Raw genomic sequence first — 138431 nt, 5'->3', positions numbered from 1 at the left:
AATAAACCCCCCTTTGATCACCGTCAACCTGTGTTACGCTGTGCATTTGGGTCCTCATCCGAGCGTTTCCTGACGCTCCTCATCTGTGAACACACCGACCTAGAACAGCTCCTCATCAGAAAAACAGTCCTCAAATTTCACACGCTTCATGTTCTTTGTTCTCAGTAAAAACTTCTTAACACGTTCCACCGGGTTCTCTTTTGATTTGTGAGGCCGTGGCTGAGAGGAGTCGCAGTCTGAGATGTCAGTGTCGCTACCAGGAGTAGAACCCTCGTCCTCACTGAGGTCTGACTCCATATTTGCTCTCCTCAGCCTCCCTCTGACCTTCTTCACCGACGCTTGTTGTTCTTGGGAGCCGCTCACAGTCGATTTACACTTTCTTTTTCCAGTTGTGGCCTTTTTACAGCTCTCAGTTTCACTAACCACTGACTCAGTGTCAACAAGCATCTCAGTGACATCACAGCTTGTCGTCTGCTCAACCGTCACATCCTCCATCACCACAACCTGTTCTCCAGGGGCTGTTGCTTCATCGGCCCCTGTGCCTGTTCACGCAGCCCTGCACCGTGTCCATCACCTCGCTGTGGTTCTGATCCACCCTCCGCTTGCTTCTCAGCACCATCACCCTGCTCCTGTTCACCTGCTTCTGCTTCACCTTCAGCCTGTTTTGCTGCCTCCTCCTCCTCACCGTGTTCCCTTTGTTCATGCGTGAACTTCTCAGGACACGCCCTGATGAGGTGTCCTTCTCTCCCACAACCAAAGCACCTCATGGTCTCACATGTTACAAAAGGATGTAATCAAATCATCAACTTTTATCTTGAGGACCAGGTTCAGGTCCTCATCCTTTTTAACGTCTGCCTCCTGTGTGAGACCACATGTCGCAGCTCTGCTTGTTTACATCCCGATGGCAGCTTCTTGAAAGGTGAGACAATGCTGCCGTGTCTGGACAGTTCTCGACTCAGCAGTTCGTCACTAATAAATGGTGGAATGTTCCACAAAGTCACTTTCTTCGCGGGCTGCGTCAGAGGAGACACGGGGACAAATGAGTCGCTGATGACGACGCCGCTTTGAACCACGGAGGTCACGTTTTCAACGCTGTCAAGGAAGATCACCACCGAGCCGCTCATCCTGGCGGCGACTTGATGCTTTGTGCACCGACGACAGCGACCGCACATTCATTGACGGAAAAGAAGAAGCAGCGGCGGTAAACAGGTCGGTAAACAGCATAAAAAACAACAAACTAAACCCCTACCCGATCTATTAACACACCCCACTGATGAACAAAACCACAAAAAATATTAATAAAGTACAAAGCAAAAAGTTTAGAAAAGGAAAATCACCACCGCTCCGTTCATCCTCGCAGCCGATTTGAGGATGAGCGGAGCGACCACCGCAGCGACAGCAGCCGCACACTCGTGCACAGAAACACGGGGGCAGCGGCGAAAAACAACAAACTAAACCCCTACCAGACCTATTTACACACCCCACTGATGAAAAAAACTACAAAAAACACCACCGTGGAAAAATATTAACAAAGCACAAAGCAAAAAGTCTGGAATAATGTCAGTGAGTCTGACAATCGCCCAGCTCCCACTCAAATACACTGCCTCAGAGAGAGAGAGAGAGAGAGAGATTTTACACAAGACTTTAAAAGCCAGTTTTAAACAAACTAGTGACACAATGATAGTTTAAATATTACACCAACAGCGCAGGGTTAAAATGAAAAAATATGATCATTTTCATAATACTAAAAAAAAGAAACAAGAAAAAAAACAAGAAAACAACAAAAACAGCAGCATGTTGACAAACTGAGCTGTCTACAGCAGCTTTTCTTTTCTTTTCTTTTCTTTTCTTTTCTTTTCTTTTCTTTTCTTTTCTTTTCTTTTCTTTTCTTTTCATACAGAGTTCTTTTTCACCTTCCTCCATCCCTGTGCCTGTTCAGCTGCAGCACTGTTTACATCTAAATCATCACACATCTCTATCTCACGTTGACATGTGAGCAACTTCCCTTTGTTCAACGTCTCCACGTGGGCCTCTTCAGCCTGCTGGTTGTCTGCACCAACCAGTGTCATGTCCACTTTCTACTGGAGTTTCTCCACCACCAGCCTCACCCTGGGAGTGAGGGTGAGTGCAATTTGCAGCATCTGCACCGTAAGAGGAAATATTGTTAGTTTAGATGATCCTCGCGGTGCTGCAATGTGTTAGTGGTTCCTAATTAAAATTCCCCATCTGAGCGGAAACGAGACAATTAGTTTTCCGTTTCTCTCTCTTTACTCTGACGAAGTACCTGGGATTCCTTTGGTGTAGAACCGTCTGTGGCAGGCGTCGGCCCCCAGGTCGTCAGAGTGTAAACAATATGCTGTCATATACGGCACATATGCACTGCTTGTGGTGCTGGTTATATAATTAGAATATCATCAAAGGTGATTTATTTCTCTAATTCCATTCAAAAAGTGAATATTTATACATATATTAAATTATATTAATTGATTACACACAGACTGATATATTTAAAATGTTTATTTATTTTTTTAATTGTGATGATTATAACTGTGAACTAATGAAAACCCCAAATTCAGTATCAGAAATTCTGAATATTAATACCAATACAAAGAAAGAATGTTTAGAAATCTTGGCCAACTGAAAAGTATGAACATGAAAAGTATGAGCATGTACAGCACTCAGTACTTAGTTGGGGCTCCTTCTGCCTGAGTTACTGTAGTAATGCGGCATAGGTTGAATCAGTCTGTGGCACTGCTGTTATGAGATCCCAGGTTGCTCTGATAGTGGAATCCAGCTCTTCTCCATTGTTACAGTAGCTCTGGCATATCTCATGTTCATCTTTACAATACCACATAGATTTTCTATGGGGTTAAGGTCAGCCGAGTTTGTTGGCCAATAAAGAACAGGGATCCCATGGTCCTTAAACCAGGCACTGGAGTCTTCCTCCAGACTCTGGAACCCTGATTTTAAAGGAAAATCATCAGAGAACATTTGGAGCATTCAGCAGCAGTCCACTCATTTTTGTCTTTAGCCCAGGTGAGACGCTTCTGGCTCTGTCTATTGTTCCAAAGTGGCTCGATACAAGAAACGCATGTCTGCATACGTCTGGGCGTAGTGGTTCTTGAAGCACTGACTCCAGCTGCAGTCCACTCTTTGTGAATCTCCCCCAACATGTTTGAATGGCTTTTGTTTCACAGTCGTCTCCAGGGTTTTTCTGAGATACTGAATTTGGGGTTTTTATTAGTTGTCAGTTATAATTGTCACAATTAAAAAAGTAAACTTTTGAAATGTATCAGTCTGTGTTTAATGAATGAATATAATATACAAGTTTCACTTTTTGAACTTTTTGATGATATTCTGATTATATGACCAGCATCTGTACATGACACATGACACTTCAAACATTTTTAAAATAAAACTTTTATGTTTTATTGTGCTGTTTGAATTATATTACCGTATATTCAGCCAATTTGAAACATGTGCTCTTTCCATACATTATTATATATTATATATAATATTATATATAACATACATGTTTAAACGTAACAGTAATAAAAAGAGTGGTAAACCTACACTCATTTGCAGCAGTTCACTTCTGGACAGGAGTTTAGCATGAGTTTAATGAGTGCAGTTTGTTGTGAGTCACAGCAGTTTGGTAGATACCTGCTTGATCTGCAGCCTATGCTCCTGTACCTGTTGCCTGATGGCAGGAGAGAGAACAGTCCATGAGAGGGTGCTGAGGACCCCCCATGATGGAAGCTGCTCTGTGTGTGCAGCGTTGCTGATAAATCTCTTCCAAGAACGAGAGAGAAGCACCTACAATTCTGCTGGCAGTACTGACAGTGCTATAGAACCGTTGATGGTTCTAGGCTCTGCAGCTGCAAAACCGGGATGTGAAGCTGAGTGTAAAATGTGATTAGGTGATGAGTAGGAGTAGTAACAGCAGCTGTTGTGAAGGTCAAGATAGAAGTAACATCTGTATGGATGTTTACTGGTGTCTGTTTTTGCCTGGAGGGAATTACAGTGAAACCTCATTGGCTGCATGCTGGTAGAGGGTGTTCTGTTGTGCCGTGTGACACTAATTGTTGAAACACACACCGAGTAAATTATACTCAAGCCAGTCACGTTTACAGCACACATGGCTACATACTTAGCCTAACATGATGCGTTCCTCTACCAGAAGCTTAACAGTCCTTCACAATAAAAGTCTTTAGGGCTTTAACAACAATGTCTATTGTTACAAAGGGAATGAATGATCTTCAGGGTGCAACCAACGTCGGTCAAAACTATTATCTTTTACACTTATACAAATATAAGCATAAACCTTGCGCCTACGCCACAAAATGATTCCTTAAGTTTCGTTTTGACCATGGGGCTTCTTAAAGTAACTTCAAAATAAAGTATATATATACATATATATATATATATATACATATATATATATATATATATATATATATATATATATATATATAATAAAGTTACTTTTACCACATGAATTATATTACAACAACCGAATAAAAATGGTCAATTCAAAGTGTTGTTTTTACAAGTAGCAGAGCTTTTCTAAGCAGCTACTTTGGACTTTTACTTACGTATTTGTTTGTGTTCTTCTGCTGTCAAACAGTGAAACATGCATTTGGTTTGTTAATAATGTTTTTATTAGATTTAGATAGATAGTTTTATTACTACATTTTCTGTTTTATTTTGACCACTTCCTGTCTATGTACTGTAGTTCTGTCCAGTGGCTCGTACCAATAAGTCCCTCTTGTGTCCAGTACCAGATTGTGTATTGACCGTGCTGCCCTTTGCATTCTGGTTTTTGGACCCCTCCCTTTGTTGAACCGTGCCTGTAGAATCACTGCCTTTTGCTTGCTCCCTGTCTGTACCGTTGCCAGCAGCTGAGTTAACCTGTGCACCAACCTTTGCCTGTCTGACCACGAGCCTTATTGAAACGTCTGAACTCAAGCTGTGTCTGAGCTGTGCATTTGGGTCCCTCACTGTGCTTCTCCTGACAACGCATTAGTTGGTTTTTGCATCATAGCAGGCAGGAGAGCAGATTCATGTCTGTTTATCGCCAGCGGATGAAGAGCAGGCGGCAGCTCACAGCCCACAACTTTAAGGCAGTGCCTTCATCCCAGCTGCGCTGCAAGGTGTCGTAGGGAACGGTCGGTGTGAGAACAGAAAGGACACACGCAGCATCTTAAATGTTACAAAGTGAGACTTTGTTTTTACAAAGTGATGACATGGGTTGACTGCATCTGATAGTGTTGCTTTCCAGCTGAGCTGTAGCGTCCCCCACTTGCCCTCATTCTGTAGTTTGTCCTGTTGTTCATGACCACGAGTCCTTTGAGCTGGAGGATCAAATACTGAGATCTGGAAGAAGCTGCTGTGATGTTGATGTGTGTTTTAGACCTGTAGGATGAAAAATGTGATGTTACTCACTTTGTGGGGCCAAAAAAGACCCAGTTACTAGAGGAAAAGAACCCAGTTACTAACCAAGATTACACATTGTCACAGCGCTCTAGGTAGCGGACCCACATGCACAGCGGAGACAAGGCTCGGTGACAAAAAAGGTTTAATAGTTCTCGTAGTCAGGCAGGCAAGGGTCGATATACAAAGGCAGCGGTTTCAGTACAGGCAAGGATCTGGCAATCGGTGGTCAAAAACAGGCTCGGGTCGAATACACAGCAATCCAGAAAACTCCAGCAACGGTACAGACGAGGGCAAGGCAAAAGACACGGTCAAGACAGCAGACAGAAACTGGTGCACGATAAACTTACAGGAAGACGCTGGAGAGTTGTCACGGATGGATGAACAAACAATCTGGCAAGGTGCTGGGCTTAGAGGTGGTGCTTAAATACTAATGAGAACACAGGTGAGTAATGATTGATAGAATACAGCTGGTGATATCACGTGGTTGCAAAGTAAAGCTAAAACAAAAATGACAAGTCAAAACCGGAAGTATAAGAAAATAAAGCAGGAAGTGAGTCCAGACTGTGACACACGTTTGTTGTGAAAAAAATACCACAAAAGCTTCTGACCACTCAATGAAAAGAAGAATTCAAAAGTTGTCTTTGCGAATTTATTTCTCCATATGCATGTAGAAAAATAAAAAAAGAAAGGAAAAGAATAGGTAAAAGAAAAGAAAGGCATCCGGGTGGAGAGAACAAGTTGATGCTCACACAAAGTGCACACCAAGGTTCTCTGAAAACGTCTCCTCCTGTCCCGAGTTTTAAAGCCTACAGATAACACAAAACCTCCACACATGAGCTCAAACTTCAGGACAATTTGCTAAGTCTACATGAGCAAAGGTGAGAAAAGAGGAGGCCTCACTCAAGGAGCATTCTGTTCCTTGTCTAAGTCAAACACTACGTCACAGGGTCATCAGTCAGACAGACAGACACTGTCTCAGAGTGATCAAATCAGAACTAGGCCTCCTGCTCAAAAGAGAACTGAGGACCCCCTGCTCAGATGCAGCAATATACTTGAACAATGCATAGAATGTTTAAGGATGTATATGGTCAACACTTATGAATATGAACATAATTCAAAAACAATCAGATCATTATTAAGGCATTAATAATGAAAATGATCGCCATTAAGGGATAATATAAAATTTCCATCACACTGTTTTTTACCACCGTTTTTGCCTACTCCCTGTCAGACCTTGTTTTTGCCTGCCTGGTGTATGACCATTGCCTGCCTGACTTTGAACCTATTAAACATTGTTCTTAATCAAGCCACGCTGTGCATTTGGGTCCTTCCTCCATCGTATTTGTGACAAGGCCACTACACTCATCATGTGTCATGTGCACACAGTCATAATACTGGGTTGTTACGATGAGTCTTCTGAACAGACGGGGCTCCACTTAACCTACAGCTTGTGATTAAATCCTTCTAATGTACCTGCCTGTCTCCAGTGCCGTGCATGTGGGTCTGCATATTAAGCAGCCTGACAGTAGCTATTGTATGAAAGGTCAATGTACCACTATATGACAGAACACAAAGACACTGGTTTGACTGCATTCATGTCGGTTTTGTGCTTTAAACACACTCATCAGCTCCAGGCATCCGTACAACAGCAGCTATAAGGCTGCATTGCAGGTTGCTGTTACCGTGGAAACGAGCAGACGACAGTCAGACGATTGATGGAGTTGAGTGTATGCATGATGATGGTGTAGCTATGCTCCCTGTCATGGTTCCAGCTGTTCTTGTGTTAACTTAGTCTTCGGTTTTATTTTGGTAATTCTTGTCTTGTTTTCCTGTCTGCCTTAGTTTTGTTCACTCACATAGTCATTTTTGTCACACTTCCTGTTTTACTTTTGTACACATCCAGTCCTGTCCGCATTGTTTACCTTGGTTTTTCTGTCATGTGATCACCAGCTGTGTCCCATCATCAATCACCTCCCTGCATTTAAGCACCTGCACATCCTTTTGTTCTCTGCTGGATAGTTTTGTTCAAGCACCCGGTTTGTCAGACTCTCCAGCACTACCTACAGTAGTAAGTTTATGGGTTTTGACTTGTGCCTGTGTTCTGACCGTGTTTTTGCCTTGTCCCTGCCTGTACCTCTGCTAGAGTTTATGACTACTGGTTTTTGACAATTACTTGCTTGACCCACGTTTTGCCTGAAGTTTGGAGTTAATTCTAAAAAACTCTGTTTTGCCTGAATCCCTGTCTCCTGAGCTGTGCATTATGGTCCTTCACTCTTGTTCGCTCGCAACGAGCCGTGCCACTCACCTGTACACAACTCTGTGGCTCTGGTCCCTCTCCTCGCCGTTTATGACACGGGTATAAGACATAGGACTCAGAGCCTTAAAGAATAGAAATTACATTAAAGAATAGAATAAATAGAGGGTGAAGGAGAAAATGACTATTGATAGACCTTTAGTTGTAACTTTGTTACTGTTGAATCACAGCTCTTTAGGCTGAAACAGATCAGCTGGAGGAACGTTAAGCATGATAGAATAAAAAGCCTTTATTGGTCATTATCACATACAATTTATCTTCTGCATTTAACCTTTCCCCTTGGGGAACAGCGGGCTGCCAGTGCAAAGTGTCTTACTCAAGGCCACACTTGCTCTAGTGGGGGTTTGAACCTGGGATCTTCCACTCCCCAAACCAACGCTCTGCCGCACACTGAAACAAGCAGCTGGAGACACAGACAAACTGCTGCTACAACTAAAAACCACTTTAACAGGTTTTATGGAATGTTCCCTGTTCATGTGATGCGTCAGACTTTAAGAATTAGTTCCTCTAAACTCACCTGGTTTCCTGTAAATAGAGAAAAGACAGAGCTCCAGTGATCACTGGATCCAGGTACAAGAGCAAAGACCGAAGGTGTTCAGAGAGTTAAGACTCCATTTAGAGAAAACAGAGCCGAAGGAAAGGAGGAAACGTTAAATAAACGTCAAGAAGAAAAGTTGAGGAGGTGAGTGAGTTTAACAACATTACCGTTACTGAGTCTGTTTGTTAATGTAGAGGAAGAAGAGACATGATCCACTTCTGTCAAACTAACACTGACAAGAATCGGATGTGTGGAGTTGATGGAGTTCAGGGTCTGGGTCTGGTTGTTATTTGTCCTGGTTCTGGTTCTGAGCTCACAGTCAGAGTTACTGACCGCTCAGACTGACTGAGGTCCAGAAATGTGGTGCTTTTCTGCTTCTGTTGAGTTTCATCATTTCCTTTCAGTGTTTTGAGTTTTACAGTGACCACGTTAACTGGTGACCGACTGGTCGCTCCTCATTCCAGTGTCAGATGTTTGTTCTACACATGTTTAATCTACAGTATATGTTGTGTCTGCTTGAAGCTTGATACTGAATCAAGCAGCTGTAGTCACAGACAAACTGCTGCTACAACAAAAAACTGGTTTAACAGGTTTTATGTAATAGTTCCTGTTTATGTGCTGCATCACAGGTTAAACACAAACTGTCATTATTCATGAAATAAAGTAAGAAACAAACAACATTAATCACTGAAACCAACTAATAAGAAAAATGGTAAAAACAGGACTTATTATTTAAACCATGTGAAGATATTCATCAACTATAGTTTGTTTTCTAACTGAGCTTCTTAATAAACCAGCGGTTCAATATCTGCTGATGCTACAAGTAGCTTTGCATTTTATCTGATACTTCAGTCCACAACTGCAACAATTAAAGAACTGAGACTAACACAGACACAGTTCATAGAAAGATCGTAGAGACAAAGACAAACAGTTAAACTGACGCAGGTGAACTGGTTCCTGGAATGAGGTGTGGCTGCACCTGAAACAGGTATGAAGGAGGAAACGGGAGCAGACTTTCACAATAAGACACATGTTTTTTCAGTTAAGCTGTTTCCTCGTCAGTTGTTCTTCTGTCTCAATAACTTCTCTACATTGGTTAAATTGTGTTAGCAATGTTATTTTTTACACCTCTATTGTAGGTGTACAGGCCTCTGATTTCCTGTAAACAAACAGGGGGTGGAGCCTCAGTGATCAGCTGATCCAGGTACAAGGGCAAACTCTCACAAAGGCCAAAAATGTGGTAAAATGAGTTTCCCAGTGACCACGTCAACTGGTGACAAACTGGTCTTTTATCGTTCAGCTACTGGAAGCAGGAAGCAGCACGTTGGCTTTTCTGTGACTGCAGGATCTATGTAAATAGTGTTTGGAGCTGAATTAGAATCAGTCTGATGCTGTTTGAATGTTTCTCCTGTTGTAGTTATAGAAGCAGCTGAAATCAAACCAGAACTGAGGAGCTCTGCTCATCAATGTTACTGAGTGTCTTGTTGAAGCCAGTGCTCGTTTATTACTGAGGAGCACATGCGCTGGACCTGTAGCCCGTTCACAATTTACACCACGCAACAGCACTTCTTACTGTCCACACAGCGCTCAGTAATCAGTCCAAAGACATGAACCCTCCATTCTCATACTGATCGAGAAAAACAAGGATTTATAGGTGTCTTTTATTGACATTAGTGCTAAATATCAAACTGTTTTCAGCCAACTACATGAACAGGTCAGAATGTTTTGTAGAGTAGTTGTAGTAAAGTAGATCACTTATCCACCAATCTTTATAAACATAAAGGCAAATAAAAATAATGGGGAAAGCAAATCAAAAACATGGATGTTGATCGTGCACATCAAGATAAGAAAAAAGCACAAAGGCACAATTTTTCCCATTACACATTGATAATATTTAAAAACTTTAATAATCCCAGCAGACTATTGATCATATCCATCAGACATATGACCTATCAGATAAATGTTTGTCTCTGCTTTGTTTCCACATTATCAACATCAGACAAACGTCAAAGGCAGCAGTGACTGGAAGCTGGTTCATTAGAGACTCATAGAAAGACAGTCTTCATCAGTCAGTCTCTGTCTCTGCACATTATAAGTGTCACCTGGCTCTTAGAAGGTTGTGACACTAAATACAAGCAGTTTCCACACAACAGTTCTCAGCAATTAGAGTCAGAGTACAGTCATTGTGAGTGAAGGGAAGTGTCAGTGATTTACTGTTAGTTTATGGTCCCTGACAGAAGTAGAGCAGCTGGTGCAGCTTCCTCTGCCTCCCACTGTCTGACTGCATCCAGCTGACACTGATATGAACCACAGAAGAAGAGACAATCAGTGGAGGAGCAGCTGATGATGAAGAAGGAGGAGGATTTGAGTTGATGTGCAGATAAATGATTTGTGTTTCTTCTCCACATGAAGGTAGAAAGTGTGAATCCAGCAGCATGAATCAGTGTGAGGACAGAGAGGAGGGAGCCCCTCCCTCTAAAACCAGTCTGTGTGGGGACCATGAGAACCAGAACAAAGCTCAGAGGTGATGATTCTGTCTCCAAGTCACACACACATCACTGATTTACTGTTACTGCTCATTTAGGACTGAACGTGTGGGAGTCACTGTAGGTGTTTTTCTATCAGGTCCCATCAGAGACGAGGATCTGCTGGACCTGGACCTGGACCTGGACCTGGACCCGGACCCAGCTGTGTGTCCTTCAAGAGCGACCAGTCAAATTATGCTTTTATTAATTTCAAAGACCAACCTGTATCAGAGTCACAGTGAGTTGTTGTCAGTTTGAATTATTCTCAAAAATCTGATGTCAACTTTCTCTGATGATAAACATTTGTGTTGTTTCCATTTCTTGATCTGGTTTATTTGTGTTTGAAGTGTTGATGTGAAGGAGGAGCTTTCTTCACTCTGATCATTGATCAAATCTCCATCCAGCAGTAGCTAAAGCTCTGATCCTGTAGAGGGTCTCAGGGGCTGCTCCTCTTCTAATGAAGTGCTGACGTCAAAGGAAGCAGCTGATCATCTCTGGTCAAATCTGTTTATTGACGTCTCTACATGAAGGTTTTGGTCAAATGTCTTGAAGCTTCTTCACTTGCAGCAGTAAATTGAAGTTACTACTGGAGACCTTAGTTGTGATGTTGTTGCCGTGGAGACGACTGTTTGTCCCCAGTGTCGACACCAGAGCCAACGTCCAACAATGAATGAATGTAGGAAGTAGTAAAATGTTCCTAGTTCAACATATTCGCACTGGGAGCTGCCCAGTACAACCAGTCTGATCCCAGCAGACTCCTTGTTCCAACACTTCAGCCTTGTTCAGTGATGGAGGCAGAGATATATGTTGTTCAGAGCTGAGACTGAAGCAACTGACTGACAGTAAACCTTCACCACTACAGGGAGTCTCTGACTCACTGCTCACATCCAACATCACTTCATGGACCTTTACCTTGTGTGTGTCTGTGTGTGGACTCATTCTTCATGGTTCCTCCACAGAGTGGACCAGCAGAGCTCAGAGGTTCCCAGTGCTCAGTCTGTCCAGCAGCACCAAACACAGCTGGACTCCATATTTATGGTCTGTACATGTACAACTACTACTGTTCATCTGTTGTGTTCTATCATCTCCATGCTGCACTTTTTAGACCAGTGGATGTCAGTGTGTCCAACATGGATCTGATGTTTGGCTCCATGGTTTTAGTTGGATCAGGTCATTGATATAGTTTCTGTTCCAGCTGCTGGAGGAAAACATTGTCACGTTTGTGAAGAAGGAGCTGAAGAAGATGCAGAAGGTTCTGAGTCCAGATTACCCAGCATGCTTAGAGAGTCAGAGGGAGGATGAGGAGGAGTTGGATGGTGAGGATGAAGAGCAGAGGAAGAGCAGCAGAGACGCGTTTCTGAAGATCACAGTGAACTTCCTGAGGAGGATGAAGCAGGAGGAGCTGGTTGACTGTCTGCAGAGTAAGAGGATTTATCTCAACATTTAACATCACAGACACAATCACACATTTACTGATGTGTTGGAGGTTAAGTTTGTTAAATGTGGAATACAATTAATTAATCAGATACAGCAAAGTTCTTCTCTTCTCTAGTTCTAGTGTTTCATCATGTTCATTAACACAAAGACTTATATCAATCAACCAGACATTATTTGCCATCTCACACTTTGTCTTTGTGTTATGTTAGACCCAGATCTGATGGTTCCAGTACCAGAGCCACGGCCCATCACATATTACCAGCAGATGCTTCAATCAAACCTCCAAGACCAGTTTTTTTGTGTGAAACCAGGCTGGTCAGAAGTCGACCAACGTCTGGATGACATCTACACAGAGCTGTACATCACAGCTGGGCCGGATTCACACATCAACACACAGCATGAGGTCCAACAGGTTGAGACGACACAGCAGAAGCAAAGATCAGCAGAGGAGCCAGTGAAGCCCAGTGACCTGTTCAAACATCCCCCTGGTAAATACAGACGCATCAGAACAGTGTTGACCAATGGAATCGCTGGGATTGGAAAAACAGTCCTTGTGAAAAAGTTTGTGTTGGACTGGACCCAACAAAGGTCCAATCAAGACGTGCACCTGATTTTCCCCTTCACCTTCCGTCAGCTGAATCCACTGAAGGGACAGAAGTTTAGTTTGTCAGAGCTCATTCATGAATGTATCCCAGAAACTGAGTCCATCAGCCTGGAGGCTCTGAATTACATCTTTACACATCTCCAGTCATCAGGAAACAGCAACTATGACAAGAGCAGCTTCAAACTTCTGTTTGTGTTTGATGGACTGGACGAGAGTCGCCTCCAACTGGACTGTAGCACCAGTGAGAAGGCGACGGGTCAACGTGACGTCACAGAGTCCACCTCAGTGGATGAGCTGCTGACAAACCTCATCAGAGGAAAACTGCTACGCTCTGCTCGCATCTGGATCACCACACGACCTGCAGCAGCCAATCAGATTCATGGAGACTTTGTTGAGGTGGTGACGGAGGTCAGAGGGTTCACTGACCCACAGAAGGAGGAGTTCTTCAGGAAGAGATTCACAGATGAGGAGCAGAGCAACACAATCATGTCCCACATCAAGACGGCACGAAGCCTCCACATCATGTGCCACATCCCAGTCTTCTGCTGGATCACTGCTACGGTTCTGGAGGATCTGCTGGAAACCAGAGAGGGAGGAGAGCTGCCCAAGACCCTGACGGAGATGTACGCAGAGTTCCTGGGGTTTCAGATGGATCGGACTAAAGACAAGTACGGACCAGAACAGAGCAGCAACTACATCAAGTCATTGGCTAAACTGGCTTTTAAGCAGCTGCTAAAGGGAAACTTGATCTTCTATGAGGAAGATCTGAAAGAGAGCGGCATCGATGTCAGAGGAGCCTCAGTGTGTTCAGGAGTGTTCACAGAGATCTTTAAACAGGAGCGAGGGAGGAAAACCAAGGACAAGATGTTCAGCTTTGTTCATCTGAGCGTTCAGGAGTTTCTGGCTGCTGTTCACATGATGCTCTGTTACACCAACGGGAAGATGGAGGAACTGGAGGAGTTTCTGATAGACTCCAATGCTGCTCTGGATGATGTCATGAGTAGAACCATGTTTAAATCCCTCCTCAGTCCAAGTGGCCACCTGGACCTGTTTGTTCGCTTCCTTCATGGCCTCTGTCTGGAGTCCAACCAGAGAATCTTAGGAGGTTTGCTGGGTCACACAGAGAACAGTCCACAAACCATCCAGAGAATCATCAACAACCTGAAGTGGATGAACAGTGATAGAATCTCTCCAGACAGAAGCATCAACATCTTCCACTGTCTGATGGAGATGAACGACCACTCAGTCCATCAGCAGATCCAAGAGTTCCTGAAGTCAGAGAACAGATCAGAGAAGGAACTCTCCTTGATCCAGTGCTCAGCTCTGGCCTACATGCTGCAGATGTCAGAGGAGGTTCTGGATGAGTTGGATCTGAACCAGTACAACACATCAGTGGAGGGACGACGGAGACTGATTCCAGCTGTGAGGAACTGCAGAAAGGCTCAGTAAGTCCAACGTTAATGTGATCAATAATAATCTACAGCAACATGAAGCTGAAGCCTCAGTGTTAAAGAGAAACACTTCACACAGAATCTAAAAGTTCAGAGTGAAAACATCAACTACTGGTTCCTAGAAAACATCTTTGTTGAGGATCAGATCAAAGCAGCTGTAAAGTTAGTGAACATCAGGATCTTCTGTCTTTTTTTGCTTGATGGAGCTTTAAGTCAAATCCAACAGAGAAACTTTAGCTCTGAAGAGTTTCTGCTAAAAGCTTTTGACAATTGACATTTGATCAGAGCTGACGGTCGTTTCTTTCAGTGGATGAAGCGTCTGCAACATGTTTCTATGATCTGTCTCTGGTTCTTCTGGTTCTGTTCAGACACACTTTGGTTCTAATCTCTGGGATCTGGTGGAACCAACAGAGCGTCACACTTTGTGATGGATGAGACCAACTGAGCTACAGCTGCTTCAGCATCAACATTTATGAAGTCACTTCACATTTATAGACTTTATATTTTCTGTCATCACAGACTTATTAACTGTGGACTCACAGAGACGCACTGTGAAGTTGTGGCCTCAGCTCTGAAGTCCAACCCGTCACATCTGACACATCTGGACCTGAGTGGAAACAACCTGCAGGACTCAGTGAAGGTTCTGTGTGCTGGACTGGAGAGTCCTCACTGTCGACTGGAGACTCTGAGGTCAGTGTTTGTCCTGGTTCATGTCTCAGCAGCTGTTTTTAAGCTCATCACTTCCAACGTCCCCACTTGAATCTAGAATAAAAAGACACCTGTGTCAGAAACCTGCAGGAAAGATTGATGATTGTTTGTTGTGACTCTATAAAGTCCATGAAGCTCATGATCACACTTTCAATGTGACAGAGCAGCAGAGACTCAGAGTAAATCATGTCTCCACATGTTTGAAGGATCTTTAGTGGCGTCTGATTCGTCTCCATCAACAGGCGACACTTCAACCTGTGTGTGATGCTTCCTGTCAAACAATGATGTCACTTTGTAGAGACACAAGCAGGAAACAGGAGCATGAATATGAGGCTGCAGACATGTTGCTACAAAAGGTTCTAGGTTCCATGTAGAACCAGAGGAGAGAACATCCATCTGACTGGGATCAGTTCTAAAGATGATTCACTTCATCAATAATGGTCAGTTTGGAGTTTGATCCAAACATTAGTCTGAACATTTTCCATCAGACGACACAGAATAGTTCAGATTTAGAGAGAAGACGATGAATGAAAGGAACCAGATGAAGTCTTTGATCCAACACGTCTGGTTTTCTACTGGTTCCAGCAGCAGCTTGTGAATCAGTGCTGACATCAACAGGTGTATGAATGTTGTGCTGACATGTGGATGATGTGTAGAAGCTGAGATCATGACGACACAACAACACAAGCACAAAGTCACTCTGCTCATTTTAGACTAAACATCAGTGATCAGGACAAATCTGATTCATTATTAATGCTCTGATTCACATCTTTGATTCTTTATTCAGATTGAGAGGCTGCAGTTTGTCAGAGATCAGCTGTGATTCTCTGGTCTCAGCTCTGAAGTCCAACCCGTCACATCTGACACAACTGGACCTGAGTAACAACAACCTGCAGGATTCAGGAGTGAAGCATCTGTGTGGTTTTCTGGAGAGTCGTCACTGTCGACTGGAGACTCTGAGGTCAGTTTACTGACTGTTACTGTTCTAGGTTCTACGTTCTGCCTGTGGTTCTGCTTCAGGGAACCAGCAGGTCTTTCTCCTGACAGTTAATAGTTTGATTTGTTTGTTCACTTATAGTTTGATCACTTTGGTTCCACTGAATGAATATCAAACATTAAAACACAAACAGCAATATAAAACAGTATTCTCTATATTTTGAACCCACATTTTTTCCTACAATAGGCCCCAGAAAAACCTAAAGTTCTTTCATGACAGACTAATGAAACAACCAGAACTGGTCCAAGTCCAAAAGTCCAGTGATGGTTTTCACAGTGGTTCCTCTGCATCTATGCATCCATCATCCAAACAGCTGGTCCTGTTTGGGTGTGGATGGTTCTGGAGCTGATCCCAGCTGTCACTCAGCAGGAGGCAGGGTCCAGTCTGGACCGGTCACCAGTCAATCACAGGTCCAACACACAGAGACAGACAACCACTGCACAGAAACTCAAGGTGGCACCAAACAGGAGCCAGTCAGTGAGTGTGTGTTTGTTCCCAGTGGAACCAGGCAGGTCCATCCTGGTTGGAAACTCATTCATCACATTCTTCTTCTACTGCAGTTTCACTTCATTTCAGTGAGTTGTCATCAAAGTGTTTGTTGACTGAGATAAAACCTGCTCAAGTTACACACTTGCATTTCTCACTGATGTTTGTGAAGCAGCTGCAGAAAATGTCCAGTGTTGGTTGGTTTCAATTCATCACTTCATCACAAGTATCAGTGAAAATCATCACAACTAATATTTGGCTTCAATCGAGTTTCAGTCCATCAGCTTTTCTACTGATTCCAGAGGTGACTGAGGTCAACAGCAGCTTGTGAATCAGTGCTGACATCAACAGGTGTATGAATGTTGTGCTGACATGTGGATGATGTGTAGAAGCTGAGATCATGACGACACAACAACACAAGCACAAAGTCACTCTGCTCATTTTAGACTAAACATCAGTGATCAGGACAAATCTGACTCATTATTAATGCTTTGATCCACATCTTTGATTCTTTATGCAGATTGAGGAATTGCAGTTTGTCAGAGATCAGCTGTGATTCTCTGGTCTCAGCTCTGAAGTCCAACCCGTCACATCTGATACAACTGGACCTGAGCTGGAACAACCTGCAGGATTCAGGAGTGAAGCATCTGTGTGGTTTTCTGGAGAGTCGTCACTGTCGACTGGAGACTCTGAGGTCAGACTCCATGTTTTAGTTTTGTTAGTTTAATGTGATGTGAACTGTAGCAGGTTCATCATGAGGTCAAATCACCTTCAGGACTGATCAAATTCAACTGTTCAATGACTAAAAGGAACAAAGTAAAAAAAGTCAGTAAGTGTTGACGATGGTTTAATAGAGAAAATGTGATTTAAATGTTTTATGATGTTTGACTATGACTTTTAGAACTGACTGAGACTAAATGAAGACACTTGTATAAAGCAGCTACAGAGAATCTTCTTGGAGCAAATAGAAGCAGGAGAGAATCAGCAGCAGCTCCAGAACAGGACAAACAGAACTAAATAGTTGAGTGAAGCTCATTAATGATCATCAAACACCACAGACAGTGGATGATGTTTGATTGGAGGAGGATAGTGTCATAGTGTTAACGGAAGTAACCGGGAAATGTTCTGCCTGTACGGTGGATCGCTTCTTTCATCATTCCCTAAAGAGTATATGATTGAAAGTTTTGTTTTGCATGTTTTTACTGTCCTTTTTTTAGCATTAGGTTAACATATTTAATCTCATGATTATTTGCCATATGTGGACGGTGAACTCGTACTTCAGAATGTTCTCGAATCATGAATATTAAACAAAAATGCATCACCTCTAATAAACTAAATGAAATAGAACGTTCTGTGTGCTGGACTTATTATAGGAGCCTCTTAGCTCTCTGTCAAACTAGAAAGCAGCTTTACACACTAGCAGTGACAGAATACTGAAAGAAATCCATGACGACATCATGAGACACTGAATGGTTTCAACTGACTCTTTGATTTCTACTGTTTCATCTTTGATTCTTTATTCAGATTGAGTGGCTGCAGTTTGTCAGCGATCAGCTGTGATTCTCTGGTCTCAGCTCTGAAGTCCAACCCGTCACATCTGACAGAACTGGACCTGAGCTACAACAACCTGCAGGATTCAGGAGTGAAGCATCTACTTGACCTGGAGCAGAGTCCAGACTATGGACTGCAGAAACTATGGACTGCAGAAATGAAGTGTGTGGTGCTGTAGTTAGACACCTGAGACAGTGTTGACTGTAATTCTTCTTGTTAAAGAACAACTGATGTATTTTTATGTGTATAATTTACTACCTTGCTTGTATTTTTGTATAAACCGTGTTTTCACACATAAATGCTCTAGTGTTGTAATATGAAGTAGACGTTTTGGTCACAGATAAATTGTTAATAAAGCATCTTTACTGTATAACCTGTGTCCTCGTTGCTGCGCTTTGACGTTTTAATTCTCATTTTCTTTACCAACAACAACAACAGTTTGATGTCGTACAGAAAAGCTCACAAACAAGAAAACAAAAACATAGAAGTCATTCAATAACTTCAGAAATTGACCAGAATGAATGTTTAATACAAAAGTCACTATATATTGATAATACTTTTTATAATATTATAATAATAATATTTTTATTAATTGATGCTGGTTAAACTCAATCATGGCTCCAAAGACAAAAGGCAGAGGTTTCACATTTGATTCTTTATTGAAAGCAGAGCGTAGAAATTCAGGAGCAGACTCACTTCCTCTTTTAACTCATGAAACGACAACACGAGCGACGTTCAAACTGCGTCAGGTTGTTTCTTGTACAACTTCATTTACTTAAATCATGTACAGACAAGACATTAACACAACATTTACACGGCATCGTCATGGACAGATAACATGCTTCTTCCTGCTTCAAACTGCTGCCGTCACTAAGAGCAACCAGTGCAGCGTTCAGAAGTCGGTCACCAGTTAACGTGGTCACGAGTTAATACGGAACACGTGAAAATATTGTGACATTAAACTATAGTATAGTTTAGTAAAAAAATGTCTTAAATGTTTACCTGCCGTTTTAAACAGTAACTCATGCACCTCAGCCTCAAGCAAAAATAGTAATAAAAATATAGTAAAGTTAGGACTATTTTGATGATTCAGACTTGATGCTGTCTAGATTAATATTATAGGAAGTATAACCTGGAAGTTACATTTCAATAGTAAAAGACAAGCAAAAAGACCACTGTACCTCTGAACCAATATCTGACCTATAAACATATTAAATATTACCACAAACATCAATCAAATGAAATCAGTGAAGCCAGAAGATGATTTATTTGAAATGGTGAATTCCTGATGTAAAGCGTGTTTGTGCAGCCTCCCCCTGAACAAGCATTAGGCCACCGTGGAGAGGACAAACTCCAGAGAAAGAGCCAGGCTCAGGGTGGGTGCTCATCTGCTGACTGGAGGCCGACTGCTGCGTCTCTGGAGGAACATGAGTCACAGGGTCAGCGTCAGTCAAACCACTGATGCTACGATTGGTGGACGACCTCTTTGTACCGAGGAACACGAGTCACAGCGTTGTTGTGAACGCTGACTGCTCTGAGCATCAATAATTGAAAACAATTGTGACTCTGCCTGACTTAAGTTGTTGTGATGTTTGTAGTTGAGTTCTTGCTGTCATCAGTGATCCAGCCTCCAGTCAGTTAACGTCACAGTCAGAGTCAGGGACTGTTCTGTCTCCTCAGGAACTCAAGTCACATTCAATGTCCCACTACTGTCAGCAAACAGAAACATGCAGCTAAAGTAAATTCACTTCTTCCTCAACACAGTTGAGCAGCAGCGCAGGAACTGGACCCAGTTAAAGCTGCAGCCTGAATCTTATGAATCTTGTGATTAAAAGTCTTAGAACTGATTAATCTGCACAGGTCTGCAAGAGGCCGAGTGCAGTGCAGCTGCTGCCCCCTCGTGGACAAACATAGGAACAGGACCCTTTATTCCTGACAGACACAAATTCATGGAAAACACAACATTTCTAGTGTGACTCCTGATTTAATCTGTTTTTATTGACGTGATTACAATATATATGAAACTGAGTCTTGGGAAGCAAAACATGTAGAGTAATTAGATCTTGTTGTATGTTTAAATTAGAAATTATTTAGAAATCTTAGTTCCACAGTGGAAAAACTGAATTCTGCATTTGACCCATCGTCCACGGGGAGCAGTCACATGACCAAGACCTAGACAGGTACTGAACATTGTGTGTGTCACCAGGCAGCCTTTTGTTCCAAATCCTCTTTGGAAGAATGTGACGTCACGTGACGTCATCAAAGTCACACCATGAGTCACACACACATGAGGATCAGTAACGTTTGGGTCATTGGAGCTGTTCTTTGCAGCAACATAGAAACTGGATCTGGTTTGAACGTAAATGGATCAAACCTGAATCTATAAAGTAATTCACAGGCTTTCATCAAGTCCTAGTAGCAAACCAGATACACAGATCACTAACTCTAAAATGACAACAAGTGACATTTGCATGATGTGTCTTTTGTTGTTTTGCTTAAGCGAGATGATCTCAGATTTTAGAACAGTAGCTTGTGTGGCCAAAACTTTATTCCATCGCTCATTTCCCGCCCCCCTCTAATCTTAAATCTGATTGGCTGGTTGAACTGTCTTTTTGGGTGACGCGTTAATCAAAGCTTTCGTCAAGTGGCCAAAAGCAAGAACAGAGGCGTATAACTTCAATGTCAAAATTAAAGCATGATGTTTTTAATATTTTGCAGCTACTGTAAAACATGAATTTTGATGGCTTTGTATTATTTTTATTCATTTTTATATGACACGAAACAAAAGTTGGCAGAAAACTTATTTTTATTTGTTACTGCGTTCGTCATTTCGGCTTTGGATTTATTTTGAAAGGCTATACAGGAACCTAATCCATATTATACCTGTGGCATCGACGACATGTCAGCGGTTGTGTCTTGTGGAGGTCCCACCTTGTTGTGTAATATAGAGAGAAGTGAAAGTTATTGAAGCGCCCAGTGTGGAGGAAAGCGTCTGTCTGCTCGTTAACAGGTAAAGTTTCACAGTGAGGAGACGGGACGTCAGCTAGCTAACATGCTATTATGACAGCTAACCAGGTCCTTATAGAGAAACTAACGTAGGTTGATCTCACTGAGAGTCTAATGTCTCATGTTCTACATACTGTTGTCGTCGGGGTATTTCCAAAATCGTAGTTTTAGACTTATTTCTGCTGCAACTTCCTGGTTGTGTTTGATCAGATCTTCCCGTTCGCAGACGGTTTGTCGCTGACTTATTTGCACACAAGCTCGTGTTGAAGCCTTTATTTGGCGTCGTTGTGTCTGTGCGAGCACTTGCATTACGGATGTTTTCCAGGAATGCGCCTGGTGGTCCACACACGTTGACTCAGTACTAAACTTCCGCGTGAGCACAAAAATGAAAACGAAGTCCAGGTTTCAGGTCGTTATACGCTTCAGTTATTGTTGGATCAAGGCTTCACGTCAGAAAGGTGGTGAACATGAATGCTCATTGTTATTGATTAGCATTAGTGAGGGAGAAGCAACATAAATAAATTAACATAAATATCAGAGCATTTCCACACACATACAGTAGAAATGATTGTCTGATCAGGTCTTATTCTGTTTGTTTGTCTCAGAGTTTTCACTGATTAATCTTAACTGGTTCTTCCCCAGTAACCAGGAACTATTATAATCAGTTTAGAAAGAGAGTGAGTGAAGAGAGGCTCATTGTCTGTTATACAACAACTACAAGTCCAGAACTTGTAGTTTCTGCTCACGGGGGTGCTTTAATGTTCAATTAAATAATATTTATGCATATGCTGCTGTCCAGTTGTAGTACATTTCATGGGTCTGCTACTAAATGTCCATGCTCATGTATTTAGCACCTGCCACTTACTTAAGCATTGGTCTCCTTATGACTCGTGTCAGAAAGCCCCTCTATCAGTGATCCTGACATCTCTTATACACAACCACAACAACCGCCTTCTACAGAAATAGAAACAACCACATGTTTGAGCAGGTGTCTCCTCTATTACTGTGTATGGACAAAACTGACAACCAACGTATCGGCCTGGTCTGTTTTTTTTCAGGTTAACTTTAATAGGATTCTGTCACATGCTGTGAGTTTAGTATTCATGCATAAATGTACCAAAACACTGACCTAATGTTTAGCATCTGTCTTTAAAGGAGCATGTGAGGATTGACCTTCAGAGCCCAGTGAAGCGTTTGTTGTGAGTATATACAGAGGTGACGGACTGTTAGGGATGTTGGCTTTCATAAAACACAGCATGTAATGTAAACACCTGCCATGAAGTTAATTTTAACAGTAGGTGCTGTAAGTGGGCGGAAAGACCAGTGTCTTTATTAAATTAAATCAATAAAGTCACATAATAATAACAATAAAGTCACATAATAATAATAAAGTTACATAATAATAAATACTTCACAAATAAGTCACAATACTGACTACACAATAACAGACTGGATAATGAGGCGTCTAACTGTAGACATACCTGATGCTGCTGGACAATGTGTGGATGCATCCATCTGTTATACGTTATAAATGACCATTGACTGTTAATAAGGTTATTTATGTGTGAAAAGGCTCAGTACTGTGTGGTGGAGCTTACTTTGTTTGTGGATACTTGCTGTGTTTACTGAGTGGCTTTGCACATTGTCGTGGCTTGTTGAACCATGTTTTCTGAATAGTAGCCCACAAATAAACAACCTGTTTGGTTCACTGCACTGTTTCAACAATGAAAGTTTGTTAACTGTCCAGTGTGTCAGTCAGAACCTGAAATGTACAATGATAACATTTACAATATCAGTTAACTGATCTCTGTAACAAAGAACACAGTCTAAAGTTAGATACACAACTTTCAAAGCAGGTGTGACATCATAATTTAAAAACCAAGTTACTGTATCAACATGATGGTTTATTATTACAATACAGTACCTTACATGTCAGTGGTATATTTTGACATTGGACCATCTACAGTACTAGAGTAGCTTAAGGTAACTATTTGTTTTGTTAATTATGCGTATATTTTAAGTACAGTATCTTTCAGTTTAGCTTCACTTTAGTTTAGGATGTCAGTGTGTACAGAAATCAATGTCATGTATCATGGATACTTACTCAGTACTAGTCAGGAGTTGAGTTTGTATTGTACGCTTCATGTGACGTTCCTGTTCATTTACTTTAGTGTAGTACTGCAGCTGTACCCTTAATGCTCAACTGGTTCTTGGCTCAACCAACATACAGACACTCATTATGACACTTTAAAAAATTGAAATTTAAACTATTAACCATGCTGCCATGTTGGTCCAGCACTGACATGGATACCTTGATTGTTGAACAAGTATGTCTGTTTAAATGAAGTTATCAAGCTTATAGGCTCATTCATGATGGTACTGTAAACATAATTACACCTGCTGAACATTAGAACGTAGCTGCATGACTTTAGGCCCTCATCGGACTCACCTTGTCTGTGATCTAATGGTGTGAATTTGTGTTTTTCAAATAGTTTCAGAATGCTGCTGAGAATAGTGCTGGGTTTCCTGTGTGGTGTAAGAGCCTTAGCCACAGAAAACAACACGGCTCAGCAGCGTCCTCCTCCACTGCTGCTGGTGTCATTTGACGGTTTCCGGGCAGACTACCTGCGGAGGTTCGACATGCCAAACCTGAACCACCTGTACAGCCAGGGGGTCCTGGTGGAGCAACTCACCAACGTCTTTGTCACCAAGACATTTCCTAACCACTACAGTCTGGTAAGCCTTCTGTTCATAATTCCTTCATTTCAATTGTTCATGATGCAAAGATAAAAATAATAGATATATCAAATTAATAGATTAATTTAAACATTTAAATAATTACAGCAACCATGTTTTTTTTCTCCAGGTGACAGGGTTGTTCGCAGAGTCTCATGGGATATTAGCCAGTAACATGTATGACCCCATCAGCAAAAAGCACTTCCGCACCAGCAATGACACTGATCCGATGTGGTGGAGCCAGGCAGAGCCTCTCTGGTTGACGGCGCTGGACTCCGGCTACAAGACGGCGGCCGTGATGTGGCCCGGCTCCGACGTGACCATTAGAAACCGCACAGCGACACATTTCTTTCCATACGACTCCAAAGTGACGTTTGAGCAACGACTCAAGAATGTGACGGAATGGATTCTGGGAAATAAAAAGGTAATAGTTACTACCTGTATGTTACGATATAAGTTCACTTTTATCTCATTGATCATTGTCTTTCATAGTACCGTTTCTGTTTTACCGTGTCACTGTTCTGAGCAAGACCATTTATCTGGAGCCTTTGTCTGAGATTTTCTACCACACGCCTCATCTTACAGGAGCCAGGAGTGATGTTTGCAGCGCTCTACTGGGAGGAACCGGACGGATCAGGTCACAGGTTTGGCCCAGACAACACCACTGCTATGCAAAAAGCTCTGAAGGAGGTGCAGTTAAAGTTGAAAATCCTAGAGAAAGAAAAATACTAACACATTTGTTCAAGGAAAATGTGATGCAGCCCTCTGTTGTGTTGTGATCAGGTCGATGACAACATCGGCCTGCTGATGTCAGAACTAAAGCGGACTGGTCTGTTGGGCCACGTCAACGTCCTGATAACCAGTGACCACGGCATGGCTCAGTGCTCAGAGGAGCGCCTCATTCGCCTGAATGACTGCCTCCACCCTGACAATTACACATTGGTGGACTTGACACCTGTCGCAGCTCTGATTCCACAAAAAGGTAACCAGGCCATCACCAGAAATCATGGAAAATATGTTGCTAAGAAACTCTTCAATGCTTAATCTTACTGTTTTCTTAACATTAGCAATAAAGTAGCTGTTTTGTGCTTTGCAGATGCTGACGTGATCTTTGGCATATTGAGCAAGTGTCACAAACACATGACAGCGTATGTGAAGAACGCCATCCCTGATAGGCTTCACTACCGGAACAATGAGCGTGTCCAGCCGATCATACTGGTCGCTGACGAGGGCTGGACCATAATCCAACAAGGAAACAAGCTGCCGAGATGTACACGTCTTCCTTACTCCATTTAACATCAGGCTTCTTTTCTTTGTTGTGTTTGGTTTCATATGTTCTTCAACAGCAGCTTTAAGTGTAGAAGAAGGAATACATGACCTTAATGTTTCTGTCCTTCCCTCCTGCAGTGGGTGATCACGGCTACGACAACTCTCTACCCAGCATGCACCCGTTCCTGGCAGCGACGGGGCCCAGCTTCCGTCAGGGTTACAGGACCAGCAGTTTACAGAGCGTGGACATTTACCCGCTCATGTGCCACCTGCTGTCGGTGCCACCACGGCCCAACAACGGCACCCTGTACCAGGCTCGCTGTCTGCTGGCTGATGAGACCTGCTGGGACGTCCCTCTGGTGGTCGGCCTAGTGGTGGGCGTCCTGCTGGTGCTCTCTACACTTACTGGTAGGTCACAGTTGGAGCTTATAGAAGTGCTGATTAGAGAGTTGGTACTGTAGTTGTAGCTGAACTATCTGGACCCCAAGTACGTCTTGTAAACGATTAAAGCGTGCTTTGTTGTTCCAGTTTTAATCCGGTTGCTGAGCTACCGCCGCTCGTCGGGCCCTCGAGCGTTCCAGAGGCTGCAGATCGACGACGATGATGACGACGACCCCCTGCTGGAGTAAAGCAGTCAGACCAGCACACGCGGATCTGTGTCACCTGTTCACACTCCAGCAGGTACCCGACTTGTTGCACTTTACTTGGCGCTCACTTCGCAGGCAGTGTTCATGGGATATATGTCGCACACATATGTAGGAGAAAGACTAACTGTTCCTAAAGCTTCCAGGCCTTCTGATGTCTGCGGTTGTACACTGGCGTAAAAACATTTATTTATTTAGCATGAAGTTACTGCTGTTACAAAATCTTGAACCTGTGAGAAGCCAGTGATGTTTAAAATGGAACTTAAAAATAAAAATTTGACTTATAATGGAGTTTTGATTTAACTACTGAATTTATATGTTTCTGCAGAAATCATTAAATGTGTTTTATTTTTTATATGTGTAGCATTGGTTTGGGACAGCAGAGGGAGCCAGTGGTTTATCTGAGATTCATAATTTTCACTCATGTCTCTTAAAGAGAAAAAGTTATTCTTATGATTTGAATTCTGCTTGGACTGCTTTTGTTTTGTTTGTTTTGTTTTGTTGCACTGATACCTGATACTACTTACAGTACAATTCATTCATTCAAGTGGTGTTAAAATGTCCAAAGATCAGAAAACTCAACTTTATAATCTTGTATCATGGAATTAAAGCCATATTATATTTGCTTTTCACACAAGAATGTGATGCACTGGTTTTGTGGTTTTCACTTATTTGAATGTTTGTCCATTGAAATACCAAAGACAACAGTAAAACAATCCTCCTAAAGAAGAAGAGCCAAAGCCTGTCATTGTTGTTTCAGATTAAGTCATACATACATACATCGTTATTCTGCTAAATATTGACTTAAAAACATTGTTCGGCTCCTTTGTATAAACTCTACTTTTTACCATTTGACATTTGTGACTTCTTTTAAAGGCTTTTTTTTCAATACAACTAAGAGTCTAAGAGCTATAGACAAGTTATGAAACAGTAAATTAATAATTTTGTCATACAGCGGCTGCTGTATGATATAAAATCAGCCTTATCAGCCAAGTGAAATGTGGACATACCGTTCTACTGCTGACACGTTTCTGCCCTTTGTTGCCTAAACGAGACCCACGAAGAAAGAGACCCTTGGCTAAAGGCTTGCTGTGACATTTCTTTTGTACATGTATAAAGCAGAAAAACAAAAATCTGTAGGAACTTGGGATCCCTTCATATTAATTGTATATCATCACACATTAATACTGGAAGTATTTGCTTAAATTCAGAACATACTTTTCCAAAGCTTAGTTGCTGCAGGACACAAGGAGCAACTTTACATCTTTGATGAAAGGTTTTATTCTTTGTTCTTATATTCTATAAAGAATTACCTTTCCATATTTGAAAAACTGCATCATTACTCATTTATTACTCACTGAACCCTTTTCCTGTTTGGTCCTGTATTCCTTTGTGTGCCACAAAGCAGCTCCAATGACAATCGAACCAGTGGCACAGTGTAAAATAAACCAGGTAGAACCCTGTACCAGTCTCAACCAGGTCTCCTCTATATTCATGTGCCTGCAGTGTTTAAATGCTACCTGAGGTTCTTTTGCACTATACTATGTGTATGGTTTTAATGCCTAACGTTGCTGTTTCAACTTTCGATTTTAAAGTTTAAACTTTTGATGCTATGCAATTCCCGATTAGCCTGTTGAGAGTTTTCCAATGGTATGTAAAGAATAAATATAGTAAAAGTCAGTTTCAAAATCTAAGTCTTTGTCAACCCTCTACACCCAGTATGTGGAAAAGAAACGCAACACACATTTGAAAATAATTCATTTATATTCCTTTTATATTTTTTCCTCCATTGCAGTCACAACATTACAATGTAATAAAATGGTAAATATATAAATCAAACTCAGTACTGACACTCATACATTTCTGTATTGTGCTAAAAAAATCGAATGAACTGTACATGTTTTTATTTATACGTGTTTTACATTGTTAAAATCTGTAGTAACCTCTATGTAATGATCTTGTTTATTGTAAATCTCTTCACTGATAAATATACTTTATTTTTCAGGAGGTATTGTAACAAAAATAACACATTTCCTAACGCTGGCCACCTAGAGCCACTGAAAATATCATTTAACTCTTCCTCAGAATTTAAGGTTGTACGTTTGTGGACACAGAAAACACAGACAGACCAGTGACACAGAACCTATCGTCTCTTTTCCTCGGCTGTATTGTCTGCGCTTGGTCAGAAACATTCGGCGTGAATATAGGAACCCTCTTAAAAACTACAAGATTCCTGAAAGGAGGTTCTGTGGGCTGAAGCAGGAGCAGTTTGAACATGGTTGATGACGACAGCCATCGTGTCTGTAGTAAGTTGCTGTAGGCGGCGTTGGCCAGACAGCCTGCTCCCATTATTTACAACATGTGCTTCTCTCTTGATCGAGTTTGGAATTTGTGATTTCTGCCTAATTCTCATCTCAGGCAAATCATCTCCAGGAACCGTGTCCTGCTTGCAGAGCTAATATCACTGTGCTTATACTCAAGACAACACAATGGCACAGACTCCTACGAACACACAGTTTCCAGTCAGGCTGTATTTGTCTTCTCTCGTTTTACATTCTAGATATTTATAAGGAACATTTACTATCAGTACATTGGAACGGACCACCTAAGCAAACTCTTCAAACAGAATGCCAGTTAAATTACCAGAAAAGGTATTTACAATCAAAATGCAGACCACAAGAAAATCAAATCTACTTTTGCACATCGAAATCTCTGAAACTACGTTTTCTTTTTCTTTTTGTCTTTTTTCTAAGCTGAAGGACACAGTAGAAAGCATGACCCTGGCAAAATAAAAGCTCATGGTACATCTTATAGATACATCCACGTTCAGGTTCATTTGGAGCCTGCCCTGTGCTTACATAGTGTCCAGACCTGAGTCAAACCACTGCAATCCCTTCCACTTGTATTGTAGAATTTGTGCCTAGCAAACCAAACCTTCTAAAAAGAAAGGATTTTAAATTCCTTTGGACTTTATCTGGATCTGATTAAAAATTGGTCTGAGATCAGAAACAGTTTAGTGTGTGGCTAAATAAAACATAATGTGGCTTTTGCATATTTGGACCAAAGGAGTGAACTAAAGAAAATAAAAGTGTATAAAACATCTCGGACACACACTGTGGTTCCCACTCTTACATGCACATGTGGTCACACGCACCAACACACAGTCCAACCACAGGCCCCATATGCTCTGCAGGCCCCTAAAAGTGGGTCCAATGAAAAAAAATTAAATACATTTTCATGATTAGATGCACATTCCTCAGTCAGGAGGCTGCGTCCTCGCTCATATTCACATAACAAACTTACATGACACAGTTTCCTTCCCTCCAGACAAAATTCAATCTTGAAACAAAGAAAATAAAACTATAACAAAGTATCATCATGGTTTCTGCTGTGTTCACTTCATTGCAAAACTAAATAAAAAGGCTTAAAGTAATGACTCAACCAGGCAACACATACAATACAGTGATGTGGTATTTTAAAGGTTATCCAAGCCCAGAATCCTTCTGTTTGCTGCCTTGCATAGCTGTGGAGGTATAGCCATACAATGACACTGACTAGGTCTGAATGTCATACTGAGTGGGCCTGGCTAAGCTGCAGGCTTATTCAGGTAAAGGAAAAAAACGTTTCGCATGTAGCAGCATACTCAACTGTAGTGTCGTGATTTCTTTACAACTAAGTGATAAACGTGACCTAACACTGAATGGAGATACCTGCAGTTTGTTAATGAGGCTACAGTTGAGTGTGAATGCTAAACGCCAACGCTTTCCTAACAGGACGTTTTTGGTTGTCAGACCTGATTTGGTGGCGTTAACCCTGGAGCTATGGGTGCAAAAGGGAAAGGTCAGAGGTCAGTGCTGGGGAAAGGTGAGTGAAACACACTTCAAACCTTTTTTAAAACTTCTTATTCTAGGAGAGCATATACTTTCAGATGTAGGACATTCATGCAAAGATCCACAAGCACGGGTCTGTGAGCTAACATCGATGGCTTGACTGTGTTGTCTAAATGGCACATATTCAGTGTTTAGGAGTTTTCTTTTAATTCCTCTGCTGTGACACGCTGAACCTCAATGTACAGTACAGCGCGTGTCCGGATCAGAGTGTACCGAAAAGTAGCACCACCCTCCAAATGTTCATCATATCGCACATGACTCAGACAGCTTCAAGAAAAAAAAGAAAACATCCACCTCCACTCCCGTCGTGCGGATAAGGCATTGTAGCTTTTGATGTGTCACTCGGTTTCGCAGAGACAGAAGGTGTTGCTGTTTTTATGTACACTCTACACGAGGAGTCAGATTGACTGAACAGCACCACTCAGCCAGTCTGAACGTGAAACACTCATATTTGGCTAAATTCTACACTACAGTGACCACGACTTTACATAAAAACCACCCAGCTTCACTCAGTAGCACCATATGAATATTGTTCCCAAATTATACAGGGGTCAGGGGTCACTGGACATTAGTGTGTATGTGAATGTTCAAGTGGTGAGGTAGGGATGCATCCCATGTCGTTACACTACTTTTCAAGGTGTGTTTGCCTGTGAATACTAAGCATATCTCCCTGTCGTGGAGGAAAACCCCTGTGTGTGTGTGTGTGTGTGTGTGTGTGTGTGTGTGTGTGTGTGTGTGTGTGTGTGTGTGTGTGTGTGTGTGTGTGTGTGTGTGTGTGTGTGTGTATGAGCATGCACACTAAGCACATCTCCCCGCGTTGGAGACTTGCATAGCTTCTGCAGGACGGGAAGAGCAGTTGTCCATTTGGACGGAACCTTTGGCACAGCCTCGGCCGACAGCTGAAGGCAGTACGCAAGTTGCACCATAGAAGAGACAATCTGCCCTTATTGCACCATAAGTACATGTGTGTATATCTGCACCATACGAAGTGGGAGTAGCAGCCAATTGACTCATCGCTTGGCATGTGGCAACATATGAACATCAATGCTGCTGCTTCGGTTGAACGTTTGCACCTAATGAATCTAGTTTTGTTTTGCAGCAAATCAACCCATTAGTTTTTTTTTGTTTAAGTACACTAGCACCACGGAAAAGTAATGTAAGCCCTCTCCTAACTTGTTTAGGTCCTAAAGGGACAGTTCAACATTTTTTGTTAGTCTCTTTGTTACTTTATATGTTCAGTTTCCTACTGTACATAATTGTTAGTGGTCACATGATTTTAAATGATTTATGATTTTTCTTTAAATCTGTAGGCTTCTAAAATATATTAAACAAAAGCAGGAAAACTGTATTAAATGCAAATTCACCAAATTCTCACATTTAAGAAGCTGAAAATCGTCACCTGATTAATGATTTTAGCTCAAACATTCTTTAGATCCTAAGAGACCAAAACAAAAAACATGTTAAATTATCCCTTTTAACACTATTCATGTCCTTTCTGTTTCAACTGCTCATCCTGGACAGCAGCAGAAACAAGAAGTGTGTGTCTGTGTTCGTCTTTTGTAACGGCACTGTCAGAAATGGCTCGTGGCCGGGTTCCAGCCGCTCTACCCCTGTTGTAACCCGCGGTGTTAAGGCAGCCCCCTCGCGACATTAGACTTCAGGAGCAATGTTCCTGTCGACCGATGACTGATATCGTAACTCATTTGTTGTCGACTGCCAACGTAACAGCTTGGATCAGAGGAATAAACAAACAAAAAAATAAGTAATGAGCCATAAATCACAGCTCAGCCGTGGGCGGCTTTGGAGGAGTTGATGTTGGACACGGTACAAGAGAAGACAAGTCATCGGGAGGGTTGTGACGATTGAAGTCCCAAACTGTTTTATATCGGCTTCAGTGGCAGCACCCTGTTAGCGTGGGACCCACATGATTAAGACATTACACAGAGAAATGTAGTAGATTAAAAATAATTAGTCCTGCATTTGCATTTGTGATTTGTCATTTCTGACATTGTCTAGCCAGATCAAGCAAAACACCAACATGGTTCCTTTTGTAAAGCAACACCAGGTGCAGACATTTTTAAAAAGAAACCTCCCACAAGCTCTGAGCAAAGTGATGGAAATGATGGAGACCAGTCAGAACAACACATGTGCTTCACTGTGTCCCTTTCTGTGTGCTGGGAACATTCATACTATGTAAAAATAGATTCAAACTTTTAGTGGTCTGCTTTTATACTTTGTATATACTATACAATCATCAATCTGCTTATGATAAGTGTTGGAAAACTGGCCCACAATTACATTGATTCAGCTAATCAGCTGTAGCCTGGTTTCAAAGAGGTAAGAGGAATAAACACCTTGTGCTTGTGATTATCTTTAACTATTAACAAAGGCTGATTCTAATTTTCTTCATTTTTCTTTCCAAGTTAAGTTGAGACACTTTTAAGCCGTTGTTAAATTCAAAGCTACAGCATAGGTCAGCATAAACATGAAAAAGCTAAAAAGGCCAACAAGTAGTCACAGAATATAACTCCCCTGAACCGTTTCTGTTAAGACTTCTTGGTCCTGGGAAGGGGTTTAATAAATCTTAATCTAATCAACTTTGGCTGCATACAGTGGTTTGATTTTGTCAAATAAGAGACGTTTGAATGTTTGATGACACTACCCTCTGACTCCATCTTTCCCATCATGCTCTGCTTCTCTTCTTTAACTTTGTTAACCCCAAAAAACAACAACCTCATCTCCAACCGTTTTGTCCTTGAAGTACATAAAAATGTCCCTTCTGTACAAAAAGTATTTACACTACCTTTAGACTAGACTAACAACATCAAGTTCACAAACTCCTTTTAGTAAAGGTGACACTTGTTCTTTCTTTGTGTCTTTTTATTCTACTGAAACCCATGAACGTGTAAGCCACGCGACGTGAACAGCATGCAGTGGTCAAAGACTCTAGTGCCCGTTTTCTTTTTTTTTTTTTGGTTGTTTTGTTTTTTCTCTTCACAGAGGAGCACGGACGCAGGAAATTAAAGGGGTGAAATCAAATGAAGAGCTATTAGATGGCGAGGAATAGAGAGAGACAGAGGCGAGAAGAGATGGACTCGCGCCGAAGCAGCTTGTTGAGTCGTGGCCAAGTGACTTACAGGTCGTATATGACCACATGGAGTGTGAGTGTGCTTCAAAGTGGAACAGATTGCTTTGTGTCTGTGTGCTTATAGCAAGTGTGAATGTGTTTCTAGGTCTTCTCTACAATCTAAACATCCAGGTGAATATACGTCTTTTTATGTGCTTATGTGTCCTGACGTGTTTGTGTGTCAAAGTGAGGACTCGTACTGCAACAGTTCGTACAGTAGGGGGCCGTCGCGGTAGCGTATGCCCACGGCGGCCGGCGTTATGTACTGCAGGATGTTTATAGTCCTCCGCAGGCGCCTGTCTACGTAGTGGGCGTCCCAGGCTGGGTACCGCTTCCTGGGCATGTCGATTTTTATCAGCGGCCCGTCCGACTTGCACGGCGGGGGCGCCGACCTCACCTGAAAGACGGGGAGGCATGTCTCGGCCACGTCCTCCTCCGTCTGAGACTTGGGCATGTGAGCCGGGGTGGGCGGGGCGGTGGGCGGGGCCGACGGAGGAAGGGGCAGGCCCCAGAGCAGCTGGGCGCAGCAGGAGGAGGCGGGGCTCGGCTGGAGATGGGCGGTGGCAGGGTGCAGGAAGCCGTAGTAAAGCAGCATCACCAGGACGCCCCCCGCAAACGTCAGGTAGACGCTACACAGGGCTGGGACGGCGTAGGAGTCGGTCAGCAGGGGGTCCCTGTACGCATACCTGCAGGACAGACGGGCTCAGATTAAGTCAGCGTTAAAAGAAGCGGGCTGTATTCTCCCCAGGGAGGAGCCCAGAGTCAAAGACAATACTAATGACACCTGAGCTACTTGAACCCACTCACCACAGCCCAGTGAGGATGGTGTTCTCGGCCAGAACCACAGTGTAGTACGCCACCATTCTGTAGCGCGTGCGTCCCTCCTTCACGTTAAACCAGCAGAAGATGTAGACGATGCCAACCACCATGTTGAAGAGCACCTCCTCCCACTTGGACATGCAGAAGTCGGTGCCTCCGTGCACCACCCAGAAGGCCATGGCGCACCAGTGGACCACCACGAAGATGCCGAAATAGATGTGGAAGAGGGAGGCGAAGAGGGCGAGCGAGAGGACGCGGGACGAGATGGTGAAGAGGCGCCAGAAGAGGTGCAGCAGCGCGCCGCGGTAGCTCATGCTGCGCTGGTCGTCGCGAGAGTCCCGCAGCAGTTTGTGGTAGGAGGCCAGAACCCAGGCGAGAGACAGGAGGGAGGCAAGGGAGGAGATGCCTACAGGGGAAGAGTACAGATGAGTCAAAGGGTGGACGAAGTGAAGCGAGGTGGATGAGTTAGCTGCTCATGTTCAGAGTCAAACAATCAGTCTCAAATACAAAGTTGACTTTAATGCCTCAGCTGATGTGTGCATCCGCCCCCTGTACTAGTCACATATCTGCATTAAAGTGAAAGGTGTCCCAAAAGTGTGGCGTGATGGGGATGAATAACACCAGTGGGCGGCCGCCTGGATGATGCATATCCTGGATGATTAAGGAGGAGGAGGCTGGTGGACTTTAGCTATCACGTCCTCCGATCGTGCCTGTTTTTTTCTGACACTACCTGAACAAAAGACACTGTGTGAAAATCCAACAGCAGCACCATCTGCAGCCTCAAATTACAGAGCACCGTGTGCGTAAGTGGCTAATTACTGTTTGTGCGGCTGATTTGTTCGTGCTTTGTGGGCCGTATGAAAACACGGCGTTGCGTTGAAGCCACGGGATCTGTGGTCCACTCACACTGCAGCGTCTCAGCCCGGTTCTCCTGGATCATGATGCAGAGCTGCAGAACCAGCTGGGGAGCGGACTCCAGGAAGGTCTCCAGCAGCCGCAGCATGTTGACGTCTGCGTACTCGAACATCATGGCCCAGTACCAGCGCCGCTGGTGTTCCTTCTGCCGCCGTGACATCACACCTAGGTAAAGCGTCCTGATGTACCTGCAGGGGGTATGAATGCTAATTAATAACAATCATATACTATAATATACATCATTCACATGCTATGTCTAACTCTTCAAAAGGACTCATCATATATGACTGAATTCAGATCATCTTTGTTTTTAGTTACAGTAGTTAGACTAATAAAACTATAGTTACATGTTTAAACACAGCAACAAATCAAAGAGTCATGTGATGAATAATTAATAAAAACAATTCTGTGATGTCTTCATGCATATTGTAATGATAAAACAATGTCACATCTTGTTTGATTCAAGAGATTCGCGATTCATTAAATTTTTAAATTTCATCAAAATATACTGTAGTTTTTCTGACCGCTCAGTGCGAATTTTACTAAATTTTTAATACATACACAATTTAGTCAGTTCTGATCAAATCTCACAAGCAATTTATTACCATCCAACAAATATTATGGGAATGCTAGATCGTAAGGAGTACTCGCACCCTCCCACCAGCACCAAGACTCAAACCTGTAGCCACTGGGTAAACTGAGCATGTCTCACAGGAACATTATATGAAAATACATTAACATAAGCTATAAATACTGTGTTTACTGGTCTCTAATGTGAGCTGGTTGTAAACAAACAGCCGTGACATGATTGTGATCCATACATAGAGTCGATTTCTAGAACTGTTACACTACAGTAGGCGTGGGTGGGATGTGGGCAGTGATTTCAATTAAAACTGCCTCAGGGAAATCGTGTGTGTGTGTGTGTGTGTGTGTGTGTGTGTGTGTGTGTGTGTGTGTGTGTGTGTGTGTGTGTGTGTGTGTGTGTGTATACGTACGTCGCTGCATGCGTGTGCGTGCTCGCGCTGCTTCATCATGCGTGTGCGGCCGTTGCAGCCATCTCGTTTGGAACATACACGCCTGATTCACGTAGCATAAATATTGCAGCACCCATAAGAGGACGCCTTCACGTCATGTGCGTGTTTGTTTCCACGCAGGTCATTTAAAGCTAAACTATGGACTGTGTAGCTTCAAAATAAGATGCAAACGCCAACATGCTGTTTGTCCTTGACTCAAGAACAATGACGGGTAGCGAAGCAGCGTGATTTGCCTGGCTTTAGAAAAACATCTGTAAACTGGGACTGCTCTCATTTACATTCAGGTCAGGGGTTGAAGAGCCCTGGCAGCTGTTTAATATCATGTTTCACACCACATGCAACAAATACAGTAGCGCTGCCTCCCCACCACTCTCACTTCTCCATTTCCTTCTACCCTCTTTCCTGTCTCCTTCCTGTCCTCCCCCCACTCTACTTCCATTGTGCCTGTGAAGCCTCCCTCCCTCTCTCCACAGCCTCTCCATTGCTCTAATCTGTCTCAATCAGGTTGTACCATTTCCTCAGCTACAAACTACCCCCCATTCCCAGCCATTCTTCTTCTCCTTGCTCCTTCTCCTCCGTGTCCTCCAGGTGGGGCAGTCCATTGTGCAAACTGAGGGGGGGTGATCACCGGGTGGGGTGGCTGGAGGTGCAGGAGTGATGTGTGCGTTTAAATGTGTGGGGGTTGGTTTAACCCTACAAACACAGAGACACTGAACCAGAGGAGCTGAGTAGCACATATACACACTCATTCATCACTCTCTCCCTGCCTCCCGCCCAGAGGCAAGTGGACACCATTAAGGAGTCTTCCCGGACTGAGGGATGGGGAGGGAGAGTGTCCTTGTATAGAAAGCTAAGAGGCTGTAGACCAGCTAGCGCACCCCTCTACGGTATATGTGTTGCTGCTCGTGCTGTCTACGCTACACGCACATGAAGCAAAGAGCAAGAAAAAGAACCCAGAGTTCCAAAAGAAAGCTGTGTGCTCTTGAGCAAAACAGTGTGTACAGTACTGTATGTGTGTCTCTATGTATCTCTGCCAGCGCTTTTAGCACCACAGTTAGCAGCTACTCTTGTCAAACTGTGTGTGTGTGTGTGTGTGTGTGTGTGTGTGTGTGTGTGTGTGTGTGTGTGTGTGTGTGTGTGTGTGTGTGTGTGTGTGTGTGTGTGTGTGACAGACAGAGTGGCATAGCGAGAGGGAGAGGGCTCTGCCAGGAGCACAGATGCTTCTTGTCTTTGTACTCTCCACGCCTGCTGACACTCATGGGCAGAGCCGTGACACCGTTTTTCCACTGGTCACACACGCTGACACGAGCGGCTGCACGCGCTCACACACACATGTTTGAATAAACGCGCACACGCGCTGATCTGTGACTCTGTGAATAAGCCTGACTGAGTCGCTGTCCGTGGTGCTGAACGCAGTTTCGGGACCGCACACACTTCTCTGCGGCTGTTAGTAACTGTGACCTGCAGCCTCACGTTTTGCCCTTTTAAACTCTTTGAGACTTTGGGTGAGTTAACTTTTTCATAAGGTCACCCAAGAATGAATACAAAGCCCAAAAAGTTACACGTGTCTGTGGAAGCAGGACCATTGCCTCTCTGAACGTCTGAATGAATCTCCCTCTATCGCTGCCAGATACCAACTGAAGCAGAAGGTCATGGAGGGTCTTTCCATTTCCTGCCTGTCAGCCTGAAGCACGCTTTCCTCTCCTCTGCCTTCACTGAGTGGACATGCCTCCACCCATTAGCAGCGCTACAGTAAGTGTGCGTTAGAGGAGTTTGTAGAGAAGCGGTTGCTGATGAGTGAGGACTTTGTGTGTTTTTTTTTTTTTTGTCTGTCTGTCTCCTACCTCCACACTTGTCCCAGCTGCAGGATGTGAATGGTGGCCTGCCACAGCCAGATGGTGGCCAGCTGCAGGCGGTCCCTGCCGGGGTACAGGCAGCCCAGCGCCACCGCGCCCCGCTTCGTCAGCCCCTCCACCTCCCCCAGCCCCCCGCCCGTGTAGTCCTGCACGAACCAGCGGAAGCTCAGAATCTGCACCAGGACCGAAGGCACCAGCACGAAGAAGAGCGTGAGGCCGAACCAGAGGTAGTCCTGCCGCTGGTAGTAGTCCAGCGCCAGGCACAGGTCCGTGCCGACGTCCCAGAAGAACACGAGGAGGGCGAGGACGATCCAGAGGCAGTCCAGCCACAGCTGCTCCCGAGGCGGGCAGTGAGTCTCGCGCACGCCGGCCCCTCCGACGGGCTGCCCCCCGCCGAGCAGCGAGCCGAGGCAGGCGGAGCGGCAGCCCCAGTAGCAGGCGGACGAGCGGCAGCACTGGCAGATGTGGATCGCGGCAGAGTCCAGGGGCTCCTCGGCGTCAACGTCGTACAGCTGGGCGAAGCCGCCGCCGCACCCGACCCCGGCTTTGCCGCCGTCCGACTGCGCGGCCATGTTCCCCTTCCCGCTCCTGCCCTCCTGTGAAACGCACGACAACCGCACCGTGGTGCTTTCTCGCGGGGCGCGGATGCCACGTCACTTCCCAGATACCTGCTGCCTCCTTCCCTCTCGCGCCGCGGCGACTGCTGTGTCTCTTTCCCGCCCGGGGCGCGAGGAGCCATCAGAGCCGGCGGCCGCGCGACTGCGGCTCCTGTTCCTCCCCGACGGCTCGAGCCAACGCCGCTGGGCGCTCGCGCGCGGCGGCAGCGGGGGACTCCGTCGTAGCTCTAGTCCAGAAGCCCTGCATCATCCCGTCCTGCGCGCGCGGTCATCTAGGGCGACGGGAGGCTATGACGTAATGCATCTCCCACCGCTCTTAAGACGTTTGAGTGAGTGTGTGTGGACCTGTGTGTGCGTAGGGGCGCGTGCACCGGACACGAGCCTCTCCTCCCCGACCGCGGCGCGTGACAAATCCTCCCCCCTCAGTCAAGCACCGGACCCGGACTCCCGCCGCTCGTGCGACCCGGCATCCGCTGCAGCCGCCGTCCGCGCCGCTCTGCTCGTTACCGCAGCTCCCGTTTACCCGCTCTCCGCGTTCTCTCTCGCACTCTCACTCCGCCCTCTACCGGATAACGACTCCAAACCCCGAATCCACATCTGCACGCGGGTACGCGCGCGTGCACACGCGACGAAGTACAGAGCGTCGTGCGGTCGCCCACCGCGCTGCGAGAGAACAGGGCGGTCGTTGTCCAGCGAAAACAGCAAGTTTCCTCAGCAGAAAGAGGACAAATAGGATTTCACCCAGTTCACCCACCAACCGTTACCTCTTCTTCTTCCAGCCATTCACTCTGTCATCTTTCCCTCATCATCCCACAAGTGGGCTGACTCCTCGCTCCCTGCAGCCTAATCAGCAGGAACATATGTCCGTGTGATCCAGCAGGGAGTCAGAGAGGGAGGATTTAGGGACGCGAGACGCTGCAGGACGCTGTGTGCGTGAGACCCAAAGGCTGGAACAGGAGGAGGGCTGGATTTAGGATGAAGACAGTGAGAGGATAAGTCAAAGGTTGAGGAATTGCTACAGAAATGAAAAAGGGTGTGTCGAACATGTTAGTTATGGTCAGAGGAATTACTGGGAATGCTGCTGGTCAGGAAGGAATCTAATAAAAAAGACGGGGTTAAATGAGGGAGTATTTTAAAAGGCACATTCTGTATTTCTTTATTCTGTTTCTCTAATGATACCACTTTAATATAAATACAGCCACCATTTTCATTGAATTATGTTAAAGTCCACCATTTCAGACACTTACTGCACAATCCAAACACACACACACACACACACACACACACACACACACACACATGTGCGTCTTTCTGTAGCTGTAAGGACAATCATTAAAATAATGCAGCCCCATTCCTAACATTACATAACCTGAACCTGATTCTAACATTCACTCTAAAATCAAGTCTTCACATAATGTAACCATGGTATTATTTTATTCACAATGTGTCTATACAGTACGACAATCAATATACACACACACACTTAGACACTTTACACTCATTCCCAGAAACATGTTGATGTGCGAGCACTTTCTCCCTGTCTCTGTCCATTGGAGATTAGCCTTTCCGTTGTCATGGCGACCATGATTGTGCAGCTGAAGGACAGGGGGAGTAGATGGTGGTAAAACGGTGTGTGCGTTTGCGTGCGTTTGTGTGTCAGCGTGAGACAATCCGAGTGAGTGACAGCCAGGCTGGAGGTATTCAGCCTCAGCTCCGAGTGTGGGCTACTTTCCCTGTCACCTTGACTTAAGACTAATTACAGCAGATCTGAGAGAAATGCACAGATGAATGACTGGAACACCTGCAGATACATGTGTCAGCAGAGACGCATACAGAAAGTGCAATGAGAAACGCTCAGACAAAGTCAAGGTTAGATCTACTCACACTAAGCAACACCTGAACAAACTCAGGTTATCCAAAAATAAAACATGTGCAGTAAAAAAGTCTCATTTCATACGTCACTGGCATAAAAGAGTTCAAAAGTTGCAACTGCAGCTGCACCCTCCACTTTACAGTATTTATCCAAATGAATTAGCAAAAGCGCCAGAGGACACGAGATCAAATGCTTCTTGTGAGCTGGTGATTTGGTCACGCTGTTCAAGATAAAACAGCGAAGGCAGCGGCAGCTCCTGGATCAGCAGTAAACCTCGAAAGATCAAAACAGCGGCCGTGTGTGTGAGTTGATAGGAATCTGGAAGCCACAAAATGAGACTTTTAATCTGGCCGTGAGTGGGGACGAAGCGAGATACGGTGTAGATGTAATTAGACAAGACAAATGTGACGCTGGTGAAGCTTCTCTGGTGCCAACGTGTGTGCAGCTCTGCCCAGAGTTCAGAGACGAGACGTAAAAGCAAACGAGGCAAACAAGGATAGAGAGTTTGTGTAACTGGAGCTTTATTTGGCTCCACACAGAGACCACACAACTGAAGATAACGTGAGCACAGCAGGAATAAGGACTGGGAAGGAAAACCGTCCAAACAGAATCTGACAGGAAAAAAAACCCAGATGACGTCACATACACCATATACACAGACAACCGCTGTCACTCACACCTATGGACGAAACAGTTCTAACCAAGTGCACATTTTTGGACTGTTGGAAACCAGAGAACCTGGAGGACACGCACAGAGACACGGGGAGAACATGGAACTTCCACACAGAAAGGAATTTGAAGACCAAAAGTGGCAAATTCATCAGATGCCACAATGTAAAACTCAAGTCCAATGCGCAGCCCACTGTCTTCAGTCATTAATTAATGAATGAAATGGTGCAGCAGCAAAATGTGTGAATCTTCATAAGAACCACTGCTGAGGAGAGGAAACAGATTTGATGTATAAGTCACCTTCATTAACGGAGCTTTAAATGAGTTTGTTTGAAGTTGATTCATGTCAGACAGAAAACGAGTGCGGAGCTGAAAACAGCACAAAGGACGTCTCCTTCCTGCTCCAGCGTGAATGAACCAACCATTTTCTCTTCCAGGCTTTTATGATTGATTTTGAGGGGAAGTGCTTAAGAGTTGATGACTTTCTTGCTCCTTTGGGAGGGATTTTCTAAAAAAAAAAGGAAATAGGCTGAGAATGAGTAGGATGTAAAAGAGTGTAGTGGCTTTGTCCAAACTGCGCTGAAACAGTAGCTCTCAGAAACGCTGAGCAACGACAACAGCAAAGCAGTTCATTACTGATAAAGGAGTTGAGGCGCGGTGGGAAGAGGCTGCAGCCGCGTCACCGGTGGCAGCGAGTTCAGCTTGTAAAAAATGCAGCAGGGCTTCTTTGTCGCTTTGAGTCGGCACAGACACACAGGCTGAGCTAAAGCAGGCGTTTTTAAAGAGCTGCTGTATTGGTTTGAAAGTCAAAACCAGGAACAGAGCCAGGATGACGATGATGATGATGATGATGATGATGATGATGATGATGATGATGATGATGATGATGATGATGATGATGATGATGATGATGATGATGATGATGATGATGATGATGATGATGATGATGAGCATGAAGGCTGCCATGATGTCCTGTGAAACTCTGCCTCTTCATCATCTGCTGTCACTGGGATAAAAGGATGATGCTGCAGGTTAAGTGATGACTCAGCTCCGGTCAACCAGTCAACCTTTAGGACTTTTAAATATAATAGTTTCAGTATTTAAAATAAGAACCTGGACCGTTTTCTGTCATCTATCAAATTAAAACAAATCAAACATGCATCTCACTTGATCGCTTCGATTTAATTAGATTTTAGTTAGATGAAGCAGCAGCACAAACACATAACATATGCAGCACGTCAGACGTGATCAACACCAGCGTGACCTCGTCTGTTTGGTGTAAGAAATTCTGGTTTTCCCCAAAACTCCAATGACAGAAATGCTTTTGAGCAACTTCCATCAAGTTCGACTTTTTCTTGGTGTTTTTTTAACACTTGCTGAGTCATTAGCAGCTCCCACACACTCAGCATGTTTATCCTGCCTTCCTCAAAGGCGATGGCTCCAGTTATTCGTCTGTCTTTCACTGTTTCCAGCTGTGGTCACAGAAAATGGCCAGACTGCCCAAACTGACCACTGGAAAGGGTTTAAAAGAAGCAGACGAAGCGTATTTATATATAATTTCTACCAAAAATAGAAGCTGAGAACTGTATTTGCAGATCAGTAAAGACTGAAACGTGGCAGTGGATCGACTCAGACAGGTGAACACTGAACATCTGACCAGCGTGAGCCAGTAACAAGTAGTTCTTCTGAACTCTGTGTAGGACTGGGTGTTGAGTTATGACTCAGCAGAGTCACAGGCAACAGAGTGAGCAAATTGGTCTTGTTTGCGCTAATCAGACGAGGATGCGCGAGGAGAAATAACATCAGTCTTGCGTTGTGTGGTTAAAAATAATCTCCAGAGCTGCTGTGTCACTGAGCAGCTTCTGGGAAAGCGCGGTGGGAGTTTGGAGGAGCGAGACGCGGTGTGAGCGAGTCCACGGAACGTGAGGAAATGTATCAGACGCCACAATCTGCTCGGGTGTAAATACGCTGCTGAGAGAAGCAGTCGGAGCCGCGCTGCACTGTAGGTTAATAGCCTGCTTCCAAAAGACGGCGCTAATTCCACCGATGGAGCGCTTTATTTACTGCGAGCCAACAGGCTCGGAGCTAGGATCAGGGATAATTAACATAAAATACAATCTGTCTCATGCTGAATTTCCCGTGTGAGCTCCGTATTCATTCATTTGTGCTGTGGAACAGCACAAACTGTTGCTGTTCTGTGTTGTTCCTACTATGTTGTTACTCTGGGCCTTTATGTGTTAGAGGAAAATCCGTGACGCCTCAGTCTCAAAGGTCCAGACGTGAACTTTGTCACTACAGATAAAGCAAAGTGCTTTATGGGTTTCATTTTAAATCCTTACAGACAACAGGGAGACACAAACTGGGTTTGTCGGAGCAGACGGCACAATGGAGGGGTCCACTCTCCATGAATGGGAGGTAACGACAGTTCGTCGTATGGGAATAGTTTTTGAATCTCATGCTGCACCTGCAGCCGTCAGCTGGTTAGCTTCTCTCAGCATGAGGACTGAAATCTGAGCCATTTGCTGTAGCTGTGAGTATTGTGACTATTGGTGTTGTTATTTTGTGTCTTAGTCTCCAGACTATGAACCCACGCTTCCTGTTTCGGAGAAGTCGAACCCCCTGACGCGCGACATCGACCGCGCCTCAGCATCCTCCATAGTGAAGATGTTGGAGGCGTGCGATGGGCAGATGTTCCAGGAAGCAGCAGCTGGCGCCTACCAGGTAAATGCCAGCAGCCGTGAGTGTTGAGCAGAGGGTCAAGTGTCTCTGTCAGGTCTCGTTTGGACCAAATCGTAACATACTGCACGTTTTCAGCGACTTTTGAGTGACGAAGTGGTGAAAAGCATGAAGGCGGTGGCGAAGAGGGTGGAGCTGATTCTGAAGGTGAGGTCTGAGTCTTTGTCTCCGTTTGGAGGTCAGGTCTGAGGTCAGTCTGTGTTTGCTGTCACAGGATCCTGAGCACAGCCTGGTTGTAGTGAGCGGCTGTGGGACGTCTGGTCGACTGGCTTTCATCACCACGGTAACAGCTGCAACATGAAGTAACTGCTATAAAGCATCCTTCAACCGCTGCATGTTTTGTGCGTGTTGTGTCTTTTAGTCGAGCTTCAACGCAGAGCTGAGAAGACTGAAGCAGAGTCCAGTATATTCATACATCATTGCAGGAGGGGACCGGTAGGACTCCACCTTTTCATGTGTGGGATTTTATAAATGCAAACCCAAAGTTTACTTCTCTCTCATTTCATCAGAGCACTGTTTTCCTCCCAAGAAGCTCCTGAAGACGATCCCAGACTGGGCGAGCTCAGTCTGAAGAAGGTGTGTGTGTGTGTGTGTGTGTGTGTGTGTGTGTGTGTGTGTGTGTGTGTGTGTGTGTGTGTGTGTGCGTGCGTGCGTGCGTGCGTGCGTGCGTGCGTGCGTGCGTGCGTGCGTGCGTGCGTGCGTGCGTGCGTGTGTGTGTGTGTGTTCTTACCACCTTATGAGTGTATGCTGTTGATGCCCTGCAGGTGTGTGAGGGAAAGAAGCGGGTGTTGTTCATCGGTATTTCCTGTGGACTCTCTGTAAGTCACATGAGCCACCATCTGAACAGTGTGTAGGATAAAGAGTTACACCAGGTCCAACCTCAGGTGTGTGCGTGTTTGATTTCCGGTCTCCAGGCTCCTTTTGTGGCAGCTCAGTTGGACTTCTGCTTACAGAGGCCTGAGGTTTACACGCCGGTGCTCATCGGCTTCAATCCTGCACATCAGGCCAGGTGTGTGAGTGTTTACAGTCTCTCATCCGCATGGATGTGTAGGTAAAAGATGTCCTCTTGGGTTTTTAACATTAAAAGTATATTTTTTACATGCACAGGAACGAGGCAATACCAGGCTGCTCGTTCACTTTCCACAGTGTGGTGCAGAGGATGCAGCAGCTCTCTGAAAGGCAAATGGCCTTCGTCATCAACCCGGCAGTCGGGGTACCCATCATCACTTGGTCTTAGTCAGTAGCTGCGGTTTGTATTTGGGTCAAGTATGAAAAATCGGTTGTGAGAAAGCCGTGCGACTGTGACTGTGTGCGTCTGTTCAGCCGGAAGCCATCAGCGGCTCCTCCAGGATGAAGGGAGGCAGCGCCACCAAGGTTCTCCTGGAGGTCGTGTTGTCTGCGGCGCACGCTGCCGCCTTCTCAGCCGCACCCGTGACGCACAAGTAGGACTGGCTGCATGCACAGCACTGTGTCTCATGCATGGTTCCTAAGTGGATAAATACTTTATTAAATCCAGATACAGAGCAGATGAGTGGACCTGACGTCCTGCTGCTTTTAAAAAATCTGTTTTATATCACAGAGCATCTTTGCCTGACAGCTCTCCTTCGATACTAACAATATTCAGTAGATATAATATATAAATAGTAACATAGAGACAAATACACACATACGCTGTACCTGACAGTAGATCCTAGTAAACCTGCATTCCATCTGCACTGATCCTCAGCCCTGACCTGAGGGAACATGGCAGCACCGTGTCCGTGCACCCAGAGGATCAACATTCAGCTTCTTAAGTGCTTGTTTGTGTTGACCAATATGCAGCCAAGTGTCTCTGATGTCTGCGTGAGCGATCTGTGTGTGTGTCGGACATGCTTTTCGCATTAGCAGGCATCTGTTCATGTGGCCGTACTCCCACGTGTACGAGCAGCATCGTTAGTGATAATGTGGCTACAGAAGAAGGCATTCATTCGCTTTCCTATTAGACTATTTACCTCCTGTTCTTCATTTTAAGCTGACATCCTGACAGAATGTGTCTATAATAGCGAAGTAACAGGAGCATAACTGTTGTGTCTTGCTGACCTCTAGAGGTTATTGCATGAAAGAAAGGAAAGAAAGAAAATCCTGTGTTTTTAGACATTTTGTATATGGTATAAAAGGTTGTACATTACAAACTTATCGAAAAAAATGTGCTTTTCCAACAGCGGCATCCTGCAGCACATGAGGACATACAAAACCACTGTGGATGCTACCTATGCTCAGAGCTCGGGGATTAGTAAACTGGTGGAAGAAGCAGGACAGAGGTGAAGCGTTTTACTGCATCCATGATTTTTTTCAATGACATTTCCCAAGATGTTTTATTAATGTGTAAAGTTGTCCCATTGGAGCTAATTCTGAATTCCATGAGTTCTATGTGCTTCAGTTTGCGGTGCGGGAGGTCTGTGTGTTACTTGGGATGGGCCTCACTGGCTCTTCTGGGCCTGATCGATGCCAGCGAGTGTAACCCCACATTCGGAGCCGGTAAGTGCTGTGCACTCATTAGCAAAGCAGTGAATAAATAAGATATATGATATAAGCCAGTCTGCACTAGAATATACACTATATATGTGTAAGGTGGGGCCTGGGATTTCTTTTAAGAAACACATCACACTAAGACGTGAGGCAGGACACATGGGCGGAGACATGTCGGCCTCACTACAAAAGCCCCAAGAAACCAGTGGCCAACCACAACATACACCACAGTAAAAATGATCCTTGAGATGCCTGGTTACAAGTTGAAGACCAAGCATAAGGAGCAGTGTCGTCCATGAAGGAAAACGTTGGAGGAACAAATCACAGAAGTTACTGTAGCTAGAACTGTCTAAGAGAGACAGATGTTAGAAGAGTAAACAAGATGTTCTCCACTGAGCCATCCAGAAGACACTGTGTGTGTGTGTGTGTGTGTGTGTGTGTGTGTGTGTGTGTGTGTGTGTGTGTGTGTGTGTGTGTGTGTGTGTGTGTGTGTGTGTGTGTCTCAGCCTACAAAGATGTGCGAGGCTTCATCAGCGGAGGCTACAGGGAGCTGAACAACAATGACGGGCCACTAACTTCACTGGTGAGTTAATCAACATCTGTTTAATTAAAATGGATAAATGTAGATGAATTAATAATTGTGAAGGGGAACAAATGCTTTCTTTTGCGTTTCACCGTTTCATTGTGTGTAACAATGACAAACTGGCTGCTCTGATCTGATGGAGCAGTATTAATAGCATTGATACTCAGAGCATGGGAGCTACAGACTTTTAAGAAATCTAAAAACACTCACAAAATATTTACATGTGTGAAAAGTCCAATTAAAAGAACATTCCAGCTCTCATTTTAAAATAATGTATTGAGTCTCATGCAGATTCACCCAGAGCAGGATTAATGCACCCTGCTGCACCTGCTTTACTAAAAACACTTGTACTTAACACCAACATTCAATTAATCAGCTCTAATCGGTTTCATTACATTACTGGTCAGGTTTTTTAATTAGCTCCTCACCACTGGATCCACCTGCAGGCTCAGGCTCTACATTCCCACATGTGGTGAGTAATTACTGTCTGAGCCTGCTGTGCTGGGTTTTAGTCTGAGCAATGACAAGGCCAAAGGTTAGAGGTCAGTCATATCTGTGGACGGATCCTGCAGTTGGTGATCAGTTATAAACTTGAACCGCCTGCTGTAGTTTTCTGTAGAAATAACATGCTTTGTTCTATCAATGTGTATCTTGCAGGGCCCTGGGTTTGACATAGCACATGATGATTTCCTGCGCTTCGTTCTGCCTGATTTGAACGACAGGGACACTGTTGTACTTTTCTACACACACTCGGGTGAGACAACGTTTCTGTTCATGTTTTGAGTCCACCCAGATGAAATCAGCACGTGTCCTAAAAGCTTCTCCCCACAGACGATATCAGTGAGGTGGTGACATTGGCAAGAAGAGTGAGAGAAAAGACGTGTAACCTCCACGCTGTGTATCATCACACTGATGGAGATGGAGCTTCCGTATTACAGGTGCCTATCTGTTCATCCGTCCGTCTATCTGGATACCTTTCATCATCCATCCATCATTATTTGACAGGATGACATCAGCAGCCTGTGTTTATCTGTGGTACAATTCACTTGGTCGTCACTTGCTTCTGAGCAAATACTTCACAAGGTACAACACACACACACACACACACACACACACACACACACACACACACACACACACACACACACACACACACAGTGAATCGCTGCAGAATGAATTACCTTTACTCTCATATTTGTCCTCGTCACTCAGCAGTGGGAGCTGTCCACTAAGCTGGTGCTGAACGCTGTGAGCACTGGCGCTCACATTCTAAAGGGGAAGATTTACCAGAACCACATGATCGATGTGCAGGTCACCAACAGCAAACTGTACCACAGAGCCACTTGTTTGCTTCAGGTATAAAATTAAACCATTTGACTTTATGTCTTTGACTATGAATTTATGGATATTGCTACATTTTCCATTTGCCACTCAGTAATTGTGCTCTGTTGGACCCAGATGTTCTGTACTACATCGGTTAGTTTGTATTAATGTGATGAAAAACAACTTAGTGTAGTTTCTTACATGAACTCATATAGTGATGCTTCATATTAAACAAATAAATACACCTATACACATACACCCTTCAGAGGCTTTCTGCTCGTCCTGAATCCCAGTGTGAGGAGGCTCTTTTGAAGGCTATCTACCAAGTGGATGAGGTGTCAGTGGACATTGCATCCTGTGACATAATCTCACACACACTGGTTGCCAGGACCAGGAGCCAGGTAAGAAGGCAGTGATGTGCATGGGATAGGTGATGGAGGAAGCTGTACTACAGTGTCTGTCTCTATGTGCAGGTGGTCCCTGTGGCGTTGGTTTGTCTGATGACCGGATGCTCGCTCATGGAGGCAAAGTCTGTTTTGGAGCAGCAGCCGGTCGTCAGGGAGGCTGTGGCTCTTCTGTTTGATGCTGCATGAGAGCAAACAGAGCCACTGCACACACACAAGCTATTTCTATATTAAAGCTATGCTTAGTTTCTCGCTCAGAGGTCAGATTTTTGTGTCTGGTTTTACATTCAATGTGTAAATTTCACTCTCTGTACTGTATGAGGTCCACACTCAATTGGGTTTAGCAGCATGATGTAAGTCAGCCTCAATCCCTCCCCAGCTAAACACACACACACACACACACACACACACACACACACACACACACACACACACACACACACACACACACACACACACACACACAGGAGCTGGATTAGTTTGACGTATCAGTGTATCTTGAGAGATGTTGAGCAGCTTTGGAGCAGAGCCAAACACATTAGGGACGCACAGAGCAAAGACAGGCCAGGAAGGTGAAGTTCACAGCAGAGCTGGTCAGAGCATTCGCTTACACAGTAAGTGTTAAACACATCCAAAGGAAGAGTAATAGTCAGTGTAACATGCCTCAGATTGGTTCACACAAATATACCTGTGTAGGTACTGTAACCTTACAAAGGCGCAATACAGCAAGGATGAAGGCAAGTAAAACTGAATTTAACCTGTGGTCCTGACAAAACAAAAATAAACAACATGCCTTCTCTCAAGGACAACTTTTCAGCAAAAGTATTTTAATCTAGACATTTTAATTGAAAAGTGCATAGTACCACAAAGGTTTTTTCATGTACCTTTGGCTGTGTCTAACTGAGCATATGGTGCATTTTTCAAATGACTCTTGCTCAAATAAACAATTCGAGTTAGAATTTCACAAAATGGGGAGCTAGAAGTTCATTTTGACAGAATTGAAAGAACTGTCCTCTAGAAACGCCAAAGCAGGAGGAGAAAATAAAATGTATCAGCTTTTAGCCTAAATCAAATTAAGTTAAACTGATGTTACAAAATGCACAGTTTGACACAAACTGGTGAAATAATATTTTAAAAAATGGCCAATTTGTGCATTTATTTTTATTTGAATAATTTTTATTACAGAATTTTTTCATTTAGATCCAAATACATGTTGATTCATGGATAACTAACCTGAGCAACAGCAGGACACACACACACACACACACACACACACACACACACACACACACACACACACACACACACACACACACACACACACACACACACACACACACACACACACACACACACACACACACACACACACACACACACACACACAGAACTAAGGACTGAACCTGCAGCTCACTCACCTTGAATTGGTTTAAATAGAAGACAATTATCCCTTAAAAAGTATATTTTTCAGCATTTCATTTTAAAGAGCACCTCTGATTAAGCCTCTTTAAATCACGCTCTACTGGAGCCGCTGCTGACAGACAGACAAGACGTTAGGAAACAATAGACAGCCACTTAACCACCACCTCCCACTGTCATATAACCATGGATACAGTAAGGCATCAGTAACACACTTCATGCTGTTGTTCCAAAAGGCTGGTTATGCAAACCCCACCTGAACCTACAGCCCAACACACACCCTAGAAAAGCTCCAGCAACAGGTTCACGTCACCCTGATGTTCACACGTTGCCTTCTGGTGTTTTCTGTACATTGGCCTGATTAAACTTATATAAATGAAACACAAGTATAATCAGGTACAGTTGAGTTTACAGGAAAGGGAAACGTGAAAGATTACAAAATAATATATAAGGCGCTACTAAATAATAGTTTCCTACTTGAAATCTGCTGTTTGTTTCAAAATAGAAGTAATCGTTAAGTGTAGATGAGGAAATAGTTTCTTACTTACTTTCTACAGCTGTCTAGTTAGACTTCTCTGGCTGTCGGCTAAATGAGGACTATTTAAACAGACTAATTAAAGCAGCTACTTAGGTAATAGATCAGATCTGAACTTAGAAATAGGTTATCTAAACTCCTGAGCATTTTAAATTTGGTCTACACAGAAACACAAAAAATAGGAAGTGATATACACATTACGTATTGAGAAACCAGGTCTAGCATCTCAAACATATCAGAGGTATGTTAATGGCTATTGGATTTAGTTAAGCATCACAGCTGGGTTTTACTGACCACGAACACCCACAGCTGTCAAATCACTGTCAAACCAAACTACATTGTAACTTACTCACACACAGACAGTACAGGAATACATGAATACATGTTTCCCTTCATCACGCCCACAACTTTTGAAATATATAATGCAAATAAACATAACAAGTACAATCCATATAGTTACTGTAAATAGGTAAATCTGTGCTTTGAGCTGTGGAGAAGTAAAGTGCTTCAAGTGTTCCAGTCTTTGTTGGTTTGTGCTTTCAGACCTACACACCTACGTGTGCATGCAGTCAGTGGGGCTCTGAGTTAAACGCTGTCCAGTGCCTTCGGGTTGTGCCGTTTGCTCCGGCCCGACGGTCCACTCATACCGTTAGCAGACACACGGGCCTTGGGCACTTCTATAGTGGTCTGAGGTGAGTCGGTGTCGACGTCCTCCAAGGAGCCGGGCTGCGACTCCACAGAGGTCCTGGTGAACTGATGGAGGAGGGCGCCCTCCTCCCCGCTGCCGTTCACCTCCTCCTCTGCTGCAGCAGCATCTTCCACAGCTTCCTCCTCACCTTTCTGTCCCGCTCCCTCCTCCTCCTCCTCCTCCTCCTCCTCCTCTCCCGCCGGGGATCCCACCTGGACACAAGGGAAAAGACACCAAACGCCATCTTCTGAGTAACTGGGCAGCGCTGGAGCAGCAACGTGTCACTAATTGCAGCTACAACTTGGAGCAAAGGAAAAGCTAATGTGTTGTTTTTAATAGTGTAAATGCATGACGGCTGCAGAGAACCTTAACTAGCTTAAAAGCTGCGTGTGTGCACGTAAACAGACGGGAGCAGGGTGATTCCCTCAAACAGTTAGTGAGTAACAATAACAGCAGACGTCCTGCCAAACAAACCCGCTTTGTACAGTCTGTCTAATTGGATAGCAGCATAATCTTTTTCCCACAGGGCTGGAATTAGTGGTGAGGCTGCGCTGGGTCAGGTTCTGTCCTCAGGCCCAGTAGAACTCATACAGCGAGATCTGCTGCTGATACTGAGGAAGGAGAGCTGCTGGTGCTCCTACCTGTGTTGTGGAGTCTTGCTCCTCCTCTGGCGTCTCCCCCTCCTGCTCCTCTGTCTCTCCTCCCTTCTCGTCTTCCCCTCCGGCACCCTCAGCCTCGGCCGAGGTGCCCTCCGCATCCTCGGTTTCTCCAGTCGCCTCTTCCTCTCCACTTTCTCTGCCTGTTATCTGCGCCTCCTCTCCCTCCTCCTCCCCCTCCTCCCCACCTTCACCGGTCGTTGCCTCCTTCACTGTCTCCTTGTCGCTCTCCTCTCCCCCATTTCCTGCCTCTTCTTCCTCCTCGGCCCCCTCCTCTTCATCGTCTCCTGTGCCGGCTTTCTCGGCTTCTTCTTCTGTGTCTCCATCACCTTCTCCTGCTTTATCGCTCTCCTCATCCTCTCTGTCATTGTGACAGCAGCATTCTGTCTCCTCTTCCTCCTCCTGCTCTCTATTTTCTGACACCTTGTCTTCTTCAACTTCCTCCCCTGCATCACCCTCTTCCTGCTCCTCATTGCCTACACTGTTTCCCTCTTGTTCACCTCCCACCTCCTCCTCTTCTTCTCCTGCTTCATCACCGTCTTCTTCTCCTGCTTCATCACTATCTTTGATATCCACTTTGCTTTCATCTTCCTCCTCTTCCTCCTGCACCACCTCTAAGTTGTTTTCCTTTTCATCGCTGTCCTCCTCAACAGGTTGGGCCACGTCTGCAGGCAATGGGCTTTTCTTCAGCTGAAGTATTTTGAGGAGGTCAAACTCCATCATCAGCGGCGCTTCAGCAGCAGTCGGGTTAGTTTTGAGGGGCCGGGCAGCCATTTTCTTGCGGACACAAGCATCACAGGGACAGTAGTCATCATCGCTTCGCTGGTCGCTGAAATCCGCCGTCATGTCTTCGTCACTGAGGGAGTCGCCAGTTTTCACCGATTGGTTCTTCATCACCTGAGACACAAATCAAACATCAGCCTGCTACTCCAGCTCCTAAACCTTTTAACAAGCGGCTTCGGACATAATCACGCCATTCAATATCAGTGGATATCAGCCCATACGTATGGGCCAGTGAGTAGGTGGAGCAGGTTGTCGTCATCTATTTGTACGGTAGATCACAGCTAGGAGGTTTAAACCAACTGAATCAGTAGGGGCTTTGTCACACGGGAGGATCTACTGCTTTTGAATTTTGATCATATTAGCTAGCATAATTTAGCAACTAGCTAGCTGTATTCTGTTAGCTATGTAGAATAGGTACCTACTAGCCTATACGTATGGGCTGATAACTACTGATAATGGCCACTGATTGGCGTAATAACGTCTGAAGCGGGTGTTTTCAACCGCTGCGGACGTACCTTCAGCATCCGACGCCTCTTCTCTGTCATGGTGGACTCCCTGGAGAGGTTCCTGCCTTGCGGCGGCCGGGGCGACCTCGCTAATTTGCCTGCGCGACTCTGAATCTTCCTCACCTCGCGTTCAATGCTGCTCTGGATGCGCCGGCTCACCTCGTCCCTCAGCTCCTTCATCATGGTGTCGAGGATGAGGCTGTCGTCCAGATCCCAGCGGACTTTGAACTCGGCCATGGCGTCGATGTAGTGGTTTATGAACTGCTTCTCCAGCTTCTTCAGGAGATGCAGGACCCACACCGGATCAGGGTCTTGAGATAGCCGTTTGGTCAAGGGTGCTCGCAGGACAGTGGGAGGCGTGTCCGAGCTGGTGTCCTCCAGCATCTCCTGCTCGTGGGATTTGGACTCATTGGCGGAGCTTTGGTCTGACGACGATGGGTTGCCGGTGGGTTTTGAGCTGTCTACAGTAGCTTGGTCTTCGCTTTGTTCTGCAGTAGCTGGCTCTGTGGACATCTCCTCTGGCTTTACCTCCTCGTCTCCTTCCTCTGCATTTTCTTCTTCCTCCTCTACTTCAGCCTTCTCTGCTTCCTCGTCCTCGTGTATAGACTCTGAGTCTTTGGGGGGTGTTTCCTCCTCTCCCTGGTTTCCATTCTCTTTTCCGGACCCAGCAGAGCCACTGCTCATGTCCACCCCTGAAGAGGACCTCGGCGTAGTCACCTGCTCTCCTCCGCCCTCCTTAGCCTCGTTGGCCTTCGTGAGCCACAGGGACTGAAGGATGGCTCTAATGTCCTCGTATTGCTGGTCGCTGTGCTTCTGGTGGTCACACGCCGCATTTACTGCAGGCTCGATGAGCTGGAGCTGGGCCAGGCAGTCCAGCAGGCCTCTGGCTGACGTGCTCAGTCTGCGACCATAAACTGGAGACACCTACACAAAAGAACAGTTTGTAATATACATATCTGTGTCTGGATGTAGATGAAGGGGTAATTCCTTACCTCAGGCATGCTGTGACATCGACCCAGAGAGGAGCTCAGAAGGACCTTCATCACGGCTGCGGAGGAGTGCCAGTTCCTGGGCAGCGACACGCCAGTCAGCAGCAAAGTGTTGGAGCCTGATGTGGCCACCGCCTCAGCCGGGGCGGCGCCTGAACCGAGCTCCTCCTCTGCGGCCTCACGTTCCATCTCTCCTTCCTGCTCTTCCTCCCCTTGAGCCTCGGTCTTCTCCTTTTCCAAACTGAGTCCATCTTCAGGAACCTCCTCCTCCTTCGCGGCCTCCTCTGCTGGTTCTGCCTCACTCTCCCGCTTCGGCTCATCCAGCTCATCGTCCGGCGCCAGCATGCTGCCGTTGGTGGGAATGCTCCTCAGCCACTCGCTGACCACGTCGCTGGGCGAGGCGTTGGGCAGACAGGCCGGTGTCAGCGCCTCTACCCGATCGCTCAGCTTCCTGTTCCTCTGGCAGCGGGCGCTCTTCTCACTCCTGGCCGGGTCGCTGGCTTTGCTGGCTTTGGACTGGCAGCTGCGTGGACGCGCGGCAGCCACGGTTTCTCTCAGCAGGTCGGCAGCAGACAGGGAGTGGGACAGAGGGCTGTCACTGCACGTCTCCACTTTGCTCTGGGATTTGACAGATGTTTCTTTCCTTTCAGAGTTGGGTGTTTTTATACAACTGTTGCTTCCTGGTTTAGATTTGTGACATGTGACCGGACTTTTAACTTTGTTTTGCTTGGATTGAGACGAAGCTCCAGACTTGGGCCTGAGGCAACAGGGACTATTGGCAGCCTGCTCAGTGTCTTTATCTGCTGCATCCTCAGCAGCTGGGGCTTCGTTGTCATGTTTACGACTCGACCCTGCGGTCCGTTTTTTAGAGGTTTTCAGATTGGCAGCTCTTGTGGTCGAGGAAGATGTCACACTTTCTGTTTCAAGCTTATTCCCTACGTTGGCTTTGACGTGACATTTACACGAAGACCTGGTGCTTTTTGCTGAATTTGCACTGGCAATTCTTTTTGGATCCTGCTTCTCAGCCTCTTCACCTTCATCCTTACTCTGTCCGGGAGTTTCGATATGGACAGATGGTGGGGGCTGCACGGTAGAACCTGTTTCATCCACATCTTTCATAGCACCAGACTCCTCGGGGCTTTTGGAGACATCAGGACATTCCGCTCTGTCTTTGGCAGAAACACCAGACTTGCCACCATCGGAATCAGCCGTTTCCTGGTCTTCTGGCAGACAAAGAGACACTGACTCGAATGAGTTTCGACTCCTGAGTTGCTCTGTGTCCCCTGAGTCCCTCCTCTGCTTTTTGGATGCGGAGGACATGATGCTAGCTGCTCGCTCTGAAGCCTGCTCTGTTTTCGGCTCCTCCGTCTCCCCATCCTCACCCGCTTTGTCCTTCTTTGCCAAGGATGCGCCACAGCGACATTTGGACCTGCCAGATTTGGCAGAAGTTGTAGATTTTACTGACAAGCCACTGGGAGCTCTGGAACGGGCTCCTCTGGGCGACAGCATTTGGCCAGAAGAGTCTACAGGACCTTCAGCTCTTGATGCATCGTCCTCCACATCTTTTCCATCTGCATCTGCAGTAACACCAGGCGTTCTGCTGTGATTAGACTGATGTGATGATACTTTGGATCTTACGGAAGCAGTGCTTGGTGCTCTCTCTGTCGTCTCATTTTCCTTCTCGTCACATCCTTCTGGTGTTTTTATGGTGACCACATTAGGACTGGGACTGGGCTTTGCAGACACAGCTGATGTCCCAGATAAAACACTGGCAGTCCGGTCTTGTACATTTTCATCGTTTCCTGTGTGGTCTTCATCTTCTGGAGCTTCCTCTGTGTTGTTGTTACATTTATTTGACCCGGTACTGACGGCCCTCTCTTCTTTCACTGATTTGCCAGACGTTGCACTTTCAGGCCTCTGTTGCATTTCCTCCTCCGCCACCTCGTTTTCTTTCTCCTCAGCCGCAGTTTCAGTGCCATTACAGTTAGACGTGTTGGATTTCACAGTTCTGGCTGACATTTGACTTGCTGCCCGTTCCTCTGCATCTACTTCAGCTTCAGAGTGAGAAAGTGGCCTCTCAGAAGCTTTGTTTGACTTACGGGACTTGCTAGACTTTAGGGACAGATTGGACTTGGCTGACGTGGCACTCACTGGTCTCTCCTTCACTTCGGTCTCTTCCTCCGGCCCTGTTTCCTTCGTGCCAGCTACGTTGGCACCTGTACACCCTGCTTTCACACAGAGGCTGCAGGTGGTTTTATGGGAGGTGCCGGATCTTGCTGTGGCAGCTGACTTGGTCCTTGGAGCTATTCTGTTCATGCCACCCTCTTCTGTGACTGTATTTGGGTTTGGGGAGGCGACCTTTGAACTGCTCCGACAGTGGGACTTGACGGAATCTCTGGTCTTTGCAGAAACACCAGATCTGGCTGATAAGGAGCTGACTGCTCTCTCTGCAGCGTCCTCTCCCTCTGCCTCAGCTCTTTTTCTGTCAGCTGCACCGCTGCAGTTGGACTTGGCTGAAGCTTTGGACTGAGCTGACACAGTGCTGTGACTCCTCTCCTCCTCTTTTACAGCTGTGACTCCTGCGGCACCATTGCAGTTAGAGCTGTGTGACCTGTAGGACCTGTGGCTCGCACATGAGGACGCACTAGGAGGCCTCTCTTGGTGGGATGCTCTGCTACCAGAGACTGAGCTGGATCCCTGTTTGCAGCCGCCACAGACAGAGCACACGCTGAATGCACCTGTGCAACCAGATAAGCCACTAACAACCCTCTTCACGTCTTCATCCTCATCGTCTGCCGCCCCCTCATCCTCAGAGTTTGGGCTCTTGGCTCCGCTCATCTTAGACTTGGAGCTGGAAGCTCGTTCCACGTTGTCTGCGCCGCCTGTTGAAAGGGGGGTGGCTGTTGTGCCGTGGCAGGAGCATTCTGCCGCTCTTCCTGCGTCCTCCTCATCCTCAGCCGTCTTATCATTATTGTGAACCTGGGAGGCGGGAGACGCAGACGGCCGGCGGAAATGACAACACCGAGAAGCGCTTGGTGGCAGTTCATCGTCCTCGTCATCCTGATCCTCCTTCAGAGCCTGCAGAACATGGGAGGAGCTGCTGACGGCCGACACGGGACGCTCCCCTTCCTCCTCCTCGATCTCACCCTCCGCTGGCCTCCTGCTGAGCGGCCGCTGGCTGCCATCCATGGCGAGCACCTCGCTGCAGCTGCAGCAGCGGCTCACTGTGCACGTCTCTACGCGGGTGCCTCCGTCCTGCTCCACGTCCACTCTGTGCTCCACCTGCTCCGTCACACACACCTCCTCCTGCACCACCTGGCTCTGCTCTGAACCCGAGCCCGCTCTGCAGCTAGAAAGCTGCGCCCGGCAGTGCACCACCCTCCTGGAATTACAGGAAGAGGAGGAGCTAGAGGAATGCGTGTGTCTCGTGATTGTGTGGGTGTGGCTGGAGGCGTGTGGATGCGGGGGTGGGACGGGAGGCTGTTTGTGGCTGTGTGCAGGATTTTCCCACAAATCATACCGCAGCTCTTGTCTCTGGTAGCAGCAAGGGCAGTGGTTTGTGTCCAGCGCGTGCTGCAGAGGCTGACTGGAATAATCCACATGCTCTGGGTCAAAGGTCACGGAGTCAGGGTCAGAACAGCTCTCTGACTGGCCCTGCTGCAGATAATGGGGCTCAGCCTGGCTCAGGGGGCACGAGTCGTTGGTCAGCGATGGCGACTTTTTAATCTGCGTGGACCACTGGAGAGTTTCGTCATTGTGGAGGCGAAAGCGGACCCTCATCTCCACGGAGAGGCTGCCGTCCTTGTTCACCAGCACCCGCTTCTCAATGTCATCGTTCATGATGGCAGGCCTGGACTGGGAGTAGGCAGCCATGCCGTTGCCGTACGACTTGTCCGAAGACAAAGAAAATCGGGTGGAGCGATTTGATGAATCTGAACGAGGGTGGATGATGCTCTTCTTGGTTTCTAGACCAAAGTTAACTGAAATCAGAGAGAAACGTGCATTTAAACAATATTCCCTTGCTTCTTGTACGTGTTTATTCATATAAACTCACAGAAGCTCACCATTTTTCTTGCTTTCGTGTCCCTCGCTGGACTCGCTGGCTCTGGACTGAGCCCCGTGAGGTGGGGACCTTGCTCCCTGAGCAGCAGGCGACCGGGCCCCGTTTCCTGGAGTCCTGGAGCCCAGACCAGGCAGTTTTTCCTCCGAGCTTTTCCTGATGAAATTAACCAGCAATGGGCTGAAGGCTTCCCGGCCGACGCACACCAACACGCCAGGGCAAGTCATCAGGCTCTGCACGCTGTCGATCTGGAAGCAAACACACAGTCAAGGATGTTCTGAACTCAATGTCTGTTGAAATGCAATTAAAACACAGCGTCCTACCCTCCGGCCCTCTGCGGTGTACAGCTTGCGGACGTGAAACTGCATCACCTCGGACACCTCATCCAGGAAGGCCCTCAGGCTCCGGGTCGACCTCCTGCTCAGCACCACACTCCTCCTCATCCCTGGCTCGCTGTTCTTCACCAGAAGAATCCTTCGCTGTCTGTACGCCGCGTGGCCCGGTGGGGTCGCGGACGCCGTCTCCGGCCTCTGGGGCCTCCGGCCGTGATGGTACCAGTTGGTCGGGCGTCTGCTTGCCAGTTCCATATTGATGGGTTTGGCCTGGCGCCGGTCCGAGCAGAGGTAGCAGGCGCCGTCCTGCAGCTGCTCGAGGTGTTTGATGGAGTGGAGGCCGCGAGGAGTGGTCACGGTGCGCACGCCGAACGGGAGAGGCACCTGTACATGGACACAGATGTGTGTGTGTGAGGGGGGGAAACCTGCAGCTTCAAAAGAAAGCTCCCAACCGACTGCTCAGTCACACTAACCTTTTGGGAAAGGTCGTCCAGCAGGGCATCGAAGCATTTGAAGGTGCGCTTGTGAATGGCCATCCTGATGCCGCCGAACTGGCTGTCGCCGCTTTTGTAGAAGGTGATGCGCTTGGCCGGAGCGGCTGTGGTCACATGGGAGAGGCGTGAGCCGGAGGAGGGGGGCACCGGCGCGGGCGACGCATGCTTAGACGGGGGCCGTGGATCCCACATCCCGGTCTGAACGGAGTGCATCCTGCGCTTTCATGCACACCTGTGGGAAACACATGAATACAAAGTCAGTCGCTGAGAATTTACGACAGGACACACATTTGGAATAATTATGCATGAGTCATTCCCAAATCAATCCAGTAGCCAAATTAAAAATGATTTCCAAGTGAGCGCCCTCATTCTAAATTTTAAACTGTTCTGTGCAGGTAATTAAAGTTAAGTTAGTACCCTTCAGAACAAATACACAGCAGTTTTTACTCCCTTAGCGTAAAATGCATGGTGCAGGTAAATAAACACTATTACAATTTCAAATGTACAAACTCTGACTTATATTAAAACCTAAATAAGTCATTAAATGCATCTAGGTCCTGTTGCCTTCTTTAGACCTGACATCTACTTCTATCTGTCACACTGCTGTTAAAATCAAAGTATTAGTCAGTTACAGCTTGTATTTCAAAATAAAATCATGATACAATAAATAAATGTCAGAGACAGAACTTCCTGTGCTATTTATGGTGGCCAGGCCTAGAACACACAAATCCTATCTGGAAAAGACACACTGTCTTGCCTGAACTAATTTGCATGATAAATGGTACGTAATTCATACAGTTAAACTACTTTTCCAACTATTTTTACAACATTAAAACTAACTGCAAACAAATTTGAATGTTCTTTTTGATACAGATGGAGTTTAAATGTCTGTTATTGCATAATCATCTATTTGCTGGCAGAGCTGTACCGTGTCTTGTGTCAGCATTAAAGTCACCGTGTGCTCTGCAAAGTGGGACAACTTGTTTCCTCCATAGAGTATATATGTAAGAACGTTATCATGACTTTACTAACATAAGAATAAGGTGAATGCCGTCAGCAGGCTTAGCAGCTTTAAGGTCCCATGAGGCTCAGTCCAAATCAGCGCTCTGAGCTCTAATCCCTCTTCAGCTCTGTGTCTCTTAACAGCCCTGCAGCGAAAAATCGCCCAGTTTGTTCTAATGTGACCAGACAGTTCAACCCAAACACGTAACTACATGACGTGAACCTCACCTTATGAATCTGAGAAGAATCACATTTAGTTTCAGCTACACATGACTAGAAATCGTGACACAGCCAGTGTCCTTAGAAATAACTTGTGCTATTCAAGATTAAACTATTTATTTATACACTTTTGATATTACTTTATAGATTTACCTTTATCAATCAACATTAATACACAATATAACACCTTTTGCCAGTTTACTTACTTGACATATTTGATAAACTGTACTACTCACACATTCAGGTGACATGGTCCAAAGAGATGTCAAAAAGCTGGAGCGTAATCTGCGGCTGTCCCTGCGAGGTCCAGCTGTTCTAGTCAGATCAGCAGCGTGCACATTTAACTCGGTGTGTGTGAATGCGTGTGTGGGGATGCTGTCTCTGCAGCTTGAGTCATACACTGACCTGCAGCTACAGCAGAGCCCCCCAGGTCCACGGCTCTCTGGCTAAAATGGCAAGCGGTAAGAGGGAAGACACACAAGGGAGGGGGCGGAGACGCGAGAAGACAGGAGGAGGAGGAGGGTAGGGGCTAAGGATAGAACGAAAAGCCTGCTTAAGATCGCCGTGTTAGGGTGAAGGGGGGTGGTTGCTATGGTGAAGCCAAGACGGCGGCGAGATGGGTGAATTTCCTAAACGTGCTGCACCTGACCCAGAGGAGGCAACGGCAGATTTGCAATTTTGATTAGTCACCCACGATCAGTGAATAGAAAACATGGCTGTAGTAAAGAGTTTGATTCTATTAGTAGTGTGTGTGTGTGTGTGTGTGTGTGTGCGTGCGTGCGTGCGTGCGTGCGTGCGTGCGTGCGTGCGTGCGTGCGTGCGTGCGTGCGTGCGTGCGTGATTATAGCTTTACCGATTTTCAAAATCTATAGAGGTGAACTGTTGGTCAGTTTTGTATGTGACTCCAAACCCAATGAGCTGAGGGCCAGAGTATTACTTAAATGTACATCTGATATGAGTTAAAAGTGGCATCACATGTATCGGATCTGTCAAACAGAGACAGGTCCCACACAACAGGAACACCGCACTGATTTTTATCTACTGGTGACGAGCAAAACAATGCTCCTGTCAGATGCAGCTCCGAGGATGCATCCTTGAAAATCTTTTCTATCAAAAGCAAACAAGATGAGGGCCGTGTGACTCAGACAGTAGCCTGAGTCAGTGACTCAGTGACAAAGCATGTATATCACTACAGAGGTATAAGAGGTCAAATGTACCTTACACAGTACAGTGGGCGATGAAATACTTACAAAATACAAATTATCCTTAGACTTTTGTAGCCTCATCTCTAGTACTGTATTCTGCTGCATCTCCATGTGGCCGATGCAGGGAAACACACTCCACCATATGTGCAGTGAATGCTTCCTGTCCTCTAATTTCACAGGAGAGTAATGGACTCATTACAGACATACATATAAATTGACACTAATCAGCCACAGCATTAAAAATCCTCATGGAGTCTTGTCTGTTTTTACCAGTGGTTACTAGATGCTAACCTTGTCCAGAAGGTTCCTGTTGTTGTTTATAAGAGCTGCAAAGCACCAATAGTAAACTCAAACATGGTAAAATGCCTCACTGAGACGAGCCGTGTGATTATGCAAATGACTTCATAAATCATCACTCTGATTTATCTGCTTCACAGAGCAGGTGGCCACTGAGGATTCTGGGTGACAGGAAGTCAGCGTTGAGAAACTCTGCTGACGGGAAGAGGCAGGTGGAGAACCGCTGATCCAAGGAGGGGTTTCTTACAGATAATGCCGTGAAATGGTTTGTTTTATTGCTGTTTACTGAAAATGGACGCAGCAAGGACAGATTATAATATAATGAGGCCTACATCACTCCTCTCTGTCCCGGATGCTCCCTGTCTCTCATCCAGATAAGCAGGAGTGGGTGTAACTTACCTCCGTCTCCCAACTAAATCTCTCTCACACGCACACAAACAGACATCAAGAGCAATTGTGCAAATATGTAAATCAATAAACTTTTTTAGTAGTGTTTATTTTAGGGGGCCCTCCTCCTTTCCTCCATATTAGCAGTTGAGACAGTTGACACCCACTGCAGATCTGATTTAGAATAGCATAATGTGAATAAACAGGAGAAAAAATTTAATTACCTACCGGCGTAGACACACCGATGACAATAATGGATGATCAACAGCGATAAATAAATATCCAGTAAAGATACCACATGAGACGCCGATGTACTGGGACCATTAGCGAGCAGGGACTGGGCTGTGGAGAGCTCCGTCTGCCACTTTCCTCCGGAGATTAAAGGTATAGAGCGCCTGTTCAGGCATGTGTCAAGTCAGCGAGAAAATACACGTGACCCCGGAAGTTAAGTAACTTTTCAAAATAAAGTGCCGAGACTTTACATTTCCGTTTATGAACGTCAAGCTTATACTTGAGACCAGAGAATATATATATAAATCACTTTTTTGTATATTTGTGTTCTTTTTATAGGCGTCCTTTTTCATAATCTTACCCTCTTACAGTTTTTACGTGTCTAAAGAGAGTGACTTTATTTAAGACATTGAAACGTTTCCACAGTTTTTACAGTAGTAATTTTTACAGTATCACACGACCTCACCCTTAGGTGGACACGCAGAGTGGGATTCATATTAAAGAGGATTAGACCTGCCTGAGCCATCTGTGGCCCCAGACTGATAAGCCTGGTTATATGATTAATTATCAGCTCCTGTGTGTAACTCATGAAGAACACAACAGGTTGTTTGAGGAGAAACTTACTGAGCTACGTCCCTACAGCAGCACATAACATCCTATAACCTGTCAATCAGTTATACAGTCACCATCAAACACCAGAATTAAACCAGTATTAAACAAACCTTTAAAACTAATTAAAAATATTTTTTAAAATGACGAAATTGTTTATTAATAAATATTAATAAATAAATAATAAATTAACTTGCTACACAAGGAAGTTGCATAATGAAGAAGCATATACCAATGTGATGGAATACTGAGATTTTTATAGAATATTAACTCATCACTTAAAATTATTAATAATAAAGAAATCCAGAGGGTGACTGATAAATAAGAAAGAATAGGTTAATCTGAAATCACTCTTAAAGTTTTATCTTTACTAGTTCAAAATTCTAAGGGCGACGAGACATACTGTATAGGCGACTCATACCTGGACTGTAATGAACTAAGGATCGAGACGCAAGATGGCAGTGATGCCCTCTGCCGTTAGACACCATAGAAGAAGACGGAAGCGTAAAACAGCTGAAGAAGAATAACCCAGATCACTGCTGTTCTGGTCAAGAAGGCCAAATAGCGAAAGGTAGGACATTTGAATACATTATGCACTTCTAAGCATTTATAGATACGTATTATTTGAATTCCAGACCCATGAACAATGGCGCGTTTACCTTATTGTTCATAACAACATCCCCGATAGCGTTGCACTGCCTGTGTCCTTGAATGGTGCTGTTGGCTAGCGTTGTTAGCCGACAAGCAATGGTTTCTGGTTTTAAGCTCTGTTCCAGTGCTGTTCGCATCTTCATTGTTTTTATAGCAGCATGGTTTTAGAAGTTTGCTCATGTTCTTTGAGCAGTGTTTTCTTGTAACGTTACACGGCTGAGTGACACTTGTTTGCGTTCGTAACTAATACGCTAGCTGCCGCTTAACGCAGATACCATGATCATAGTTATTGCCCATTTTGTCACTTAAAACATCTATGGATATATTAAAACACATATCAACCCTGAAACTCCCAACATGTTCATTATATGCGTGGCTTTGCAGTTCGTTGAAGTACTGTCTAGAGGTGGCGCTCGAGTTGTGTATTTGTTTACATACAATTGACCTGTGTACGTCTAAAAACTTTAATTTAAGAAGTTCGCACAAAAGCGTTAACTTTGAAACATTCACTAACTTTAATTTTGTAGTTGTGTCATATTATTTATATATATATATATATATATATATATATATATTTTACATTTATGATACATCAAATACTTGAACATGACAAATTGTGACAACTCAGGTTTCTTTCCTACAAAAACAAAACAGTTCAATCCAAATGAAACCCATGTAATGATGTGGATCAGTGAGACAGATGCTGCATTTGTTATATGATTTATGGAGAATAGTAAACTATTGATTTCATACTCAGTTACTTGCTGCTTAAGTCATATCTCACCCAAATTTACCTCAATTAGAGCTTCAGGTTTGCTCATTTGCTTTTTGTCCTCCTCACAGCGTCATGTTACGACTGCCAACCGTCGGCCGAGCTCTAGCTGGAGCCGCCAAAGGCAGCCTGGCTCATTCAAATGCTGGTAAGATGAGCGTGTGTCTAAGATGTGGCATAGTAGCAGACAACATGGTCGGTCACTCTCGGTCACGGTAGTCAAGTGCCCTTGGTTAATTTAAAGGTATTTAATATTAAAATTCCAGTATATGTTATTGCGTGTAGGGTAAGGTCCTAACAATGATAAAGTCTTTGTATTTTATTACTCTGGGAACGCACCTAATTTTGTTGCTTGTTTTAAGTAACTGTAAAATTGGCCTGTGTGTGTTTGATGTCAGCACAATCTTCAGTGCGTGCCGCCAGCAACATGGTGGAAGTGTTTGTGGATGGGAAACCAGTAGAGGTGGAGCCGGGTACAACTGTGCTGCAGGTAAAAAACAGTTATACATTACTACCAGAGTAGTTATTATTATTTAAAGAAATTAAGTGAAGTGTTCTTTTTTTGTGTGTTTTCTTTTTCAGGCCTGTGAAAAAGCAGGAATCCAGATCCCCAGGTTCTGTTACCATGAGCGCCTCTCTGTGGCAGGAAATTGCCGCATGTGTCTGGTGGAGATTGAGAAAGCTCCAAAGGTAAGAGCTGAGCCGTCAGCAGACAGTAAGAGCATCTTATAAACCAACAAAATGCCAAAATTTGTTTGTGTATTTGCTCTCAGCCTGTAGCAGCCTGTGCCATGCCTGTTATGAAGGGCTGGAACATCCTCACCAACTCGGAGAAGACACGCAAAGCCAGGTAGGAAATTTCTTAGTTTCATGCCAGTAGAATTTAAACTTTCCCAAAATTATTAATAACCATCTACATGTGTCAATATTGATAGAGAGGGCGTAATGGAGTTCCTGTTGGCCAACCATCCACTGGACTGCCCCATTTGTGACCAGGGAGGAGAATGTGACCTGCAGGTAATCACTTCTCCAGTTTGCTCCCTGTTGTGTCTCACCATGCAGAGAGATAGCTGCTGCAACATAAATTTTGATCCCTGATGCATTACAAAAGTGCAGACAGATTTCGCTATAGATGTGTAGGTGATGCCTCATGGAGTGTGTGGCACATTCTCCGAGCTGTTGACTGAATGTAGACTGAAATACATTCAACACAATACGATATTTCTCTCTTTCTGCTTTATACACAGCAACACTTCAGAATTGTTTGACCAATCTTATTTTTATTGTTAACCTTTCTCACCGCTCCTGTTCTCAGGATCAGTCCATGCAGTTTGGTTCAGACCGCAGTCGTTTCACAGAAGGAAAGAGAGCAGTGGAGGACAAGAACCTGGGGCCACTTATCAAAACCATCATGACCCGCTGCATTCAGTGCACACGCTGTGTCCGGTAAGTGTGTCACACATTCTTATGTTGATCTGAAAATCTGCAAATGCAGTGACATATTTGAGGTTATCCTAACTGCATATTTATGCCTTTCTGTGTGTTTTATGTAGTTTTGCAAGTGAGATTGCAGGAGTTGAAGATTTGGGAACAACAGGAAGAGGAAATAACCTGCAGATTGGGACGTACGTGGAGAAGATGTTCATGTCTGAGATGTCAGGCAACGTTATTGATGTTTGTCCTGTTGGAGCCCTGACTTCCAAACCGTACGCTTTCACTGCTCGACCATGGGAGACCAGGTAGGAAGGGCTAATCATGCAAAGAGCAATCCTAACCGGAGCTCAGGGGGTGTGTACATTGTTATGTTTGGCTCTGTTATCATACTAAATAAACTGTCTTTGCAGAAAAACAGAATCTATCGATGTGCTGGATGCTGTGGGCAGTAACATTATAGTGAGCACAAGAGGAGGTGAGGTGATGAGGGTGCTTCCCAGGTTAAATGAAGATGTCAATGAGGAATGGATCTCTGACAAAACCAGGTAGGACACAGTCAAACCCAAAGCAGAAAAAGGACTTCCTAATTATGTTGATAATCGGAGAAAAGGAGTCTAAATTGTGTGTCCCCAGGTTTGCATATGATGGTCTGAAGAGGCAGAGGCTGACCCAGCCAATGGTGAAAGATGATTCAGGTCAGCTGATACCAACCACCTGGGAGGATGCTCTCACTCGTGTTGCTGGGGCAGTAAGTGTTATAAGACATGTTTGTGCCTTCTCATTCATGCAGTTAAGGAATCACTTGGGGCTGTCTGCTTGTTATTATATTGGATCATGTGTGCATAATTATCGCTGTGTAGCTGCAGGGCGTGCAGAGTGGTGAGGTAGCAGCCATAGCAGGAGGGATGATCGACGCAGAGGCTCTTGTCTCCCTCAAAGACCTCCTCAACAGACTCAATTCAGAAAACCTCTGCACTGAGGAGGTGTTTCCTATGGCAGGAGCAGGGTAAGTATGTGTGCTATAAAGATTCCGAGCTTAAGTCAAACAAACAAATGGCGACTGTGCCAATGTGCTCAGGTTTGGACCATGTCATCAACATGTTGTTTGTCTTATTCCCTCTTCAGCACTGACCTTCGCTCCAACTACCTACTGAACTCCCGCATCACTGGCATCGAGGAGTGTGACCTGCTTCTGCTCATCGGAACTAACCCACGCTACGAAGCCCCGCTGTTTAATGCCCGAATCCGCAAGAGGTAGACTCTTGCATAAATTAACAACATCCTTGGGTTCTATTACACTATTTTATTGCTTTGCACTTAGATTTCGGTTCTTTGTTGCCTTATTGTTTACACATGAACTTCCTCCTCCCGTCAGCTGGCTCCATAATGAGCTGCGTGTCGCCTTGGTGGGTCACAATGTTGACCTGAGTTACACGTACGACCATCTGGGAGAAGACACATCAGTACTAAAGGAGCTGGCTAATGGCACACACCCCTTCTGTCAGGTAGTGGGTCCACATCATTAAAGCAACGCTCAATAGTAAAATGAAGTGATGTTTTTTTTTTGACAGTTTATATTTGCTGTGTTTTTAGGTCCTTTCAGCTGCAAAGCGTCCAGTAGTGGTTGTAGGCAGTGGTGCTCTGCAGAGAGAGGACGGAGGGGCCATTTTAAGCACAGTGTCCACCATCGCTCAGAACGCCCGAAGCAGCAGCGGAGTGGAGGAGGGATGGAAAGTCCTCAACGTACTGCACAGGTACGTCTGTTTGATTCACTGACTGCCGTTTTCTGTGGATTAAACTTTTTTGTAATGAGTGCTGCCTCATCAAACGTTTTTACTTGTGTGTCTGTTAAGAGTGGCCAGTCAGGTGGCTGCGCTGGATTTGGGTTATAAGGCTGGTGTAGAGGCCATCAGAAAGAACCCTCCCAAGGTCCTGTTCCTGCTGGGAGCTGACGCCGGCTGCATCACCAGAGCTGATCTGCCCAAAGACAGTCTCGTCATCTACCAAGGTACACACACGCTGCGAAGTGGGCACACAATCTGAGAGTGAAAGTCAAAATGGTCAAATGTGGTCACACTTGATTTCAACCGCAGGTCACCATGGCGATGTCGGAGCACCCATGGCAGACATCATCCTACCTGGTGCTGCGTACACGGAGAAAAACGGTACTTATGTCAACACAGAAGGCAGAAGCCAACAAACACGAGTGGCTGTCACTGCTCCAGGAATGGCCAGAGAGGACTGGCAGATCATCAGAGCTATATCTGAAGTGAGCAGCAAGTTATTCGTATATTAACACACAATTCTCGTAATATTAGTTAATATTTAATTTGACCAAAAAGCAGTCATTAAAATAAAGAGCTGGTGTTTGCAGCTGGCAGGTGTGACGCTGCCCTACGACTCTCTAGAAGAGGTTCGCTCCAGACTAGCCGAGGTGTCTCCTAATCTGGTCCGTTATGATGACATAGAGGAGGCAAACTACTTTAAACAAGCCAATGAACTTTCGAAGGTACCAGTGGAGTGGATCCTCTGTTTATTTTTGCAGATACACATTTATATCTGTTTGATTAAATTGCATTGGAAATCTTTCAGGCTGTGAAACAGGACCTCCTGGCAGATCCACTGGTGCCCCCTCAGCTTTCAATAAAGGACTTCTATATGACAGGTACGTGTACTTTTGAATAGTGGATGAACAGGCAACATAGAAAAATATAAAATAATCTCCATGTAATCAATTCCCTTCTGCCTTCAGACTCCATCAGCCGAGCTTCACAGACGATGGCGAAATGTGTCAAAGCTGCGACAGAAGGAGCTGCTGCTGTTGAGGAGCCGTCAATTTGCTGAACACCAGTAAACTCTGTTTCCACAGAACCAACACACTTCACCGCTCTTTAATTTAACTTGTCCTTTGCGCTTGTTGGTAGCAGTGAAACCGTTTTCATTCCCGAGAATGAGCATTGTTGCATAAAGTTAAACATATGAAATATAAATAAAGTCTTTACTGTGTTTACATCGGGTTTGGGTGTTTTTTTTTTTTCTTTTAATGTGTCACTGATGGATGTGAGGATTACGAGTGTCTCTGACTGAATATAGTTTAAGTTAAGCATGTTGGGGTTGCTGGATCACAGAAGTGACCTACAGATGTCGGTGATAGACCAGGCAACTGTGGATCTACAGATTTTGGACATTTCTTACAAGGTAATATCCTACATAATTACATACAGTACAGCATTGACTCCCCATGTAACAAAGCACATGGATTTTAACTGTGTTGTTTAAATAAGATATGAGTCAAGGTTTACTCTTTGTGACCATATCTCCTCCAGGAAACCTGGCTTCTCTGGAGTCATCCATTCGCTGGGTAGACGGCCTCCTGCTGCTCTACTCCATACTTCACCTTTCTGGGGGTGCCGCGACTCAAAAAGCTCAGCCTGAACAGACTCTGCATAGGAAACTAAGCTGCTCATCTTAACCTGGAAGAACATCCTGCAGGAGACCTCAGTCTGTGACACAACCTAATGCATACGGGTTCTTTCAGGGGCCTGTCTGTGCCTGAGGGGCTTCTGTTTCAGCTCAGCAGGTCAGTTTTAGCTGTATTACATTAATGTAATGTAGACATGTAACTGACTCAAATCAAATCATCAAATAGATGCTTAAGGACAGAAATCAGTCATCTGCACCCGCATTGTGTTTAGTGACTGTGTGTTGGATCAGCAGCATCCCCTGAACGACCTCCTATCCAGGACCTTGTTCATGGAATACATACCAGCTGCATTGTTCATCAAGAAAATCGTACTATAAAGTTAAAACAATCAGCATAAATAAGAAAATAAAGAGCTCATATTTGGCTGTAGCATAACTAAAGCATTCATTTTTCTTATTTGTATTTACTGCGTAGCTGTATTTCTCCAGTAGGGGGCGGTAAAGTTATTTTATACATGGCGCTCTACCAAAAATGAAGTAGATTAAAATTTGTCACATTCATGTACAGTTCATAGACAAAGAAAAAAATGACAACACAATGGTTCAATCAACACAGTCACTGGAGGCCACCAGTGTGGGAGAAAAAGAATTCAAGCTTCTCTTGCGCGAGAGGAGGTGATGCAACAGACTTGCCTGGCTTTGATTTCAGTCTTTCATTGAGCTCAGTTTCTGTGTTTTGCTCACGCTGAACTTCTGAATTTATCATCAGCTGGACACTTGTGTAAAAAAAGAGAAAGGAGAGAGCAGCGCAGTGAGTGGCAGCAAATAAGACAAACTGTAACATGAAAGGGAAACGTAAGAGTTTTATTTCACTAAAGTCATAGCTGAACCTATAAACAAGCACTGTGCTAAAGGTTTCCTTCATTTTATCTATGAGGACACTAAAAACACCTTGTGCCAATGCAGACAACTCGCAGGTTTTTAAAAGCTCTGCCTGGAAATAGAAGTAGTTAAAACATAAATGTGAATTTCTATTCAACACCCTGCATGTCTCCTGCTTTGAATAGACAGACGCTTATTACCAGGGTCAGCGCAGCGAATGAAATTAGAATACCATGTGAGGGCTAATAGTAATTGCGTGGTGAAGTCAGTGTGTTTTCCAAGTGACTGCGCTTCCCACACGCCTGAGCGACGGAAGACAATGACAATGAACGAAGTCTGGCGATGATGTCACAGCGGTCACCAAGGAGACAAAAGGTCAGAACCCCGTGTTACCTCTCTGGCTTAGAATAGAAGATGAGTCATACCTGCATCATAGCTCCAACAGCCAATCAGAGAGCAGCCTGTGACGACACACCGCTGCTGCATTAAACCCTAAATCCATTCATAAAACAGGTCATATAATGTTTCTTCCTACTTCTTCCTGTGTCCGACCTCTGCTCTGCTCTGTGTACTGGACGGTGCTGTGTCCAGCAGAAGGGGGACCCAAACTGTGTTTACCTTTATGACATCACTTCCACTAATGCATGTGTGTGCTGTGAGTGAGACACCTGTCACAAATCATACACGTGCACATGTTCACATTTTAAGATGAACCCATGCACAGACACATTGTAGTGCATCAGTCAAACCAGGACAGCAGAATGAGGTGAAGGAGAAAACGTTTAGCTTACTTTGGATCATTTTTAAAACTACACTAATCAACTCTCAGGAGCTGATGGAAACCAAAATAGAAGACTTGTTTAGCTATGTTCACTTAAAGTAGAGTTTTCTTAGTGTGGCCACAGTTATAAAACAATGTGTGAAAAGGAAACGGGACCTGTCTGAGCCTTGGGACTGTAAACCAATACGTGAAAGGACAAATAAAGAGAGGAACAATAATGAATCACAGAAAGGTAATGAGGTCATTACATTCTATAAATGTGTTGAGCAAGAGCACACTCAGATAAATGATGGTAACACTAAAGCTGCTGCACCTGGTGCAACGTCCTCAATACAGTCGAAATCCTAAAGTTTGGACAAATTCTCTGCTTTTACCCAGAGAGAATTGTTGCTTTATACCAGCAAAGTCCACATCGACTCCTGAGTCACCAATGTTGGATGTCTTTATCGAGTTTCTGCGGTGCCAAGTCCTGAGCTGGTGAAAATTTTCCAGAAGGGTCATTTGCATTAAAATCAGTGTGGAGGAAATGGGAAACTGTATTAGTTCAGCTTTTCTCTTTCACTATATTAAGATGGACGATGATTTGGAGTTTCATGATGAGCTCAGTGAGGACCAAGCATTGATTTAATGCTAAATGTATCAGCATACAGACTTGCTGCAAACACCAAAGCTCAATGGTGATGATTGGTATAACGTCAGAACAAATGAAAAGTAAAAACCTTTTTCTACTGAGGCCTGTTCTACTTTCACTGATACCCAGATTGTGTGACAGGCCGGAGTCTGATACTGTACCTGCAGCACAAAGGACGTGTCTCTGTCCAACCACTGCACAGGCATTCAATCCTTCAGCCTGTCAGAGCAGAAACAATCATCTGGGACAGAACTGGACCCGGAGCCCGAGCACTGACGGCAGGGAAATATCTGTTTCCTTCCCTGTGTTGTGGCTGGGGGCAGTATCTCATGCTGTCAAAGCCGTGATCTGTTGTTTGTCTGGGTGTGAAAGAGAAGAGTAAAAACGCATCATATCATCATTCACCTTAGACATTTATTCAAATCCGTCCTTTTTTAGGTCCAAATGTAAGTATAAGCAAATGTGACACTCACTGTGAAATTATTCATACAGCATTGACCCCCTGTGACCTGTAGCAGGACATATCATCCTCATTGGCCTGACCTTTCAACAGCTGACATTTGGACTGTGTTACAGCATGAAAGGTCCAGGTGGAACTAATGACATTAATGAGGACACGCTCCTTTTTGTGTCTCAGGAAGCGTCCGCGCGCAGCAACATAGAAATGTCACATAAAAGGCTCAGGACCATTAGGCAGGAGAGAGAGAGCGAGAGAGGAAGGAGGGTAGACGTACAGTAGTTTATATGTAGGTCACAGTGAAAGCAACTTAAAAATGAATTAGACACGTGAAAAGAAAATGAAATGAAAATCAGCGTCCCTCTCAAATACGTCCCCTAAGCATCACGGTGCAGTCCTTGGTTTCAGACGTCACACAACTAGTTACTAAGATGTTTCAAGTATTAGAATCTAGAAATTACACCGTAGCCAGAACTGCAAAAAGAGCTTAAGTAAAATACGACGAAAGCATGAATAAAAAAGTTTTTTTTAAAAGCAGAAGACACGTGCTCTTTACGAAGCAAATCAGCGTATTTAGCGAACTTGATTTGTTTTATTGTGCATACCACGTCTTTTTCACATTAATGTAACGTTCTCGTAGTTTTACTTCGCAGCGTTAACGTCCGTGTCGTGTTTGGGGCGTGCTCGTCATTTGAGGCCGCGGGGCGGGACTCGCTGAATATTCAGCGGCGCGTCCGGAGCGCACGCGAGGAGGAGAGCGCCAGCTGCGAGCACACAGCTGGATGGAGAGCGGCGCGGCGGCGGCAGCGGGCGAACGATGCGACATTTCCACATTTTTCAAGTCTGTCACTGAAACCGAGCGGCGGCCGCTGGAACCGGGTCAACGAGGCGTCCGTTCACCGACGTGGAGATAAGAAAGGCTGGACACTGAACGCAGCACGCTTGCAAACAAATCGCTCCGTTTTAATGACTCTGAGCTTTGCGTTCACGTATCAGTCCAGATAGCTACTGAGCTGCAGACAGTCAGACAGACAGACGGACAGACAGACATGATGGAGTCCATCCTTGACAGTTTAGCAGCTGAGAAGCTGTACCCGTCCGGAGGCACCAACCTGTTGGACCTGGAGGAACTTAGCGACGGAGATTTCCTCACTAACGTGGTAAGTGCCAATAATAGTTGCATTGAACCCGCGTTACTTTCTCCAGCTTTCAGCCCACAGTTCACTCATTACGCATTTATCCTGTGGCCGTCTGAATTTGAAGTGCCTTAAATCAAACGCACCCCCTGCTGCCTGTTCCGCCCGGAGCCGGACCTCAGGAGGGCGGTGTAGTTAGTAGGTCCTGACTGACATCCGGGGCTTACACACTATGTGCGTACGTGTGTGTAATTGTGTAAGTCAACATGCCAGGGTGGGAGAACAAGAAAGTTACACACAAGCTAACTGTGTGTGTGTGTGTGTGTGTGTGTGTGTGTGTGTGTGTGTGTGTGTGTGTGTGTGTGTGTGTGTGTGTGTGTGCAGGTGTTGCAGTCGTCAGAAACACACCTGATGAGTAATGAAAAGGTGTGTTTGTGTGTCAGTGGACAGGCTTGGAGCACACTTTGGCTTCTGCACAGCTGTTTCTGGTGGTGTGGCTGTAAAGTGAGAAGCAGAAGTCAGCAAGTTCATAAAACATGAGAAGGAAATAACTGAATCAGTTAGTTTTCAGGCCTTGAAGCTCAAGAACAGCAACTTCACCTATTTTCAATTTGCTCCTGTTGTCTGAAAATCCTATACATGACTTCATCAGAGTAATATTGGTGGTGGTTCATCTTAAGATGACATCATCTGGAGAACTCTGTCCAGATGTGAGCAAAAAGTTCTTTACATAAATAGAGAAAACACCATTCATGCAAATACAAAACAGAACTATAAATAAATAATAAAAAATCTCCTGAGGACCTACAGCTGCAGGTACACACACACACACACACACACACACACACACACACACTCCTCAGACTGTCAGTAAACACAATTAAATCTAGTTTCCTCTCTACGCCACTAAGCCCCCTCAAACCACCTGTTCCTCCTGATCCTCCCTTCTCATCCGCATCCAGTAACAGCCCGTTACCGGGACAACCGCTGCATGCATCACCTCCCATAGCACCTGAGACACTGCATCTTTAATTTTAGCAGAAGGATGGAGTGTAGCTGTCGTGAACAACAGGATGTGGTCGAGCCGAATCATTCTTGTTAATCAATACACATGTTGTGTAACAGGAAGTCGGTAAAGAAGACAAAGTATACATTTCTCCATTAGAATCAGCTTTTTCAGACCAGACTGTTGCTTTCCCTTGTGATTATGGGATAACTGGACTACAACCTTCTAATTTATAAAGAACTTGTCTTCACCCTTTCTCAATTTCAGTTCAACTGTGGGTTGAACTTCTGTCTACAAAATACCAGTTGACATCACACCTTCACCTTTGTAATTCATTGTTGCAGCAAGGACACACTCACTTTTCTACAGTGTCACTCTGTGTGTGTGTGTGTGTGTGTGTGTGTGTGTGTGTGTGTGAGCATGTGGACGTAGATTAGGAAGCACTTACTTCATCTCCTGGTGCAGTGCTGAAGAGAACGAAAAGGTTTGTGTGTGTGTGTGTGTGTGTGTGTGTGTGTGTGTGTGTGTGTGTCCGGTTTTTAAAGTCGGGGCTCTATTCTAGTCTGTGAGTCAGCCGAGCCGTCTGCCTGTGGTTCATTCCCCCGTCTGTCCTAAATAAAGCAGTCCTCTCTGCTGTGAAGCCGCTAGACTGGGGTGGACCACTGAGCACCCTGGAAAGAATAGCTGATCAGCTGTATTGCAGGATGGAACGCAGTTTCAGTCTCCACTTACGCGCTGAGCGTCAGCGGCAGCATCCAGGCGTCTTTGCCGGACATGAATGAGATCAGGCGGAGGCTGGAGGAGCGGGTCGCTGCTGGAGCTCGTTTGTCTTCGTTACGGCGCTCAGAGATGATGGAGGCTTGGCTTCCATCAGGGCACCACTCATCATCCGCTCTGACGTGATGCCAGTACATGGTGTATGTGTGCTTGTCCAGAAGCACCGCAACATTCACCAGGCTCTTGTTAACAAATGATGGCAGTGAAACTGAATAAAACCTCTTTGTTGAAAGGGTTAAACCATAACAATGAGTTAAATTAGGCTAGAAAGCTCCATATAGATGCCAGGAACCAAAGTGTTGATGCTATTGTATCTATTAACAATATTAAAACACTACTACCAGTATAAAGTAGAGAAATAATATGTTGATGATTGGAGTTTGGCCCATTCAACTGCTGCTGCTGCTGCTGCTGCTGCTGCTGCTGCTGCTGCTGCTGCTGCTGCTGTAAATGTGTAATATTGTACTGTATAAAAAAAGCAAAGTTTGCTAAACACAGAGTGAAGCTCATCACTGTTGTGGTGTGATACAAAGCTGTGAATGGCCACAGCTCAGTGGGGTTTAACTCAGACCTTTGTTTACCTCCTCCACCGCAGCGTCTGTCACGCTGATAAGTAGGAGGTGTCGAGGAGAACGGGAGGAGGCGACCAGCAGCTGCTAATTATTTTGTAAAGGCTGTTGTGTGTGGATGTAACAAACGGCTTCATTATCCGGTCGCTGAACCTTTCACCTGCCGAGGACTCGCTCGAGTTGAACTAGACCATAAACGTCCCCCGACCTCCAGAAGCAGCGGCTGCAGCCTGCAGCTCTGTCATCGCCGAGGAGACGCCTGAGGACCGTTTTATTGTGATTTTTATGTGCAATTCCTGTTGGATGTGAACACGGCTTGGCTGTAGTCAGAGCTGAACAGATTGTTCAACGCACATTAATAAGGATTTGCTGCTCTGTTGTTTTGTTATGAAGCAGCTGCTTCTGTGCGTCATCGTGCACCTGAGCAGTCAACTGAGCAGTTGAAGGCATCCTGCGCTGAAAACATCATTTACCTACTGGGAACCTCTAATGACCCACAACTACTCTGCATGTGGCCACTTCTGAATGACTAAGGAGAAAATAGCAGGACTGGAACCCGTGAATAAAGTCATGGTGCATTAACCTTCATTATTTGCTCGTTAAAATCTAAAGCAAATAGGGAACTGAGATCTTCCAGAAACCAAGTCCTTAGTTTAATTGGCAAAAATAAATCAATCTATTGTGTATTTTTATTTAAAGGGACAACTTTGTTTACAGACTGGTCCACTGATAATTAAATAATATTTCAGGTCTAGATAAAACATTTTCCATGTTGAAATTAATATATGTAGTTTAAAACTTAAATAGTCATAGTTTGTTCTATTGAATTCTGTTCTACATTTACATCACATGCACACTCATGCACACAAACAGAAACTCTATTTTATTCTGTTCTATTTTATTTACTCTCCCTTCAGACCCTGTACTCCAGCTTCAAAGAGACACACCCACTTCATTTGCATGGCTGCGGATGATTGGTCGCTGCGCTTTCAGAAAGAATGTGCACAGGCATGTGGCTCAGTGTGTGTGTGTGTGTGTGTGTGTGCGTGTGTGCGTGTGTGCGTGTGTGCGTGTGTGCGTGTGTGTGTGTGTGAGAGAGAGAGAGAGAGAGAGGATGAGCTAAGCTCAAAATTCTTGGGCATTTTTACTTCTCTTGTTTTCTCTCTCTCTCTCTCTCTCTCTCTCTCTCACACACACACACACACACACACACACACACTATTTTTGATCTGCTGTTGTCTTACGTGTGGCCACCAGCAGTACATTTAGATGGTGACTTGATGTTGCTTTCACATTTGAAGCAGACTTTCTCAACATTCAAACCCCAACAAATTGATCCTCTTTTAGCTGAAAACCACTGTACGTGTGCTGTTTAACTGTGCCTCCATTGAGGTCAATGTGAGCTAAGTAAATATAATCAGGTAATGGAATCATTTCCAGACTGTGACAGCTACACAAAGAATCAAAAACTGGGATCTGGTGTGGTGCAGTGAATCCGTGTCGGGAACAAATATATCTGGCAGCACCAGTGTTTGTGAGCATTTCATTTGCTGCGTGATCGTTAACCGTGAGCCAGTCTTTATGGCAACAGTCTTCTCATGCACATGGTCGCTGCTCGGCACATTTGGCCTTTTTCTTCCCGTTTCATTCGAACCCGTGAGGTCCAAATGAAAGGCGAGGAGCGAGATGTGCTGAAAGTCAACTGCGTTAATTACAGGCACCGCACAGTCACTCTCTGTGTTTATAATTACTCCTTTGGTCTGTCTTCTCAGACTCTGTCCCTGTGTGGTTATCATCTCTGCCCCTTCCCCCTAATGACACAGCAGCACTGAAATAAGCTATAAAAGCTGTCAACTGCTTTTTAACACAGTTTCCTTCCTGGTGTGATTTTTTTCTCCCAGCAGAGAGGGAAGCGTTTCAGGTAATGAAAGGTCCAGACCCCAGCCTGCAGCTGTTCAGCATCAACACTGAGCCACTGTGGGCTCCTGTAACTTCCTGCCCTAATAGCAACTGGAACAGCTTCTCTGTCCTCAATATCGCCGGGTTTATCTATAATTAAAGGATTATTAATAGGCCTGTTGCCAGTCATATCAGTTAGAGGTATAAAGTATGCAAACTCCTGTTGTGCATTAAATACTTGGACTGATTTACTATGTGCATTAAATTTGAATGAACATTAGGCAACATCAGTGGTTTTCATGCAGCCTGATGGGCTGCAGCAGGATTTTGTTATTGTAATTATGAGATTAGAGGAATGTTTGGGGCTTCTAGTGATTTGAATAACTATTTTGGCTGCATTGTGCATCATCCCTCACTCATCAGTCTCCTTGCAGTGGAAATCCAACTCCAGGTTTGTGCCTTTAAGGACACATGCAACAAGTAATTGGCAAAAATCAGCATGGCGTCAGCTTACGCAGACGAGCCAGAGACGTAGATGGCTGCGTCTGTTCATGCCCTGGGAGGACGCACAAATGAGCTGAGCGTGTGATCGACCCGCCGGGCGATGGCTGAGACGCAGATCAGGCGGTGGTGAGATAGTGGGGGGCAGGTACCACACGCTCCAGGTGTGCTGGGTTCGAGCAAGTTCATTCAAAGGCTACTTTGTGCATTTAGGGACTGAACCACAGTGAAATGTCAACACAACTATTAGAGCACAACGTGGAACATAATACAGCAGCTAACATTAGATCATAACTGCTTGAATCATATTTTGGCTCCTGTCATTATAACAATTTAGGCTGTTTATTTCTGAGTAGCAAATGGGACTTTTATTACCTAATGGAGCAGAGGGGACGATTTAAAGGGGCGCTTCCAGCTTTTCCAGAGTGCAGCAGGAGAACAAGGCTGCTCTGTCACTGTTCGTGAGCGTGGCTGCGTTTGTTCAGGAGGTGCGTGAGCACGTGCACATCTCCTGCAGCACAGTGGACGCGCTGTTGTGTTGTATTTAGACTATTTTTGGTTTTGGAGACACATATAATTACACCACGTGTCGTAGACCCTGCACAGGACAATCGGACCAAGATGAAAGATTTTGCAGTGATGTAGACTTTATAGTCCACTTTATATGTGATAATATTTGCAGCCCCTCCTCAGTCTTCCTCTCAGCTCCCTTTTTAAAAGCTCATCGCTCTCCTCCCTGCGTGTTGGTATTTCGCCACCATCTGTATCTCTGCGTGTGCTTTCCGTGTGACAGCTGCATGCGTCCCAGACCCACTCGACCCCTCGAGCGGAGCAGCAAATGAACACACACCCCAAGATAATGCACGAGTGCATGCTGATGTTTTTGCCCAACAGGATCCTGTGCAGCCCAGACGCACCCGCAGTAATTCCCATGACCGTGCCCGCAGCGCGTATAAACAGCGTGCAGCGCCGTGCTCTGTGCAAACCTCCAGCTTGACCTCTTTACTCTTTCACCCCACAGCTCACTTTCTGCAGCAGACACTCCTACAAGCGCCGGAGCTCTGAGGCGTGCATGTAATTTAAAAGTGGAGCCAACGCAACGAGAGCCAAGGAAAACTTTAGAGCAGGCCTGGTCCCATCCACATGCTTGGTGCAAGTGCTTCATGGGCCTCAGTTCAGATGAAAAGCTTCTTAAAAGGCTCAGCTGCAACCACACTAATCGATGAAAACCCCGAGCGATCTTGCAGGTTAAACTACGATTGTCATGGGTGGGTAATGTGCAGTGTCTGCAGCTCAATTGGAAGCGATTATTTAGGTTTAAAAGCTGAAAGAAAACTGCACAACTGCGTGAATTCCTTGTGGGGTCCGCGCCACGAATACTAATATTGAAGTTAGGTTTGCATTTCTTATTCCAGCCGGGTCTTGGAATAATCTAGGATTGTTGCTACTGGGTCCATTTAGTCCACTGTAACACTTCTGGCAGATCTGAAGGAAATTTCCAGGAAATATTTCTGTGTTGGTTTCTAATCAAATCAAGTGGATTGTGTCCGTCTGCCTCGGAGCAGAGCTGCCCAGTAATGGTTTCCACCCAAGCCTTTGGTGGAAGCACGGATGCTCTAGGGTGACTCATATTTGTGTGTGTTTGTGTGTGAAGCAGGGAAATCGTAGCACCGTGTTGTCCCAGGCTTCCAGAACCACGTCTCTCAGCTCCGTGACTCATTCATTCAGGGAGAAGATGAATTTATCAGCGTTGTTTCCCGCTGAGTGAATGTGTCTCACCATCACAGACAGTGTGTAGTACAACAGTATGAATCTAATAGGAACTGCATGAATCACTTTTCAAGTCAAAGTGACTTTTTTATGTTTTTTATGTTCTTGATTTCTGACATTTGGGAAATTTAGTTGTTTTGTTCATTCATCTGTTTCAGTCATTTCCTAACATTTGTAAAACATTGCATCCATTAGTCATTCTATCATGAAAATGGTAATTAGTAATGTAACTATTGGTGCCAGGTGTAGACACAAAGCTACAGTACTGCTTGTTTTTCCAGATGTGAAAATGAGGACAATGGTTAAAAATATTAGCAGATATATGTCCATATGTAAAAGAGTGACTGGTTAATGACAATCATTGGTTGCAGACCATAATAACACGCTCTGTCTCCACGTCTGTGTGCGTTCCAGCCTTTCTCAGGTGAACAGATGGACGACTTCAGCAGTGAGTTATTCAACAGTTTCTTTGAGGACCACCTATTAGAGCGCCCCCTGCTGACAGACAGACCTTCACTCCTACACATGGACATGGATATGGACATGGACATGGACATGGAGAGCAGCCCAGGTCAGTCCTCAGACCTGCAGATTGTGGGTCGTTGTGTGCTGATTAAAATGTGATAGCAGGTAGATGAAGTTTGCTTCCTAGTCCATTTCTCCTGCTCATCTCTAGACGACCTCCTTGTTGATCGCGCTCCAGCAGCGCAGCAGCCAGCTGCTTCACTCTTCCGCCAATGTTTTGGAAGAAAAGACCATTATTTGGCTTGATTCGAAAGCCAAGGCGCTCACGGAGACCGCTTGTATCAAGCTGAACGTACTCGCTAAATGACATAAACGCATGGCTCGGCCCTCCGCTGAGAGTCGGGTTCCATGGCCGGAGCCAGACTCCGCTGCCAGAGTCTGTGACTTCCATAAATTCCTGTCCGTTAACCAGCAGGAAACGCTCTGAGCTTCTACCTACAGTAGCAGGTGCTGGGTCCAGACTGAAATGTGGATTTAGCCCAATTACGTGGAGAATAAAGAGTCACTAAGGATAAATTAAAACCCCGGTGAACATTTCCATGGCCACTAGTGCAACTGAGTGTCTGCAAGAACAACAACAAGAGCAAAAATATGATTTAAGCCAGTTATTTTGAATTTCCATTTCAATTAGACGGGCACAGTGAGCAGTCCCCGTCCTCAGCGTCCTGTCACTGGGAGCTTGTGCACGACGGGTCGCTTTAACTAATAGAATAGGGTTTGTAGACAGATGGGAAAAGCCATTAGCGCTTTGACTGTGAGGAGTGTCCCTCAGCGTCACCACGCTCACAGATTAAGGCTCTTAGAAATGTCGTGTGGTTCCATCATGAAAGGAACAATAACACACCTGACACTGACTGTGTGTCTGAGTGACAAGCAGCCGTGACTCCACGGATGAAATCAATGTGTTTTTTTGTAACCTGACAGATATTCAAGCAGAGCACAGCTACTCTCTGAGTGAAGACTCTGCCCCACAGAGTCCGGCCCTATCCATCAAAATGGACCATGAGTCTGGTAGGTTATGGACTTTGAGATATTTTCCTTATATTTTGTTATTTTTTATATTTTCTACTTTATGCGTTTTGTAAAATATTTAGCCAAGCAAAACTTTATTGCTGATGTTTTGTTTGAGTCTGGGTTGGTCCTGGGGCTCCTGGGTTCAAACCCCCCACCTTGGGCATATGTTTTTTGTTGAATTGCCCCTCAGGGATAAATAAAGTTTCTTTGATTGATTGTCTTTGCACAGCTGATAACATGTCTGCCTGCCTGCCTGCCTGTCTGCCTGCCTGCCTTCCTGCCTGCCTGCCTGCCTGCCTGCCTGCCTGCCTGCCTGTCTGTCTGTCTGTCTGTCTGTCTGTCTGTCTGTCTGTCTGTCTGTCTGTCTTTCTCCGTTTGTCCCGGGGATCCTGCTGTCTGAGCAGCAGGATCGTAGTCTGAGCAGTTTTCCTCCAGCTAAGCCCTGCCCACCTAGCACACACACACACACACACACACACACACACACACACACACACACACACACACACACACACACACACACGCTATGACAAGCATATGGTTTGGAGTCTGCAGCTTTAGCTGAAGCCAGTGGAAACTCTTTCTCTTTACTGTCAGGTTATCTTTCTCTCTCCCTCTGTCTGGCTGTCTTGTTTTCTATCGTGTCTCCTTCTCTGCCTTAATCCAATTAAATGTACTTTTTTGGTAAGAATATCAGATTACCTGCTTTGCCAAAATGCCATAATAAGCAAATGGTGCAGTTAACATCAAAACACTGGTCTGAGTCAAGTAGTCAAAGCGTGTGTGCATGTGTTGAGTTTAAAAATGTTTCTGCAGAAGATAGTTTAAAGTTCACTCTGTATTTAGATAGAAGATATATTCAGAATGACTCAGGACATGTAGTTAGATTGTCTATTTGTACAGATTACAAATGAAACAAAAACTATAATGATACATGAAACTGCAAGACGTGGACTTAAAATATTATTCGATACCTTTGATTTCAATCTGGCTTAAATACAGTATTTTCTTCATCAGTGTTTCCATCTGTAGATGCGTAACTGTCAACTCACATGTGGCACACACACACACACACACACACACACACACACACACACACACACACACACACACACACACAAACCATATGTATTTGAATCTAATGCAGCCTGTTGGATATTGAATCTAATCCAAAATGCATTTTACAGCCTGCACGTGTTCTATAAGCCTCAGCATGAAGGTTGGGTTCTTTTCCACCGGTTGCACCTCCACTTTGTTCTATATCCACTGCGCAAATGGACCATTATATAATTGCACTAACATAGTTTTATGAGTTGGATTTATTTCACTGCCACATCTGAGGACTAAGATGCAGAGCACAGTTTGTAACTGCAACTGATAATGCATGGCCTCAGTTTGCAGCAATATTTCATTGGGTTCTGGCATAACATCTATTAATAACTGCATTATATAACTTGCACACAGTGTAAACTTTTAAATACATACGTTGCTTCTTATAATGCTGTTCTTTTGAGTTGAGTGTCTCTGAGGTAGAAAACTTCTGTGACGTTAGTGTTGTAACTTAGTTTTCTGTGTTGTTTTGGTGTTTTTCACACTATTAGCTGTTGTGATGTTGAACGCAGCTCTGCTCTCTGTTTGTCGATGGACCTTTATGCATTAACTTTGATGTGACACAGCTGAACTCTGCCTTTAGGCCTCAGAGCTGTTACGATGCGGCCGCAGCAGCTGTGGGGATGAACCGTAATAATGTCATTTTAGGGTTGGATTTGATGACTGAGCCCCGTGTCTGTTCACGTATAATATACGTAAGCACAAATTAAAACTTTTCCCAGGCACAGTTGATAACCCATAAATACTGATATGTTCCAGTCTTCAGTTTTACGGCGCAGGCTTGACTCACTCTCACTCAGGCCCAGATCATTGTTCACCTCCCCTGCATCCAGTGGGAGAACATTTGTCATGATGAGCGCTAGAAGCTGTTGACCCGACGCAAACCGAGTCTGCCCCGAGTTTGAAGGAATTTGTGAGCTTTAGCGCGAGGAGTGCGACGTGAATGGGCGCAGTCAATCAGCATTTCACAAGAGCAGAGTGCGCAGGGAATCCACCACAGGCCTCAGTCAGAGGTGAATCTGTGCGTTTTACCTTCACTTTAACAGCGGAGCCGTCCCACTGAGATCAAACACAGCTGCCACCTCTCCTTCATCAACCCCCTGTGACCACGGCCAGAACCAGGAGCCCGCGGTCGTTAGCTCCTGCTCGCTCACAGGGTTTCTACCTGACTTTACAGTATTTTACCCACAGGCAGAAAAGAAATGATTCACTGCAATGGTAACGGCCGCGCATTGTAGTGTGGATGATACAAGTACTAATAGCAGTACAAATCACCGTCTTTGCTGGATGGACCAGACAAGTCCCAGATGTACAGCACAATGTTTGTATACATTGAGCAGAGGTTGCTGGGATTCATTACGGTAACCTGATCTTAACGAGGGCAGGAGGCTTAACGAGGCTCAGACGAGCAGCGGGGCCGTCTCATTAGAACAGACTTCTGAGGGAACAGAGGAAGTGAAAAATGCAATTCACCTTGTACTTGTAGTGTGGTTTAATACTACCAGCGTTTTGACTGTAAAGAGTTATGTGTCGACTGCTGGCCCAACTCATCCCCCGCTGCTACAGACCTAAACCTGACTCATTGGGAGCTGAAGTGTTACTTCATCTGGTCCGTCCGCTTGGTCCAAGGTTCACATTTTAGTCTGTGTCCGGAAACCAGAGGAAACAATGACCCGTCTAATCTTCCCCTTCTCCTCTGGTTTACACATCTGGTCACATTTTCCACTTCTCCACAGGCCCATTCATTCAGAGCAGACGTTTGGACTTGTCGCAGGAGGAACAGGACAAGTGACATAATTTGACTCAGTACCTCACCTCACGATCAATGGACCCGCGCGTCATGTTTTGTGGTCATGTTTTGTGGTCATGTTTTCACTGCACCTGCTTCTTCGCTGCTGTAACGAGCCAAAACGTCTGCGTTAGCTTCGTTTCATGTTTCGTCTCGTGAGACGATTAACGTGAAATGACAGTTCACCGCATGCCACAATAGGTGAAATAAACCAAACACGAGAGCTGGACGGGAGTTGAGACATCTGAGAGTAATAACTGCTCAATCAGCTCCAGTGCTGACCTGGAAATTAAACACGGACTTCTCAGCGTTTGTCAGCAGAGAGAAGACACAGGGATCAGCTTTAGGTTGGATTCTGTCTGTGCTGATGGACAGGACAACAGGAGCCACCGTAGCTGACAGGAACAACTCAGCCCCACCCCTCAGACACACACACCTAGACAGAGGCACACACACACACACAAAGACACACACACACACACACACACACAGACACACACACACACACATACACACACACAGACACACACACACATACACACATACACACACGTACGGACACACACACACACACACACACACACACACCTAGACAGAGGCACACACACACACACACACACACAGACACACACACACATACACACATACACACATGTACGGACACACACACACACACACACACACACACCTAGACAGAGGCACACACACAGACACACACACACACACACACAAAGACACACACACACACCTAGACAGAGGCACACACACAGACACACACACACACACAAAGACACACACACACACATACACACACATATGGACACACACACACACACAAAGACACAAAGTGACACACACCTTGTAAACTTCAGAGCATTTTACCAACAGAACGTTGCTAGGAAACCAGGAGGTGATTAAAATGACGCCCAATGCCAACACACATACACACTCAGTAGCTCCTGTCTTGTTAAACAGCTCCTGCTCTTTATGTGCACCACAGGAGCCATATCGTGTGTGTGTGTGTGTGTGTGTGTGTGTGTGTGTGTGTGTGTGTGTGTGTGTGTGTGTGTGTGTGTGTGTGTGTGTGTTTGTGTGTGTGTGTGTGTGTGTGTGTGTGTGTGTGTGTGTGTGTGTGTGTGTGTGTGTGTGTGTGTGTGTGTGTGTGTGTGTGTGTGTGTGTTAGAGACTTGCATAGCTTCTGCAGGACGGGTCTTATTTCAAAATAATGCTGACTTGATGAAACAGCTCACACTTCTCCTTTTTAGTCTTCAGTTGCATTTCTGTTCCCATTAATTTAAATCATGATTTGTGTCATGATTTTACTTCTGAAACCTCACATAGACAGTTATTGGGGTTTAGCCTAATGAGGCTCATATGGGTCCTGATCAGTCCACCATTCAAAGACCCTTAATTAAAAGCACACATAAACTTTAATTTTTGCATTGTGCAGATCCAGTGTGTCCAACAACATGTGTGGAGATACATGCAATTGAAAAACGCCTACAGTGACAGTACATAACAACATGTACAGTGATTTGTCATTACAAAATGTAAAATCATATCTATGACACGTTTACAAACTTTAGCAGCAGGTTGAGTATTAAAATAAGGATGGGAGACTTGCAAAAGTCATATTAAAAAAATTAAGGGTCTAAATCAGATGTTTAAATCCAATTGAAAATCCCTAAAATTCCCATAATCCGTCCCAGCTTTTATTAGGCCGCTGTTAAACCCCTCTCACAGCCAAGACAGACATGCTCAGCCTTAATGCTTGACCACATGAGAGGCGAATATGATTATCATGTGAAAAATTGGTGAAAAGCTCCTTTACAGCAACACGTCTTTGAAAGTCTGTTTTAAAGTTGAGCTCTAAGACAAAGGAGCCGACGGTTTACGGCCCTGTTTGCAACATGTGGGCTGTGTCTCTGCGAATTAGCTGGATGGTGTGCAAAGTGAAATCTGGAAACGACCAAATCTGGAGCACGAACACAAAAGCAGCTGTTGTGGAGCAGTTTATCCAGCTCATTTAGAAATCGAGTTGTGTGAAACATCTTTGGAGACGACTCCAAAGATGCTCGTGTCCTGCAGGTTTGCTGTTGGTTTGCGACACAGTTCACTGAGCAGTGTGGATGTTAAGGCCTTATAAGTGCTTTGGGTCTTCTTCTGGGCCGGTCCAGACAAATGGACCGAGAGCACATGAAAGTAGCTGTTCTGCAGCCTCCAATGGCATTTATGTCCCTAAAAATACAGTAGACTAAACACCGCTCCATCTGTGAGAAGCCTTCGCTGCAGGAACGCAGTCTTGTGTTTTGGTGAACCTTTGCAATCATATTATTGGCTCCCTGGATTATGCATATTTTCTAGCTGCACCTTCTTCTGCTCTGAGGCAGGATGGATATGGACGACGAGTTGCTGGCTCCGTCCATCTTTCATTTCAGGGAAGGTACACAGTCGCTGGAGGCAAATCATACACCACAACTGCCAGAGCCGTGTTGTGAACAGGCCTTAATAACCAGCTTTGTCAGGAAGTGCTCAAATGTTTTGGGGAAGTGCTTTGAAAGTTGGATTTATAAGCTACCACTTACTTCCCATCAGGACCTACAGCAAAGCCTCCCGGGGGAGACGTGCAGTTGGTGCTCTAGGCTGGAATTAAGTTGTTTGTGTAGTATAATGCATGTTTTTAAATGACGATTTCTTATGCTAAAAGTTGTGCTCCCACACGGCGCTCACTCGCTTTTGGGAACTTTCATGCATGTTGGTGCAAAGCAGGCGAAACAGACCTTTAATTGGGCTGCATCACCTGCATGTTCATTTGGTTTCCTCCCATCTTATCGCATGGTTCTGTGTGTTTCAGAGTTCGAATGGAGCTTCAGTCAGGACTTGTCGGCCATGCTGGTGAAGCAGGAGGAGCCCGACGCGGGTCAAAGGTCAGATCCTCAGCCGCTGGAGGGGCCGCCGCTCACACTGGACCCCGCGCCCGCACACAGAGCGTCAGCGTGGAGGCGCACGGTGGGTGGAACCACAACGGGGCCGCTTTTAGCCGCTGAGCTCCCCTGCCTCACTGCCCGTGTGTCTGTGTGTCATGTAGGAGCCCAGTGAGGACGAGGCGAAGCCCGTGGCCATAAAAGACGAACCCCGAGAGTTCGGGCAGTACCTGAGCCTGCCTGCGGGTACGTACGGCGCAAAGCCCGCCCGCGCGTCACAGAGCGGCCCAGCGGCGAACGCGCGCTCACACGCAGAACCTTCCTCCTCCGTAGACGACGCGCTGCAGCTTCCCCCCACGCCTCCCAGCAGTAACCATGGCGACAGCGACGGCTCCCTCCCGCCGTCGTCCCCGCACCTCGCTCTGCCGCCGTCGTCCCCTCAGCCCCAGCAGAGGCCGGGGGGTCGGGCTTCCTCCTCCTCCTCCTCCTCATCCTCATCCACAGCCATCTCCTCGTCACCGCTCCTCACGGCTCCACATGTGAGTAACACAACAACAAGACCAGACTTGAATGCAGGGAGACAAACAGCAACTAAGGAATGGCACTAAAGTGAATAAATATTTTATTCATGTGAATTTATATTTATTTTCCTTATTTTATTGTGCTTTTTCGCAAAAAGGAGTGGAGGCTGGAGTGTCTAGTGCCAGTAATGGAAAAATGTGGATCCATAAACCTTTCCTAATTTAAAGTGAGCGTTTTGTCTTCAGGCTGCGTTTTCCACAGCCACCAGTCACACTCAGCTGTGGAGCAGAACGCCACACTGCGCTGGTGTCAAATGTATAATATCGTGGTAGCCCATGAAATAATGACTGTCCTTCACAAACCAACCTGTTCTATAAATGGGAAAGCCTTCAGCACTCGCTCACTCTGTCACAACCAGTCATTTGGTGGTTCACAGTTCATAAGTGCAGAAGTGCTGCAGTGTCTGGTAGACAGAGCGCCGCTCTGTTTACGTGTGTTTCCTCTGACGTACTGGATCAGGTGTGTTCAATCAGTCGGAGGCTGGAAGTGATCATTGCTTCATCCCTCATGCTTCAGCCCAAACTGTGAAGGTGTTAGAACACGCCATGTGTACTGCACTCATCTGAATGTGGAGACGTGGTTGTGCCCTCGCTGCTAAACATTTACCTCATTCAGCAGAACAAATGAATCCCACCCCCCCAGCGCCTGAACGCACCGCGCGTTGTCATTGCAGTAACTGATGAGCCTTTATCTGTTTGTGCAGAAGCTGCAGGGTTCTGGACCCCTGATGCTGACAGAAGAAGAGAAGAGGACCCTGGTTGCCGAGGGTTACCCGGTACCCAACAAGCTTCCTCTCACCAAGAGCGAAGAGAAGGCACTGAAGAGAGTCCGGCGGAAGATTAAAAACAAGGTAAACGCCGCGCCCTCGTTTGGTTTGTGAACGCGGCAGAACTGACGATGGTCCATTTTTCATCAACCACCATCAAACAGTTCCTCTTGAAGTGTCAACGCAGCGACTTTAACAGGCTTGTTTGTTTTTCTACCCAGATCTCAGCTCAGGAGAGTCGGAGGAAGAAGAAGGAGTACGTGGAATGTCTGGAGAAAAAGTAAGGCCAGGAAAATAGCTTCATCCTCCGTTTCTGCCCCTGTGCTCCTTTTGTTTTCCTGTCATTTGGAACTTCCAGACATTTTCCCTACAAAATCTTAAATGTAGCTTATAGACAATATTTGGTTGAATTCAGTTTATTTATACGGTGCAGGGTTAAAGAAATGCATTAATACAAGCCAATAAATCCTGTGGTTTGATTTGCTGTTTTTATTAATGCCCACATGACTGGTGTTATTTTATATTCATCTTAACGGAAGTGGACAAAACCCAACAGTGTAAGTCAGTTAGTCAGTGTTAGGTGTGAACATGTGGCTGCGGTAGTTCTAGTAGCACACAAACAGTAAATGCTGAGGTTCGTTAGGATGCACAGTGGATGCTGAAGGGAATATTCTGTGTCAGTGTGAATTAGTGACCCTCACATCAAAGGAGCTTTGTAGCACAGATGAGACAGACACATCAGGCTCTATTAGCAGCATCATGTTAGTGCTGTTTTCCCTCTTTGGTTGACTCATCTCTCAAGTCTGTTGATGGGATGTTTCAAATCAAAATGGTCCTTGTTGTTCCGGAGCCTCTAAAATCTTTAATTTACCCTCGTCGTTATCCTGTGAACCTGGATGCTATTTACAAGCAATTTCCCACTGACTCAGAACCCGAATCGCAGAAGAAGGAATAAGCTGATGTCGGTCCAACTGTTGGAAATGCTGATACGGCAACATGGCAGCGTCTCTTTAGTGAATGAGCAACGGGTCGCTCTGATGCGAGCTGTCTAGCGATGTGTTTAGGACGGCGTTGGTTCCAGAGGGTCATGTCTGTCAGTGAGGTTTTACCCTGAGTTCAATAGAACCATAGACGTTTTCTAACTTAACTGCTGCTCCTCGTGCAGGCAGTCACGCCGAGGCCGTTTGTGAAGCTCGTGGTTGTAAAAGGAGAAACCAGAACGCTGCAGCAGCGTTGGGCTGCGTTTGGCTGGTGGTCGTCCTCCTTCCATCCTTTTATTCATTAAGGAACCTAAAACGCGAACAGATCCTTCTTGCCGTCTTCATTGTTTTGATACTGTGTGTTATGGCAGGACTCCAGTAACCTGCTGAACACATGGCTCACACTCAGGAGTCTCTGACAGGGAGAGTGAAGTAGAGAAGAACATGTGGGCTCGTTTTTGAAGCGCCTTCATCACTAGAAGGTGGTAACAAACTGACTGAATGAGAGGAATCGTGCTGAGACGTGCAGCTTCTCCTGGTGGTTGACAGCTTCCTGTTGCCTCTTGTTTTGGGTGTGAGATGTGGAGCGGATTATCAGATGATTCACAGAGGATGAAAACAGCAGGCTCCTCTCTGAGAGCGCTGCGTAAGAGCATTAGGAGGTGAACTGATAATAGAGGTTTAGCAGGAGGGAGATTATGAAGGTAAGAGTGGGGAACAGAGGAGCTCTCCTCTGTCCTCTGTTACCATGTGTTAAACATGTGGTCGAATGGGAAAGTCAACATTTTATGGAGCGTAATGACGATAACATGATGCTGACGGATATGTCTGTGCAGGGTGGAGGGCTACACGTCTGAAAACAGCGACCTGTGGAGGAAAGTGGAGAACCTGGAGACTGCCAACAGGTGACACACACACACACACACACAGACACACACACACACACACATACGCACACACACACACACACACACACGCACACACACACACACACACACACACACACACACACACACACACACACACACACACACACACACACACACACACACACACACACACAACTGGGCCGTCATCAGTGGAAGCAGCTTGGAGCGCAGCCTGCTGAGGCTGAGGCTGAGGCTCGGTTGGACAGTGGTGTGGTCTTCAAAGGCTAGAAGCACTGGTGTTTAAAATGTTTGCACATTTCAGTGTATACGAGGTGATTTACATTGAGTATACAATGAGTGTGGACTGACCTAGCTCCATTTGTCCCTTGTTATTATGCCATTATGAAAGCAGTCTGTCATCCTGGCTGTGCAGATGGGTGGGTGGGTGTGTGTGTGTGGTGGTTTAGACTGTTGAGGGTGGAGGGGTGTCTTTCTGTCTGTGGCTGCTTCAGTCTGTCATTAAAGCTGCGGCCTAACAGTAGCTTTCATCATGGATGGCAGCCCCCTCCCTACACACACACACACACACACACACACACACACACACACAGGAACAATGAGTTGGCACAGAGTGGGGAAACATGAGTCGGCACATTCACTCTCACATCAAGTCTAGAATATGTGTCTAAAAAAAGATCTTAAACAAATGAACTATATTTAAGTCTCTAGTTTCTAAAAATGGCACCAAGTGCAGTTATTAGTGGCCATTTTGTTCTCCTGGCGGCGGTTTTTCTGTCCACTCTGATTCATGCAGAGCTGCTTTATTAGCTGGACAAGAATAGTCTCGACTCCACCTTTGGTCAAACTGAACGATGACACACTGAAGACCAAACCACTGGAGATGATTAATTTTCGTTTTACCTCCGGCACTGAGGACTGAGGCTGCACCTCGGCCGTCCGTGCCTTCGTTGGATATTCCCACATGCTTCCGTTCATTCAGCGCTCCCTGAAGCACACTGACATTGTGATGGCAGTGTGTTTAGAGCAGCTCTCCTTTTAGCTGTAAACCCCTCGCGTTTTGCGTGAGCGGATCATGTTGTTGTAGCTGGAGACCAGCGAGGAAGCTCGTTTACCCCCCGAATACCCGATAAGATGCTGCACATCAGTTCCAGCTCGCTGTTTAGTTCCTTAGACTGACTTCCTGACGGCCGCTTCCCAGCGTGTTCGCAGTGGATGGATCTTTGTCTCCACTCAGTGGTCAGAGCGCTTCCTCACAGCTCATACCATCAGAACCTTGCTCTCCAGATCCCACTATTACACTTTATTGTTGTGGCTTTGCTTGTGTACAGCCTCCAGCCTCTCTGTACTTACTGGGGCTAAATGAGAAAACAGCAGTGGGTCCGGTGGTTAAGAGAAACTGCACTATAATCACACACACAGACAGAGCAGCCTCCTGGTGGACGCTGTGGGGCCGTAGGTGGAGTGAACTGTGTGCACGCTGCTCTTTGGGGTTTCCAGCACAGTTACGTGTTCTGTGTATGCTGTACTTTGTGGTGGGTGGAGCGTCATGTGTGAGTGCACGTGCTGTGGAGGTGAAACATCTTCCCGGGGCCCATAGAAATAGGACTGATGAGGATGCTGCTGTAGAAAAGGACACACCTGCTCTTCCAGATGTTACAAACACACATGTTGTGGGCCATTACTCCATTATTCCTGTTGTTCCTCCAGGTCTCTGCTGCAGCAGCTCCAGAAGCTTCAGTCACTGGTTTCAGGGAAAGTTGTCCCCCGCTCCTGTAAAATGGCCTCAACTCAAACAGGGACGTGTCTCATGGTAAATGACTTTGTTGCTCTACAACTGTGTGAACAGCTCTTCTGACGTGTTCTGGTTATTTATTTACGAGTGTCTCATTTGTTCTGGTCTTTGTGCAGATGATGGCCGTCTGTTTTGTCCTGGTGTTGGGCTCCTTCTCCCCCTGCCTCTCGTCTTTCTCCTCCTTCCTCACTCACACCTCCTCTTCCTCTCAGTCCTCCTCTCCTGCTGCCCCGTCAGCGGACCTCTACACCACCAGTCAGGGTGGGTCCATCCTCCTTACGCACCATCCTAGTGGACTGTAACTGCACTTAGGATTTCATTCCAGCCCATATGGAATAATGAACCAACACAAACAATGCAATAATGAAAACAAAGCTTTAAACTTCTCATGTGGTCACACAATATATCGGCTTTCATTCCTCACTGCACAGTTCACATTTCTATAAATTAATTTCCTTTGACCTCGCCCTTGGGGGAATCCCAGAAACCAGAGGTCTGTCATCATGTTAAGCTGCTGCAAGAACCAACCTCTGAGTGATGCTTCAGAAAATCTGAAAGTGGCCAAACTGCCTTCTAACTATTTGGGGAAAGAAAAAGAAATCCCTTGAGAACAGAGTTCACTGAACCTGATGAAATATAATTACTGGACAATTTCAAGGTGAACAGAATTGAACAACTAGAGATCATCACTCTGAAACACAAGCATGCAGACATGTTTTAGGGACTTTTCACACGTACTAGTGTTTGGTCCATGTTTACAGTTTAAACCGTCATTTAATGAGGCCCACATTACTAGAGGATTAACAGAGGCATGTTTGTCATTCAGTCCGTTCTCGCAGCTTGCTCTTCTACAACGAAGGGGCTCCGCTGGAGGAGAGGCTACAGTCAGAAGCCCCCTCCCACATCCAGACAAGCCGCTACACAGCTGAGTCCCACAGGAACCGGACCGCTGGGCCCGAGTCAGACCTGAGGTCAGGAGCACACTGCACTGCAGGCGTCTTTAATGTGCAACATGTGAAACCATGTTAAGTAGTTTCATCTCTGTGTCTCCAGAGAAACCAAAGCAGAGGGCGCGTCAGAGTTCTTCTGACGGCCAGCCCGATCCTCCTCACCCGACTTCTGACCTCTGACCTCTAAAAAGACAAACACCTCCAGACTTCTAGAGTCGTCACATTATCACCACCCAGCTGAACTGCAGCCTGTCTCCATCTACATGTTCCATCGTCCCCGTCGTGGAGCTTCGATTCGTCCACGGTCCAACCTGCTTGTACGTAGCTCCTCCAGGCTTTGCTGATTGTAAACAGGCCATGTTAGCATTATGTCCATTTGTACATGTTAAAAAAACAGCAGGAGGAACAGTTCAAGTAGCATTTTAACATAAATTCCACAGAAACGAGTCAATTGTTTTAATGTGAGGAGCGTCCAACATTCTGTCACAACAGCTCTACAGTTATTAGGGACTACAGCCACTTCTGCCTTGTAGCAATGAGCGTTATGGGATTTCATTTAGAGCAACAGTACTGTATAAAAAGAAGCTTCACGTCCACCTTGCTCTCAGTTTTGTGCTTAGATTTTTTTTAATTTGAATTTAAATAGTGATCAATGCAACTGATAACCAATCAATTCATATTAAGGGCTTTATCTGATGGATGCCTGTGATTATTGAGTCATCTGTTCTTTTTGTAAATTAATTAAAAACGTAGTCCAAAACTATAAAGGCAAAAAGTGCAAGAAGCAAATCACACTTTCCAAAGCTGAGGCCAAGGTTTTAAAGTCAGTTTGTTTTGCCCAAGCACTAGTCCAGTTATATAAAACGTCGGCTGTCGGCTAATCGGATAATTATTTTACCTTTGTGTTTCCAACACGCTAATGTTTTAATGAAAAACGCATCCTTCGTCATTTTAAAAGTGCCTTCCACTTCTTTCAAGGACTAACTTGGCCTTAACCTAAACCTGGAAACCTAAACTCTACGATCACACACGGTTTAAATCAGAGCTGGCCTCAGCGTTGTAGGATCTTGGGGGAGATTTTATTCATTTTGTCATTTCTCCAGTGGAACTAACCTCAAAGTGGATTCATGTTTGAGATTTATCTGCGTGTTTATCTGGGGCCACAAAGTGTAGTTATGACTACACATAAAACATAGATTGATTCATTTTTAATCCATCTTGAAAGTTAAAGGTACTTTTACACATAACAAAACTCAAAACCATATTTTCCTATGAAGGGGTCCTGACAGAGGTTGGGAAAACATAAAAGTATTTTTATGGAATTTAATTTTGTATATGTAATATATTTGCAGCATCAAAAAGAGCATATTTAATTTATGCAACAAAAAAATTAATACTGAATTTGTTTTTAAAATTAGTTTATATTATTGTCTTTTTTCTAAATAATGTTTATGAAAAAAAAGTAAAAACACAATTTATAATATATTCCGAGCATCAAAAAAGAGCATATTTATTTTATGCAAAAAAAAATAAATAGTGTGTGTTGTGATTTGGCATTTATGATGATGTGACATACTGTTTAATGACTTATAAAACTTTGACCTGATGTTTGTCTTTTAACTGTAATACAGTGTTTATGTTTCACTGCTGTCACATGAAAATCTTGACTATGTGGCAATTTCAAAATGTCATCAAGTTGTAAAATTTAATCTCAAAATGTGATTTTTTGCTCTGAACTTTAGTGTTTGATTTAAAAGGAAGAAAAACAATCAAACAAAATGCTAAAATGTAAAATTAAACAATAATGCTCAATATGAAAAAAATAATTAACATAAAGACATCCACATCTAAGCAGCAGAGGAAACTGATGAACATTTATACCAAACGTGCTCATGCGACAGCAGTGTATGTTGTATTTATTCCTGTTTGTAGAAAGTGTGTATATATTGAGGAAGCTAATCAGGGGACTAATACATTCCTGGAAGTAAAACACCACTAGCTTTGTACCACAACTTAAAGGAACCAGGACATTTTAAGAAATCATTTTTAAACAATTATTTTGTCAACTAATCAGATGTTCTTAAAGAAATGTCAAAGGTTTCCTTATAAACATATACTCCCACAGTCAGAATTCCAAAGGAAATCACTATAAAACAACCATAAATACTATTTTCATCTAAACCATTTCAGTTAAGTAGTTTTCTATTTTGCTTTTGTGTACCTGTTCTTTTTTTGTCCCTCATCCAAAAAGTAGAAACACATCTTGTCATTCTCATTCTTATCAGTCTCAGTGCACCTATGTACATAATAACGACAACTTAATGTGCAAATGTTGTAAATAAATGGCCATGTTTTTGTATTGTGAACTGGTCCAAGATTGTAACCTGTGGATCCATGTGGGAAAGGAAAAAAACTGAGAAAAAGGATTGGATTGGAAAAAGAAGTGGAGTAAAAACATAATGGGAAGTGTGACTTTTCCACTCTTGCTGAAACCTGGATGACCCAGTAGCCACACGCAATTTGAGTAAATATAAAACTCCAGGATGTGCTTAATTATTCCAACATCTTGAATATTAGGAAAATGTTTGAATGTCCAGAGGGAATAATCCAGCGCATTTCAATGAGTTTAGTTATTCAAAATGTGTTTGAATATGATGTTGTCTTGGTTTGTTGTATAGCATTGTGCATGTTCCTCTATATAAAACTATGTTATTTTAGTGTAGTCAGTAGAGTAGAAACCAGCAAAATATTAAAAACTGCATCAGCAACTCTCTGTCTGTTGACTTTTCTTGCCTTAAATAAGTCCAAAGTAATTTATTAAGTAAACGAAAGTACAGTCTGAATCTTAATTTAGTTGTGATCTAGTTTGAAGTCTTGGGATCAGCCAAGACTAGCTGAAGTGTTTGAGTATGAGCTGTTTTCGAAGGTCCTCCGCCTGGCTGTCACGGTCCTCGGGTCTCTGCTCCAGGCTCTCAGGCTGCTCCAGAGGATCAGTCCTCTCTAGAGTCCAGGCATCTAATCCAGACTGCAGGGAGGCGTTGTGCAGGACACAGCAGGCCAGCAGGATGGATGAACTTCTCTCTGGAGAATACTGCAGATGTGAGCGATATACATAAATGGATTACTTAAAAGGCAATGCAGATCTGTATCATGCTGGAGGTTGTAGATTGTTTTTATGTGAAACAGACAGAAAAAATCCTGTTTTCAGTTTATCCTCGCTAAACCAGAGTATAATATATGTTTTACACTATAAGAAATAACAGTGTACCTGCAAATATCCTTTAGTTCCATCTAAACATTTAAATCTGGTCTGGATTGCTCGGAACGTTCTGTCCACTATCTCATGTGTAGCAGTATGAGCCAGATTATATTGAAACTCTGCAGGAGATTCTGGGTGGTCAACTGGTGTCATTAACCACTTCCTCAGAGGGTAACGTCGGTCACCTGGGAAACAGAAATAATTTAGACTCTGACCTCTGTGACATGGCCCAACACAGAAGATTAGAATCCACATCTCACCCAGCAGCCATCCTTCCTCCGTGCCCTGCATCTGTTTGTAAAGAGCAGAGGTTTCTAGAACGTCTGTGTCTTTGAGTCCACCTGGCCAGTGGGTTTCTGCACTCAGTAACAATCCTCTGGAATCACAAACCAACTGGCAGCCTACAGAGTGAAACCCCTTCTTGTTCACGTATGATGAGTCCTCACTGTTAGGAGCTTTGATGGCAACCTAGATAAGAAGGAAAACAAAAAAATATTATTGCTGTCCTGAGCATTTTCTTCCAACGGGCTATTATCTATATATCTATCTATATATATCTATATCTATATCTATATGATCACAAGTGTAACACGATACTGTCAACCTGAACATAGTCCAGCACCCCCAGAACGCCTGGGAATCCTGCAACTCTCTGGAATTCCTGGAATGACTGCTCTCTGCTGGAGGCATCACTGTTTGGAAAATACGATTGTTGTTGTTAGTTGTTTTCTTTGTCTTTATGTACATGTGTTAAACATTGAAAGAGTCAAAGTAAATTACTGGTGGGGGGTTTAAAATGTGAATATATTTCCACATAATCCTTTATTCATTATTAGAGAAATGCGGGTTCACAGATGTAAAACAGTCTAAGTATATTGCTAGCTGCTTTATGTGTTCTTTTCTTTGCATAACCACAGAATTGGTTGTAGCATAGTTCTCTACCTTTTGAATGTGATGAATTGAGGAGCTTTCTCCACCAGTGCTCTGGTCACGTTGGACACACATCTTGACATAGAAGCCTGGCTGATCCCTATAGTATCTCCCATTGACGTCTGAAAGGAGCCAGATGTGTAGAAGCCCAAAGCAGCCAACACCTGGACCTCAGGACTGATTGCTCTGGACCGCTGAGTTCTTCTACAAAGAGCCTAACGCAGATCAATAAAAAAACATGAGCACGTTTTACAAAACAGAAAATGGAAAATGTATTAGATGAAAGTGAAAATTCAGCATGAGGACATAGGCTACTCACCTCTCTGAGTAATTCCACCAGGTATAGAATAAATTGTCTAGGAAAGCCAAACTGCGTGAGGAGAATAGTGTCTGAGACTGAGTCCAGCTCAAAGCGGTCCAGAGTCTTATGACCTCGACCATGTAAGAGGAGATCACAGTCCAAAATGGCTATAGAGATTGCCATGCTGGGGCTAATTCACAAAAAAAACAAAAAAAAGCTTCGTGACTGTATGTTAATTTCCGAAACTATGTCCATATAATTACATAAACACGCATTTCAACAAATACTGACTTTGAGGCTGTGTATTTATACACATTCATCAACTGACATGGTAAAAAATTTCCTTTCACGTAAGTTACCATCAAATAGCTATCTGATTCCACTCCACTTAGCGAGCTAGCTAAGCTAGCCCCCTGTGTGGAATCTGCTTTATTCTAAGTTCACCTTTGCGTGCGTGAAGTATTTACTGTACATATCTACGTATGCATATGTCTATAAATGAAAAACGAAATCAGAATTTTCAAAACCCGCTTACTTTTACGATAGTGGTGCAGTATCAAAACCAAAGTACACATAGTTAGCGTGCGTCGCAGATTCACCGATTCGACACACTAGAGACTCTTATTGTATTTCCCTATTAAAGTAAGAAGTAAGAAATATTTGATACCAGATATACTGACCTGCTCACAATATGTAGTTGGTTTTATCGTATGTTGTGATTTTAGATTGAGGTCTCATGAACGTTTACAAAACATTTTACGAAAGTGCTTTTGTAAACGTGCTGCTACCCAAACACGTCGACATGGAGAAGATAAACAGTAAAGTAGCACATCCGCAGTTGACGTTGTTTACATCTGGATGGTGTGAATAAATGTTTGTGGGACGCATGGTTACATATCACGTGGGTTAATTGCGCACCGTATAGCTTCGGAACTTCCTTGTGAAGAGAATCTAATGTAAGTATTGTGCAGTTTTCGTGGTGAAGTTTAAGTGCGACGTATTCAGCTAGCTAGCTAGCTAGTTAGCTACCTATTACATGAGCTATCGGCTAACAATCGTTGTCCAGTGAGTCGCTTAGCCAGTCTCGCTATTATGAGACGTAAGCGTGTATCACTTAATGATGACGAAATTGCTCAAATGAAACGTTATATTTAATGGGGCCGTGTGATGTAATATATGAAATGGTTGACAGTGTCCTGCAGTTTAACCTTACCTCGAAATGTAATCGGACAGTTTCACGTGAACCTAGAGGCCTTGTTTGCTAGCCTGTTAGAGAGCCGGGGGCTGTGTGGAGACTTAAGTGAATTATAAACGGTATATCGTTGTTAAATTTATAATAAATGTGTTTTTATTGCATTGCACATTTCCTTGAGTTTATGCAGCAGTTGTGACAAAGAACACGTTATTTTTAGTCCTACAATGTCTGTTTGTTCAACGTGGCCTGTAAACGTATGCTTTAGGTATTCTCAGACGAAATAGTGACTTCGCCTTTTCTTAGTATTTATATATTACTTATATATTTATTGGTTGTTTATATTGAACCAACTCGTTCCTGAATTAAATAAAGGTAGTGCATTTCGTTTTAAGCTGCTATAGTCCAGGTAACTTAGACCAACTAAACGCTGAATATATATTCACCAAACTCTTGTTTGAATGCAGGGTCGTCTCATCATGGACAGTGAACTGAGCCCCCAGGATAAAAAGGATTTAGACAAGTTCATTAAGTTCTTTGCCCTGAAGGTAAGGAACTAGGGGGATGCTCACATTCGTCTGCTGAATAAAGTTCATTTACAGTGACAAACAAGGGGGAGTAGTAGAGTAACAGAATTTCACCAAAGGCTAAATTATAAATCATTATCACTTACATTGCACACTGCATAAAGTTAGATTATGTTGCCTGCAAACTAGTACAAGGGACATATTTGTTTCTTATCTTATGTTCTGTGTATTTAGACTGTTCAGGTTATTGTCCAAGCTCGTCTTGGAGAGAAGATCTGCACTCGGTCATCCTCATCGCCCACTGGCTCTGATTGGGTAAAATAATGTAGTCCACCTCTATTTTTCTATTAACAGTTTACGGGATTATAGATTAGCTGTTTTTTCTAATTTACTGCTATTGAATCATTAAGATCTTTTTTTATTCATAAGAAATAAGCTTTCTCATGTTTAAGCCTCTTTCTAGCCTAGGAAATGTTGTCCTTTTCACTCCCTCTAGTTTAATTTGGGCATCAAAGACATCCCAGAGGTGACCCATGAAGCCAAGAAGGCACTGGCTGGCCAGCTTCCAGGTATCGGACGCTCCATGTGTGTTGAGATCTCCCTGAAAACATCAGAGGTAAAATCTTCCCTCAGTAGGACAACTGTGCAAAGCTTTAACCTTTGTCTTGTTTCAAACACTTTCTCATCCAAATGAATATAAAACACACAGTATTATGCTTCTGTATTAATTCTGTCTCAGGGAGACTCAATGGAGTTAGAAACTTGGTGCCTGGAGATGAATGAAAAGTGAGTGGACTTTGCTTTCAAATTGTTTGAAATATCCATGTCCTGATACTAATACTAATACATTATACATTATCTACTATGTGTGAGGTTACACTTGGTTAGCCTAGGACACAATAAATTTTGATCTGTGGTAATAGAATCAGATGTTGTAATGATAATAACTGCCTCATCTTGTGCAGGACTCTGGTAAGCGTACAAGTAAAACAGAGTAGTTTGTCACCTATATTAGACAAAGCCTATTTTGGCATATTGAGCAGATTGTGAAGAAGCATTAAAATACATCACAGCCAGCTGTTTTAACATCAGCTTCTCTGATCTTAAAATGGATTACTTTGTCCCTATTTAACAGACATACAAGTACAGTTGCATTGAAAGAGAAGGCTGTTTCCTCACATCCTGTCCAAAGCTTCAGCCTCAACACAATCACACATGATGTTGCAAAACAGGATCAAAAAATGTTAAATATCTATTCACACCAAACAGTGTGTTATACATGTCATGCATGAGCATATAAAAATGTTTGACTTGGCTTTGGATTAATTAATGAATTAGGGGCAACAAATCTCACTAGTTAAGTGTAACCTTTGCTTCTGTGAAATATGTGAAATGTAAATACTGACTTTTAAAAAAGCTTGGGAAAATCATAGCAAGCACATAAGGCTGACATTTAGTTGTGTGTTTGTAGGTGCGATAAAGACATCAAGGTGTCCTATACAGTCTACAATCGTCTGTCGGTCCTTCTTAAGTCTCTTCTGGCCATTACTAGAGTAACACCTGCCTATAAGCTGTCTAGGAAGCAGGGACACGACTATGTCATCCTGTACAGGTGAGTGGATTTAAACCTGCCTTGTTGAACAGAAGGTTCAAACTACAGTGGCTTTAGTTCGTCATCCTGGCAGCGTTGCTTTATTTGTGCTGTTTATTTCTGGTACATGCTCAATGAGGGCATCTAAACCTGGAGCTTGGTTTTATTTCTGTCTCTTTTCTGTTCAGGATCTATTTTGGAGAAGTCCAGCTCAGTGGATTAGGAGAAGGTAACTATAAACTATTCACTGACATTAGTTAAATCACTAAAACTGACCTCAGGTCTAAAACTCTTTGCTGTGACATCAGACTTCTGAACTTATCAACAAGTACATTTCCAAATGAACAGTCATCAGTAGTTTAGAAACAAACTAAGTGACATCAGAATTTCTGACTCATGACTTATATTCTAAAACACTAGGTAGTAAATCAGCTGATGGACTTGTTAATGTTTCTTTTAAAGGTTTCCAGACAGTGCGTGTTGGTGTTGTTGGTACTCCTATTGGCACAGTTACACTTTCATGTGCATATCGCACCAACTTGGCGTTCATGTCTAACAGGTAGCTGACACTCTGCATTTAAACCAGGCAATTCTCACAAAACCGTTGTTCATTTGAACCCGAAATAGCGTTGAGCACATCTTGACTTCACGGTTGGCACTGACCCATTGTTTGACGTTGTTTCCTGTGCAGGCAGTTTGAGCGGTCGGCTCCTATCATGGGCATCATTGTGGATCATTTTGTGGATCCTCCCTGCAGCAGCCAGCGGCCTGCAAACATGGGACAGCCCTGCAACTACAGGTACAGGTAGCGCAGTGCTTGAGAGGAAGCATGTTACTTTTTTGCATGCTTTTTACTGGGATTTAGAATGTCCCCATATAAATTGTGTGTGTCTAGGGCACCAGATGAGGAAGATGGAGGACAATTTGCAGGAGTTCAGGATTCACAAGAGGTCTGCAACACATCCTTCTCCACCTCCCCTCCCTCTCAGGTGGGTCAACACACTCCTCTGTTCCTCTTCACTGTCCCTTTTTTATTAAATGATGACTTCTTTTTGTTTGCACACCTATTTTTGCTTCACTTTCTCTCTCTGTCTGTTTTCTTCCTTGTTGTTTTCTAATTGTGTGTTTATCCGTGTGTGTGTGCGTGCGTGCGTGCCTTATCTCAGTGTGTGTGTACACTGAGTCCGTCCCCCTCTAAACTGTCTAAGCCCCTTCCCTTGGACAGTCTGCAGCTTCCATTGGCTCCTGGACTTGTCACTCACACTGTGAGTCTACTCGGGTCACTGTGATCGTGTGACTGTGTGTGAGACACCCTTAAGCGTAAAAAGATATGCCTTGTGTGTTTTGAGGCTGCGTGTTGTTCTTTGCTGTGTTGTGTATGCTTTAGAAACTCGTTTCTAGTGTTGTCTTAGTGTCAGCACAGAGCGCTCTACATTGTAGCTTTAGTTGGCTGCAACACCTGTCGTTCATTAGATTCTTTTATCATCTTCATGCGTCATTCATCTTTTGTCCGTCTTGAGATCACAACTGTGACGTCTTGATAGCACCCGAGGTGCTGTTTTGCATCTAATGCTTCTTCTCTGTTCTGTCCTCTGCAGCTTTATGCATCTAGGCTGTCTTACCAGCCTCCAGCTCTTGCAGCAGCTGCTGAGCTTTGCCACCCTGTTGTCAATCCGAACCAGGTCACGCACCAATCAGGCATTATTAAAATTTAAGATTACATTGAAGTCTAATTGATTAGGAAGGATTTTGCTGCTTGTGCTGACACAAATCTATAGTTATGTCTATAATAATTATTCTATATTTGAGTTTTGATGAGACTGTAATGTAACGTTTTGTAGTAGCTTTGTTTTAACAAAGACCATGTTCATCTGCATCAGGTACTCCATACTGGGAAGGAGGGTGGGGTTGTATTGGTTCCCGCTCAGCCACCCCAGGGAGCTGATACTCATCTGACAGTAGAGCACGCTCCCAACACACCTGGCAGCAGGTAATTTTCTCCTGTGAAGTGTTTACAGCAAATGTTGTGTGCGTTGATACAAGATGTGAAGTTTAATTTTCAGTTTCCTCAGTGGTGAAGATGATGGTCTGTCCCAGAGTGGGGAAGGAAGGAGGGATGACAGGAGGAGCGTTTCTCCCTCTGATCCAGTAGAGTCGCTCAATGCATTTACAAGGAAAGTCGGGGCCTTTGTCAATAAACCCAACACACAGGTAAAGCAGACTATTTACTACGTATTTCCGTTAAGACTGAAGTGTTTGAAATGTCTTTGCTGAAGAAGTACACATGTGTGCAGATGACAATAGCCAGTCTGGACCTGCCGTTTGCTGCATTTGCTCCTCGAGGCCTGGACACAGAAGAAAACGATCCGATGGTAACTGTGATGTTGCTGCAGCTGCTAACAAAAACTATCTTCAGACATTTAAAGACTGGAAAGTTAAACCTGTGTGACGTGCTTCCTACACTGAAGATGTTGTTGTGTGTGTTCAGGTACACCCTCCAGAATCTCCTCCTTGTCTGTCGCCACTGCAGGGCAGCCTTCACTCTGAGGGCTCAGAGGGATCGGGTCCGCAAGATGATTTCGTCATGGTTGACTTTGTACGTAATTCTCTCATTTGTCCTTCTCTACTAACGGTATATTGACTGTACATAAATATGGGAATTACAAGCTTAACCTGCAGATCCATATTTGTTACTTGTATGAAATGGTGACAAGAAAACAAGCTGACTGGACCCTTTTGTGAATTTAACCATCTGTCTGTAGCGGCCAGCCTTCTCTAAAGATGACTTGCTCCCAATGGATCTTGGTACATTCTACAGAGAGTTTCAAAACCCTCCACAGCTGGCCAGCCTCTCACTACACATCAGCTCCCAGTCCATGGCTGATGACTTGGTAAAGAGCCTTTTTTGTTCATGTTTAGAGTCTCTACAATCAGACTTTTCCCACTAAACAGTTTTTTTTTCCTGTCTCTAGGACTCGCTGCCAGAGAAATTGGCAGTCTATGAGAAAAACATAGACGAGTTTGACGCTTTTGTGGACATGCTCCAGTAGGAGAAAAAAATAAACATCTGAGAAAAGACTAAATTAGGAAAACGTCAGGAGAGAAATGGACTGTGGCATTATTTATCCTGTGAGAATCACTGGCAACATCACCAAGTGGAGCACTGCTTTTCTGACGCCTTCCTCCCAAGCACATTTGTTTTGCTCACCAGATTGTCCTCTTCATCATGAATACTGTAGTTCCTCCTGACACTGGTGCACATGCTCTGGTCTAGTGTTAGACTGAATATTTTCTGATGTTTCAGTGTTTAATCTGTTCACAACATAGCTGCACCACTCAATGGAACTAGAGTGACCCCTCCTTTAAAATCTGCTCAACACTACTAGCTTCTAAAGGTTTCCTTTACAACATGGCCTTTGTGATCACAAGGTTAAAATAGTTACTAAAATCTGTTAAAATCAAAGTGGTATTGTTTGTAACGTGATTCAGAAATCACAAAAGAAGTTGTCTTCTTGCCTTACAGCATGCACTAGTCCTGTGTTGTGAATCAGAAACATCCTTAAGACCGTAAGAAGTCACAAGCCTCAGATTTACCTTACTGATGTGTTCCCAGCTGGACTGGGGATGTGAAGTGTCCATTGTTAGAAAATGGCCCCAGTGGAGTCTAAAATTTAAACAACTAGTGTTTGTCTAATGAAGAAAACCATTTTTCCACACAAAAACCCAATTTGTGGAACTTTGCTTCAGGTGAGTGTAGATAAATTACACTTGTTTAAAGCGAATACAACAGTCCTGCAATAAAAGCTGCTTTTATGAAGCTTTGTCCAACTCGGTGGAACATGAAGAATAGATTAGTACAGTCACATTCAACAGCACAATAAACTGCAACCTTCACAATGATCAGGACTGGGATTCAACAGTAGGTTAAAAATCACAAAGCCTCTAAACCAGGGGTGGCCAAGCCTGGTCCTCAACAGCCATAGTCCTGCTGCTTTTCCCAACGCTCCCTGCAGTGTCAGTTTGCTGCAGATTGACTGAACAAACTGGTCAAGGTAATCAGTATTCGATGAGGCAGGGAGAGTTGGAAAACCAGCACAGTGGCTCGAGGACCGGGCTTGGCCACCCCCGCTCCAAGTGAAAGCAGCTGCAGGACTGTTGCATTAGTTTCAGCTACCTACTAAACTGTGTGTCTACTGTAGGCTGTGCCAACATGCATATGTTTATGTTGTAAAAGGGGAAACCAGTCTACAGAAAGCACAGACTCACCGCCCATTGTTGTAATTTGGTTTAAAGCTTTAATTTGAATCTTTTGCTGTTTGTCTAGGTGTTTGAATAAAAGCATGGGTGCGCTGTTGAAACAGACATCTATCCAAAAGCCTGATCTCTTGGGTTTATATTGATCACGATGCAGTAAATGACTAAACCCGTTCTGCCTTGGATTCTTAAAATTACTTACAGATCCAATTTTGTTTGGATAATGAATCATAGTGGTTTAAATGTATGACCACCTGGAACCTATTTAAATGAGTTTAGTTACCAGCCATTAACACGTTGGGGAAGGAAGTTGGTTAACAATTCAAAGTTAAATTGTAACATTAAACTTACAGGAAGTAGCAGTTTGTTTAAACAGATGTACCGCGCGTCGTGCTTCTCGTTGGCTGGTCATTGTTTACCATCCTATGGGACAAATTGTGACTGATCACAGCTCCTGTTGAGCAGTCAGTTCCATTAAACCAATAGACTTGAACTAAATTAAACAGACTAATTGGTCAGAATTGTCAAATTTACTTTTATTGTAGGTATTTTCTGTAATTCATCAGACCTGCAGGAGGGTCAAAACCATGAAGTTAAGAGTATATGAACGTTAGCACGCAGTTGACAAATACTCTACAATTCCTCCAAGTTGCTAAACCATGTGGCTGTTACCAACTAAAGTTCTAGGTTACTGACTTTTGAGAGCCCCTTACTCTAAATCTGCTTTCTTTACAAAAAAGGTGCCACATTGGAACATTGCATCTTCAGATTTATTTTATTTCATTTCCTGTGAACAGCTGTCTGGAAGGCTATGGCGGAAAGCTGCATAAGTCACTGATAACTTCCCAGACAATGATGTAAATTTCCTAACTATTGTTTTCTAGAGTTAGCCACTTGAACATGCCGTTACTGCTGAAACATGACCTCTGAAGCTGTGGCAGGCAGAGGCAGTCACCCCCGCTAACACGGGGAATGCAGAACGAGTAATAAAATAAAGATAACAAAAAATAATAATTCACAGGAGACAGGCAGTGATTGCCTAGTGTGCATTTTCACCCCATTAATTGCGCAGTCCATTAGAATGTCCTGTCCCCACATTCCACCCACTGTGGCTCCTTTGAGCCAGACTGTGATGAGTTTTCATCAGCCGATGTGCCGAAGTCCCTCAGGCCCAGGCGAGACAAGTCAAACGTCAGGGAAGGTTGGAAACAAAACGTCCAGATAGACTTAACCGTGATAGGACCAGGATGACTGATAGACAAACGTCCCCACTGGCTTGGACACAGGGTCAAAGTCTGATGTGGATGGCCAAAGTTCTCTCAAATGTCCAATATGCTCCCCAGTCAACTAAATGTAGGTTGAGTTATACAATAGTAGGGTGGGGGTGGTGAAGCCAGCATCCATACACACTATAGATTAGAGCAGGAGGAAGAAGAGTGTATTTAGAAGATCCAGGAGCTCAACTTTTCCTCATGGGCTTTTTGAAGAGCAGGGGAGGTTGAGTGGGGTTCGGGCTCAGGCAGTATTCAGTAGGTCCTGAATGGCTTTCTGCTGCGTCTCATTCAGCGTTGATACACACTGTGTCCATAATCCTGCTGACACCTGGAGGACAACAAAGAAGGCTGTAGTGAACACTGCACTAGAACACCAAGAATTCTCACTTCCTCCTCTACGTATGACTATGAACTAATATACCTGTACTTGATGTATGACATTTGCGAGACGTTTGCTACAAGCGTCTTCACTCTTCACGGATTCATTTGCAACTCCATCTGCGATGATGAGGAAGATCTTAGGAAGGTTGGAGTTGTCTGGCCCAAGGACAATAGGGTTGTTGCTATAAAGAGAGGACAATTGTCAGTTTACACTTCAATGAATACCTATCAACCTAAAAACTGCTCTCTTACCTTTCAATGAGGTCACACAGGAAGTCAAACGTATGGACAGCCTCCTCCTTATCCTCGTTGAGTGGCAGCCAGCTGAGCCAATGGGGGAGGATCTCATTGACATTAGCGCACTCTGGCCTAAACCTCATGACCTTTCCAACAGCAGAAATACAGTTTTCGGTAGCATTTACGTTCTCCTTGGAGCGCGAGTCTGATGCCTGGATGACTCTGACCATCAGGGGAATGGCCTCTGAACCAAGGGAAAGATAAACAAGTCAAATTGCTGTCAGCTGAAAGCATTACGCCCCCATCACCATAAAGGACCCAGACCGTACCTGTACAGAACGGGCGATAGTTCTCTCCTCCGTACTGAGCCATGACACCGATGCCGTAGGCGGCAGCCTGACGAACCTCAGGACTCGAGTCACACAGTGACTGCAGCATGGGTCGCAGGAAATACTCTGCATATTTGAAAGAAGAGGGGCTACAGTGCTCCACGACGTCGTCAAAGATGCACAGACCCCACTGTCTGTCTGCCCACGGCCTGTTGGGACACTGGGAGAGATGCAAAACTGTTACTGTTGAGTTCCCATTATGTGATATGCATTATATTTATTTTATAGTTTTCATTTGTAGTTTTAAACGTGTTGTTGCTATTTGGGGATGGAAATTCTCACTATTAGCTGGACGATGAGCTGCAGCAGCTGCTCAAACCAAGGCAGCACCTTCTCTTTGTAACTACTGAACACCGAGTGCAGGATGTCTGACACCTTGGTGAGGATGTACACATCATTCTCATCCTGGTTGAGAAAAGAAAAAGATAGAGACAGAGGGAATGATTGCGCAGTCCTACGTTAATGAAGCCAGAAATGTAGCTTTCAGGTGACTGTCAAAGATATTTACCTCATCTTGTAATGTTTCCTCAACCTGTTCATCATAGTCTTCATCCTGTCTCTTGGCTGGAAGTGACAAGTTTGTTTGATGATTGTGTGTAAACATTGTCGTTACAAAACTAGTTCAGCTTTTTGCACAGATTGAGGGTATGCTACAAACTCAAATAGGCTCACCCTGTCTGAGCTCCTGGTTCTTAAAATGCTCCTCCAATTTTCCTTTCAGAATGCCACCCAGCTCCTCAAAATGCTCGTTGTTCAGACAGCCATCTCCCATCAACTCTATACACTAAACAAACATAAGTCAGGTTAAAGTGGGACTTTGTTCTCCTAAACAAAAACAACCCCACTGTTGTTACCTTAGCAAATGCGTGCATGATTTCTGACAGGACATCAGAGTCTGGTTCCGTTCCAATAGCCTTTATGAGCGCGTCGCACATGAAGTGCCACATCTGTGTGAGATACTCCGGTCCACGGACTCTGGCACATTCTAGCAGCAAGGGCATCGACTCAGCTGCTGCCACCCGCACACGTGAAAAGGTTAAGGAAACTAACCAGACTAGAATTACAAAATAGACATTTAGTCTAAATGAAACAGACGATTAGTCTAAATGTCAAGTCTATAACAAAAGGATATCATCATGAAAGTAGAACTTGAGCAGTGGAACCATCAGCTTCACCACCTGCTCCGTGTACTCCACAAAACCCTCCTTCAGCTCTTTGGCATAACACACCTGGGGAAAACAACAAGTTATCAACAGGGCTGAAGCTGTCAGTGACCGCAGGGTCAACTGGACCCAGGGGGTTTGGCTGACATTTGTACATCGCGTTCCTTTCTACTCACCAGCATCTGGCAGGCTGTGGCCTTCTCCTCCAGACCGGCCGTCTTTATGCCAAAACTCTGCTGGTCTCCCAGGTTTACAAACTCCCAGCCATCATCCTCTGATATATTCTCCATATCCTGGGCTACAAGACAAACCAGGGTTTCACTTTGTTTCTAAAAATCAAACAGATGTAGAAAGGCAATGATGAGAAATGACTGTCAACTTACTGTCAAGTAGGGCCACCTCAGGCTTAATAGAGGCAGTCTTCATCAGAGGGCCCATTACCACAGGCAGATACTGTTGAAATTCTTTCCCCAAGATCTTACACATTCTGGCCCAGGCTGAGATCATGTATGAAATCTAGAACCAAACAAGCCAATAGGTTTGTTATGCAGCAACAAAAATAAAAATTCAGAATGTTCAGCGTTTATCCAAGTTTTCCTACCTGAGGATCATCATCTTCTAGGTCATTAAAGTCTGTCTGGGTTTTCAGGAGAAGCTGCATGACGGCAGAGGCATCTGGCATGAACTAGCACCAGAAGAGAGAGATGTGAGGACACCTGAAGACAATGAGGGGAATCTCCAACACCTCAGTAGATTAGTTGGGTTGCACCGAGTGAACTTACTTTCTCCTTGCCAACAGCCAGGCCAATTAGGCTGATGCACTCTATGGTCTTTCCACGGAGCAGCCGAAGCTCCTTCTGCACTGCGTTTTCTACAATGTGCTTCAGTGACGGCATGAACAGGTCATAATATGGCACAAACTTCTCCTCAGCTGTGTCTGCGACAGAGGCAATGGATGTCACCACTTGCTCCAAGACCAGTTTGGTTCCCTTCTGGATCAGCTGTAAAGAGAGACATGAATTTATTATATTAGGAGGGAAATTCTGCAAATCTCCTGCTTTCTCTAAATTAAGGTGAATCTTTCTACCTCTTGCAGCTTGGACGCCATAATGACATGGAGATGCTGCACCAAGCTGTCAAGATAAGGAATGAGCAGTGATTTGGGGCAGTCCTCTGTAAAGTTGATGAGGGCAGCAGCAGCATGCGCCTGCACCCGAGGATTGCTCTGGTCCTCCATGGTCTGGAGCAGCGCTGAAATTACCTGGGAGAAAAATCGGACACATTACATTAGCACCAGTAACTGGCAAGGTGTTTCTGATGCCACCTTTGAACCCCACTGATGACACTTTGTATAACATGCTAAAAACAGTCCATTTTCAGGAAAGATCCATTATAAAATAAAAATCACTTTACCTTATCATTGAACTTCTTTTGGAAAGTTGGGGCAAAGTCTGTGGCCATCTGTCCGATAGCATTGCAGGCAGCATAACGTACCCTCGGGTGCTGAGGAAGGAAAAGGCAGCCATGCTCAAAACCACCACATAACATACCACCTGCTGTGTGAACACATACACTAACAACCAAATTCTTTAAAATGTGGGAGGAAAAAAATCTAAAAAGAGCTGTTAATCCCCTAGTGCACTTTACGAGAAACCTAGCCGAATACATGTTTAGACCAATATATAAAACATAGTAAAGGTTTGAATAAGTTTTGCCTACAGCGTCTGAACAGAAGAGGAGGACAAAGCTGACGATCTCTTGGAGGATTGCCTCCATCTGCTGGTGGCAGCCCTCACCAATGGCAGACAGCGCCATCAGTCCTGCATGGCGGTACTTCCAGTCAGCTAGAGAGGAAGAACATTCATAAAGGTCAGTAAACAACTCTAATTAAATATAATTATTTATATACACACACCACAAGATGTGAGCCATGTACAGATTTAAGTTTCAGTATGTTGACATACGGTTCTGCAGCATCTGCATGATGTGTTGTTTGATCATGGGGAGGATTATTTTTCCTCCCAAACCACATGCGATTCGGTCCAAAGCGCTCTCCCCGGCCACTGCATTGCTGATAGGGGGCAAAAACCAAAAGCCAATGAGACCAATGCATTACATGAACATACAACTGATGTTTCAGTGTGAAGAAATGGGCAACACATTTTTTCCTTGTTAGTCAGGTTGTCACACAGCTCTGATCATCAACACGCATTGAATGAGAGGTCTGATACTGTGATTTTGGACCTTACCTATCAAAGTCATCATCTTCTAGCTCATCAGCCATGGACCACTCCTCATCATCTTCAAGGTCAACCATCATTGCCAGCATCTGGGGTACTGAAAACAAAAAGAATGGAACCATAAATAATATTAGGTATATTGAACATATTGGGTGACCAGGAGAAATGTTCAGTCTTCACTGATTGGCCAACAAATCCTTACCACTCTGAGCCACAATAGCTGTGTGCTTCCTCAGCATGGCTGCTGCAGTCTCAGATAGTGTGACAATGACTTCCAAAGCCAACTGCCTCTGCATGTTAGTCAGGTTGGTATCGGCACACAGCTGAAAAGACATGGCAACCCATTCCATAAACAATGCAATAATGCTATGTTCTTGGGAGCATTGTCATGTGCCTACACAGTGGCTCACCTTCAGACAGAGCTGCAGAGTGGCCTCCAGGTTGGGTCTCAGGTATTTGGGTGCTGTGTCTGCAATTTCCACCAACGACTTGAGCACAGAGTCGTCTCCCTGGTAGCAGGACTCGTTTACAGACTGATCAGAACACAAGTTGAGGTTAGCTGTAACATTCAGTAGTGGTATACTAGCAATTCTGGATTTAGATGGCTTTCACAATCTAAGCGTTGAATGTTTTCTAGGAGTCACCACAGTTGTAGTGAAACAGCTGAGGAGGAATGAAAACTACAGGGAGAGGAGCTGCTGTTTAAGCTGCAAAGGGTGAGCATGTTTCTTACCTGCAGGATTCCTGGCAGCAGGTCAGCAAAGTGCTTCAGTAGTGCCGAGTTGCTTTCGTTCGACAGCACAAAAGAAGCAGCTGCCCGAGCTGCCAAGGTACGAATCTGAAGGATAATTTTAAAGAAATTGAGGATACAGCCACAAAAATAAAGCCACTGAACCTGTTAGACAGAATCCTAAATACTCACGTGTGGGTTTGCCTGGTCCTGCATGCACTGAACGAGCATGCGCTTAATAACTTCCATGTAATGCTGCTGCTGGTTTCCAAAGATACCGGGAAAGTTCCTAGAGCAAAGCCCAGACAGTGTATTTTTAAATACTTTAGAAGATTTATTGTTTGCATACCAACTCCTCAACCCAGATGCAATACAGCATCATACAGCCCTGTAGATCATAATCCATTGCCATGTTTTTACTGTCTAGTCTTATGGCTCTCTGTGACTGAGGTGACAACACCATCAGTTTATCTTTGCTCTACTTTAAGGATGCTGTACAAAGTCCCCAAAATAGAACTCAGCAGAGCAGCCTCCATGGTCCTGGAACCATATTCAGACCTCTACAACTTTCTGTTCTCATTTCCTAGTAATGAATTTAAGCCACCTAAACCAGGAATATATTAAATTAAACTGCACTGCATATAAACCAGTAATATTTATGATACTTAATTTTTGGATGTATTCATTGACCGTTCTGACCAGGTCTCTCCCAAAATATTTAATTTAGGAGTTAAGATTTAACAACAACAACAACAGAAACTAGCTCACCAGAATATGTGCAAAGCAGCTTCTCGCAAGCCAACGTTGTCAGAGTTGACAGAGTCGAACAGAAACTTTAGTATCTCTGGCCACTGGTTATTCCCATCGTCATCTAGATTCAACCAAACAATCAGATTTATGTAAAGAGCAAAAAGGTGCAGAAACATACACTGCATGAGGTTGTATTTATATGTTAAAAAAAGACGATTATTTTACCGATAAGGTTGCGAGTGAGCTCGGCAGCAATGTCGCAGACTTTCTTGCGGATGTTTGGCGATGTTTCCTGTTGAATGCTGGTCAGCAGTTCTGTCTTGATGGCCGTCTGCATCTCCAGGGTCAGGCCTGGGTAGATCTCCTCAAAGGAAGATGACAGCAGTCTTCGCAGCAGCACTGCTGCCATTTGTTTGACCTGAGTGGATGAAATGCTGGTGTTCACGTCTTATGCTCAGCACAGGTGACTTGAAGATCACGCCACAATGCGAAAATAAATAAATAAAATTGAAAGGATCACAGTATTGCAGAGTCACTCTCTCTGGGCCAAGCACCTCTTTGCTTGCTCTCGTTACAAAACTATAAATATCAGCCTTGAGGTAAAGACACGAAGAGGAAACATGAAGGACTAAGCAGCTGGTGGAGTCAGAGTAAACATTACTGCTCAAATGCCAAAACTATGAGTCACTACAAGCGTTCGTGTCAGGCTGTGGTGACAGCTCACATGTGATGACCGGACTATTCTCTTGAAATGTCATCTAAGCTGCTGCTTTTTAATGCAGACACATTGTTTAGCAGTGAGAGGCTTCTTGTTAAAGGCATAAGGTTACATAACTTTACAACACTTTAACTGAATTCATTCACAATTAGAAGTCGTTGTGACAACACTAGAACAAGCCATTTACAATATAGTTATTTGTAGATACAGGACACCTTGTCTTACATGAGATATTCTCAAAAAAAAAAAAAAAAAAAAAGTGTCCCACAACCTTTTCCCCTCCCATTTTCAGGCTACATTAAAACAGTACTAACCTCCTCTGCAGCAGATGCATCTCTAATAGCCTGCAGCAGGAACGTGATCTTGTTCTGGCCTGGGATAGTGTCATAGGTCTCCTGCAAAAAAAAAAAATAATAATAATAATAATAATAATTAAAGAAAACAGACAAGGGGAAGGAAAAGATGTTTAATTTGCCTTTACACACACAGGCCCAATCCGAGTTCTGTCTCCTAGTTCATTAGAAGAGCATCATGTTGACATTAGTGCACTTACAAAAAGGTATTTTGCACATATTTACAAGTCCGATGTTCAGAGTGTTTAATTTTTTAACAGCTGTTGCAGAGTAAAGAATGTGGGCGTGGCCAACTGAGTATAGCTGGATATTTCTATTTGCATCATAAGCAGGTTGTGAGGCAAGTAATGCTCATCCAATGGTAAGCAAGTTTAAGTGGCATGAGCAGAGGATGCACGCTTAAAGGTCGATGTAATGCTTTTTCACATGTAAATGTACAAACAACTCTCAGCGTTGAGGTTTGCTTTTAAACATCACATGCTGTCATTCGGAATGACATGTTGATCACTTTCTTCACTTTCTAGAGATGTGACTACAAACTGAACAACCTGCTTGTTCAAGTGCCACAACCCTATTTTACAAAAAATGTTCAGTGTCACAAATGTAACTAAACTACAGTTGGAGATTTCCAATATAAACAAATACTTTGAAGTGTTGTTAAACAAAAGAAATAAAGCAGACACCAACAGACAACGATGGCGCATTTTAATCACATCATCCCTTAATGAAAAACCATCTCAGCTCTTGCATCAGATTTATATTTTTCCCCCACTGAAGAGAAGATTCAATAGAAACAAGACTGGTTGTTTGAATGCACACCATATTCTGCTATTTGTTTTGGTTTCTGCTCATCTTTATCGGTTCATTAAAATCACAAGGAATGCAAACACACCGCTCCCAGCTGTGGCTGTATTCCTGGAGACTTCATGTGTGAAGTAAATGTGAACAAACCAGCTAGATATCAGGTTAAAAGACCCTGTTTGGATTTATGGCTGTGATTCCTGTGTGGATACAGGTGCATGACAATAAGAAGTACCTGAGGCAAAGGGTGGATATGCACCATAGTGTAAACATAATGTAAATAGCCTCAAATGGCAACTCTTGCATGAACCTGATTTTACACATTAATCTGTTTTGTTTATTCAACGACTCGTTCACAAACAGTAACAGACCACCACAGCCCTGTTTCACCAACTTCAACTTAAGGGACCTCATTTTAATCGCCTACATCAAGTATACCTTAACTTCATTACATACCATCCCTCACAAACTAGGAACATTGTCAGTTGATGCACTCACCGACTGCTGAAATTAGGGGAGCAGATTTCCTACAGACAGATCAATTCCTATTATGTGAGTAAGTCAGAAAGACATCCTATAAAGGATGGATTCCGATGAGCTTAGCATCGCGACCGTCAGTCTGCGTATAATAAAGGAAACGCTGACTACCAGCGGGGTGGGGGGTTGTGTGATAAGATTCAATCACCTCATCCAAAGTCGGGCACTGAAGAGAGTACAATGCCTCGACGTGAGGATAATAGTGGTGGGGAAAACTGAATAGGGTAAAGTCAGCCCAAACAAATCATCTGAGAGAAACTAATCCATCGAGAGGGGGTGACAAGAGTCTTTCTAGCGGCGTGGTTGAAACAGAGATAGTTTCCTTTACGAAGAATAAACCCAACAAGAGATAAAGCTGTGTGTTTGTAGGGGAATTAAAACTGACTTTCACATAACACAAGTGAGTGAAGGCCATTGCTTACTAACGCTAGGTACCGGCTAGCTAGCAGCTCGTCCCCTAGATGGGCTGTCCCCTTCACTTCAGCGACAATACTTCTATTAGCTCGTGCGGCTGTGTCCTAACATTAAGGTCCAGAAGCAATTAGGAAATGTTGGTATTTAAACATTTCAGTAATCCACCCTGGTGCTAGCTTGCTAACGCAGCAGCGCCTAGCTTCATGCTACTTCCTGCACGCCACACGCTACACCATCAGCTGGGGAAATATGGATAGGTTCCAAACAACGAGCTCATTTTTGGTTTGTTCAACCCGCCTGTGTTTGACACAGACACGCGCACAGACGTGACACGCGTGGGTCCGTATCTGCCTGGTTTACATTATGTCCACGTAACTACGCAACATGGTGGAGGTAGTTAGCTGTAGCCGACTAGTTATCGGTGTCGGCTTCACACTGCACGTGGGCTACGGATCTTGACGTGAGAGCTCGCCGCGCGCGGCCAGGCTGCTCGGCTAACGGGCGGCTAGCTTCCACGAACGTCGCCGCACTCGCTTTCGACCGCGGCCGAACTTGTCAACCGCGGGGAGCAACTACGGCTCCACGACTCACCTCTGACTGTTTCCTGACGGTGTTGTCAGGGCTCATCAGGTTACGCAGCAAGAGGTAGAACTGCTGTTGTTCCGCCATTGCAGTGGGATCCAAAAAGACCAGCCGGGTGGAGAAGCGGCGAAATGAGCCCGGCAAGACTCTGCCTCGGTCGCACAATGCTGCTGCGCTCCCATTGGCTCATTTTACCAACTCTATTGGCAGGTGATTGGACGACATAATGAAGCAAACGCGCGCCATTGGCCCAGAAGGATTCTTAACAATCGTTGGATGGAATCGACAGCGTAAAGTAAACGTGCGCTTCCTTTTGGCTGAGCGTAAACTACGAAAACGCGGGAAAAAGGCTGCATCGTTGCTGGGATAATAGAAATACCTAAACATAATCACGTTGTCAAATGCGACTTATAATTCCAAACAAGTATAATTGCGTAGGGTTTAAAATGTAAATCATTATAATGTAGTTAATAAATTATGCACAAAGAGTTACTAATTTTATCATTTTTATTTTTTGTGAATTTAACGCTAAATTATATCAACCAGCTGTCCTAATTGTGAACTGTAAACCTGGCAAAATATGAATTGTTCAAAGAAAAATGTAAAGTGTTGATGTAAAGGGCATATTTCTAATGCAGTTCAAAGTGTTTTTACAGAATGAGCTGCTTATTAACAATAGTCAAATTTGTCTTTGTCCTCCTTCTACAGTCATAAAATTCTGTCAATGATTTTTTTAAAGTGTACTTCTGTTTTCATTTACCTAGCGAAGATCATGTGGAATCTTTAGCACTAGTTGGAAATTCCCCACTGTTTCAGGGTTTCTGTTGTCAAGAGATTCAAAAACTTGGTTTTTGAGTGAAGGTATTTGGTTGTATTTGTTTAAAAGTGTGGCATTTTTAACACATCGGATACATTAAAGTGAGATGTGTCCACATCAGAACGGAAGCAGTATCTTTTAATCTGCCACTGCACTACTTTCACTGGTTTATGATCTATGTAAGCATACAATCACCAAAGCAAATCCCTAGTATTCAATATTCAAGATTCAAAACACTTTATTAATCCCAGAGGGAAATTGCTTTGCACACTTATGATTGCTTTCACATAATATGAAAAGGAAGATTGAAAATAGCAAAAAGTATTATCAGGACAGACATGTAACAAATGTATAAATAAACACATACATATAGATACATATGTATACACATATACCCACATAGACACACACATGCACACGCACTCGTATCAAGTTACTTTGTATGAACCGTGAAACCTTGGTACCACTGTACATGGTAACAAATGTGTTTCTGAATCTGATTCTGTATCATCTGATTTCACTGTTAGAAAAACGTGTCTAATGGCAACGTTGAGCATTCTTATTTGTCTTTTGACTGACTCTAGTTTTTACTGCCACTTTATTCATTTCGATGAGGTCACATGAAGATGGCGTCGCTCCTGCCACTAGATGGCAGCCAATCTTCACGCACCAACGCGATGCTCTGACTGCAGTCTACAGAAATTAAAACATTGAATGCTGAGTGAGTTGGATCTTGTAATAACATGCAAACAGGTGAAAGGTTTTCTACACGTTGGTCACGTCAACTTTTAATGAGCACCCGTAACAATATATACTGAAAAAGCCTCATACACAGGCTGCATGAAAAGCATTTATGATCATAATTCTGACTTTTCAGGCGGACAGAGACATGTTCCTTTTTCTCCTTCACACCGCGCGTGTCTGGCGGGTGGTGCGTTCACAGCCCCCTATTGGCCTGAGCTGGGCTGTGGTTGCTTCTGGCCGCTGCCGCAGCACTTCAGACCTGCCGCTGAGCAGCCGCCGTCAGTCTGCGCCGTCCCCGCGTCCGTGTTGAAAGCGGACACTTGCGATGAGCCCACGATGAGTGAAAGGTGAAAGGTAAGCTCGCCTCTCATTCGGACGCGTTCACGGCACGCGCGCAGTCGTTTGTTTGTTGTCACACCGCGATGCACCGTAAAGCAAAACACGTTTATTGCCTTCGATTTGAATACTTTATTAGATTTAAAGTAAAATTTTATTGTCCACGCACTAATTCAACGCTACGCCGAACTCCACCAGATCTGTGAACAAGGCTTGTAAAACATTATAACAGGCGTAAAAGTGCCTTCAATCCGCTTTCAACTGAAGCTACGTCGTATTCACGACGGTCGATGCGCTGCAGCCTCGTGTCCGTGACCTGATGCTTCATTAGTTCTGCAAGGCTTCAAATCTCTAACAGGTTGTTATTGGACTCCACTGAATGTTTCATGCTATAACTTAAAACATGGAGATGTCTAGATGAATTTGTGTAAGCATGAGGAATGTATTGTGTGTTAAACCTCTGCGGAAAGCGACGTAAATGATGATCATTAGTAGTAATTTGGCAATTTCCACGTGGATAGAAACAATTGCTTCTCCAGTAGTTTTTAGGTAATGAAGTAACTTTATAATGTGAAAATGAAGGATTTGTTGTTGTAATAATGTGACACTATGAACATTTATTCTAAGACTCCTAATTAGCTCAGATTTATTCCACTTTTTTATATCATGTACTCTCATACTATACAACATTCCCAATATTCTGAAACTCCTGCGTCCTGTTTTGCTTTGGCCAAAACCACATTTTTCTTGGATCCAATATAAGATGCATAATATAACTTGATATATTATATAAAGGCAGCGTTCCTCAGAGTCACAGCTTTTACTTTTAGTCATGCACAGTGAAATAAGCAGTAGCACGTGGTCACCTTTGGAAAGAAAAACACCTTAAGATGCAAAGGCACATTGAGCAAAACAGCCCATTCATTAAATGGAAGGCCTCACATGTATTTACTGTTCTTTAACGATCCAACATGTACTTTTACTTTCCATGTGCTGTGAAAGCTGCTGAGCGTGTTCCATCACACACAAGGCTCACGTTTAACCCAGTAAATGGAAGAAGCACTGAATCATTTTAACTGGACACCTGAATGTGTTACCACAGACCACCACGCTCTCACAGGTCAGGCTGAGGTGGAACAGGAGGGAAAGATGGATGAGGAGAGTGAGAGAAAGAGATAGTGTGCTGGTGGAGGCGCTGATGGACGGGCGGCTCGCTCCACTCACGCGGCTCAGGCTTCATCCTCAGACTCTGTGACTGGGAGTCGCTTAACCAATATTGAACCAGGGAAAGTTGTTAGGTGTTAATGTTGTTGCAGTGGACAGCCACAGGCAGCGTGTGAGCGCTGCGTGTTTGCCGCCTGGGGGACAAAGAGGGAAACGGGGCCTTCGCTCACGCGTCTGCTAACATTCGCTCCACTCCTTCGGGGATTTGATTCAGCAGCTTTTCCATCACAGTAAGCGCTTTTGAAGTCCAACGTGGAACCACTGTCCAAGAATCGGCCCCTTCAAAGAGTGCTCGCTTTTACATTTCTATTTCTACACTAGTAAACAAATAAGATATGAGGAGTAAAAAACTGAAAACTTGCGTCTTTTTTTAACCTGGGCTTCACTAATCATGGTCATCGGGTCACATTTAGCATTTTTTCCATCCCCTTTACGTTAGCCTAGCGGTTAGCACGGTGGTCAACCCACACGCTGGTGGCTCCCTGTGAATGTTTTCTCTGAGCTGCTTGTTTAACCTCCAGATCCAGCGTCACCCCGGGGGGCGTGACTCCCGTGAGCACAGGTTTATTGCTCCAGCAGAAAGGTAAACCTCGGCGACTGCAGGGTTTCCTAAGATCAACACAGCAGCGCTTGTTCCGAGCGGCGCGAGTCCGACGTTTGAGGCGTTAAAGGTCAATATTTCTTTGCGACACACAGGGCGGCGTTATGTGTGGGACAAGGCCCCATTGAGGGCGGTGGGGGGGGGGCTGGGTGCTAGTCTGGGGGGTTAAGAGTCCTTGGGTAACCACTGCAGGGCTCCTTCACAGCTGCCCACCGACTCACAGAGGCCTGTGGAGAGACTGGGTTTTATTTCTAACCTACAGTAGGAGAGCGTCCGAGCATCTTTGAGCTCAGCCTCGTCGCTCCCATCAGCCTCATTTCCAGCCGCGTCAGGCAGCAGTTTAACAGAGGACAAACACACAACAGCGCTCAGAGACCGCAGCCAGCGGAGTATGATGGAGGGTTTAGCAGGTGAAGAGCCAGATGTAACACGCTGTAAAACACACCGGCTCAAACGGGGACGTGCGCTGGCCCTGCTTCACCAGGACGCTGTTCTCAGATCAGCCGCAGCATCAGAACCAGCGCGGCCCTCACTCTGGGCCCTGGAGCCCTCCGTCCTCTGCAGCTCAGCGCTGACCCTCTCTCCGCTCCCGCCCTGGCTTTTGCTGTAATCCGTCAGCCTCGGCAGTGACAGGAGGGCTGTAAAAACAGAGCCGGAGGAGGTCATCCAAAAGTTTGCACAGGGAACTCTGGGGGGTTCTGTGGCGGCGGGCCTGACGCTGAGCGAGATGAATGTGCTGCCCTGTAAAGGTTAGGGATGAGGCGGCGGCCTGTTATTTGTCTCCTCCGTCCTGCCGGGCACACGGGGACCAAACCAGCCTGTCGCTCCCAGCCAATATGATTTATCGGCACTATTAATTTCCCAAACGGGAGGTGCCCCTCGCGTTCTGGGAGCGGCAGCCACTTCCACAGCCCGGTCCCTGCCAGGCGTACTGTATGTCACCGTGGACACTCAGAGAAACCCGGGTGTCAGCTGTGAAGAACGCTGCATCCATCCACCAGACGCACCGCTTCATTCCTGCTCACATTCTAGCAGACGTCCTTCCCCGTGACTGAGGCGAGTTCTCATCATCTGCTTTGTCTCCTCTGAAAAAGAATTGCCGACAGTCGGCCACATTGTTCGTGACGTGACAGACTCAAGGTTTATTTTATAAATCTTGCGTCGCCTGTTTATTTAATTTAAAAAGTGTTTTTAATGATTATCTTGGGCTTTTAAAAAATGTCATTTTGACTTTTACTGAAGGAAAATGTTGCATTTTAGAAAACAACATAACCATAAATTTGCATAAATGCAAGCTTTGCAAAACTGTGGTGAGATTTTTAAAGTACTTTGAGTAAGTTATAAAAGGTTGTTATTTACTGCTGTGGCGACTGGAAGCCAGGCTGGATTTCGTTGTTTAGGCAAACAAAATGTTTGTCAGAGCTAATGACTTTTGCTGTTGACTCTGTCTCCTGGTCCATTTACATACTGATGATACTGCAGCTGGATCCCAATAACAGCAATGTTCCTATTGTATCCAGATGATTTGGTGACCGGTTGGTTCCCCACCAGCCTTCAGCAGTTTAGCAAATCTATTCCAACCTGAGTGCGATGCTCTCCCCGCTGTGCTGCTTTCTGCCACTCACCAATAACAGAACCTCCTCCACTGAGAAATAAGGTTCTGGAGCATATTTCTAATACTTAAAAAGAAAGCAAGCCCTAGATCTGTAATGTCCTTTTATTAATTAACCAACAAATTAACCAACCATTCCGATAAAATAAGACATGATTTGTGTCTTCTATATATGAATGTTTCACTGCTTCATTCTCTGTTTGAGAAATCAAATTCATGAGATTTACAAGAATTTATTTCTGAAATAACAATGTATCACTGTATTCTCAGCTAGAACATTAATGTGTGAAAACATGCTGTCCACAAACAGACTTGGGTGACAGACTGTAAAAAAATCAATTTAAATTCAGTGTTTCTTCCCAAAACATGTTGTGTTCACGTCTTTCTTCTTCGTTGGTTGTGGTTCGTAGCCTTGTTGCTACCACCTGTTGATCTGTGGAGCACATCTGGGATGTTTTGCCTCTGCGGCCAGAGTATTTGTAGATGGTTTATGAATTGGCTTCCCACAGTATTGAACCTATAAGGTGACGCTTTGAGCCCAAACGCGCCCGATGCTGTGGACGCACTGACGCAGGACAGACGCCCCCTCTCCATTCAGCAAGTTGCCAGTTTTGCTCCGCACAAACAGGAATGCTCAGCCCCCCCCCCCAACACACACCCTCGCCCCCACCTCCTCCCTGCACACTCTGGTCAGCGTGCCACTGTGTGCCGATGTGTAACAAGTTCTCTGGCTCTTGTTCCTCATACCTCTCCCTTTCTCTCCCACCATGTGAGGCGTCTGGACCGGTGCCACCCTTTTGTCTCGCCGAGCGGCCGGGTGACGCTGAATGAGTAAGTTCGCTGTTTCCTTCATGCTTTTTCTCGCGTGCGGTCCGCGCATGCAGCCATTTATCCCATGTGGAGATGCTGTACCCGTGCAATTCCTTCTTCTTTTGTGTTCCCTTTCCAGCCTTTGTGTCTCGCTCGCCTACTTTTACGCCTGTTTTCCTGCGCGTCTCTGAGTTTGTTTGTCTGTTTCCTCTCCTCGGGCTCATTTCTGCTTTAATGATCTGCAGGCTGACCCTTCACCTCTCCCTCCTCCCCGTCCCCATCGCTTCTCTCCCATCCTCGGCGCCTATCACTCTCTCACACCACAGAGTATGTGCAGCGTGTGTTACCACTGCTGGATATTTCCTTTGTTCTGTCTCTGCTGAAATGGGCACAAGCTTGGTGTTGAAGCCAGAGGAGAATTCAGCCAGTTTTGGATCAGCAGCAACAGTCTGCGTTCCAGAATCCTGTCTGAATGTGCTGTGTTGTTTTAACTGATTATTTAGTTTGTGATTGGTTCTTTGTTAAACAGAAGCCACATGTTGTGCTGTGTTTAAGATGCTACATAATCGTATTTATAAATGTTACTAACGCCTGATATTTCTCCATAAATATTGCACATATCATCTATTTTTTCACACAATAATGGCTAACACCTTATCTGGACGTCTTCTGCTTCAGTAAGTGACTAATATGATGCTGGTTGACTTGCACGTTGAGGTGATAGATTTTTTTTAATGGCATCAGCTACTAGTCATTACTGAAAAATAATGGTGTCATAATAAGCCACACAGATTTGCTCCAGACCACAATAAGGAATCGATAATATGATACCACTCTCCATGACAACAGCATCAATTTGATGTAATGGGTTAGACATTGCAATAATAATACTGTCATTCATGCAGCGGAGTAATGGTTCATTCGGCGTGATCGTATAAATTGAAGCTTTATTTACCCTGTTGTCACATGCGCGTTATGATAAGTACATGCACAATGCCATAATATAACGTTAATATTAAACCCAGTGGTCACAGGTGTGATAACAGGTGTCCACACTACATTCTCTATCTCCAGGCATCACCTGAGTCCCCTTTATAATAAACACTCGTTATCTTCCAAAAACCACACCGGCCAAAGATTCACATGTTCAAATAATCATCATATAAAAACATGTAGAGTGAACACAGGTTGTAAAGATCACTGTTGGCGTCGCACATCCAGCAGAGATGGAGGAGTTTGTAAAGTTGAGCTGGTGTCTACTGGTTTCTCTCCAACTAGTTTGGAGGAAAAGTGTCTCATTCTAGGCAGGATAATAATTAAAAACGGCGCTTTCTTTCCAGCTGCTGATGCTGTTTCTGCATCTTTCTCCCCATCTTCCAGTTGTTGATACTGATACTAATGTTGATGAAGCTGCACCAAGCGGCTCTCATGGAGGTTTCCATGCAGGGGAGGATGAGGGCTAGCGGTTCCGACGGGGAGCATTTTAAAATAATGCCAAACGCATGCTCCTGCTTATGCATCTTAGTCGTAAGGCACAAGACAGAAAGCAGAAAACCCCAGCGCTCACGACGGGAGAACAGAGGGAGCCAGAGAGGAGCGGAGGAAGAGAGGGACCGCTGCAGCTGTGTGCCTCTTTAGGATTCCTGCTCTTTACCTCCTCTCGCTGGGGCCAAACCGGCATCATTAGGTTTGGCAAATTACCCGAGCGGCCATTGTGGCGCAGCCATGGCACGTTAGTGTGTCTTTTTAACTGTGGCTAAACTCAGTCTATTCACTTGTAAAAGAGAGCGGCCATTGGCAGATAGTTGGCAGGCTGCACAGAGAGGCCATTCACCCCGGTAGGAAGGAGCTGAGAACGCGGCCTCGGAAATGGTCCTCTGTGAATATTTTGATGGAGAGACTCTGGATGCACCCTCAGTGTCCATGGGGTCCAACTAACAAATCTCCATGAAGTGACTTCATTGGTTAATAATATTATGACTCTTTATAGCTGTAGTTCAGTTATTATAAAGCAGGAGCTGCTCTACTGTGACGCTCAGACGTGGGGATTTGCTTTTGTGAGTCTTTTTAATTTAAGGAGGAATTTGGGGTTTGGAATCCCAGGTTTTCTGCCGGGTGGGTGGAGGGATTCTGTTTCTTAATGATTCTGAAAGGAGTCCAACTACTCTGGTGGAGAGCGCTGAGACAAGAGGCTGATACACAAAGGTCAGACGCTGGACTCGCTCCTTTTATTTCTGATGTCATGGGGGAACAAATTGCAGCGCTCCTGAATTAAGGCATAATGTATTATAATCAGTTTCCCCGTCGTACATCACCTGAGCGGGGAGGTTTTGTCTGGGCTGTGCAGGAGTCCATTTATCACCTGCACCCAGAGTCTCGGCATGTTCGTCATTGTGTAATCCTGGTAGAGCTGCTATTCGGCTCATCAGGGTCTTTGTTCAGCTTTTGTGGACAGATCATGACATGGAATTGCCTCTAATAGCTGTTTTGCAAGAAATGACTAAAGAGGCTCGTCCTGACAGAAGGTGTAATAGCACCTTCACCATCTCACCCACTGGAGGTCCTTTTCCAGCCTGCTTCATGCGTTTATTCACATCAGAGCTGTGCACTTTGCTTTTTTTTATATATTTATATATTTCCCCAAACTCTCAATAAACAAGGATCGCGTACCAGCAAACGGTTAAGTCGGATGTCCCACCCTGAATAAATGGCACCAGTGCTGCTCTCTCTCAGCTTTTACCCTACATGGTTTGTGTATTTCTCAAATAACGACACTGCAGCAAATCGTGTGTGAGTTATAAATGTCAAAGTAAAATAAGAGATCAGGTAAATAAACATTCTCTATATGGACGTATGTTTGAAGTGACCTGTCACCGTGAGGCCATAGATGGACTTTTCTCAGGCAGGCAAACGTGTTGATTCTAAGGCCGAGTGTCACCATGGCTTTGGTTCAACGCTATTGATTTCTAGAAGCGCTTCTCGCTGCTTTAAGACGTTTGCGAGGGAAACTCTAACTGCAGACAAAGTGGGAGCCTCTGCCTCCGACCGAAAACCAGGCTGATTTGCATGTTGTTACACAATCAGGGTCTTAGAAGCATCGACATATGCATTTTATTCAGCCTCGTCTGCCTCAGGAGTGTAGAATATGAGGCGGTATTTATGCAAACGCTTCCAAACACGATCTTTCAATATCCCAGTTTTGTTGGAGAAGATTATTATGAACATTGGTGAAGTCATCTTTAGAAGCCGTTCCCGTGAGCCAGGAGGGGTTGACTCCTTCCAAACATAGCAGAAACTGAGGCTGTTTCCTGCCAGCGTGAGGCGAACGTCTCCGTGTTGTGTTTAAGTGCACTTGAACAGGTCTCCGTCCTTCGCAGACGCCTGAAGGAGGCGCTTCAAAGCTGGTGCACGGAGGCTCAGAGGTTAAAACCCTGGCGGTCGCCTCTGTTCTGCAGCCGTCACATGTTCGCCTCATGTTCCTGCAGTTTCTCCTCCACAAATCCACACCGGTCACATGAAGTGGGGACTTTGTTATGACTCGGTGGTGTTTTCCAGCACAGGCAGGGACGCAGCAAGTGAATGACCGTTCTGACGCTCGTGGCTCCAGAAAGCAGCCAGGGTCGAATGTTTACTGGTTTTGGTGGAGTCTGCTTTTCGTTAACATCAGCTAACGTGAACGTGCTCACAGGAACCTTTTTCCCGCGTGTTTGTCATTTCCCTCCTCTCACGGCGGCCCTGTGTACTCTGACGGCTCCCCCTCTCGCCCTGAATGGACCAGGAACGCTAGGGCCCTCGCCGGCCGGGCCTCCCTCGGTGCGAGGAGCACGGCCACCTCACAAAAGGCTCTGTTCATGCCGCTTCATTAAGCAGCAATGTCGGACCCAGCAGGCTGCAAAAACCTCTGGCTCCTCACATTCACTGCCTCCACTCGCCAAAGCAGAGCAGGTGCAGGGAAGCTGGTGTCAAGGTGAAAAAAGCGGCCGCTAAGACTGCAAATCTTCAGATGCTTATCTGCGTATTAAATTAAAAAAATGAATGGGTGACTTTGGTATTTTAAAATAGTTTATCCCTTAATCAAAACTCCCTCTAATCTTAACTTGACCTGATGCCTTTGCAGAGATTTTTGTGAAAGTTGAGTGATTGCATTTTGTCTGTCTTCACTGCTTCACAGCTGGTTCTTCCAAATCAACCCCACGCATTGGAGACTAAAAGCAGGTGTTCTTCCTTCCCATCACATTCCTGTTATGTCTCACATGCAGCAGTGAAGCAGCTACACATTTGTGTTTTTGCACGTGGCCCTCATCATCTGAGAATCATCATTGAGCTAATGTCCTAAATGGAGTTCGACCCAATGACGCTTCATGTGTCCTGGCGGTTCAGAGTTCAGGCTGCATGAAACAGATTGGCGGCTCCGGCCTTTGGGGGTGAATTAGCCGTGACCGGGTCCTGCCGACAGTGAAGGACCGGGCACACAGAGCAGACAGACAAAGGCAGCGGAGGGGCTGCTGCGCTGGCACAGCATTCAGATGGATGGACGGGCGACAGAGAGCCAGCGTCATCGCTCGCTGCAGCTGTCATCACTCGACTGAGGACTTCAGACAATGACCACGGGCATAATTGGTTCTTGCTTGATTTTGAATGTGAGACTTGTTTCTACAGGTGATTCCTGAGGGTCTGAATCGACTGGATGTGGTTGTAGCCATGGTGACGTCAGGGTGGGGGGCGCGTGGCCTTGTGTTGGTCATCTGCTCAGCTGTGTGTGTGTCCCAGGAGCCTCCCATCAAACCTGCCGAGTGCAGCAGAAAGGAGCACCCCGTGGTCTCCTACCAAGGTCAGTGCCCCGGGCGTTCATTAACCACACAACGTGAGGCAAACTGGTTAATAGACTGAAATGAGATGAGATCGTCAGCTTCATATATCATATTTCAAAGTGAAGCTGATGCCAGGGGGGAGCGATGGCTCCATTTCATCTCTTTCAACCTTCACCTGTCATTTACTGTAGGCGACGTTCTCCAAACAGAAGAAGCTACTTGTACAAGTAGTGAAAAATTTAGATTAACATTAGTCGATTTGCATTTATGTTGACAAAGTGCTTGATTTCACTATGGAGACAATAAAACTCTCACATGGCATTGATTTGCAATAATAAGGTTTTGTCTGTTGTTTCTCTCCTGTTTGTAACGAGATACTCTGGAAAGTATAGTCGGAATTTAATGAGCGTTCATGATTTGGAGCTATGCTGACATGGAGACAACAGACATGAAGACAAATTGGCAACGCTAGTGGACTAATGGAATGATCTTTATTATACCAGCGGTTTATGTTTCAGCATCAGGGTAATTAACAGACATAAAGATTGATATGAACTTAATAAATGTTATGGGATGTCTGCAGCGAGGCCTCATTTAATATTCCAGGCTTTGTGAAGCCATTTGACCGTCCATTAATTCAAAGTGCTCACCTGGCAAACTGCTGCTATTGTGTTCTGTCCAGAGGAACCCACATCCATTTAGTTAAGGTTTGCTCTGAAACAGCGGCTCAGTGTATCAAGCCCATTTCATTTAATCTAATCTTAAATACTATTGAAAAGAGAACAAAAATCCCTTTGTTTTCCTTTTACCTTGGCCATTTTACCTCAGCTGATTTTACATTAAATATTTCAATAAATAATAATTGTTTACCAATATCAGTGGCGGTAAAGTCCTAGTAAAAGGAGAGTTCTTTAGTGATGTATTTGTTAGATCTGCACAATGAATCAATCAATCAGTCATCAGTCGGCAGTCAATCACAGTCAATCAGATGATGGTGTGGAGCCATGCAGCATTCGGTGACGTTTCTTTCGTCCCATCACTCTTTCTTCCTCTCATGTGAGTCACCTACTGCCACACCCCGTCCGCTCTCCTCCTCTTCTCCAGCTGTTAACACCCTCTCCTTCACTGTCCATGCAGGGTTAAGGCCGTGGGTGTCAGAGTTCTCCCACCCAGGAGTCAAGGATTTCTCCCAGCTCGCTCTGGACCTGGGCAGAAACCAGATCGTTGTTGGAGCGCGGTAACAATGCACCTTAATATGTGTTGTATAAGGAATGTATAGAATAAGCTTACAGGACATATGAAAGCGTTATGGCAATGATGATCACATTAAAAAGCTTGAAAACACTGGGCAAAAATGAAAAGAACTTAAACACACCAAGAGTGGAATTTTGAATAATGTTTCTCACTTTCAGAAACTTCATATTCCGGCTGAGGTTGAGCAACACCTCGCTCATACAGGTGACATTAGGAACATAGTTCTCATTATAAAGTGTTAGACCCAATCTGAATATACTTATTTAATAGCGTGCTGTGTTCAGGCCACAGAATGGGCACCTGATGAAGACACGAAGCGTTCATGTCAGAGCAAGGGCAAGTCTGAGGTAGAGCTCCGTCAAAGTGCACAGAACTATGTCCCTTCAATCTGACACAGTGGAGTGAGGAGTGACGCTGCGGCGTGTGCCTTTCTCTGCAGGAGGAGTGTCAGAACTACGTCCGAGTCCTGCTGATCAGCGGGAGCACGCTGCTGACGTGTGGAACCAACGCCTTCACCCCCGTCTGTGTGACCAGGCAGGTTGGTACAGCTGTGCCATGAAGCGGGTTCAGGCATGAGACAGGAGCAGTGTCGCAATGCAAAGGGCTGATCATCAGGAAGTCCATTAGGAAAGTTTACTAATAATCAGTTTATTAATTCACCATTGTCTCTGTGGCAGATTGGAAACCTCAGCCAGGTGCTGGACACCGTGAACGGCGTGGCCCGCTGTCCCTACGACCCGCGCCACAACTCCACCGCCATGGTGACCGAGCGCGGCGAGCTCTACGCCGCCACAGTCATCGACTTCTCGGGCCGCGACCCGGTCATCTACCGGAGCCTGGGGAACCAGCCCCCTCTGCGCACCGCCCAGTACAACTCCAAATGGCTCAACGGTGCGCCCCCGGCCCGAACCTGAACCCCGCGCTCGCCTCGTGGGCCCGATCTCCCATCTGTCCTCTCTCCCTCCAGAGCCCCATTTCGTGTCCGTCTATGAGATCGGACGCTTCGCCTACTTCTTCTTCAGAGAGACGGCGGTCGAGAACGACTGCGGGAAGATGGTGTTCTCTCGGGTGGCCAGGGTTTGCAAGAACGACATGGGAGGCCGTTTCCTGTTGGAGGACACCTGGACCACCTTCATGAAGGCCAGACTCAACTGCTCGCGCTCAGGGGAAATCCCCTTCTACTACAACGAGCTGCAGAGCACCTTTTACCTCCCTGAGCAGGACGTGGTCTACGGCATCTTCACCACCAACGTGTGAGTCAAGGTTTCCAGATTAATGTTAATTAGGTCTCTAGGATAAAAAAAAACGCCTGGTTCTGTATTAGTGATCTGAAGATGAAGATCTGACCATGACGTTCCCCCCTCAGTAACAGCATTTCGGCCTCAGCCGTGTGTGGCTTCAACCTGAGCTCCATCACCCAGGCCTTCAACGGGCCGTTCCGCTACCAGGAGAACCCCCGCACCGCGTGGCTCTCCACACCAAATCCCATACCCAATTTTCAGGTAACCGATATGTTTACACGCACCAAGAAAGAAAGAACGCGGACGGCGTGGTGTTGATAGGTGTGGGAGAGCGCCGTCCTTCCCCAATTTCACATCTTTTCCTCCAAGGCCTATAAGCGGGTTTTCGCTAGACTGCCATCCCTTTTATCCCCGCGTGAGCTCCCACATAGCTCACTGCAGTCGAGCGCCGCTGCTCAGCACACCAACACACCGACAATAAATCCTTGGAAGGTTTCCAACATGTAACGCGTTCCTGCGGGGACACTGTGAGTTATATAAGCACCACATTGCGTATGCATTGCTAGCTTCGATTTTGGATTTGCATTTGTTTAGCATATATTGATTTTTGCTGTTTGTGTCAATATTTTCATTTCAGGAATTGACCTATTAGTAAATCCCCTAAAGCATGTAAATCCAGTACATGCATTATTGTTGCAGTTGCTCTGGAATCAGAAGCTAAACCTCATATACAGTCGCTACCTGTGACATGAATCCCTCATCCCTGTTTAGTGTGGAACGCTGGAGGAGGGAGGTCCCGGGGGAAACCTCACCGAGCGCAACCTCCAGGACGCGCAGCGCCTCTTCCTGATGAACGACGTGGTGCAGCCCGTGACCGTCAACCCCCTCCTCACACAGGACAACCTGCGCTTCTCCAGGCTGGTGGTGGACGTCGTGCAGGGCAGAGACACCCTCTACCACGTCATGTACATCGGGACCGGTGAGAATGAAAATGAAAGCAAAATAGTTGGAATTGCATCATCGTGTCTGACATGCCGTTCATTTTATTTGAATAGAATATGGCACCATCCTCAAGACTCTCGCCACAACCAATAAAAGCCTTCATGGCTGTTACCTGGAGGAGCTCAGGATCCTCCCCCCAGGACAGATCCGGCCAATCAGGAGCCTCCAAATCCTCCACAGTGACAGGTCCTTGTTTGTAGGGCTCGATGACCGACTGGTGAAGATCCCGTTACAGAGATGCTCCAACTACCCAACAGAACGGTACGATCCATATCTGATCAGGAACAAGAACGATTTAACAGCATGAACAGAATTGACAGAGGGGTAAAAAAATATAAATCCAAAATCTGTAGTCAGTCGAGCTGTTTTTAATTTCAAATGATTTATCAAGTCATTGCATTGAGGTAATAGAAACCTGCAGATTTCCAAAGTAAACACTGATAAAGTTGATTATGTTAGGGGTCCAGTGTTAAAGCTGCCTGTAGCCGGCCAAGGCTTGGAACTGACGTTATTAATGTATGTGTTGACACTGAACGAACCACTAGAGTGTACTGTCAACAAAACAAAACACTGTGTAAAGTAAGTCGTTTGTTAGCACCAGCCCCTGCAGCAGCCCAGACCTTCATATTGTTCAATGATGGATTATAAAATCCCACATCCCTGAACTCGCAGTCAGTGCCTGGAGGCTCGGGACCCGTACTGTGGCTGGGATCTCAGCCTGAAACGCTGTACCACCATTGAAGAGAGCTCCAACATGAACCATTGGACCCAAAACATCACAGAGTGTCCGGTGAGTCGCGCACGTTACTGATGCTTCATGCAACACAACATTTCAGGACGTCGCAGCATTGACTCGTGTCGCCTCCGAAGGTCAGGAACCTGACTCAGGACGGTGCTTTCGGCCCTTGGGCACCGTGGCAGCCCTGTAACCATGACGACGGCGAGGGCTCCGTCAGCAGCTGCGCGTGCCGTTCCCGCTCATGCGACGGCCCAGCGGCCCGGTGTGGCGGCGCCGAGTGCAGGGGTCCGACCATCCAGGTGGCCAACTGTTCCAGGTACAGTAGAGGCACTGCAACACCCTGTTATGAAATGCATAGGGTATGAATCGTGTGGGATTCTTTCACAATTTGTTGATTCTGTTGTGCAGGAACGGTGGGTGGACTCCCTGGTCCTCATGGGGCCAGTGCAGCAGCAGCTGTGGCATCGGCTTTGAGGTGAGGCAGCGTTCCTGCAACAACCCCTCCCCTCGCCACGGGGGCCGGGTCTGCGTGGGCCAGGGTCGCGAGGAGAGGTGAGGGGAGCAGAGTCTGCCTCCAGAAAGGAGGCGTGCATTTACTGCCTCCCGACTCTGCTTCAAAGCATCACAGTAACGTGCGTCCCTGTGTTTCCAGGCTGTGCAACGAGAAGAAGCCGTGTCCCCTGCCAGTGGCGTGGACGGCGTGGGGCCCCTGGGCTCACTGCAGCGCCGAATGCGGGGGCGGGGTCCATTCCAGGAGCAGAACCTGCGAGAACGGGAACACGTGTCCCGGATGTGCCACGGTACTGCACGGCCTCCAACCGAGCCGCGATGATTTACAAATTAATTTACAAAAGTAGTATCGCTCAGGATAATTGGAATAGGCCGCTCCTGCCAAGAACTTCAAACGGAGCCGGCGTTCAGGCCCCCGTGCCTCCTGGCTTTCACTCACTCAGTCTCAGCCTCCTAAACTGGCGCTGACATGAGTAAGTGTTTGGCAAAGCTTCTCTTTCAAAAGATACAGTAATGTGTCCTTTGGGTTATTTTGTTCTGATTTTACAGAAGACCAGACTTTTACAGTCTTCGAACTGGACAATTTAGATTCAGTACATAAAATTTAACAGCTTAATTAGTCTTTTTTTTGTTTTTTAGCCATTCTGATAATAGATTGTAAAATATTTGAACAATTCTCCCCAGTGACAGGTAGCAGGGGTTCATCATTGGCTTAATGTACTGCGGTTACATTAGAACTGATGTTATAGTAAATGAAGCCTTCCATGGCCGTACTGTACAATTCAAACCAGTTGTAAACTGAACCAATGTTGTCCCCACTGTCAGGAATATAAGGTGTGTAACCTGGAGGCTTGCCCCGAGGTGCGGCGCAACACCCCGTGGACGCCCTGGATGCCGGTGAACGTGAGCCAGGACGGCTCGCGGCAGGAGCAGCGGTACCGGTACATCTGCCGAGCGCTGCTGCCCAGCCCCCAGCAGCTCCAGCTGGGCAAGAAGAAGGTGGAGACGCGCTTCTGCCCCAGCGACAGCTCTGGAGCCTGTCAGACCGACTGTGAGTGCTCGTCTAATGGACAAACAGCTGTTTTACATTCCTTCATCTAGAGTAGGACTTTTGTACTTTATTTCTTGCTTTTGGTTTTACATTTTAACAAATAAAATGTTTTCCAGCACTGGTGGACGACCTGATGAGGACGAGCGGCCGAACCCCCGCCCAGCCTCAAGGCTCTCGCTGGGGATCCTGGGAAACGTGGTCCACCTGTTCCCAGCAGTGTTCCCGAGGCTTCCGGACCCGGAAGCGCAGCTGTTCGACAGCGGAGGGCAGGACCAACCCCAGCGCATGCGTGGGGTCTCCAGTGGAGTATCAGGACTGCAACACTCAGCCCTGTCCAGGTGACAGGAACACTTGTCAACAGTTCCATTGATTCATACATACATAAACTAATCATGTCACGCGTGCTCTAGTGAGTGGGGCCTGGTCCTGCTGGTCCTCCTGGTCCCAGTGCTCATCCAGCTGTGGAGGCGGACACCACCAGCGGACTCGCACATGCAACAGTCCGGCGCCCGCCAACGGAGGAGACATATGTATAGGCCTTCACACTGAGGAGGCCCTCTGCAACACACATGTCTGTGAAGGTACCGTGTGAAAGTTTCCCTTTGAGTGTAAAGACTTGATTTGACAGCTGATGTCAATGCCACAGCAGCTCATCTTGTGCTTTATTTATCTTTATTTATTTATCTTATCTCATAATTATTCATCTTTCCGGTCCAGCGCATGTTTGTGAGTGCGCCACAAACCTTCCATTTATCACTGCGATTAAACGATAAAAGCAGCCCAGGTCCAACGATGGAGGTTGTGTCGGCATTGATGAGAAATCACCTCCACACAGCGAGTGGTGAATCAATATTTGTGTTGCAAAGACAAACGCGCCGCTTCGCAGCCCGTCCCTGCACACGGCGGCTGAAAGTCACAAAAGACACAGACGCGTAGTCACCGAACAGATAATGGAACATCCGGAAACGCTGCCATTAGCTCCAACACGGAGGCTGTGTGTTTGGTCCTTAGGTTACTCCTCGGGTGTTCAAAAGAAGAGTGGAGGCACGGGAAGCAAATTGCTCATTAACTTGTCGTTGGTTTTCCACTTTTGTTCCGTATTAAAAGTGTGTCCAGCAGGCAGACAGGGAGGCTGGACCGGCCGTTGACTGATGACCACCGCTGCACTGGAGCCAGCGTTTCTTAGCCTGCACTCACTCCTCTGTGGTTCCACAGGCGTTGAGAAGGATTTTATTACAGATGTTCAACATGTGCACAAAGACGTTGTTTACTTCCTGCTGCTTTACTGGAGTAGCCGACATTTACCGTACAGCGGCAGGGATTTAATTACATAATGAACTGAAGCCTAGATAATGCAGTTACTTATCAAAGATATGCTAATGCTGCAGGACTCAGCAGCTGATGCTGAGAGCGTTATTATATCCGCATTGGCTTTGATTCGTCTTGGGTTCGGCCTTCAGGTTGGGGGGAGTGGACGGAGTGGGGGGACTGCGACGAGGACGGCCTGCAGCACCGCACCCGGAGCTGTGGCGAGGACCACGGCGCTGACGCCAGCCTCTGCCAGGGCAACGTGACCCAGGCCCGGCTGTGCCAGGCTCACGAGGTGCCAGGTAGGCCCCCCGCCGTTACCACCCGGCCGCATGCAGATTGATGCTGATGCAAGCTGGAAAAAAGCCACTCTGTCGCACAAAACCTTTAATCAGGTTAATGCCGACTTTTTACGCCTCGTCTGTAGAAATTAGAAAGACAAATGAATGGTGGGTGTCAGCATCGCGCCCACCTTGGAGAACAGCGAAGCCTCTGAGGGACGTTCACTCGTCTCATCATTCGGTTGTTTGATCTCCGTCTCACTTAAAGGTGTGTGTTTTATTCCTATTCTCCGCTTCTTTTCAGTGATTTTACCCGGACAGGAAGAGCAGAGCTGTGGAAGTGAGTGAAAATAAGTGATGTTTCTGCGCTGTCCTCACATATTATTTGTTACCATGTGTGCAACCTCTAATTCCCAAGAGAACATCTGTCTGGGTTTGTGTCTCTGCCCTCATGCTGCATCCGAGGTAAATCAATGTCACCTCAGTTTATCTGAAGTCTCTGAACATGCAGTGGCACCTAAGCAAAGGCTGCAAACCCATTGACTTATTTCTATGTGTACGCTCCATACAGCTAGTTCCATATTGACTTGTGTTTGTGGCTTTACTCCCCTGGGGCACGGGTTGGGGTTGTGTTTAGCCTGTCTGAGTTAGATAGCAGACAGTAAAGTGTTATGGAGGATGTTTACTGCCCTGCCCCTCTAGGACCTCTGGCTGATGTTTGCCATCCAGTCTGTCCTCCTAGCAAATATGTAGCATTTACCAGGCTGCACTCGTATCATTCCTACATGGTTCCAAATGATGGGTTAGGCCTCTACCTGCTAAAAGCTGGAACCGTGTGCGTACTTTGTTTTTATTTGTGTTGGCATATGACCCACTTTTAACCATAAAATGAATGGTTAGGTTAATTATTGTGGATATTCTTTGTCCCCAGAAGTTGAACCCTGGTGCATTGATGATCATATACGTACTGTACATTCTTCTAGTACCACATTGTAGATCGAAACATGCTCCTACAAAAAATGTTATGCTTATTGTCACATTATTTCAAACTTGGGCATTTGTTAAGTAAACTAAAGAAGATCTACTTGATAACAAACTGAACTGTCAGTCCTGAGTCCTCACATCAACCAAAAACCTGTCACTTTTTCACGACCTTAATGTTGTTGTTGAGTTTTCTGTCCTGGTTGTGTTCCTTTTTGTCGTCATCTCACCTTGTCTCTTCTACCCGCTTGCAGCCTTCACCTTGTTCCAGTTGGTAGCTGTGGGCTCAGCCAGTTTCTTCGCGGCAGCGCTGCTGTCGGCGCTGGCCTACACCTACTGCCACCACCTGAACCGGCCGTCCCCAGAGTCAGCGGTCATCCACCCCAGCACACCCAACCACCTGACCTACAACAAGCAGGGCAACGCCACACCAAAGAATGAAAAGTACATCCCAATGGAGTTTAAGGTTCGGTTGTTTTACTTTCATAATGATCACCGTCGTTTACTGAGCTTTAATGGCTGAACTGACAGCAGCATGTTTCTCTGCGTCTGCTCTGTAGATGCTGAACAAAAACAATCTTCACGTGAACGAGGAGACGTGCAACCACTTCCCAACGCCGCTGCCCTCCAGCAACATGTTCGCCACCACCTACTACCCTTCTGGCCTCAGCAAGTATGACTTCCATCAGGACTCGCCCTGCAGGACCTACATGCACAGCTGAGGCAGAACCTCCTCGCTTTCCTAATAACACCGCCCTCTAAGACATCTCAAGATCTATTGTGGATTTGTCAACAAAACCCTAAATGAAAAACTGAAGTCATTCCAATGTTACAGTGAAGATTTTAAATCTGTTAGTAATTGTAAATGTTACACACATTTTCAGATACCTGTATTTTGCAGTGTCCCATAAACACTAGACACTTAGTTTTTGTTTTTGTAACACGTGGCTGCTTTTTGGTTTAGAACAAACAGACTCGGGAGACAATAAACCGACACGAAGGCGCGTGTACTGAAGCTCGCAGCAGCCTTTACAGCAGTACCTCCCATGTTTTCATGGAACCAGCACCCACAGAGCTGGCCTTTCCAATCCCGAGGTGCTCCATTTGTGCTCAGGTCAGTGTCAAAGTATAGAAGGACCCCACACTCCAGGGCTTGAATTACCCTTCACTCTATGTATATGCCTGGACTCCACTGGACTGAGAAAAGACTCAATAACCTGCAGGTTATTGTTTTGAAGACTGTATCATTTTGGCAGATGAGATCAGATGACCCACTGACTTTATACTGGTCCACGGAACACTTGGACATTAAAGTGTGGACTCCATCCATGAGGACTGATATCTGAGAAACATCTCTGCATTTGGTTCTTTGTGTCATGTGAATGAAAAATTGTGAAAGAAAATGAACAGAATTGCAGGTTTCTGCCTTCTTTGCTTTAATATTCAAGTTGAGCAGCTTTCATCACTGAAAACAACACTGAAGAGGACATTTCTGACATATTTCACTATGCACTGCACATTACTGAAGCTGGCCTGATTTTCATGTTTTTTCATTGTATTTACTGAACATGATGAATGATATAGTACTATACTTTAGAGACCTTTTTGTCGATCAAACTGCTTTTTTCTTAGTGTCGATGCATTGAGGTTTTTGCTCTCACTTTGCCAAATACCCTGTCATGCAGCTGTACAGCTGTTACCAGCGGTTTGGGTAATGACACAAACATTAAAAAGTTTGCCTTCTCAACAGCTGAACCTCTCGAGGTTCAATTTAGGTACAATCTCATTAGCATCTATATCTTCGCAAGCTAATTCCTTTATGTGTGAAGAAACAAAAGGTTAGCAGTAAAAAAGCAATGACTTTCGGCATCACCCTCCTTTTAAAGCTCCGGGTCAGTTATTCCACTCAGTCATCATGGAGTGATTTCCAGGTTTGTCCTCATTAGGACTTTCAATTTTGGGGGCTTATGTTCTTTTTTATGGCAGAAAAGGACAATTATTTGCCTTAATTGTGATAAATATTCTTAACACAAACAGAGACAGCAGATTCGTGTCATTACCAAAGCTTTGGCCTCAGCTGTATGTACAATACTGTACATAAGTGTGATGCGTTAACTTGTTTCTAATGTACTGAAATGAGCCGACATCAGCGGCTGCCTGGAAACACAATAATGGAACGACAACCAATAACACTTAGACAATGCTGTGCAGCATTCGCCTTTGTGGTTTGCTTTTCAGACATATGCTAACCACTGGTAAGACCAATAGAAACATCAGCATAAAGGAACATACTTTTTGACCTTTTATCTTTTTCTACAGCTGCATAGATTTTCTCCAGGTGCTCCAGTTCCCACCACAACCCCAAACCATGCGGCTACGGTGAACTGGATACTCTAAAACTCTGATGTGTTTGTCTGCCGTGTTTTTCTATTTTACAAATATGAGGTTTTAGTGTTCAGGCTGGATGCAGCCAATTACGTCCTGGACTCAGTTGTCACATTAACTATGTTAACATCACTGTGCATGAACAAAGGCTTTTAGTCTTTCTTTTATCCTTGTTTCTAGCAATGGATTTATAAGTGATATGTTGTCAATTGTATCCTATTCCCACTATGATACTTAGACTCTGTTTACATATTGCATGGGTAAGAAGATACATATGTACCTTAGAGGTCTGTCATATCAATAATTTCCAGCAGATAAAGCAATGTCTTACAAATACTCACTACAGGTCTACATATAGAATAAATAAATACACAGACAGCCAATCACTGCATGTTTTTAGATTATGGGACGAAACCAGAGGATCTGGAGGAAACCCACACAGACACGAGGGAAACAAGCAAACTCCATACAGAAAGGCTCACACCAAGTTGGACGTACTCATATAAAGTCAATAGGAGGACATGTCACATGGCTTTTAAATAACAAGTTGAAATAGTAAATGTCAGGGTTTTCTTTTTGCATTTCATGACATGTTGATATTTAAAGTTTCTGTAAAGTAGATATTGCACAGAGCGTCTTGTGTTTGTAAATTGTTAATACCAAGAAATGAAGTAGATGTTTTACATTTCTTGCAGTGTTCTGTAGCATGAAACGAACAGTCCTGCTAATATGTGTTCATGTTTCAGTGCTTGCTTGCAGCATGCGCCTAATACGTCTAAATGTATCCAGTATTTACTCAAACACACACGCACACACACTCTACACTGCTCATTATGACTGATGAATTTGACTGAACTGCCTTCTTGACACTGTGAACTTTTGGTACTACTATATTTTTGTAAAATTATGTCCACTGTAAAATATCAAGTCGAATAAATTGAATTTGGTGCCAGTATTTTGGTTCTACTTTTTGTTGTTTCACAACCAGTCATTAGATTCTTACTGTAATCATAAATATTTGGGATTTAAAATCACTTCACGTCACTTTAAATTGCTGCTGACTAATTTTCTAGAATAATTCATGAACTAGGAAACCTTACTGTTGTTGGCTCTGCATTCACATCTAAATGTTGCTGCAGGTGAGGTTCACTCCAGCTACCCTCACTTTAATAATTGACACAAAATTGAATTTTGTGTTTCTGTTACTGTTTACTATTAGATTGGTGAAGTGAGGCAGATTTTTTAATGTTGCCTGTAACACATTTACTTGTTAAAGGTCCTACATTGTTTGCCTTTTTGGTCTCTGAGGTCTGAGGTCAGACGTATGGTTGATGTAGATGGAACTCGCGTGTTATGGTGAAACATATGTACAGTTAGCATCTGTGGTTGTGCGCGGGCTGTCAACAACGATGTGGTGAGGTGAGCAGTGGTTGGCCAGACACTGGTGAGGAACAAAGTTCCTGGTAATCCATCATAAAATGGAGAATTCCTGAGACCATTCTGAGACTAGATTGCTATGAAAAAAAAAACAATAGGAGGGGGTACAATTGTAAAGTGCTTGGTGTTTGTCTACATCCACCCCAGAGCTCCAGAACTGTATAGAAATGATTAAAAGTTGATAT

At 44.9% G+C, this 138431-nt stretch overlaps 11 protein-coding genes and 1 long non-coding RNA gene across 33 annotated transcripts; 7 read left to right on the top strand and 5 right to left on the bottom strand.

Annotated features, from left to right (window-relative positions):
• Positions 1–14762: 14762 nt before the first annotated feature.
• Positions 14763–17996, top strand: LOC129603844 (ribonuclease inhibitor-like). The gene is made up of 3 exons (XM_055507104.1): positions 14763–14995; positions 15801–15974; positions 17017–17996. The coding sequence occupies exons 1-3, from the start codon at positions 14778–14780 to the stop codon at positions 17207–17209; spliced, it is 585 nt and encodes a 194-aa protein (XP_055363079.1). The 5' UTR covers positions 14763–14777; the 3' UTR covers positions 17210–17996.
• A 2940-nt stretch (positions 17997–20936) lies between these two features.
• enpp4 (ectonucleotide pyrophosphatase/phosphodiesterase 4) lies at positions 20937–27391 on the top strand. Of its 3 annotated transcripts, XM_055507096.1 has the most exons (9): positions 21020–21057; positions 22209–22252; positions 23546–23789; positions 23920–24213; positions 24375–24479; positions 24573–24771; positions 24886–25059; positions 25197–25466; positions 25587–27391. In XM_055507096.1, the coding sequence occupies exons 3-9, from the start codon at positions 23553–23555 to the stop codon at positions 25685–25687; spliced, it is 1380 nt and encodes a 459-aa protein (XP_055363071.1). In that variant the 5' UTR covers positions 21020–21057; positions 22209–22252; positions 23546–23552; the 3' UTR covers positions 25688–27391. The 3 variants fall into 3 exon arrangements, with proteins under 3 accessions (XP_028998486.1, XP_055363071.1, XP_055363070.1); XM_029142653.3 differs by lacking the exon at positions 22209–22252 and having other exon boundaries at positions 20937–21057; XM_055507095.1 differs by lacking the exon at positions 22209–22252 and having other exon boundaries at positions 21037–21142.
• Positions 27392–32545: 5154 nt separating this feature from the next.
• Positions 32546–38707, bottom strand: xkr6a (XK, Kell blood group complex subunit-related family, member 6a). Its single transcript, XM_029142638.3, has 4 exons — positions 37332–38707; positions 34445–34641; positions 33527–33944; positions 32546–33405 (listed from the first exon to the last, which is right to left on the bottom strand). Exons 1-4 carry the CDS (start codon positions 37913–37915, stop codon positions 32901–32903), a joined length of 1704 nt encoding a protein of 567 aa, XP_028998471.1. The 5' UTR covers positions 37916–38707; the 3' UTR covers positions 32546–32900.
• Positions 38708–38810: 103 nt separating this feature from the next.
• On the top strand, positions 38811–48308 carry gckr (glucokinase (hexokinase 4) regulator). The gene is made up of 19 exons (XM_029142635.3): positions 38811–42917; positions 43074–43223; positions 43317–43385; positions 43453–43521; positions 43600–43673; positions 43748–43814; positions 44003–44056; positions 44153–44247; positions 44346–44451; positions 44562–44680; positions 45440–45538; positions 45658–45755; positions 46253–46329; positions 46987–47083; positions 47161–47267; positions 47335–47412; positions 47542–47685; positions 47919–48053; positions 48126–48308. Exons 1-19 carry the CDS (start codon positions 42888–42890, stop codon positions 48243–48245), a joined length of 1788 nt encoding a protein of 595 aa, XP_028998468.1. The 5' UTR covers positions 38811–42887; the 3' UTR covers positions 48246–48308.
• Positions 48309–49347: 1039 nt separating this feature from the next.
• On the bottom strand, positions 49348–64027 carry rp1l1a (rp1 like 1a). 6 transcript variants are annotated; one of them, XM_055507075.1, is made up of 8 exons: positions 63914–64027; positions 58498–58750; positions 58016–58408; positions 57697–57940; positions 53636–57612; positions 52653–53567; positions 51340–52251; positions 49348–50910 (listed from the first exon to the last, which is right to left on the bottom strand). In XM_055507075.1, exons 2-8 carry the CDS (start codon positions 58729–58731, stop codon positions 50596–50598), a joined length of 6990 nt encoding a protein of 2329 aa, XP_055363050.1. In that variant the 5' UTR covers positions 58732–58750; positions 63914–64027; the 3' UTR covers positions 49348–50595. The 6 variants fall into 6 exon arrangements, with proteins under 6 accessions (XP_055363050.1, XP_055363049.1, XP_040925741.1 ...); XM_055507074.1 differs by lacking the exon at positions 63914–64027 and adding an exon at positions 61853–62069; XM_041069807.2 differs by lacking the exon at positions 63914–64027 and adding an exon at positions 61857–62069.
• On the top strand, positions 62886–68335 carry LOC114851084 (NADH-ubiquinone oxidoreductase 75 kDa subunit, mitochondrial-like). Its single transcript, XM_029142632.3, has 19 exons — positions 62886–63039; positions 63963–64039; positions 64290–64381; positions 64474–64581; positions 64665–64741; positions 64827–64908; positions 65207–65337; positions 65445–65630; positions 65736–65870; positions 65959–66073; positions 66186–66331; positions 66451–66579; positions 66701–66830; positions 66919–67079; positions 67179–67333; positions 67419–67594; positions 67700–67834; positions 67918–67990; positions 68078–68335. The coding sequence occupies exons 2-19, from the start codon at positions 63967–63969 to the stop codon at positions 68167–68169; spliced, it is 2196 nt and encodes a 731-aa protein (XP_028998465.1). The 5' UTR covers positions 62886–63039; positions 63963–63966; the 3' UTR covers positions 68170–68335.
• An 860-nt stretch (positions 68336–69195) lies between these two features.
• On the bottom strand, positions 69196–72225 carry LOC129603847 (uncharacterized). Its single transcript, XR_008694075.1, has 3 exons — positions 71516–72225; positions 71204–71401; positions 69196–69524 (listed from the first exon to the last, which is right to left on the bottom strand). It is a non-coding gene; the product is annotated as an uncharacterized LOC129603847 (long non-coding RNA).
• A 42-nt stretch (positions 72226–72267) lies between these two features.
• On the top strand, positions 72268–95247 carry creb3l1 (cAMP responsive element binding protein 3-like 1). Of its 3 annotated transcripts, XM_029142651.3 has the most exons (13): positions 72273–72659; positions 79572–79728; positions 80607–80693; positions 86450–86604; positions 86684–86765; positions 86853–87058; positions 87805–87951; positions 88089–88147; positions 89684–89752; positions 91445–91547; positions 91646–91790; positions 92356–92500; positions 92583–95247. In XM_029142651.3, the coding sequence occupies exons 1-13, from the start codon at positions 72549–72551 to the stop codon at positions 92617–92619; spliced, it is 1503 nt and encodes a 500-aa protein (XP_028998484.1). In that variant the 5' UTR covers positions 72273–72548; the 3' UTR covers positions 92620–95247. The 3 variants fall into 3 exon arrangements, with proteins under 3 accessions (XP_055363069.1, XP_028998483.1, XP_028998484.1); XM_029142650.3 differs by having other exon boundaries at positions 72272–72659; positions 86684–87058; XM_055507094.1 differs by lacking the exon at positions 91646–91790 and having other exon boundaries at positions 72268–72659; positions 86684–87058.
• A 31-nt stretch (positions 95248–95278) lies between these two features.
• Positions 95279–98201, bottom strand: harbi1 (harbinger transposase derived 1). 3 transcript variants are annotated; one of them, XM_029142658.3, is made up of 7 exons: positions 98183–98201; positions 96988–97159; positions 96681–96883; positions 96343–96430; positions 95999–96206; positions 95748–95923; positions 95279–95570 (listed from the first exon to the last, which is right to left on the bottom strand). In XM_029142658.3, the coding sequence occupies exons 2-7, from the start codon at positions 97150–97152 to the stop codon at positions 95370–95372; spliced, it is 1041 nt and encodes a 346-aa protein (XP_028998491.1). In that variant the 5' UTR covers positions 97153–97159; positions 98183–98201; the 3' UTR covers positions 95279–95369. The 3 variants fall into 3 exon arrangements, with proteins under 3 accessions (XP_028998491.1, XP_028998490.1, XP_028998488.1); XM_029142657.3 differs by lacking the exon at positions 98183–98201 and adding an exon at positions 97650–97786; XM_029142655.3 differs by lacking the exon at positions 98183–98201 and adding an exon at positions 97505–97632.
• atg13 (ATG13 autophagy related 13 homolog (S. cerevisiae)) lies at positions 97786–104641 on the top strand. Of its 8 annotated transcripts, none has more exons than XM_029142640.3 (18): positions 97786–97925; positions 98629–98709; positions 98923–99003; positions 99185–99304; positions 99428–99474; positions 100160–100300; positions 100468–100508; positions 100742–100838; positions 100971–101078; positions 101175–101268; positions 101446–101544; positions 101878–101961; positions 102160–102269; positions 102352–102490; positions 102574–102651; positions 102768–102875; positions 103042–103170; positions 103252–104641. In XM_029142640.3, exons 2-18 carry the CDS (start codon positions 98641–98643, stop codon positions 103327–103329), a joined length of 1623 nt encoding a protein of 540 aa, XP_028998473.1. In that variant the 5' UTR covers positions 97786–97925; positions 98629–98640; the 3' UTR covers positions 103330–104641. The 8 variants fall into 8 exon arrangements, with proteins under 8 accessions (XP_028998473.1, XP_028998472.1, XP_028998476.1 ...); XM_029142639.3 differs by having other exon boundaries at positions 102343–102490; XM_029142643.3 differs by lacking the exon at positions 101446–101544 and having other exon boundaries at positions 102343–102490.
• Positions 104642–105048: 407 nt separating this feature from the next.
• kpnb3 (karyopherin (importin) beta 3) lies at positions 105049–115277 on the bottom strand. The gene is made up of 26 exons (XM_029142624.3): positions 115112–115277; positions 112730–112810; positions 111923–112115; positions 111716–111818; positions 111140–111236; positions 110951–111055; positions 110628–110750; positions 110420–110540; positions 110227–110314; positions 109942–110048; positions 109697–109821; positions 109391–109480; positions 109065–109238; positions 108760–108978; positions 108579–108662; positions 108361–108493; positions 108154–108275; positions 107947–108043; positions 107669–107841; positions 107487–107598; positions 107323–107378; positions 107097–107219; positions 106755–106974; positions 106441–106669; positions 106229–106370; positions 105049–106135 (listed from the first exon to the last, which is right to left on the bottom strand). Exons 1-26 carry the CDS (start codon positions 115187–115189, stop codon positions 106049–106051), a joined length of 3282 nt encoding a protein of 1093 aa, XP_028998457.1. The 5' UTR covers positions 115190–115277; the 3' UTR covers positions 105049–106048.
• Positions 115278–116852: 1575 nt separating this feature from the next.
• On the top strand, positions 116853–137764 carry LOC114851081 (semaphorin-5B-like). 4 transcript variants are annotated; one of them, XM_029142625.3, is made up of 23 exons: positions 116853–117017; positions 121211–121267; positions 125906–126077; positions 127195–127294; positions 127470–127515; positions 127596–127658; positions 127751–127849; positions 127989–128202; positions 128279–128564; positions 128678–128813; positions 129324–129531; positions 129608–129815; positions 130227–130344; positions 130425–130609; positions 130702–130845; positions 130946–131093; positions 131629–131854; positions 131971–132192; positions 132265–132435; positions 133315–133464; positions 133748–133783; positions 134679–134890; positions 134985–137764. In XM_029142625.3, exons 3-23 carry the CDS (start codon positions 125948–125950, stop codon positions 135144–135146), a joined length of 3264 nt encoding a protein of 1087 aa, XP_028998458.1. In that variant the 5' UTR covers positions 116853–117017; positions 121211–121267; positions 125906–125947; the 3' UTR covers positions 135147–137764. The 4 variants fall into 4 exon arrangements, with proteins under 4 accessions (XP_028998458.1, XP_055362730.1, XP_055362729.1 ...); XM_055506755.1 differs by lacking the exon at positions 116853–117017 and having other exon boundaries at positions 119002–121267; XM_055506754.1 differs by lacking the exons at positions 116853–117017; positions 121211–121267; positions 125906–126077 and having other exon boundaries at positions 127062–127294.
• Positions 137765–138431: the final 667 nt, after the last annotated feature.

Source organism: Betta splendens, chromosome 2, assembly GCF_900634795.4.
Source record: "Betta splendens chromosome 2, fBetSpl5.4, whole genome shotgun sequence".
Lineage (NCBI taxonomy): Eukaryota > Metazoa > Chordata > Actinopteri > Anabantiformes > Osphronemidae > Betta > Betta splendens.
This window is presented reverse-complemented; position numbering and strand designations above follow the sequence as displayed.

Coding starts and splice junctions, on each gene's coding strand:
- LOC129603844 (XM_055507104.1), top strand. CDS start 14,778: ATGAAGTCACTTCACATTTATAGACTTTATATTTTCTGTCATCACAGA. Junction 14,996..15,800: donor TGTCGACTGGAGACTCTGAG/GTCAGTGTTTGT, acceptor TTCTTTATTCAG/ATTGAGAGGCTGCAGTTTGT. Junction 15,975..17,016: donor TGTCGACTGGAGACTCTGAG/GTCAGTTTACTG, acceptor TTCTTTATGCAG/ATTGAGGAATTGCAGTTTGT.
- enpp4 (XM_055507095.1), top strand. CDS start 21,108: ATGACAGCTAACCAGGTCCTTATAGAGAAACTAAC. Junction 24,214..24,374: donor GGATTCTGGGAAATAAAAAG/GTAATAGTTACT, acceptor CTCATCTTACAG/GAGCCAGGAGTGATGTTTGC. Junction 24,772..24,885: donor AGCTCTGATTCCACAAAAAG/GTAACCAGGCCA, acceptor TGTGCTTTGCAG/ATGCTGACGTGATCTTTGGC.
- xkr6a (XM_029142638.3), bottom strand. CDS start 37,915: ATGGCCGCGCAGTCGGACGGCGGCAAAGCCGGGGTCGGGTGCGGCGGC. Junction 34,642..37,331: donor CAGCTGGGACAAGTGTGGAG/GTAGGAGACAGA, acceptor TACCCCCTGCAG/GTACATCAGGACGCTTTACC. Junction 33,945..34,444: donor CCGGGCTGAGACGCTGCAGT/GTGAGTGGACCA, acceptor CTTCCCCTGTAG/GCATCTCCTCCCTTGCCTCC.
- gckr (XM_029142635.3), top strand. CDS start 42,888: ATGGAGGGGTCCACTCTCCATGAATGGGAG. Junction 43,674..43,747: donor ATCATTGCAGGAGGGGACCG/GTAGGACTCCAC, acceptor TCATTTCATCAG/AGCACTGTTTTCCTCCCAAG. Junction 46,330..46,986: donor ACGGGCCACTAACTTCACTG/GTGAGTTAATCA, acceptor TGTATCTTGCAG/GGCCCTGGGTTTGACATAGC.
- rp1l1a (XM_055507075.1), bottom strand. CDS start 58,731: ATGCACTCCGTTCAGACCGGGATGTGGGATCCACGGCCCCCGTCTAAG. Junction 53,568..53,635: donor GATGTCACAGCATGCCTGAG/GTAAGGAATTAC, acceptor TCTTTTGTGTAG/GTGTCTCCAGTTTATGGTCG. Junction 52,252..52,652: donor AGAGGCGTCGGATGCTGAAG/GTACGTCCGCAG, acceptor TTTGTGTCTCAG/GTGATGAAGAACCAATCGGT.
- LOC114851084 (XM_029142632.3), top strand. CDS start 63,967: ATGTTACGACTGCCAACCGTCGGCCGAGCTCTAGCTGGAGCCGCCAAA. Junction 65,631..65,735: donor GCTCGACCATGGGAGACCAG/GTAGGAAGGGCT, acceptor CTGTCTTTGCAG/AAAAACAGAATCTATCGATG. Junction 67,835..67,917: donor AAGCCAATGAACTTTCGAAG/GTACCAGTGGAG, acceptor GAAATCTTTCAG/GCTGTGAAACAGGACCTCCT.
- creb3l1 (XM_029142650.3), top strand. CDS start 72,549: ATGATGGAGTCCATCCTTGACAGTTTAGCAGCTGAGAAGCTGTACCCG. Junction 79,729..80,606: donor GGACATGGAGAGCAGCCCAG/GTCAGTCCTCAG, acceptor GTAACCTGACAG/ATATTCAAGCAGAGCACAGC. Junction 89,753..91,444: donor AACCTGGAGACTGCCAACAG/GTGACACACACA, acceptor TTGTTCCTCCAG/GTCTCTGCTGCAGCAGCTCC.
- harbi1 (XM_029142658.3), bottom strand. CDS start 97,152: ATGGCAATCTCTATAGCCATTTTGGACTGTGATCTCCTCTTACATGGT. Junction 96,431..96,680: donor CAATTCATCACATTCAAAAG/GTAGAGAACTAT, acceptor TTTTCCAAACAG/TGATGCCTCCAGCAGAGAGC. Junction 96,207..96,342: donor GGGTGCTGGACTATGTTCAG/GTTGACAGTATC, acceptor CTTCTTATCTAG/GTTGCCATCAAAGCTCCTAA.
- atg13 (XM_029142639.3), top strand. CDS start 98,641: ATGGACAGTGAACTGAGCCCCCAGGATAAAAAGGATTTAGACAAGTTC. Junction 101,962..102,159: donor CTGTTGTCAATCCGAACCAG/GTCACGCACCAA, acceptor CATCTGCATCAG/GTACTCCATACTGGGAAGGA. Junction 102,491..102,573: donor TCAATAAACCCAACACACAG/GTAAAGCAGACT, acceptor ACATGTGTGCAG/ATGACAATAGCCAGTCTGGA.
- kpnb3 (XM_029142624.3), bottom strand. CDS start 115,189: ATGGCGGAACAACAGCAGTTCTACCTCTTGCTGCGTAACCTGATGAGC. Junction 112,811..115,111: donor CCGTCAGGAAACAGTCAGAG/GTGAGTCGTGGA, acceptor TTTTTTTTGCAG/GAGACCTATGACACTATCCC. Junction 110,049..110,226: donor GAAGATGATGACTTTGATAG/GTAAGGTCCAAA, acceptor GCCCCCTATCAG/CAATGCAGTGGCCGGGGAGA.
- LOC114851081 (XM_055506754.1), top strand. CDS start 127,062: ATGCAGCATTCGGTGACGTTTCTTTCGTCCCATCACTCTTTCTTCCTC. Junction 130,610..130,701: donor CAGGTGGCCAACTGTTCCAG/GTACAGTAGAGG, acceptor TCTGTTGTGCAG/GAACGGTGGGTGGACTCCCT. Junction 130,846..130,945: donor GGCCAGGGTCGCGAGGAGAG/GTGAGGGGAGCA, acceptor CTGTGTTTCCAG/GCTGTGCAACGAGAAGAAGC.